Source organism: Asparagus officinalis, chromosome 5, assembly GCF_001876935.1.
Source record: "Asparagus officinalis chromosome 5, Aspof.V1, whole genome shotgun sequence".
Taxonomy (NCBI): domain Eukaryota; kingdom Viridiplantae; phylum Streptophyta; class Magnoliopsida; order Asparagales; family Asparagaceae; genus Asparagus; species Asparagus officinalis.
This window is the reverse complement of record NC_033798.1, coordinates 24,114,044-24,258,222: the sequence shown is the minus strand read 5'-3', so window position 1 is coordinate 24,258,222 and position 144,179 is coordinate 24,114,044. Positions and strand designations below refer to the sequence as shown.

The 144,179-nt window shown below is 35.7% G+C and overlaps 4 protein-coding genes across 6 annotated transcripts in view; 2 read left to right on the top strand and 2 right to left on the bottom strand.

The window, feature by feature from the left end:
- LOC109841624 (nuclear pore complex protein NUP160) overlaps positions 1 to 3,989 on the top strand; it is an 80,034-nt gene extending 76,045 nt beyond the window's left edge. The window contains 6 exon segments of the mRNA XM_020410577.1: positions 278 to 349; positions 538 to 670; positions 1,673 to 1,780; positions 2,989 to 3,129; positions 3,218 to 3,391; positions 3,627 to 3,989. Coding sequence (XP_020266166.1) covers positions 278 to 349; positions 538 to 670; positions 1,673 to 1,780; positions 2,989 to 3,129; positions 3,218 to 3,391; positions 3,627 to 3,701 — 703 coding nt within the window. The 3' untranslated portion in view covers positions 3,702 to 3,989.
- On the bottom strand, positions 4,106 to 6,262 carry LOC109841623 (glycosyltransferase family protein 64 C3). Its single transcript, XM_020410576.1, is given in 4 exon segments — positions 4,106 to 4,953; positions 4,956 to 5,040; positions 5,445 to 5,640; positions 5,821 to 6,262. Coding segments are annotated over 4 exon segments (843 nt in total). The 5' UTR covers positions 6,107 to 6,262; the 3' UTR covers positions 4,106 to 4,677.
- On the bottom strand, positions 12,493 to 43,680 carry LOC109840905 (isoamylase 1, chloroplastic). Of its 3 annotated transcripts, none has more exons than XM_020409733.1 (18): positions 42,970 to 43,680; positions 42,181 to 42,363; positions 41,931 to 42,023; positions 39,282 to 39,434; positions 37,602 to 37,693; positions 23,559 to 23,700; positions 23,370 to 23,489; positions 22,978 to 23,063; positions 22,543 to 22,614; positions 22,333 to 22,459; positions 21,519 to 21,605; positions 20,669 to 20,761; positions 19,634 to 19,792; positions 19,152 to 19,235; positions 18,957 to 19,037; positions 18,781 to 18,863; positions 18,178 to 18,295; positions 12,493 to 13,284 (listed from the first exon to the last, which is right to left on the bottom strand). In XM_020409733.1, exons 1-18 carry the CDS (start codon positions 43,321 to 43,323, stop codon positions 13,024 to 13,026), a joined length of 2,388 nt encoding a protein of 795 aa, XP_020265322.1. In that variant the 5' UTR covers positions 43,324 to 43,680; the 3' UTR covers positions 12,493 to 13,023. The 3 variants fall into 3 exon arrangements, with proteins under 3 accessions (XP_020265322.1, XP_020265321.1, XP_020265323.1); XM_020409732.1 differs by having other exon boundaries at positions 42,967 to 43,679; XM_020409734.1 differs by having other exon boundaries at positions 23,382 to 23,489; positions 42,967 to 43,679.
- On the top strand, positions 91,384 to 130,201 carry LOC109841622 (bifunctional levopimaradiene synthase, chloroplastic-like). Its single transcript, XM_020410575.1, has 14 exons — positions 91,384 to 91,525; positions 99,085 to 99,164; positions 99,624 to 99,927; positions 126,554 to 126,737; positions 126,818 to 127,035; positions 127,141 to 127,264; positions 127,399 to 127,511; positions 127,583 to 127,812; positions 127,872 to 127,984; positions 128,068 to 128,166; positions 128,257 to 128,472; positions 128,790 to 128,928; positions 129,003 to 129,236; positions 129,819 to 130,201. Exons 1-14 carry the CDS (start codon positions 91,384 to 91,386, stop codon positions 130,098 to 130,100), a joined length of 2,478 nt encoding a protein of 825 aa, XP_020266164.1. The 3' UTR covers positions 130,101 to 130,201.

Genomic DNA, 144,179 nt, shown 5'->3' with positions numbered 1-144,179 from the left:
TTGTAAACCTGTGTTAGTAACAAGTTCTATGTCTAGCTGGTCATTCTACTTTTTAGATCTTCTGTTGAAAGAGCATGCAATCAAGGAGCAGCACTGAGGTTCACCTAGATTAATAAAGTGCCTAAGGGAAGAGTCATGACAAGATTTTCTGTAGAATATCACATTTCACTTTTATGGCATCTATACAATCAACCCTTGAGCGAAATGAATACAAATTATTTTATGTACTACAATTGTTTCATATATGCATTAGATATTAAACAAGATTCTCACACAGGGAACTGGAAAACGCCTTTGTTTCTATATCACAGCAATGCTGCTCAAAAAGACCAGGCCCCTCATTAGTAGGGTAAGTTGCGCTGTTTTTTCTACTTATTTTACTTGATCATATTTTGATTGTTCTATTTGGCTGAAAATCAGATTTCGGTTTGCTACTCGATCCTTTTTTGTCTGTTCTATTTATGCTGAAAACTGAATTTCGGGTTTGCAGATAGCTGCTGGCTTAGACTTATACTGTAAATTTTTAAAATCTTTCAGGAGCAATTCAAAAATTGGTAATTTTTTGTTGCCCTTCTCTGAGGATGAAATCTATACTGATGCAAATATTAAATCAAGGTCAGTGGCTCCTATGAAGGGAAATGCCCAATGGGAGATGCTTGAGCTCTATCTTGTAAGTAGTTTATGCAGTTCTGTCTTTTGGTTTCGTTCTTCTTATTTATCTCATATATCCAGTTTCAGTTATGCTTGTAATTTGGTTCAAGTTATTATTTTCTCATTCTTGGATTATTGCTCCCAAAATGCTTCTGGTGTTTCTTGTTAGATGTCTATTTGCTTTAGTTCTAGGGGATAAGAGCTTTCCTCAAATACTAAGCTCTGTCCTGCTGGAGTGGTTCGTAACTTTTCTTTGTAACTTTTTTTTTCCTTCCGTTGGGAAAAGGGTCATAACTTCCCTTTGTAGCTACTTGCTGCAATTCTCAAGGTAATTTTACGAAATGATCCATGTGTTTATTTAGTTTTTAGGTGCAGGTGAGTGATGGAATCGTAGGTTTCTTATACTTAATACCGATTCTTCTCTTTTGCAAAAAGTGAAAGGAATATATCCTTAATGCTAGTTCAGCACTACCTGCAGCTTTTGTGGTTGATATTAGAGGATTCTTTGTATGGTAAATGTATATATAAAAATCGTTTGATGGTCATTTTTCTGATGAAGCAACTCGAATAACTTGCAAAAGTTGATAGCTGCTCAATAAGAATTAATGGGCGACCATTTGTATACGCAAATGAATCAAACCAACTTGCAGAAAGTGAGCCTTTGATAACGGGACATGTTAAGCATAGTATGTTCCTAGAAGACACAATAAGCCTTTTGTCCGAGGCACTTGTTCCTCTGTATGATTAGGGAATGTTTACTTCATTATATTTATCTCAAGCCTGCAATACTTGCAAATCACTTCGATGCCATCATAAGTAGCATTTGTATGTCCCAACACATAAACTTGTTTCAACTCCAACATGGTGCATGTTTGTTCATAACATTTTTTCCCCTGAAAAATTCAATTTTATCTTTTATTTTGTAATTTGTTGTTTCACTTCTTTATATCCTGAAAAAATTTCCTATTTATATGTGTGTACCTCATATTTCTTGTGTTAAATAATACCTTTCTTTTCACAGGAGAAGTATAAAAAATTACATCCAAGATTGCCTGTGACAGTTGCTGAAACACTTCTACATACTGATCCTCAGATTGAGCTGCCCCTTTGGCTTGTTCACATGTTCAAGGTAACACGTGCAACTGTATCATAGATTTAGATATCCTTTGTGGGGCCGCTTGAGATCACAGCAGTGATTTCCTGGAGGATATTAGAAGTTTCTCTTAACATGAAGGATTGCATGAAAATCTGCTTTTTCTTTTCTTTGCTTCTATCACATTCTCAAACTTCAGGTAAAAGAAAGTCGGGTAGCCATATGACCTCCAGAATCCCATCTGCACATGTTTCCCCTATTAAAATGGCCAGTTGTCAATTTTCTTTCTAATGTCGTGTACATAAAATGCAGTAGTGCGGTTATGATATGATGATTTGATTATAGGAGCTTAAGTTAGACATCAGATATATAAGTTGTGGTAGCCTACTATTCATTTTTTTGGTGGAACAAATGTCATAGCTACTATCTTCTTTTTGGAGAAGTGAATATGCACAAACCCACATTTTAACCGTCTCACTTTATGAAAATCCTCAGCAGTCATGGTGCATACACATGCTCATCCCTGAGATCCCCCAACAGCCAAGAACATCCGTATGTGTTCCTAGAGTAAAGTCCTTTTAAAATTTGATTACAGCTTCTGACTTCAAAGATGAATAGTTAGCTGTCAACTGACCATTTGATTTTTTAAGGTTTATTTACACTTGTCATAACCCTTTAAGGGACATTTAGTACCTGGCTCGACAGGTGAATGGTTACTTATCAGCATGACTATTTGACAATTCCAGAAATCAAAATTTTAGCATTGCTTTATCTTTCATAACCCAGGGCCTTAAAACTAATGCACATTAACGCAGTTGCACATTTATGCAGTGAATCCTCTATTGAGTATAGTTGCAAACTCAAAATTTAAATTTATTAGTTATTAGTCAATGTTTATTTAACTAATTAGGTTCAGACTGTAGGAGAGACTTTAATTACGTTCTTGTCTTGTCTTTGGGATGAGGCTTGGCTCATTAAATTCATGAGTTTACACTGCTTGAATACAGGGGTATATATTCCTACCTGTTAGCAAGGTTCTATATGGGCCTCTCTTGCTGTTAGTAACTTGACCGGGAATCTATGACCAAATTATGGAGAGCTGATTGCTACTCTAGAGTGATTGCAAGATTCATCAAACCTTTTCTTTTCTCAGACTTCAGTTCATGTTTAATAGTCATCCTTTTCTGGTTTCTTAAAGGACTTAGGTATGATAGTGATGATGATTTTCATTTTTGGATTGTTAGGGTGCCCGTGCGTCCACATCTTGGGGAATGACTGGCCATGAAGCGGATCCTGCTACATTGTTCAGACTCTATGTGGATTACAATCGACATGCTGAAGCCACAAATTTGTTACTGGAGTACTTAGAATCATTTGCTTCTTTGGTAATCTATCTTTTTTCTCCTAATATGCACGAGTCTTTCTGCACTGTTCTTAATCTGAAGGATAGACTTTTTACTTTGTCATTTCCAGAGGCCAGCAGATGTCATTAATCGGAAAAGGATGTCAGCAATTTGGTTCCCTTACACAGCAATTGAGCGACTATGGTGCCAGCTTGAAGAGCTGCAGAGCACAGGACACATGGTTGATCAATGTGATAAACTCAAGAGACTATTACATGGGGCTTTACTGAACCACTTGAAGCAGGTAGTTGTCCTCCTTGATGGTAAAGTTTGTTGTCAGCTGTTGCAATATTTAAGTCAACAAAATTGTTTTTTAAGCTTTATCAATAGCCGAACCATTCTTCAAAAAAATATTGCAAAGTTAAGTTCATCGCAAGTGTTCGAATAACAAGGTTGTGGGATTTCTTGTCCAAATTAGTTATATTCTTTTTTTGGGAGATTTTCTTATTTAGTTTTTCCAATATAATTGTTGGTCACAGGTTAAGGTTGATTCAGATGATGCTGTAGCCACAGCATTTAGACAAGAAATGCAGAATGAGAATGGCTCAGTATAATCAGAAAGTAGATGCATGTAAGTATAATTATTGTATTGAATATCTGTTCGAGTTAGTATGTTTTTATTGTTAGTATTAGTATAGTATACTGGATATGTAATGATCGCTTGGCGCATCAGCTTTCTATTTGGTACGAGATAGTTTTTTCTTAGTGTTGTGTAACAAGTGCAGACATTTTGAGTGAATGTTGTTTCAAAGTAAATCTCTGTACAGATTAAACAACAGAAGTTCCTGCCTTTAACATTTTAGTGTGCCTATGGTCACGTTAGTTCTTGAAGTCCTCATTAATGAGTTATCTACAGGTGTTCTGTTTTGAAGTTTACAGTCGAGTGAAGTGAACTGAAGGTTATTGTCATTTGATCATATTCTTCACAGGAGAACCCCCAGCATGTATATTGACATCCTTTTTTTTTTTTTTTGATTCAACTGAAGAAACTTTTGCTGAGAATTAGTCATAGAAATTAATTCTTCATGGCGGTTTGAAACCAGTACATGTTATGGGCACTGAAAAGCATATTGTCGCTATTTGCCATTTTGAGCGTTGGGAGTGGTAAATGTCAATAGAAATTCAAAATGTAGTGGGAGGCTCATTTGCTGTTCTGAACTAACGAGGCTCATTTGTTGTTCTGAACTAACGACTCTTCCAATGTTACCTTCTTTAGTTGAATTGAAACTGTTTATAGAGTAAATATTGGTATTATCGTGTTTGTATTTGTTTTTGAAGTGATATATACACGAAGGGTTTTTCTATAATATATTGGTAGTATCGTGTTTGTATTTGTTTTTTAAGTGATATATGCACGAAGGGTTTTTCTATAATATGCCCTGATGTGCAATATTTAATAAGAATGTCACTGTGCATAGCTACTGTATTAACCTCATCTTCTGTTGAAGATCATGATTTTTTATCGTGATACTTGCACGTTAACTTCATCATACAGATAAACCATAATAACAAGATGAAGATCAGAAAAACCTATGATTGCTGATCACAGTACACCATCTTCCCTCCCCTAACACATAAGCCTTGCTCCCCAATCTCCTCCACCAACTTCCCATAACTATACCGAAGTGGCATTTCACCGAACACCTTGTGGAACTCCCTTATACACTCCCCTCTCTTCTTCCAGTGATCCCTTCTTCCACTCAACCCTCTCTCTCCTCCTCCATCATCGTTCCTCGGATCTCCCCAATCCCTAACCCCTCCCTTCGCTTCCACCACCAGCGGCCCCTCCCCTCCCTCGACAGCTGCGCCACAAAATTCATCAGAATATCCTCGCAATTCCTCTCTTTCTCCACATACTCCCTTGCAGCCTTCCATTTCTCGGAGCAGCTGTATCTGTATGGTAAACAAAGTAAACAAATAATTTTTAATATTCACTTCGTAAACAAATAGAATTTAACCGGACGTATATTTGTTTCCGTAGCATATTAAAAATATCCATCTAAAATTTTGATATATATATCTTCTCAATGAAATAGTTTAATATTTATAAACTAAGAAAGGCTAATCAAATAAATTAATTGTGTATACGCCCGATGTGCCGCTTGTATTGAGTGAACTTCTTCTTGACTATTATGCCCTTCAGAGTAAAATAGTAAACGAGCATCAGCTAATATCGAACTTTAAGCTTGTATTAGTATTTACAATTCGAATTGATGATTTTAAGCGAACGCACACGAAAACGAACTATCTTGTACGTACTATTCGGTTCCGCTAGTCTGCAGCCCCCCCTACCCTACCTGTAGAGATACTCCGTGTTGAGGATCATGAGCTTGGTCAGGACGATGGAGTACCGAGACGGGTGAACCGTGTAGATCCATGACTTGGCATCAGGGTCGAAGTCGTGGGACCGAGCGAAGAATCCGACGACGGGTCGATGCGAGCGAAGGAGAGAGGCTCTGAACGCAAAAGAAAGGGAGGAAGGCCTGGCGCGGCCTCAAACGTCAGTCGTCGGGATATGTCTGCAGGACGGAACGCGGGTGCGGGATGCAGGCGGGGCCCAAGGCTCGGAAGAACACGGGAGGAGAGGGTAGGAGGAGGGGGCCAGGAGGAGGATACGGTCGGCGGGAGGCCGGGAGAGAGGGCGGCTGGTGGGCAAAAAGAGGCGATTCGCACCAGAGGATGAGGACTTTGCGCGAACCGACGGGGGGTGGGCGGAGTAGGAGAGGGCGAGGGAGAGGAGGCGAGGGATGCGAGAGGGGGAGTAGCCGGTTATGAGGACGGTGAGCCGGTCGGATTCGAGGGCGAGGGGGTTCGGATGGTTGAGGGGGTTGCAGGCTTCGATTGGGTTGCTGCTGTCGCTGCTGTTGTTGTTGTCGTCGTCGTTGTGTATAAATGATGGCGAGTTTGATGGGAGACTGATGAAGGCGAGGAGGAGAGAGGGGAGGAGGAGGCGGAGCATTTTATTTTTATTTTTTTTGCTTTGATGGGAGGCAGGAATTGGTTGGGTTGTGTTAATTGGTGATTATTTAGATTGTTATGGTGTTTTGGGAGTCGGCGCAATGTGTAAAGCTTACTTCATGTACATTAGAAAAAGGAAAAACGAGAAGTAGGCGAGAGTTGCCTTAATAAAATTTCTTTTTACGATAACGGTCGTCTGAAATTGTAAGGAACGTCTCCTTGCTGATTTAGAAAAGGATTTTTTTTTTAAATAGACCGATTTTACTAAATATTTAGCAAAACCGACATCTTTTTTGTCAACAGGTCAAAAAGAGATCGATTTTAAAAAACAATCAGCTGAAAACATACGGTGAAAACATACGGGACTACTAGTCCCGTATGTTTTCAAGGGTACTAATCATTGATTAGTGCTCACAGAATCACATAATCTGACGAAATACACAACATCACATCCAAAATTCTACAAAAATACACATCATCACAAAATAGTTCCAAATGTATCAAGTCTAACCATACGATAATATGTAGTCTAGGCTAAACAAATCCAAATGCATCAATAAATCCATACGACAATATATAATCTACATGGAAAAACTAACAAAGGAAAAATCCACCCCTCCCCCGTTGTCTCAGTCTTTCGCACCCGCAGAGATCGTCGGTGGCCTCCTTCGTCTTGAGCTTGTATATGCTCGCTCTCCGATTGTGTGTGGGGCTATGACGGACCAGCTTGTTGTGACGGACCAGCTTCATCATCGTGCGTGCAAGATCTACCACGTCTACGTTGGCGTACATATGTAGTATCTTCAAGATCCACCTGCTTACGACCATCATGCCGATCCTCATGAGTTTGTTGAAAAGCTCTACGAACTCTCGCCACTACCCGCTGCAATATCGTTACGTGAGTCAGTGGCACACCTAACTTGCCACAATAAATTTTGTAAATTGACCTCTCCATGTTTTCTCTTAAAATTAGCTCTTATATGCCGCAAGCAATAACAGTGATGATGTGGTGCACTTCACCCCTCATGAAAGGCTCGTGGAATTCCTTTCATTCGGTCAGAAATAAATGTAATAACTCTTGGACTTTGAACAGTCGGAATGTATTTGTAAATACACTGACAAAACCACTTCCAACTCGATGTATCCTCCACCTCCACAACTGCGAAAGCTATTGGAAATAGCTCACCGTTTGCATCTACACTGGTCGCAACCAAGAGCACTCCTTTGTATTGCCATATAAATGTGTTCCATCGATGCTTAAGAGCGGACGACAAAAAGAAAACCCTTTGATAGCGGGCCCAAATGCCCAAAATACCCGGATGAACCTCTCCATTACGACGTGATCTCCTTAGACACTATCTCATATTCGGTACTCAGATTTTTTTCTCTTAATTGATGCAAGATAATGTGGAAGTTTTTGGTAAGATTCTTCCCAATCTCTAAAGATTTTAGTCAACGACTTCCTCCATGCATCATATGCTTTAAACTTGGATATAGTTATGCCTTTCATAGCACGAACCATTGTAATTATCTGTCTTGGAGTAAGATCAAATTCCCGCCTAACTTTAGGCATAATTAGCTTCATGATATAAGCTGAAGTTGTTGTCTTATGATATTAGCGACAGTTGGATTGCAACATATATGAAGTCCGTAATAACTTGAGATCATAAATTGCCCGTTAGATTTTTTTTCCTAACACATGCATTAAGCTTCCATGGACATTTTAAATTTCTATCATATGCAGCACTTGTATAAGCGGCTTGACATTTCTCATTGAAGTAGCACTTTACATGGTAGCTAGTGGTATTGGATTTCGCCGGCTTGAATTTGACCCGTTTCCTAATTGCCTATTCACGTATAGCAAAAATTAAGCTTTCCTTATTCTCGAATAGATCTCCTTTTTTGAAAGTGATATCCTCAGGTCGATCGGAATTAGGACCAGGCTCAACTAACTCAGCTTGGGAGTTATTTATCCACTCGTCATTTTTAAACTTTTTGGGGAATGGTTCTTCAGACTCTACATAATCGTTATTCACGCAATATTCATTCATCCAATTTGCGTCATCATTGTTCTCTCTAATTACGAACTGCATACTATCAAGACGTTCCTCCTCGGACTCAACATCTTTACTATCATCAGCAGCATCTACATATTTGTCCTCTTCTATTACAGAACCACCAACCGCTAAATCAACTGAAACATGACTCGATGCGTTGTGAAACATGTCACTTGACATTGCACCTGAGTCATTTTTTAAGTGCAAGGCACTTTGAGATAACGAGATTTGACTTTCAAGCATGCGAGAGAACTCTCCGTGAGCATACGAAACTTCAACAACCCCAAACTTTGGAATATTTTCAAGGAACAACTCAATTGCGATTTGTTTATTCGTAAGTTGTATCATGTCATTCAATTCTTCATCAGTGGTGATCTCTACAACAATTGTTCTTTTTTTATTTATTGGACAATTACAAAAGACCTTAATGGTATTTTCAGCATGATTAATTCTGATAACTCTGTATATTTGCTCCATCATTCCATCGAAATTGTAATTTTTAGACAACATGAACATTTTTCTAGAGCCTCCGTCATATATAAGCAAATTATTCATTCCAACACTCAATTTCCCATTGAATAGGCAAATAATCGGAATTCCATTCGCCATTATAACTGAAGAATTAAAATTTGACGTATACAAATTAGATATTTTACAAATTGATGATCATAATTAATTATTTTCTTTAGATATATCTCTAGATATACAATATTAACTAAAAAATAGAGAAATTTATGAAAAAAATATGATATTGTTACCTTGATGAAATTTCAGATCTCGTCAGCGTCGAAGAGTATAGACGGCGTCGGCGTCGGAGATAATAGACAGCGACGGATTTGAGGGAGGAGGGGGTGAGTTGGATTTGGGAGAGAGAGCGTTTGGGAGAGATGGAGATCGGGTTTGGGTGTGGCAATCGGGTTTAGGAGAGAGTTCAATGGGTTTGGGAGAGAGTGAGATGGGTTTGGTTGAGAGAAGATCAAGAGATTGAGAGTGAGATCGGGAGAGAGAACTCTTAGACAGATGAGTTTAGGAGGAATAGCGGTTGTGCCCAAATTTAGGGCATAGCTGGTGTTAAATAGATTGACTTTTCTACGGGACTGGTAGTCCCGTAGATCTAGGCCAGCAAAGCTGCGAAGGTTCTGCTTTATGTATGGGACTAGTAATCCCGTACGTTTTGTTGAACACCAAAGAGCTCCCATAAATCATACGGGACTACTAGTTGAAAGTACCCTAATGCCACTAGGAAAGAACCCTAGAGGGGGGTGAATAGGGTTTATGCTAATCTAATCCGATTTATGCCAAATTAAAACTTATTAACAAATATATCCTAACAAGAATGATATATTATAAATATATGCTCAAGGATATACAAGTAACACAAGGGTAAATACTCTAAACTAGATAGTGGGTAATATAAACAACAAGCAATATACAAAGGCGATATAAGATATGAACATAAAAATAAGTGCGCCAATGCAATCACAAACAAATGACATGTTCACGGAGTTCGGTCCCCACGACCTACATCTCCGCTCCTCACCTCGAGGAGATCTCTACTATCACACCGGGTTTTCTACGCTTACCCGAAAAACGTTTACACCTCACAATGTCGGTTTTCAACGCTCACCGATCAACGTTCACAATCACTCACAATGTAACTACACTAACTACCACCTCAAGTGTTGGTCTCTAGCTCGTGTCTCCCTCAAGTGTTAGGAATTATAACATCTTTCTAGGCATTACCACCTACCCCACTCCTCTCGGGATGACCCCGTCTCTCACCACACACTCCTCTTAGTGTACTAATGTATTACAAAGTGAATCCTCACAATTAGGCTCAATACAAATAAATTGTTCTCTACAATGGATGAGAACACAATGTAAGCTCACACTCAATGTCACACAAACCCCACAATCCAAATTATATAATGTATAAAAATACAATAAGCTCAATGGTTGTGTGTGTAAACAATGAGATAAATAAATAAAAACTAAACTCAATGTAAATCTAGCTTATGAAAAATTAAGTTCAAACATATAAATTGCTAGAAATAGAGTTTAGAAAAACTTCTCTATAGACCAAGAGAAAGAGGGAGAAGAGTTAGATGCTCAAACACAATAGATGATCTCCACTTGCACTTGTGAAATTCTCTTCACAAACAAAACTCTTAAACACTCTTTTAAACAAACTAAAACAAACTTTAAACCCTTGTTAAACTTGTTTAAAACATTCTTGATTGTTGCAATAGAACTGGGTATAAGAGGGTATTTATAGGAAACCCCAAAGATCAAGAAACCCCAGCAAAAAGACCAAAAAACCAAAACATGACAAAGACTGAAAAAACTAGGACTGATGGCTTCCATCAGTCGACTGATGAGCTGACCGTTAGAGGTATTTTCCAGCTCATCAGTCGACTGATGACCTTATCAGTCGACTGATGATCTCATTAGTCGACTGGTCAGTCGATCAAAACAAAACAGAAACTATTTGTTGTTCCAGGCGATTTCTTCAGTCGACACATCAGTCGACTGACCAGTCGACTGATAACAGGTTATCAGCCTGTTTTGAATAGTAAAACTGATTTTGAAGTGCCTTTAAAAATAGCAAATAAATTCCAAAAAATATAAAACTTTGGAAAATCATTATAAACATGTAAACAAACATGTTACAAAAAGAATTTTTGGAATTACACTTCTCAATAGTGAAAACTCATCATTTTTCAAATATGTCCAAAAACATGAAAACTAAACATACATGTTTTTGTCATTTGACATAAACACAATATTAAAAGTTTTGTAAAATGATTTTATAGACTTAATGAATTGATATAAACTGATATTAAAATCTATAAACAAATAAAACAATATTTTATCAAAAACACCTATATTTTAATAAAATCAACAAATACGTGTGTGTGATTAATATGAGCTTAAAGTATCTACACACAAGTATAAACCTAAAACTAAATTACCCAAGTTTGATAAATCTTCAATATGCTTGACTTGGTTGCGGATGAAGCTTGATCTTGAATATGATTTGATGTGCAATGGCTTCATTCCACTATTCCGCCAACCTCAATTTGATGTGATCGTGAAGGCTCAAACCATCCAACCTCCAACTTCGTTGTTTGTCTAGAATACCTAATAAGAAACACAAACACTAGACAAACAACATTAGGAATTGTTTGTAATCATCAAAACAAGATTAGAAGATGTAGGGTCATAACATGAGACCTAACACTAGTCCCGTATGTTTTCAAGGGCACTGATTAGTGCCCTTGAAAACATACAGGACAAGTAGTCCCATATGTTTTCAGCTGGGTGTTTTTTAAAATCGATCTTTTTTGGCCTGTTGGCCAAAAAAGGTCGATTTTGCTAAATATTTAGCAAAATCGGTCTATTTTAAAAAAAATCCTTTAGAAAAAAGTAACGATAAATCTATTGTTGTACCGCTCTTGTGGTGCTACGCAAAAAAAGATGGGACTCTTTCCTATAAATTGGCAAAATAAATTTTAGAAAGTCATCATCTCCAAATCTCTGCGTGTGTGTAGCAGTACAATAGAACTACTACACGAAAGAGCAGAGACCACGACAATGTAGAATTTCTTTTTGCATTTCATAAAAAAGGATTTCTCTTTGTTGTGTGTAATAGGATAAGTATCAAGACTCTTTATAGTACATTTATGAATAATCGTTTCTTGCGAAGTGTAAGGAGAAATCATAAGCGTTCGTCAAAGTATAAAATGTAGGTGCTCTCAGTCTCAGAAATCTAATGATAAGTCAAGACGCCATCCATCGTGAACGGGTTTCTAGACATCATCATAGTGCAATGCTACCTAATAATCTCAGTAACTTTGTTGTATGAAAAAGAAAACGTCACCATCTTTTGGAGAAGAAAACGTGTGGGATTTTTATTTTTAATTTTCATTTTCATTTGTTTGTGGATGGGTGAGGTGAGGGCTCCAAAATACGTTCAACGCGTAGCCCAGCTGTTCGGCAGCAGCTCACATGATAAGGGCAAACTTCCATATAAGAAGGCCATTTTGGGCACGTTTGGCTAATACTCATTTCATTTTTATGAAGCTTTTATAAGTAACGATCGTGGACATTGATAAGAAAAAACATGTTTATAAGTTACAATAAATCACTTCCTAGACGTGCCCTTAAACCCCTACCCGCCCCCGTCATCCCCAAGACCCTAAGCATTCCCCTTCCAAAACCCAAAAAAAAAAAAAAAAAAGGAATAACCTCTCCCAAAACTCCTCGCCCTCCAGAGACATCAACAGCAAGAACAAGCATGCTCCATCTCCAAAAGTGAGCTCGCCCACAACGAATCCCGAGGCCTCGACTCAAGAGAACCATCCCTCGAAGCCATCTCCGACCTCAAACCTCTCCAGCACTCCACTCCACTCCGCACCCACGCAAACCAAAAAGGGCCGTCTCCACACCGATGCCACCTCCCAAGTGCTTGACAATGTCAACGCCAGCCTCTCCATCCTCAACACGAAGCTCAACTCCACGCCTGGACTCCCTGTATCCATTGCCATTACCTCCAGCGCCGTTTTCCACGCCATCACCCGCATTTGTGAAGTCTTCCAACTCGGTTACCCAGAGCTCCAACTGAGCTCTCGTTATATTAGATTAGAAAAATTGTTGTCATTACAATTTGTCTCTAATGTCAAAAATCAGAGGAAAATAGCTGGTGAATCGCATTACGATTAGTGAAGTGGTGACTTGAACCCCTATCACTGAAAAAGCAGATACCTCATGCAATTTTCTAATAAAAATAAATATTAACTATGTTTAACCGTCAAGAAATCCTAAGATCAGACCTATTCTAAAACAACGATGAAGCTCTGATTTATTGCACATCTGGTTGCAATGTCAGGATAATGGAGGAGTAGCTCAGCATGGGGTAGAGGTTGGAGTCTAGGAAGTTGGATTGTTGCTTGAGGACGGTGGAGCGATCATGCAGATCAGCAGTGAGGAAATCATACGGTGGGGGTTTGCTTGTGTCGACGAGGGGTTCCCATCGGTAGCCAGGGCGGTCAGGGAGGGTTACGGCGACCGGTAGATGGCTCGTGTTGAAGGCAATATAGATCTCAATCTTCACCGAATCAATCTGATTTAGAAGATAAAACATAGTATTAGATAACTAGAATAAGTCTCGAACGGATTGTCGTTCGCGAGATCAGTTTATTACTGAAAACTTCAATACTCCATAGGACAAATTTTCAAAACCAACCCCTTTCACTATTTATTTTCAAAAAACGACCGCTTTTGCAAAAAATTTCAAAAACCGACCTGGTTTGAGCCCTATCGCTGAAACCAGGTCAGTTTTTGAAATTTTTTTTACGAAACTTCACGGGAGTTGAACTCCCGTGAAGTTAAGCATATTTCTAAACTTCACGGGAGTTCAACTCCCGTGAAGCTTAATTTCGTGAATAAGTTCCACAGGAGTTGAACTCTCGTGAAGTTACAGGCCAAATTTCCCAGAGAATCGCTCTCTGGAAAATTTGTCCTGCAGCTTCACGGGAGTTCAACTCCCGTGAAGCTGCAGGACAAATTTTCCAGAGAGCGATTCTCTGGGAAATTTGGCCTGTAACTCCACAGGAGTTCAACTCCCGTGGAGTTTCGGCCACCCCTATATAAGCGCGCACGTATCATTCCCGATCTCACTTCTCTCTCACGTCGCCGCCCCAAACCCTAGCCCTCTCCCTCGTCCCAACCGCCGCCGGCCAGGTCATTTCTGACCGCCTCCCCCCCAGAACCCCACTCCAACCGCCGGAACCCCATTCTGACCGCCGGCACCTCATTCCGACCGCTGGAACCGCCGTTGTCGCCGGAGTTCGACAGATTAAAGGTAAATTCCTTCCATAATTATTTATTCTCTTAATTTCTTGTATTTTCTCACTATTTCATGGTGATTACATGTAAAAAATTAGATTTTAGAATTTAATTGTGAATTATTTATGAATTTTGTGAAGAAAACTTAAATAATTTTGTCGATTTAGACGGTAAATTATCAATAATGTAAAAAATAGTGTTACTACATATGTATGACATCTAATTGATTTTTAAAAATAGTGTTATCAATAATTTTGTCGATTTTAGAATTTTTAGTGTTATATGGCATCAATTAGATTTTAGAATTTAATTGTGAATAATTTATGAATTTTGTGAAGAAAAAGTAAATAATTTTGTGGATTTGGAGGTAAAATCATCAAAAATAAAAAAATTAGTGTTACTACATATGTATGACATCGGTATATGAATTTGGGTAAAATTATGGTTCCCTAAAATTAATATAGGATTTAATGGTAAGTAACAATAAATTTTTAAAGTCTTTTCGTGTAATATACTAATATTGATCTTGAATGTTTTACTCTTCAGAGGTAATGATGAACGATCGAATCGTAATTTTGTGTTCGTATGATGGAAAGATTAACTACCTCAAAAATAATATGCCCTTTTATGAAGGAGGTGCGACGAGACCGTTGTTTATCACAAAATCGTGTATTTTCGATGAGTTAGTTAATGAATTACACAAACTTACATTAACCAACTCACGTGAGTATCACCTCAATGTTATTTGCAATTATCCTGTTGTGGAGAACAGGACAAGCGGCATTCAAATATCAAGTGACTACGATATGAGTCTCATTGGAGTCTTACATGACGAGAAGCGTTCGATCAAATTGTTCATTGAAAAACATCAAAGGAATTTGGGCAAATCGTTGAATTATGACGGAATATATTCCCGCATGTTGGAGGACCCTGATGTTGATTCAGTTGGCTTTTTATCTCCTCAACAAGATGAAGGTTAGACACAATCACAATATATGAGCGGTCCTTCGTTTGTGGGCACTTTGAATATGGTCGATACTAACACGGGAGTTCAAGAAGATAATACAAGTGTTGAATCTGAGAATGATGATGAAGAGGAAGGCTTAAAAATTAATAGCATGACCTTGATAGATCGTGATGAAGGGGATAACCATCACATTGACGGGTGTTATGCTAATAATGAGTATGTTATCTTAGAGGATCCGCCGCCCGATGAACTTCAAGGAGAAGAATGGATTGATAACTCTGTGATGGAAAGTGTTCCTATTAGCACTAATAGCGGTCATGATACACAGGGCGATGACTTCTCATTCGTGAAGGGAGATCTTTATGAAAGTAAGGAGAAATTGATTCATGCGCTTCGCTCGTATGCCATTGCAAAAAATATCAAGTTTAGGCCAACAAAAAATAACACAAGCTATAATACGGTTTGTTTTTATCGCAAAAATGGTGACGATGAAGATCTTGGTGGACACTACGACGGGAATGCGAATTGTCCTTGGAAGCTTAATTCACGTTCGGGTGTAAGAGTAGGTGGGTATTTCAAAATTACGGCGTACAACGGAGTCCACACATGTAGCAATCCTCGATTGGAGATGAATAACAAATATGCGTCCTCTTCTTTTATATATCGATTGATTTTACCGCATCTGAGGGAGGATCTTGATCTACGACCGAAAGATATTCGTCTTTTAGTGCATAAAGTGATTAACTTTGATGTATCATACAATAAGTATTGGAATGCTAGGAGGAAGGCGATGATAAAAATATTTGGGGATTAGGACAAGTCTTATAAGATCTTACCGCATTATCTTGAAGCACTCAAAAGAGAAAATCCTGGGACTGTATATGAAGTTTCATCAGACCCTCTTGATGGCGAAGAATGACGATTTACGGGTGTATTTTGGGCATTTGGGCCTTGTATTGAGGGTTTTTAATATTATCGTTCTTCTTAGCATCGATGGCACCCACTTATACGACAAGTACAAAGGCGTTTTGCTTGTTGCCACCGGAGTTGACGTGGATGACGGTTTGTTTCCTTTGACGTTTGCAGTGGTTGATATTAAAAACACAAAATTGGGCGTGGTTTTTTACATGCATTAGATATCATATCCCTAGTGTGAGGACGCGGCCGATTACATTCATATCTGATAGGATGAAAGGAATTCCAAGAGCACTCCAACGTCATTTCCCGTTACCACATGCACATCGTTATTGCTTGCGACGTATTAGGGACAACTTCAAAAAAAATATGAAAACGATCAAGTTCAAGATTTTCTTTGGCAAGCCGGCTGTGCAACAGAAAAATTAGTTTATGACCAAATACGAGAGAGGATTAAGCTTATTTCTCGAGCTGCACATGATTTGATAGCATTGAGGTTGATATTGATGCGACCGTGCCTGAGATTCAGGATCAGGTGGCGTTAGGACTCCTCAGCAGGATCAAGAAGACCATAGCGCAGGTGTTTCATAAGACTCACGTTGACGAGTTCGCAGACCGTGATGACAGGCCTCGATCATTTGGGCTGGCGACACTCGACGCCGACGGTGCCAGGTGACGATAGACGTCGGGCACTTCGATGCCGATGAAACGGACTCACATTGCTGGATGGAGTGATACTCGCGTGCTGATTGACCAACAGTTCAGCCTGCAACACAGCGTACTCAGATTAGTTGTAGGCGCCTCGATACGGAACCGGGGCAGGCGGGGGAAGAGCCAGGGGAGGGAAGGAGGGAGAGGAGAGGGCTATTATGGGGATTTTAACTAGTTGTAAAATTTTGCTTTTACTTGTAGAAGTTTTCGAAAACAGATGTTGTGGATAATGTTTATAGCTCATGTATTTCGTGAGAGTGTGTGATCGGTGCGTGTAAAATATTAGAAGAGATAAGAATATATATTGATAATGATGATAAGATTGATATATAGATGAGAATAGGGAGTAATGGGGTAACGTGCGAAATTAGAGATAGAGTTGAAAGAGTTGAGATGGACAAAAGACAGACGGCCAACCGGGGGTGTGGTAACACCGCCAGGTTCTCTCGCTAATATCGTAGATGGATTATCAAATGTATACAACGGATTAGGACGAGCGCTCTTTGTGGCGTTGAGACGAAGGCGGATAGATAGATCTTCACTTTGGGAGAGATGGCGTTGCCTGTCATCTACATTGTATACCACACACGAGAGAGGTTGGTTATATACCACGGTAGGATGATGGCTTCCTTATTCATTAATGAAATTAAGTTTACGTACATAGTTCGTTGAACAGCTTCACCGGGGAGGCAAAATCCAGTGAAAGCTTTTGTAAATGGACACAGTATCAGTCGGGGATGACGGAACATCCACGTTGTGAATGAATTAGCTAAAAAAGATAGCTGGTATCTGTCACGGCGACGCGTTTGACGCCCGTGAACGAGTTCTTAGCAACCTATCTGTTGCAAGAATCTACTGTGTAGATATTTTACCTATAATTACATGCAGGGTCATACATACCAATATTTGCTGTTAGGAAATAAACTTAACACACAAGCTACTCATCATCAACTATCTTTATCCTATGTGAAAATTATCGTGGATGACCTCATTTTTTTTGTGAGAATAAAGTTTCGTGTACCTCTGTGATTTGTACTTTCAGCATTTATATCTCCACCTCGCCTTTTTTAGTGTGCAGATATCCCACCTAAGCTTTCGATTTTTATATAAATTATCTTCAAAGTAATATACTCTTTTTATTATATCAATTATTATGATACTCATAGTGGACATCCAATCAGTATATCGATGATTCTCTCTAGCAAACTAGTCCTGGCTCACTCTCTCGCATAGACTAAATGACATTTACAATCTCAGAGATATATGTCCATTAATCCCTCAAATCTTTGAAATTGCTCACTTACCTCAGATCCCAAGAGGTCTTGCAATTTCTTCCATCCATGACCAAAATACCCCTCAACTGATGTGTTTCTGAACAAGAGCGGGTTTGGTATGGAAAACATAAACTGAGGGGTGTTCCGGTCACCAAGGAACCAAATTGCATGACCCCTTAGGATTTAAGGGACATATGTACAATTTCAAGGATTCAAAGGACTAGTATGCAATTATGTAAGATTTGAGGGACTAATATCTAAATGACCCTTTTGTCATTTAGAAGCATGCATATCGAATTACCAGCGAGAATGCCACAAATCGGCTTTCTGGAGACCAGTCTGGCATCCCGGGTTGATGGCCATGCCACTGCAGTCTCTCCGCTGTAGGGAAGTCCTCTAGACCCAGGGCCTCACATTCTCTGCAGTCACAGAACAAGGTAAGTCAGGACATACGAAGCTTGAAATTTAAAACTAGGGTTAATTAATTGTGGATAGACCCCCCTGCAGCATTGTTATTTTGAACTTCTCTAGTTTAATTTCTGCATATAGACCCCTTGTGTGAAATTTTATTTACTCTTACCCTCAGGGGCTCACTGTCAAAAAAATCCTCATTCTCCAAGGGCTAAACAAAATCAAAAAATTCACTTAGAGGGTCTAACTAGAAACATAAAACTATAGTAGTAAGTTCAAAACAGTGATACTACAGAGGATCTATCCGCAATTAACCCAAAAAACTATCTAATGGTTCCATCAAATAGTTGGCGTAACAAGAAGAGAGCAAGCCTTGGCTCAGTATACTGATTCCAATCTGCCATGTTTTTACTGATTCAGGTGCACCAACCATCTTATGGGTAGAGATTAATGAACACTTCCTCACTTAAAAGTGAAAAAGGGTGGTATTTACTGGCGAAATTTGGTCATGAGGCGGCAGAAACGAAAGAGGTCATGAGAGGATTCCTCCTTCTTGTCCCATCTGAAGTAGTTTATCTGCAGAAATTCAGGGAATATGAAGATTAGAACTGAGGGAACGAGAATTGGGATTGAGAAGAAGGGGGGTAGCAAGGAGTTTTAAGATATCACATAATTGTCATGGCAGTATGAGTTGTTATTGCCTCCTTTAGTGTGACCATACTCATCACCCATGTAAATCATTGGAACACCCTGACAAAAAAAAACCCACACATTTAAATGAAAACTGAGAAAAACAAACAGGTCTTCCTTTACATAAAGATTCTGAAAAGGAAAATGGGAACCTTAAAACATATAGATGCTTACTTGAGAAACCATGAGGCACATGAAGAAGTTTCGCATCTGCCTTCTCCTCAGCCTTCTAACCGACATACTCGCAAACTCTCCCTCCTGCGATGATCAATAGGAAGATAATGGTTGTATTTTCCGTCTCAAAAATTTATACTTGAAAACCTAGAAGCAGTTCTTATTTATCATATTAGGTAACATATTTAATAACAAATAAGGATTCAATCTATTACGGTTCACCATACTAAGGAGATGCTCTTTCAAGAGCTACTAGTGCTTAATACTTTCATTGATGAAGCATAGTCCTCAGGGCCTTGAGTATGAGGCCTTAATGAAGATGAAGTAAAGTTATGATTTTGGCAGGTATAACGAGAATAAAGTGCTCATCCTCTCTTATCCCACTTACCCAATGCAGTCATGAACTGTTGTTTGTGGCAAGATAGGATTTACAGCAGAAGAAAGCTAGGTTATTAGCTTTCTTGAAGGTTGTTGAGTTTTACCTCACCACAGTTCCAGCTCAGATTGTGGTTCTCTCCATCTCTGTTATCTTCGCCATTGGACAAGTTGTTCTTGTTATTGTATGTAACCAGATCAGCCAAGGTAAATCCATCATGTGCACAGACAAAGTTGATGCTATTCCAGGGCTTTCTTCCTCCTCCCTGTTTCATACTACCAGTAAGCTATGCAGGTCATATTAGAGAAATAGGCATGCAGCTGTAAAATTACTCAGCAGCCAAAAAGTCACCATAAATATAACCCAAAAGCAAATATTAAAGCTACCAGATAGCATTTCTATCCTAAAGAGTGGCTTACGTGCAGGAGACAAAAAGGAGTAAAGTATCCCTAAAGAAGCAATTAATATCAGTTTGACTATCCTCCATGCCTCTTGAAGAATGATTGTCATAAGCTGCAAAATTCTTTAAAAAAAGCAATGGAATAAGGCTTATGATAATGGATTGCATGACACCTCTGATTTATAGGACAAAGAAGTAATTTTCCTCTTTTCCTTATCTTTTTCCGATGAGTAGTATAGTTAGATGAAACAGTTAGATGAAACAGTTCTCTTTACAGGGATTCACTGGCAGTGAATTGGCATTTTTTAACTTTTGTCTAATCAAAATCCCTATAGATATGTAGAGTATAGGCCAAAGCTAAAAATCAATATCCGTAGAACTAAAGGAAATAACATAAGCCTAATAAAATGATTTTATAATAATACGGTTTCCCTTTTCCATATGTCAGAAAGTAGTCACAGGTGTGAGTCAGGACCATGTCAAAGATAGTAAATGTACTAGGCAAACAGGTAAAAGACATGAAAGTTACCTGGATATCCTTTTGTTTTCTATGCATCTAGAGCATAGGTCAAAGGAAAACTATTTGGATACCAGTATGAATATTTGATAAACATGTTGCTTTCAGACAGCCAATCACAATCAGTGGATCTATCTACAACTTGCATGGTTTTCGCATGCCAATTTTCTGCTTGCAAAGTAGATCAACATGCTAATGTGTACAAGGATTACTTGTGAAATCACCTGGTACAGATTTGGGCTTCCACAAAGGCACTCTGCAAAAGCTCCAGAAAATCCATCAGTACCTTTGATGAACTGCCTCACAATGTCCCGATACTGAATAAAGAAGAAAACTGAGAGTCGAACACAAGCATATGGTTTGAATAGGAACTAAAACCATTACGCTGACCATGCTAATCAGTACCACTACATAAACATCGAACATGTTCGAAACTTCTGTTTTTCTTTATTCATTCTCAAAAAAAGTACATTATTTCAAGTAAAACTGTAAAGTAACAAACAGTTTTTGCATAACTGTTGAACAATAGCTGGGAAAAGTTTGCCACATGATAAAGCAATTTATGGTCAAGATTCTTGAAGACGGTTACATAAACCAAGCACAAGCTCCCCAATGGTCCTCCAAAATGCCCGCTTTCCACAACTCCCCCACCCCTCCCCTCCCCAAAAAAAAAAAATAATAAACCTGGCCCTGCCCGGGATAATAAGAAGAAGATGAAGAAAATAAAAATGCAACCGCCACTACTACAACATACCTACCCACCACAACCACGGAAACTCAATTACATATGCATGCATTCTCCATGAACAAAATCTAGTCACATGCTATTGTGATAGGGAAGGTTATCGCAACTTTCTTTATGATTCAAATGCTACCGCTGACAAACAAAAGTGATGCTAAAAAATAATAAAGCATATTTCTAGTACAGAATAATAAAGCACTTAACAAGCAAATTACTAACCTGGACATTCCATTCAAATGCTAGCGCTGACAAACAAAAGTGATGCTAAAAAAATAATAACGCATATTTCTAGTACCGAATAATAAAGCACTTAACACAAGCAAATTGCTAACCTGGCCATTCCACTCTGACCAAGTCTTCCAATGAGGAAACTGACCAACTTGGTACAGCCCTCCAGCATCCCATGCCTCAGCAATGAGCTAATAAACATGAAAAGTAGAAGAAAGACATCAGATTCTTTTCCTAAAAGAAACAACAGTAAGTAATTGGATGAGGATGTCCACAGCTTATCTGGATAATCCAGCAATTCTATAGCTAACTCAGTTGGTAAGTCAGAAAAGAGACAATTTAACCAGATAACAAGAGCACATTATACAAATGCCATACGAGACAGCAATAAGTCATTCTTGAATAACTAAACACAACATGGAAACAACACTCAATGTATATATTATATATATAAATATTGTCCTATACTTAATTCATAATTTGAATGATAGATGGTGACAATAATAAACAAACATAACAAACATTAAACAAAACAACCAACAACAAGAGGTGTAGTGGTCACTGTACATTCATATTCCAGCAATTTATGATGCACTATCAGTTTAAAACTCAACCAACTAACAGGTGCATCCTCCATTAAATTGAATCGCAGTAAATCAGTTTAATCTTTCAGACTTGGGAATATGATACATTTTGGAGACAACTTCAGGATCAGTTAACATGAATCAACAAATACAAAAACTGGAGAATGCAAGACATGCTCCTCGAGGTATCCGTTTCACTTACAACATTATTGCTGTTAATGGTAAAAGCTACAATCCCAGAACTCAATCGTATGATGTTTGAAAAAGCATGAACAAATCGTTCCCAGTTATAGGATCATTGATGTTTTTTTATTAATTTAGTAGGCATAGCTACCTTGATTCCACGGAGGATTGGATCATTGCTGATCATATCAATGAGTGGAGGGCTACTAAGTGGAGTTCCTGTTGTCAAAGTGTCTCCTTCAACTGGGTTTCCATATACATTAGCAGCTTCCCATTGACTTAAGAAGAGAGTAAAATATAAGCATTTAACAGGAAATATATGTATGTGCGTGCATGTACTCTACCAAAATTATTGACATACCTAGAAGCCCTGGTCATTATTGATGCTAGATCGAAGCGAAAGCCATCAACATGCATTTCTATTACCCAGTATCTGCAACATTAAAAAAATACCTGCAGGTCAACTAAAGAAGTGGTTATCAACGAAGAACAAGCCTTCGCTAAATATATTCTTGCACTAATCTGTTTGCATATTGCTCCAAGTAATATAACGAGCATTTTCTCTATGCTCATTGATGTTATTTATTTTCAAATAAATGTTATTCTTCCCAGCTAAGATGTTCTGATGTTGATGAATGATATTTAAAGCTATATAACATGCAAGCTTGAACTAATGTATGCATAATATGCCCGGAAAAGGATAGAGCAGAAAGGAAACTTGTAATGTCATTTGCTAGCCAAACATCTAACTAAGAAAATATAAAATTAAAGATTCACATATATTTGGAGACTTTACCTCAGACAATCTAATATGAATTGACGAACAATAGGATGATTGCAGTTAAAGGTGTTTCCACAACCCGAATAATTGTAGAACTCACCCTGTAAAAACATAAAATAGTGCAACTTCAATTAACTGAATGTCTACAACATGGCCATATGCAAGTCAAATGGAAAAATCTGGGATCCATCCAAAGATAGGGGGGAAATTGTAGCAAGTTGTAAAATTTGAAATCAATAAGGTATTTAGTCAACAATAATCAATGCAAGGTAGTTTATCAGAAAAATGAGTGAAATTTTATATTATTAAATTGTAAATAATCCTAAGCAGTTGACAAAGAAAGGATATTAACTGACGTTTTGGCTTTACTCTCTAGCAAATAGGAAAAACCTAGTTTATTGACAGACCTCTATCTTTACCTTAGGTGCAAGCATATAATAAATGCTGTTGTCAACACCCCTGAAAGATAATATAGGACCGTTCTCATTACCTTCAGCTGTATGATTAAATACAACATCCAAGATTACCTGCCAAGTAAGTGGAAGTTGTTACATCTGGAAAGGTAAACTCGCAGTACAGCCCAGGCAATAAGTTACCTCGATTCCTCGTTTATGAGCTTCTCTAACCAAACTTTTGATTTCATTTATTGCATCACGACCACAGTTAGTTTCTCCAGAAGATGAGTATCTCATCATTGGCGAGAAGTAATTAACTGTCGAGTAGCCCCAGAAATTCAGCCTGACAATAGGAAACAAAATTGTTATAAGAAAAATGGCAACAGGTCCCAAGACCATATATATATGGTGAAAGAAAACAGTAGGTTGTTGCTTTCTGGATAGCTGTGAACATATAGATGGCACACAATTATGACAAGTTTTAATAAATTGTTATTGCCTGAAACAACATATCCAATGCTGCATCAAATCAACATTGAATATCAATGTTGTACTGCCACGAAATTTGCATTGGAAAGAAATGAAGGGAAAAAACTAAATTCGTTCAAATTCACCAAATTGGTCCTTTGTTTGAAAATTTATTGACTTCCAAGTGTGTGGTAACAAATAAAAATCTTTATGGAGAAACAAATAGCAAACTAATTGGTTAGCCAAAGAATTGTTAACTAAGCAACTAATCCTTGATTGGATATATAGATTCTACAAAGCCCACCGTAAGTGTAGGAGTGAAAGGGATAGGAAGAAAGGTGAGAATCATCCAAATTATGACCAATATGGAGTCAAACAAAGCTCTAGCCATGGAATTCTTGTAAGAAAATTTAGATACTTAAAAATGCATACACATATATGCATATACATGCATGTACATACATATCTTACAAACAAATGCATGTACAAATGCGTACATATGCATATACATGTGTGTACACTCTTATACATACACACACATGTACATATAAATACATACACGTATATATGTATATCACATGCATACCAATATTAAGTTTTCAAGAGCTTCGTAGAGTGAAGTTAGTTACACACCTATAACATTACACTTTTGCCCATCTATATCGTAAATCAAAACCGTTCATTATTATCTACATGTCATGAAATGTATGTAGATAAAAAATCACATGGCTTGAAATTTTTTATCCTATAATTCAAGCAACTCAAAATAACCAACATTTTAGACTGTTACAGACCATTCATTTTTAGGTTATTAGATGTATAACCTAGAAATATTTAATCTATGTGATTTTTTATCTCTATGAAGCTTTCAATGCATAGATCATAATGAAAGTGTAGATTGTTACTATGTATGGCCAAACATGTATTTTTATAGGTGTGTATAACTTAGTTACACCATGTGTGTATTATAACCCTACCCCCCTCCCACACACACACATACATATGCATGCGTGTTTGTGCACATGTGTATACCGATACCAATCATGAGTAGGCCTATTTTAGCCTTGATACGAAGCTAGCATGTGGGGAATGTAATATGAAAACTTTGGTGGATGGTCCACTTAAGTTGACATAAGTTTTTCTATGTGTGTGTGTGCGCGCGCGCTCTTTATAGCTATATCTTCTTCGTGGTTTACATGTATATCAAAGAATAGCAAAAAGTAAAAAATGAAAGCAAGAAAATAAAACAACGAAAGTTAAAAGAAAATAAATAAAGAGTAATACTACAAAGAGAACATAAAACACAAACTAGGTAGTAATATAAAGAGCAAACTTACATACTAGAATAACTTACAAAAACTGGTAGCTAGGAGATGAACTAGCCAGCACCAGAGTAGTCGTAGTACACACTTAACACACTCACACTCTTATCTTACAAAAAACTTACAAAAGAAAATTTACAAAGCAAAACACACACACAAACTTAAGAAGAAAAAGAAGAGAGGGAAACACTAAGTTCTTCTTTCTCTTTCTCTCCCGAATCTCGCTAACTTCATGACATTCTCCTCTATTTATAAAGCCCTTTTCTCCTTTTAACACTATTTGTAGATTCCCTTTCATGATGCATGAGACTCATAAAGATAATTTTTTTCAAAACCTATCATAAAATAGATCATTGAGACATTGTAGTATTTTCAGCCGGAATTGTTATTTTGTATGGAGTTTTTGATAGCTCCTCTTTTTAGCTGTGATTCAACATTGCATCAGAGTTTAACACTTTCTAACTGCTAAAATATATTCTTTTCAAATGATCGACTTATTTTTAAGTCATTAAGTATTAATCATATTTATTGTTTTACCATGATTTAATGGCATGTCAACATATTTTCCTATGAGTTATTGTTTCTGCTAGATCACTATCAATGGATGCACAACCTAGAGAATAAATTTCTTCTTCTTGATATTCTTTTGTTGCCATAAAACCGTCATATACCTTTCTTATCTCTTGACCAACTGGTGGATTACAATAGCTCATAGATGGGAAAACATGTGACATACCATTAAATCATGGTAAAACTCTAAATATGATTAATAGTTAACGACTTAAAAATAAATCGATCATTTGAAAAGAATATATTTTAACAGTTAAAGATGATAATCTCTGATTTCAATATTGAATCACAGTTAAACAGGGCAGCTATCAAAAACTCTAGACGAAATGACAATTCCATTTGAAAATGCTACATACAATGTACTGTCAAGATCTAAAATAGTCCTACTTAAATTATTTTACATGAGAAATTCATAACTATAAATCTTTCTCTTATTTGATTAATTTGTTTAGCAAATTGTTCATTTTTTTAAAGATAGACTAAACGAATCATATAAACTCTGATTTGCTTTTTTTTTCTTGAGCACATATGCTTTTCCAGAAATTGTTGATGAGCATATAAGCAATTGATTGAATATTCTATCTAACATACTACTCTGAGTAACACTAGAGTGAATTGCATTAGAGAAAAATTTATCCCTTTCAGATTCTTTAAAAAAACAACACATCTAGTTAGCACTGCTAATAGACAGGCTCTTAAAGCAAGATATAAACTTACTAATCCTTATATTTGCAACGGAGTTCTTAAAATCAGACCTTCCTTTGTTTTGTTTAAAGACCTTAAGCAATGTATTATTTTAGGAACTCTTTTTATTAATAATCTTAAGCCTTTTATTATTGATAATCATGGCATTCGTACAAATGCAGTCCTAATGTTTCTTTTTGGTTTAATAAAGAACCAGAAAATATTTTTAGATAATTGTCTATGCCTTACATTATAAAGAAAATTTATAATTATCCTTTCTAATATAGAAGATGAGATTAATAATCATCCAAAATATAGATACTTTGATATGCCTGTTCAAATGGATGAAATTATTTTATCTCTCTGCAAAGAAGAAATTGAAGATCTGAATAAAGATAATTTAACAAAAATTTCCTATGACAAGTATGGATTCTAGTGTTCTTGAAATATTATTTTTATAAATGTCAAGAGTTTCTTATTTTACGACGAAAAAAAATAAATACTTTTTTTAGAAAATTCTAAAGAATATTAAAAACAATTAGAAATAAGTTTTGGATATTTTAATGAAATATTAGACTCAAATAATCACTTTAGAAAATTTTGCAGGAGAAGGGTGCTTCATCAAGCTTCAAGCTCACAAGCTAAAAGAAAATTTCATCGCTCAAATCAAGCAACATATCGCTCAAACCAAGTGACATCTACTTGTTCAAATCAAATACATTTCTCGAAAGAGTTAAACTATTTCTATGATCCAGAATTACAATCCACTGAATATTTGCTCATCAATGATTTATAGAACATACATGCTCAGGAAAAAAGCAAATCAAAGCTTATATGACTCATTTAGTCCATCTCTCAAAAAAAAAGATGAACAATATGCTAAACAAAATAATTAAATATGAGAAAGATTTATAGATCTTTCAACCAAGATTAATTATCTCTATCCTTATAAGGTAGAATTAACATCTGATGAGATCTTAAAATTTCTTAATGTCCCAGAATATATTCAAGAAGACATCTGCAAAGAACGTCTAAACAGAGACGTTATGGTCAAAATTATATATTTTGCCTCGGGATATTCAAAATTTTATCAAAGAAAAGGTAGAAGATAATAATATTATTCTATCTCTAAACGAAAACAAGGATTTCACGATTCTTATAGAAAATAACTCTCTTAGATATGCTGTTAGTCTTCATGAATTTCCTACATTTATACCTCAGATAGATATTCTCTCAAAGTTGAGAATTATTATCCAATGAGGTTTAGAGGATTACCCGCCATTGTCCAGACAGTCATCTTCCTATCACTAATAAGTCTTGTAAATCTTCAATTCAATATTATTGCTATATTACAGGAGATTACTATAGTCTCAGGACTTCATTCCTACTCTCAGTTCCGTGAAGAATGCTATGATGTAGGGTTGGATCGTTTCTAAACTATCATCCACTTTTTCAAAAGACTTGAATATTTGATTGAGGATAATGTATATTATACGGCAGATGGGCTTAGAACCATATGTGCAAATATTAATATGGGAGAAGTTTCTCGCAAGCGAAACAAAGACGGTCATAGAACAATGGAGGACTAACCGACCAATTGGTTCAGAGACGAGAAGTATATGATGTTAACAAAAGAATATTAAGAAGAAATTCATTCTCTAGGTTGTGCATCCATCGATAGTGATCTAGCGAAAACAATAGCTCATAGATGAAAAAACATGTGACATACTATTAAATTATGGTAAAACTCTAATATGATTAATACTTAACGACTTAAAAATAAGTCATCTTTGGGAGTCTCATACATCATGAAAAAGCATCTACAGATAGTGTTAAAAGAAGGAAGGGACTATAAATAGAGGAGAATGCCATGAAGTTAGTGGAGGTTTAGGAGAGAGAAGAGAGAAAACTTAGTGTTTCTGAGTGTTTGTAAGATAAAAGTGTGTTAAGTGCATTATTAGTACTCCGGTGCTGGCTAGCTCATCTCCCAACTACTAATTTGCATAAGTTGTTCTGATATGTAAGTTTGCTCTATATAAATATTACTATCTAGTTTGTGTTTTATGTTCTCTTTATAGTATTGTTCTTTACTTATTTTCTTTTAGCTTCCATTATTTAATTTCTTGCTTCTATATTTACTTTTTACTATTCTCTGATATACATGTAAAAAAAAACTTGGTTGTATCAAAGCTAAAATGATTCTGATCACGATTGGTATCAAAGCCAAGTTAACCGGTGGAGGAGGCGAACAGCTGTAAGTAAAACATATCTATAGCCCTCTAGTGTATATCCATACTTATTGTTATGGCATGTGTGTGTATATGTACATATATATTCATAAGGAATATGGGTATACTCGGTACCAAGCATCAAATGGTGTTTTGTAGTTATATGACCACTTACCATCCAGTCATTTAATGGGTGAGTAATCTAGCTCAGACCATTTTTAGGTAGGCACATTTAAATATGTGCATGAGAAGCATCCGTGTCACTATCAAGCATCAATTTTATGCATGGTACAAAATATACTCATCTCTCTATGGGGCTGTTTGGTAGGCTACAACTGAGAGCTTTGAAACTAAAGTTGAATGCAACTGTGCTGTTTTAGCCTAGTTGCAATCAACTGTTTGGTTTGTTGCACCTCCCGAGTTGCTTGCAAATTAGCCCTCAGTTACAGTAGTTGAGTTGCATCAAAATCAGCTGCAAGTCATACTTGTAAAAATGAACTAGAAGGTTATCTAAGTTGCAACCGTAGTTGCAACTTATCCATCCCCAACCTAAAAAAAATCCTGACTTTCCTTTGCTCCATTTTCTTCTCTATGTTCATAAGGAAAAAAAAGCATCTCTCTATATGGGTGATTTCTCAAGTGAAGATATATGGGTGAATTCTCAAGTGAATCTTCAGCTTTCCGCAGAGGATCCATGTCAAAGTCTTATCTTGAGCTCATCTTCTTCTCTTCTGTGCTTGGCGTTTTGTATCAGAGCTCAAATATTTTGCCTATCTTGACAGAGACGAACTTTGGTTGTACTTGGCAGGAATTGAAATATCTCGAAAATCAAGGGTTTTAACATCAATCCTCAAAGTTTCAGGGGTTATTTCTTCAAAAAAGGTCAGATATTGTTATTGTTTTTAAAAGCTTTTCTTGCTTTTGAATTTTTTGTAAATTTCTGGCCGATGTTTAGGATGAAAATGTAGATTTGGGAATTCTATGGTAATGGCTAATTCATAATAGTTTTTTTCTATTTTCATGCTAATTTCTTTCTAATTAATGCTGATTTCATTCATGGCATGTCAATTGATACCACTTTTACTAATTTATGCTATTATATGCTGATTTAATAGTAATTAATGCTTTAATTCATGCTAATTTCTTGTAATTCATGGTAGGAAATTTATGTTATTCTTGTCATAGCTAAAGTCATCCTAAGTCGTGCTCTCTTCATGCTAACTTCTAGCTATTTCCTTCCTAATTGATTTTGATATCATTTATCGCAGAGCAAAAAAAATTTGAGAAAATTTATGGTAGATCAATTGATACCCTACCTAATCTAAGTCCATGTTAATTTCTTGTAATGTATGATAGAAATTTAAGACTATTATTTTCAGATTTATACTAACCAGATATAGGCCTAAAATTCTTCTAAGAAAATAAAGAATAGTGGCTGAAATTTTGTAACCATTTTAGATAATCTCATGTATGATTGTTTATGGGTATTTGTAGAGCTATCCAAACGGGCCGGCCTGGCCCAAATTTCCGCGTTTGGGTCAGGCAAAATGCCTAGCCCAGACATAGACCCGGGGTGCCCAGGTCGGGCCCGTTCCGAGTCTGGGAAGGCCCGGATTTTCTTTTTTTAATTTTTTAATATTTTTTCTAAAAATAATTAAAAAATTAGATTAATCTTATTATATCTATATAAGTAAGTATTAGTATACACTTACATATTAGGATACAACAATTTATTATATGTAAGTATATATAAGTATACATTAATGACCATATCATACTATAATTATATATAGTATACATTAGAAAAATATATGCAAGTATATATAAGTATACATTAATGACAATATATACATAAAAATATATGTAAGTATGCATTAATGATAATATCATACTATAATTATATATAAAAAATAAAAAATATATACTACATATAAAATTAAAACCCGAGCCGGCTAGGCTCAGGTCGGGCTTCACCACCTCGTCCTGGACCCGAGCCCGGAGCCCAACCGGCCCTACTTTTCCGGGCCTTATCCGAGCCCGGGCAGGGTTCAGGCCCAATAGGGTCCGGGCCCAGGTCAATCCCGAAGCCTATTTAGACAGCCTTAGGTATTTGGAGTACATAATGATATATGAAAAGGAAAGTTATAGAAGCTCACTGCAATTTATTTCATTGACTAATTTGATTTTTTTCCTTATAGATGGAAAGTAATTTAAATTTGACACTTGATCCTGAAGATGATGAAATAGCCACATATATAGTTGTATCATGTGCATTTTTTGATATGTAATGGATGGAAGCCAATGAGGAAATATTAGATGAAACAGTTCCTCGAATAATTAGGGATGCCAATAGATATATTTATTTGCACAGAATACTTTAGGATTCAGATGTGAACTGTGTAAAGATGCTTAGATTGACAAAGCAACATTTTCTAAATTTGTGTGATAAATTGCAAAGTAGTGGATTACTTACAGACAACAATCATGTAACTATAAAGGAACAAGTTGGCATGTTCTTACATACTATATAGGTCACAATGTTCATAAGAGTGATATGTCACAGTTTCATAAGATCCGGCAAAATTGTTAGTAGATATTTCAAGGAAATTTTACATTTCATTGGAGAATTGAACAATGAATACATCAAGGGGCCAAGTAGTACAACACATCCGAGAATATCTTCAAGCTCTAGATTTTAGCCTACTTTAAGGTAAAATTAGCTTTTTACAATTTAATTTTATTAGTCAATCATGAATTATAATGCTAAATATTGAAGTGTTATTAGGATTGTGCTTGTGCATTAGATGGTAGCCTTTCGCGGTAAGAAATCATATCCTACTCAGAACATTATTCGTGCCATTGAATTTGATTTGAAAATTACTTATGTACTTGCTAGTTTGGAAGGCTCCGCACATGATGTACTACTATTAAAAGATGCTACTGAATGACCAAATGGTTTAAAGATACCTTAAGGTGAAAATAAAATGTCCAAACTTGGTTTATAATTTTAATAAGATGTTTGACTAAAATTAATATTTAATTTTAGGAAAATACTATCTTGTGGATGCCGGTTACTCAACAAATGCTAGGTTTATCGCACCATATCGTGGAGTTCGGCACCATATTCGTTAGTTTAGTGATCATTCATCCATAGACTACACGGAATTATTCAATCTTAGATATTCATCATTACGTTCTTTTGTAGAGAGAGCCTTTGGTTCCTTAAAGGTCGTTTCATAATACTAGCATCAAGCCCTTTTTCCTCTTTTCAAGCCCAAGTGGACCTTATACTTTGTTGTTGTATTTTATATAATTTTGTCATTTCAAATGGTGGAGATGAGTTGGTTCTTTTTGAAGAAGAATGGATTAACCACAACTATTCTCAAAGTGGACAATCAACGAGAGAGCAAAGAGATGAGGCGAAAGAATGGTTGCAAAAGCGTGAGCTAATAGCCTAAGAGATGTAGGCCAAAAGAAGAGTGTAACAATATGTAAAAATATATAATGTTTAAAAATATATTTTTTGTCTTGTACTATATTATCTTTTGATTTTTTGTATAATTTTATTCTTTCACAGGTATTTAATGGATGGTTCCCAAGAAACAATTGAACAAAGTAGAGAATCAAGTCGGCGAAAGAGTGCAAAACTAGTTGTTTCGAAATGGAATGCAAATGTTCATTGGAAACCTCAATGGCCAAAATCATTAATTTTATTTTTAATTGAACAAGTACGTGGAGGATGCAAAGTTGATAAGGGCAAGATTTTAAATATCGGATGTCGGGTTCATGTCGCTCGGCCAAAATTCATGTTGGATAGCGGAAATCAGGGATATATCGGGGGACATGAAAAAAATATCGGATTGCCATATCGGATAGGTTGATATAATATCATAAATGGAATCTTCACATACTTGATAATTATATTGTCTAAACATATGAAAAAGTACATATGAGAAGGTCTTCATTTTCACAAGCAACCACCAAGTTTTTGCTTTTGCATAGAAAACCAAATAGACACTAGAACAGCTTAACTGCATATGTTTAGACAATTCTTATTAAAGTATAATAATTATCCAGAATATAAAAATTACTAATACAATTCTTTATACACAACTTTATTTATTAATGTAAAGATTTATTAATTGTTCAATTTAAGAATTTATATTATTATAAAAGTCACTTCATAATTTTACACTCAAAGAAAAAGATTACAAAAAAAATGTTCACATACAAAGCGCGTGCATTATACTAGTAGGAACAAAAAGAAAATTCTACTGAAATTAAAAATTAAACTCGTAATTGTTATTCTAAACTACTTAACTGCATCAACTAACAATTGCAGGATTTTTATTATATATATATGTCATTTCTCCAAACAAGAAACTAGTAAAACCGAAGTATATGTGCACCTAATACAAATAAATTTATGTGTTCTTATAGCCTTCCATTATAAAGAAAACAAATGCAATAACAAGTAATTAAAACCTACAACAAGCACCCATATGGGTAGTGGATGGGAAACAATGTGAAACTTTACATAAATAGAAGGTGAAAGATATTGCAAATCATATGATTTCAACATGTCAATGTGAAACCGATATTTCTGAATTTTGGCCGATATTTGATGGCCGAAATGTCGCCCGATATATCCGCTATTTTCCGACATGTCCCCGACATGACCTCAAAAACGCCATACGCATTAAATTCAATAATTTCGTGGCGGCTAGGCTCCGAATCCGCAATATCGCCCGCCATGTCCGACATGGCGGCCGATATTTAAAACACTGGATAAGGGGTTCAAAGCTCCTCTTTACATTGCTGCAACAAAGCATATTAACAAATAATTTGGAACCAATATTACCGATACTAATGCCTACAATCATTGGAGGACCCTAAAAACAAGATGAGTTAGAATTCAAAAGCTGAAGGAGATGAGTGGATTTCGATGGGATGAAGACAACAAAGTCATCCTAATTGGTCAGGATGAATACTCTACATATATTGAGATAATTGATAAAATTTAAATAATACATATATTGAGATAATTGATAAATTTAAATAATCCATGACCTCAATAATACAAATCTAATATTTATATTTGTGTCCTAAAACTTTTACATTGGCAAATTCAAAAGACGGCTATTTCTTAATAACTCATCCAGTTCTATGAAGAAATGAGGTTGATATGCGGAAACGATCATGCATCAGGAAAGTTCACTAGGGGTAGTAATGAACCTATTAGCTTACAGGACATAGAGGAACTAATGGAGGATGCTAATGATATGATGGAAGATATGGATACAACTTGATGTCATGTCGGAAATGGCAATGGGCATTCGTGGAGTCTCAGAGGTTATATTGAAGAAACACGAAGCTGAAAATGAAAGAGCAAGGAAGATAATCGAAGAGTTGGGAAAGCTTCAAGGTTTTGACCAAAGTGACCTAAATAAGGCTTGCGACTTTCTAATGGAGTAATCTTCCATCGTGGCAGGTTTTCTTTGGTGATGTCATGAACAAAAGGTAATCTAGATGAACTACTTTCTAGTGAAAACTGCACAAGTACACTCTAATCTTGCATGTTTGATGTTGTTTTGAGAACTCCTAATACTTGGATGATTGTAATAATTTAATTATGAGACTATGTTATGTTTATTTTGGATGACTGTAATATCATAATTACTTTTCAGCCCTTATACTATTTATGCCTTTTTCATTACGTTCAATTGTATTGTATGCTTGTTACTTATTTTTTAAGTGGAGCTGAGTGGGTCCTGTTTAAGCCTTCCTCCAAGATATATTGAGGTAATTAATCGCATTGCATCAATTATACAGTTTTACATATTTAAGCCTTCTTCTTAACTAAGCTATTTCTCAAAGTTTTGCAGTATCTCGACTGCGAAAATACATGAGGTGGTGAAGAAAGAAATGAAAAAAAAAGAAACTGATGTTTTTTCACTTTGGGCGAAGCTGGAACATTGTGTAATTTCTCTTGTTTAGTAGTCTATTGAGACAATAGCGACTGTAATTTTCTAATGAGAGCGATTTCATACTTCAACTCTTGATATACATGGATGTAAAATAAATAATGTAGCGACCTAATATTTTCTGAAAGAGGTTCATTCAATTCTCAAATTTGGTTATTTACAAATTTTAGTATGCAATTTCAAATTTTTGTGAAATAACATGAATATATTTGTGTACGTATAGCATTCTTCTATTTTTAGATGAATTTTATCTTTATATTGTGTAATGTATTATAAGTGAACATAGGTTGCAACCAAGAAGTTGCAAGTAAAAACAAACACTTGCAACTGCAATTGTAAGTGCAAGTTGCAAGCTTTTAAAGTTGTAGCAAACAGCTGCAACTCCAGTTTCAAGCAATAGTACCTGCAACAACCTTAGTTGCAATGCAACTAAGAGTTACATGCAACTCTTAGCTGCATTGCAATTGCAGTTGCGAGCAACCAAACAGCCCCTATATACACACACACGCACACATATATATATACATGCATATACGTGCGCGCGCGTAGGGTAGGGTTACAATACACACATGATATTACTAAGCTAGTTGCACACACATGTAAAGGTACATATTTACCCATCGATATTATAAATTAGAACTTTTGAATGTTACCTACTTGTCATCAAATGTATGCGGATCAAAAGTCATGTGGTTTGGAATTTCTAATCCTATAATTCAAGCAACTCAAAATATAATCGACATAAGAGATTGTTACTAGCCCGCTCATTTCTAGATCATTATATGTATAAAGTGGAAGTATTTAATTTATGTGAGTTTTTTTTATCTCCATAAAGTTTTGAATAAATAGATCACAATGGACGGTTCAGATTTATAATATCGATTGGCAAATGTGTATTTTTACAGGTGTGTAACTAAATTAGTTACACCCTATGTATTGTAACCATACCCACACACACATATATGGGTAGAGTTACAATATAGTCAGGGTGTAAAAAGTGTGGTTTCACCTTTTTCCACCATTGAATCTTAACCACCATTGAATCTTAAAGATGATGAACATGAATATATTGTAGCTATTATATTAGATTCATTTTGATTTAAATATTCTATTTCCTTTTTTTCACATGACATTTATTTCCCTTATAACTTTATCATTTTTCTTTTTGAACCATACTTATTTCTCTTCTAAACTTCATGTTTATTATTTTCATTGCTTGTGTGTAATTCAAAGTATTTTAATTTTTTGCGCGTAGGTCCAGCCTTCTTTTACATCACCACCACGCTACCTTAGCCACATCAGTCGAGAACATAAGAAAATATAGAACTTGTAAAGATCTAGTAACAGGGTTGCTGCAATTGTCATTGTCCAAAAGAAAATAGGATTTCTATGATACACGAGTATTGTTATCTAACCATTTCCACTTAAGCTAGTGACCCTCTATACATCATCATTTTGTTAAGCTTTTTGGATCTGTCGTTTTATTCATTGTCGAAGACAGACGAAGAAAAAGTAGGTCGGACCGCGAAGATGTGAAAAATAAAATTAATAGACATAAAAGTTTTAAGTAAAATAAATTTGCTTTGGAAGTAAAAGGAAATTAAAAAACTTAAAAGGAAAGACAATTAAAAAAATCTCACAAATCTCACAAGATCTTGAAGTTGATTGATGCAAGGTTATCGAGGTGCGTGTGCCAGGCATGCCCCAGGCGCGAGGCGCTGCGGCCTGCAACAAATGCGCTCTGCACTAGAGATGGGGCGCTGTAGGCACGTGTGTGCGCCTAGTGGGCGCATCAGGCGCACCGCCTTAATGCACCTGGTTTAGGGCTTGGACTAAAGCGAGTTTCGGGTTGAAAGCGGGGTTCGAGTCTTGATTTTCAATAAACCTTTATGCTTTAGGGTTCTCCTCTCCTCAAACTCTCACAGTGGTTGCTCCTCTCCTCAAACTCTCACTGTCTCACTCCTTGACCCCAGCCCGCCAACCGACGACGCCGACTCCGACCGTCGCCGCCAACCAATATTCAGGTTAGTTTTTTTTAGTTTTCCTCTTTTCTTATTTTCTTATTTTTTCTTTTTGAAAATAATTTATATGATTACATATTTACATCATGTAATAGACTATTTTTTCCATATTAGACTCTTTTTGACAACTTTTATTTATGCAAAACCTTCACTTAGTTGTTAATCACTTGACTGTTAATTACATAATTGTTCACTTCACAGTTTTGACATTGAATATGAAGATTTTCTAATTAGAAAATAGGAATACAATATGAATATACATATTTAATGAATGGATTATGAATATTTATTTTTTTTCGTAGGTTTTTGCTCATATTGAATATTATCTTACATTGTGATTTGTGGAAACTTATGAACTTCTCTATGTGATGCTAATTAAGACTCTTTCGTGATTTAGTAGGTGAAATTATATTTCTTAGTCTTTTTATGTGATAATTTTTAAACATGTTGCTTATATACTTTTTTGCCTTATGTTGAAAAATATTAGTTTGAGTTATGTGCCTCAATTCAGTGAGGCGGACGCCTCGTTGTGCGCCTTGCGCATGGTGCGCGTAAGAGACCTTTGCACCACGCATTGTGCCTTGTGCCTCGATAACACTGGATTGATGTTCACCAACCTTAAAATCCAATGGTGAAGAAAGGTGCGTGTAACTGAGATAGTTACACCCTGTGTGTGTGTGAGAGAGAGAGAGAGAGAGAGAGAGAGAGAGAGAGAGAGAGAGAGAGAGAGAGAGAGAGAGATTTTGTGTGTTTGTGTGCGCTTGTGTGCATGTGTGTGTGTCTGTGCAATTTTTTCCTTGCGGTATGTAACAGAAATTTGTGAGCCAAATCTGTTAAAAAAAAGGTTAAGAGGAGAGAATGATACTTAAGGATGCATGTGTTGATTTAGATATTGATATATGGAAAGTTTGATTAAAGAAGCATGCTTTCAATTGTGAAATGCTTTTATTAAAAGAAGTACTCATACTTGCTCTCACCCGGGAGACTACTATAGTTGAAGTACTCCATCTCGTTGAACTCTTGACTAGGCATTAGCTCTATGCAATTGACTCCAAGCTCCTACAAGTTGAGAGAAGAAAACATGCTGGTTACTTTAACTACTTCATTCAAAAGTTTAAATTGTTGATTGTGCACCAAAATTTACAAAACTAACTACCACAGTCATTCACGTGGATTGTTTAGATCTTGAGGAAACAACTTCATGTAAAATTGCTCAGGAAGGGAAAATACAGAAAAGGAGTAGATAAACATAATAAGGTTTGAAATAACTATTACTTGAAACATGATGTCTTGATACCATGTCATGTAACTGAACAAGCAACAGTTAATAATAATCAGAATTATATATAATGCCTAAAAGGTGATACCCAATCCTTGATTGACCTCATTAGTCATTTCCAACATATAATTGCTCACTTTTGCATGAACTTTACAGGCCATGGAAGGTGACTCAAGAAACACAAAACCATTCTTGTCAAACTACATATGCTCGATTCTTGTTTTGTTTTTATCCCACGGGACGTTCCTTTAAAATACCTGTTATCTTAAGGTGAAAATTTTTACATATTCTTTTGACGTCCATAATCCAAATCAAAAGTTCAACTTTTGTGTAAGGCATTTTGATCAATAATTATTGTCAGTCAGATTCAAGTTAGTTGACATGATCCAATTTTTGTCATCACTGTCATCAAGAAGGATGTTTATCCGAGTCTGTTCCAGTCAAATGTTAAGGTCAGATTAACAGTGGTTAAGTTGATCAAACCCAAGAATCAGTTCAAGCTAGAAAGGTACCGGATTAGATAAGGACAAGAACGTGTCCGGTGGTGGGAGATGCTGCTAAACTAATCAAAACCTCCCATTGAAGATTCTCTCGGTTCAGAGGGAAGAGGGTGGGAGGGGTATAAAGAGAAGAAGAAAGAAAGAAACTGAAACACACAAACAAAAACACAAAGAAACTTATTGCACAGACAATATAGACGAAGCTGTTTTCTTTAGTAATGCTGCTAGCATAATGATCATGCCAGTCATGCAACCACCACTAATCATGTGGGCAAGTAAGCCCAAGTGTTGCCAACTTGCATTAGCATCCATAAGAGCTAAATATCTGAACTTCTTGTTATTACACCTTAGAGTTATATGGCACATTTATATAGAATATGAATTAGTTACAAATCAATACATTTAAAAAAACGTATCTATCTATAAGCCTTTATACATCTTTAAGTGCCAAGGTGTAGCATAGGTGAAACAGACAACTAATAGATGCTAATAACGGTGGATACAAGATATGAACCAGAAAAATTAGTCCCCAAATCTTGATTTTTTGAAATTAACCCTCAAATATTTAAGGTTTTTAAATAAGTCGCTGTTTTGAGTTCAGTCCTTTCTAGTTGCAGCTGGTTGAAAGATCTGGGGACATATTTAAAAATACTTAAAAAACTTGTGGGAGTAATTTCAAAATATCAAGATTTAAGGGACTAATTTCAAAACACTTAAAGATTTGGCGGATGAAGATTTGGGGGACTAATTTCAAAAATGAAAGATTTGGGGAGGGGCTAATATCGGAAAAAACCTATTAATTTTCAATAAGCTTACATTCTAAAAAGTAAAAACCTTCGAATGATGACATGTCACAATATACATGTACCTTTAGATGATCCAACTTGTCTATTGCTCCAAGGTAAGTTCCTGGAAAGTCCGTCTTACTTGAATCATGTTTCGTGTAACCCCTTATGTGCATCTCGTAAATAATCAGATCCTTTTGAGGATACCGTAAAGGTAAATCTCCTTCCCAGTCAAACTGAAAAACAGAATGAATAATATTGAAATATGCTGCAATTATAATCCACTACTTTATCAGGTTTGCATAATAAACTATCAAGCAATACTAATTTTTTAACCTCTTTTTATGATTTTTTTCCAGATTCGTGCCACTATAAGTAAATAATAAAGGTACATGAAGAACATTTAGAAGGCAATTCAATTTCCTACTAGCATTTTTGGGATGAGAGAATTTGAGGCAGTATCATGAAATATGTCACGGTACCTCTAGCAAACAATAGTAAACAGAAGTCATTAATCATCCATGTTAAAATTTTCAAATTTGAAAAGAATCTATTTCTTAAGGGAGAGAACATATGAAAACTATGAACATAAGAATAAAGACAAGCAGACTAAGGTAACTGCATCAAGGGTAGTGAGCCATGCTCCATTTCTCACAGGATGTCAATGTCCTTTTATGGCACGTGTGCAGTCATCAGGGTGTTAAGAATGGGATTCAACTGGTGATGTAAAGGAGCACACATGAGTAAACGAAAGAATGTCAACGAAGGGGTAAAAGTATCTGAGGGGCATTAGTATTCCACGGGTGAGATAAAGGAGCATACGAATAAATGTAAAGATTGTTCAAGAAGGGGTGAAAAACACCTGAGGGGCATTAATACTCCACTGGTGATGTAAAGGAGCACACATGAGTAAATATAAAGAAAGTTGAAGAAGGGGCAAAAGATATTTGAGGGGCAATAGTATATCAGACTTTTCCAGTTGTTTTCATATTTCTTTTATAAATTAACCTTTTTGTTTTCATATATACCATGTCTATAAGAAGGTTAATGAGTTCATTTACTTTTACATACATTTCTTTTCTTTCTTTCTTTTTCTTTTCTAGTACCAACCTTGGTATACAAGTAAGTTTAAGGTAGCAAAATGGTTAAGTGATCTATGTTACTTTTACTTACAGGAGATTTGTCTGAACCTGTGTAGAGATGATGAACATCTGAGTACATCAACTATAACACTTCGTCTGGTATGCGAGAACCAAGTGAAGTGAGAATTGAGTGAAGCAAGAAATGGAATGAAATTAATGTGAAAATGGACTGCTCCATTTCATTTTCACATTTTGGTGGAACTCCAGAATGAAGTGGGAATGATCATATTTGGAAGTTATGTTTTTTTTAATTCCCACTTAAATGGGAATGCTCATGCCCTACCATCTCATTGGGAATGACATTCCCACATAAATTGGGAATTGATGAGAAGTGGGAATGAGATTACTAGCTTCCAAGTCAGGTTTGTACCAGGGAATAAGAAGTGGGAATTTAAATTTCATTCCGACTGATTCCTATGTACCAAACGAGGCATAATATGTTCCCTGATTATTTAAATCACTACCGCTTGTAGACCTTTTATGTACATACTGTTGAGAATACTAACATGGACAATTGATATCCCGAGAAGATTGTCAAGAAGTTATGCAGGATTTACAGAAAAAGTGATGTACTCTAGTGGAGGACAGTCATGATAAAGAATTGCATCCCCTATAAATAAAATGATTGGAAAGCATGCCAACTTTTAACATATAATTCTTCCAGAGTGAATGCTTTTATACAGTAGGATATACTGGAAGTATGAAGGAAACCCGAAACCATAGGTGCAGTTGGACGAATATGTCAATTGGCAAATTCAAACAGATGAACAATAGAGAAAATAATGTCCAATCATTTCAGGAATCATGCAATTTTGTGTATGGACTGTACCAAGGACAAATGTAGTTCAGAAACATCTGTTAAAAAAATAGCATTTATCCAAGCCTCCTTAAAACAGGAACTGAAGGTTGTATTCCCCAACTCTAGGGAGTCACCAAAACTCTAGAAAAATCTACAAATTATATTCATTAGGTTATCTGACAGGCTACAGTATAGTTACGCAGCAATTCTCTGCTTACTTCTTTTTTTGGGTTATCCAGGTTACAGGCTTGATCTTCCACCATTTTAACGTTCTTTCATTCTGAATATAACTGACTGTAGCAAATCATAAATCCATAGCTAAAAGAGGACAATAACTTCATTTACTTATGGTTCCATCAAGGTTGAGCTTTTTTTTTAAATTACCTTCAATACACTTGTAATGGAAAAACACGCAACTTTCCCCAGAATTGTTTACAAAAAAGAATTTTTTTTTTCTGGAAGCATATTCATGAGTCTGTCTTTACAATAGATTTTCAAAAGTTTATGGCTGTATACCTCATACATCACCAAAAGCTTTCCATGATAAATCTCATTTAAAAACTTGCTAGATTTTTAGTTTAAAGATCAGCAGAAAGATATATTAATAGCTTAGATTCTGACAACTTTAGCATGCTACATGACATCAATAATGGAAACTAACTGTACAAGATACTAAAGACAAAAGTGTGAAAGGATTTAAGCACCTAAAATAGAAAGAATGCACGCATAGAAATATATAGGATATAAGATAGGCAAATATATCAGTAACTGATAGTATCAATAATCAGTACCTCATTGTCAGACAGCGGTATCATACCAGCCATCTGAGGCCAACAATTGCCATCTGGTCCCAATGCACCATATTCACCTCTGCTGATGACCGCCTGAGAATTAAAAGAATGCTTTAATTACCTCATTGAAGCATGTTAGTACAATTTGCACTAGATTACAAACTTACAAATTGTTGCGACAAACTGAACAGATGTCAGTCTCTTAAAAAAAGAGGATTTTCAATTTAGTAAACAGAAATTTGCTAACCACCTTTGCATAAGGATCCAGCAACACACGAGACTTGTCAAAATAGTGTCCCTCCTCAGGACAAAACTTCCCATCAAACTTGTACCCATACAACATATCCTTCAGTTCACCTTCCAGGAAAATATGCCAAACATAACCAGTCTTGTTGATCAATGGATCAAGAGGAATCTCCTCAGTGACTATGTTCTGTACCAAAAAGTGGGAGGATCAGGAATGAAACATGTGAAATAAATTGCAATTCACATGCAAAAAAATTTGCAATTCAGTAAACCAAAACACAAACCTGAGTTTATTAGATTTTAAAATTACAAGGCAGCATCATAGAGGCCCTCCAAGTTTGTTCTTTTGATTGATTTAGAAATTAAGTGTATTTAGAAGTATAGAGAATTTAAGACTGTATTATCAGCACTGAAGAATCACTGACTACCAAATATGGGTGCCCAACCATTACAATCATTTTTTTTTTCAATTAATTCTTCTGAGGGACAGTTCCTCACAGTGTGTTCACTTTATGTTGTTCAATTTAACATTTTCTGCCAAGTTTAATTTCAAAAGAACAATTTGGGTTTATAGCAAAGTAAACCAGTCACACAAAAAAATAATTGTGATAATTTTGACTAGAATCACGAATATCAATTTAAAAATGTACCAATCTTTTTAATTTAAATAACCTAAGCTTTTTCACAAATAAATCCAGTGGCAAGTGAAATTCAAAACCAATACTTTAATCAATAACAGGCAAGCCAAATCAAGGAAAATCATCAAAATGCAGTTAAATAAACAAAATACCGCCTTCAAATCCGCGATGGTGAAAAGGCACAACGTAGCCGACGACGCCCCACGAGAAAAGATCGCAAAGTTGACACCACCATCACAGGTTGTAGCACCAAAAGGCGCAGGCTTTCCTGCAAGAACTCTGATCTCCGCCGACCTAGGCTTTTGGGCCACCGGCCTCTCTACTTCTCTAACCCCTCCAGTGCTACTCGCATTACGAACTAAAGATATTGTTCTATCGAAATTCACAGAAAACTCCAATAAATTGCACCTTCCCTCTCCTCTAGGGTTCACTGGAGGGCTCCATTCGCTCTTTCGAGCACTAGATTTTGGGAGACTCAGCAAGATCGAAGCATTCCTAACCGATTGCATCACTGATCGGAGACCGAAAACTAAGAAATGGGATGAATTTGGGGATAATTTAGCGGGAATCGGAAAATTGAAAGATTAGGGTTTTGAAGAACTCCATCCGCTCTTAAGATCGCTGGATTTGAGGATACAGCAAGATCAAAGAGAGGTTATAACCAATTTGGGATAATTTAGTGGGAACTGGAAATTTTGGAGTTTTAGGGCTTTGGAAGAAAAAAAAAAGTCCCCAAAACAGAGAGAGATTCGAGTGTACGGAGGCGAGGTACAAATTGGGAATATTTATAGGGATCTGTTCCCGCTCAAACGGTTTATTGAGCACGCGGACGTTTAGAGCCATAGACGCCGCTTTCCTTCTGCATTTCATTATCTATCATAGTTTTTTTCTCTCTCTCTCTCTCTTTTCTTTTTTCCTTTTTTTTTCGTGTTCTTTTGAAAGGGTGGGGTGGGTTTTTTTTTTTTTTTTTGGTTTCCGGCGGTTGAGAGTTTCTGAGGAACCGTCCAAATTGGGGGGGTTTTTTTTTTTTTTTTTGGTTTCCGGCGGTTGAGAGTTTCTGAGGAACCGTCCAAATTTAATTGGTTTGAGGTATTTTAAAGAAAGAATTCAACATTGGGCAAACAATAGGGTATTTAAGTGAGACTATTTATAAACTTTAGAGCATTTATATGCAACATTGAGCAAACAATATGGCATCAAACGTGCAATATTTTAAAACTTCGGGGCACTTATGTGCAAGACTTTAATACTTCGGGGCACTTACGTCAGACGGATATGAGAGATTACTCTCTCATATGCAAAGAGGGGGGGGGGGGGGGGGGGGGGGGGGGGGGGGGGGGGGGGGGGGGGGGGGGGGGGGGGGGGGGGGGGGGGGGGGCCCGCCGCCCGCCAAAAAAATTGTTGCCCCCCCCCCCGCCCCCCCCCCCCTTTTTTTTTGTTAGTTTTTCAAAAAAAAAAAATAGGGGTTTTTTTTTGGGGGGGGGGGGGGGGGCAAAGACTTTAATACTTCGGGGCACTTACGTCAGACGGATATGAGAGATTACCTCTCTCATATGCAAAGGAGCGGCTGCACCTCAGCAAATATATGGGTTTGAGGGTCCCCCCCCCCCCCCACATTCTAGGTTTACTCATTATATACACAAATTAGTTTAAGGGTGGTAATTTATGACCCGACCCATCAACCCAATCTGATCTGACCCGTTTATAATAGGTATGGATCAAGTTATATGGGTCGCGTCATAAATGGTCAATCCGAATTGACCTATTGATTAGATGGGCCAATTAGGGTTAACCCGTACTGACCCGTTTATTACCCATATATGACTCGTTTAGTTTGCAACGGGTCATTCTCATTCCCAAATTCATGTGACTTAGAGCCTGTTTGGATTTGTAAGGGGTGAAGTGAAGTTAAGGGAAACTAGGTGAGAGAATAGAAGGGAAGGGAAGGGAGTTCCCTTCCCCTTGGTTACACCCCAATTTGGGGGTAACAAATTTTATACTATTAGGGGGTGAACCAAGGGGAACTAGGGTGAATAACTTCACCTCCTAAATGTTCCCAAACAAGATGAATGGAGGTGAATGGTTCCCCTTAACTTCCCTTCACCCTTATTCCCCTCAATCCAAACAAGCCCTTAATCTTCTTCAAGAGAGGTCGAGGGTAAAGCAGGCATCGGCGAGTGGCGGCTAAGAGAGGCAGCGACCAATGGTGAGTGGTGGCGGTGAGATACGACCTTCGACGAAGAGAGGCGAGCTCCGGCGACGAGATGCAGCGATGAGAGTCGATGACGAGAGGCAGCAACGTGTAACTAGTAGCGAGTCCTCTTCCCCCATCTTCGCGTCTAAAAGACCCTAGTAGAAAAAGATTGATTGCAGATTACCCCTTTATCTATCCTCACGCTTTTAACTATTTTAATTTAATACGACCTATCAACCTCTAAATTTGCATTTGGAGAAGGATAAATTGCAGATAACCCCTCCCTTATTAGATGAAGGGGTGCTAAGTGCAAATAAATGGGTTAAAAGATTGTAAGTGCTATTGAAGATACGAATGAGTGAGATTATCCGCAATTTTTACCCCAAAAAAAAGGACTACCTAAAAAATTCACCTCAACCAATCATTTCATTTGGCATATATATCATAATAACATCTCCAAAGCCCCCACATTCCCTCCCAAAAATCAAGCCCTGCTCTTCTGAAGCAACGGATAAAACCCATCCCTACCCGGCCCACTACAACAGCCCGAACCCAATAACGACGACCTCTCCGACCCAACACCCGCAAACAGCTCGACGAACCGATCAAGCCCAAGCCCCTTAAACCTCTCCTCGTCCCCCTCGAGCGCCCTCACCACCCACGTGAAGAAAACGGCATCGCACGTGAGCTCGGCAACCCGCGCGGGCGGCTGAAACCTAGCTCCTCCTCCGCCATCTCCAGCAGCGAAGCGAACACGGGGAAGTTCATGAACCTCGCCGGGACAAACGAACCGACGACACGGTGCCGGCCCACGTAGACCGCCACCGTGCCGGACCGAAACGGACGGCCGGAGGTCGACCGCCACCGCTTCAAATTAGGTGGATGATCTGGGTGGTGCCGATTTTCTTGGAATTTTTCGGCATTTTTATTTTTATTTTTTATTAAAAAAGGAGAGAAAACAGGAGAGCGGCCGGATGGGTTTTCGAGAGGAAATTTTTTTGAGGGGGTGGGGTTTTATATGTGGGGAGAAGGGGAGGAGTTTTTGTAATGACGGGAATGCCCTTGGGGGAGATTCGGTTGGATTTTGGATGCGCTGCTTTTTGCAAGTACATCCCCATAGTTAAGGAAATTGCTAATAATTGGTATTTTTCGTGTTTATTTGCTTATTAAAGAAGAGTATCCTCAGTAGATCATTGAGAGCGAGTAGTTTGTTTTAATTTGAAATCCAATACTCTGTTTCAGTCTGGATTTTTTTAAATAATAATTTCTATTAGAAATTCATTTAATTTAGAAGAAAAACAAATTTCTGTATGCACAAATACGTAAAAAACAATAGGAAAGAATCGTGCCTCTATCAAGTCCTAAATATACTTTGATTCACTAAAAGATACATTGACAAAGATGGTGAAATTTATCAATTTAATATATTTATAAATCCTTAGCTTTATGATCCCTTTCCATAACAAAAAAAAAAAGTAAATGTTTGGTTGCTCGCTGTAGGAAGACTTTGCTAAATAAAATTGCCAAACGTTGCGGCTGATAATGAAGGATCCGTTTGGATACACTAGCGTTTTACTTGTTTCCATGATGTTTTTGCCAAAAAAAAAAAACACCATGCGTTTGGAAACTATAGTATTTTTTGAGGTACGTCATCCTCAAACCAAAAACACAACACTTATTTCGAAACACGTTTTAGGTGTTTTAAGTTTGATGTTTTGGTTTTAAGTTTGAAGAGTTGTTAATATAATATCTAATATAATATATTAAATGTAATTATTATATAGTTATTATCGACATGCTTATTATCTTATATTACATTATAGTTAATCTAATAAATTATAAGTATTTATTAAATAATATAAAAATATAATAATTAAGATATCTTATATAATAATATAATAACATATTAAAAATACTAGTATTTAATATATTGATAATATAATAATAAATAATAATAAAATATAAATAAATTAATAGAAAATAATAAAATTATTGATAATAAATAATAATATAATAATGGNAGTAAATGTAATATAATATATAAAATATTAATATATTATATAATAAATAAAATAATTTATTGCTAACAAATGTTAGTAAACATAATATATTCATAATATAATAATATTTATTTATATCATAAATTATTAATATATTATTAAATTACTATTAATAAACTCTAACATATTAAAGACCATAATATATTACATAATATTAAATTATTTATTATATATTAATTTATTAATAACATACTAGTAATAACATTATATTAACATTATTAATAATATTATATAATATTAATAATAGTATAATATTATATTAATAGTAAAATAATATTATTTTAAAAATATTATATAAAATATAAAAATAACAAATTTCTATACCAAAATAATTAAATATATTATTATTTAAATATAATATGTAATAATCATAATATAATATGTAATAATCATAATATAATATAACACATTAGACTACAATATAGTGTTATCATACATTATATAATATTATATATATTATGTTATACTTAATATTTATAATACTATAATAATGTAAACTAAATATTATAACTTTTTGTTTATAATATATTTTATTATAATTAATATATACTATATTAATAATATGTTTCCTACTTATGTTGTTATGGATCAAACTAGTGTTGGCCAAAAACACTCAACATGGTGTTTTGAAAACTATTTAAGGGAAAAACACAACGCCATGATGTTTTTTTACAAAAACACAACAAGAAAAATACGAAGTTATTCACAATGTTACTTGAAAGTTAGGGCTCCTTTGTCATCAATGTTGTTATGGATCAACATTGATGCATGGAAATTCCAAATAGCTAGATTGAGTTCTCAAGGTTAGACTCATTGTTGAGCGCTCCTTTGTCATCCAAGATTATCAATGTTGATCTTTGCTTGCTTGAGATGGGCTGTACGTATAATATATAGAGGAATCATCAAATTGATGCTGGCAAGCTGTCCACCAATGTCCATTTGATGCCTATGTAAAACTCTTGATGATAAAGGTCAAAATGGTAGGTATGTAGGTTAGAGCATAGGGCTCATACATTGAAGGAGGGCGGTGTCAAGCCTAGCAGAGAATGAGTTTCCCCTTTACCTGAGGTAGGTTAACGTGCTTATAGGTATTCGCCTAGTCAATTAGGTGGTACACATTTCACCATCATATCAACCGAGGTAGTTATAGTAGACAAGTAAATTCATGTGTCAATACCTCATTAGTGAAGGAAAATTCCTCCGATGTGTGTTAAGATTAGAGCAGTCATGGAAGTTGGCAATAAGAGAGATTGGCTATCGACTGATATCCCCTAATATTATATGTTGAGGATATGATACAATTCAAATAAATCATCTCCAATCAAACAAACCAGCATAAGATTGGACCGAGTTAGAAAAGGTAAGATTTTCGAATTGAGATGAGCTCCATCATCATGGTCTCTGCTGCCTATCCGGGCTTGTTGGTCAGACCTAAGAATCATGGCCTTGGTCGAGTAGGATAAGTGCAGATGTCCCCATACTTTAGCGAGTCAAATTGACTACACTTTGACTAAGTCACCTGCTGATGTGACGTGCTCTAGCCAGTTCAAATACAAAATCTGGATTTTATGCATAAAATAAAGCAAGTTTACAAACATAGTATCGAGTTACCTCCTTTTAATTAAATATTATATTACATGATGATTAATATAATATATTTAAAATATCTAAAATATATTATATTATAATCAATACAACATATAATAAGTTTAGAAGAATACTATATAATATATTATAATAGATCATATTTATAAGTAATATAATATATTAAAAATATGTTTAACGATACTAATTATTTAATCAATTCATATTTACCTAATATTTATTATTTATTTATTTTTATATTTAATTACATATATAATATGATTAGCATATCATATCATATCATATCATATCATACTCCCTTTAAAAGAGGGAGTTGTGGAAAAACTTTCCATGGACTATATTACCATTATTCTTTTTCAATATTATATTATAATCCTAAGTAAACTAAATTAATTATCATATTGCTAATTAGTTATATTATATGCAACTTCAAGTTTGTATAACTTGGTCCCTAAAACTTTTGACGTTACTGTGAAAACCTACATCATATTAATTATTAGTTGTGTATAATAATGTATTAATAGACAATTGCAAGTTAATAAATTATTTATGAAAAAAGTAGAAAACATAGAATTGTCCTAAAAATATATATCATGACACTTATATAGAAGCATTATAAATAGTATTCTTACATTTAGGTAATAGGATAGAAGGTATAAAACTGTAATTTTAGAAAACATTAGGATATTAAGTGTGACAAGATACAAGTGGTAGTATATAAGTGTAACTTTGGTAAGCTATAAAGTATTTAAGTTCAATTAAGCATATAATGATTTGAAATTGTTAACCACAAACAATAATATGCGATCCCATTGATAAATAATATTCATCATAAAATATGAGGTCAGAGGCTTAGAGCATATTTGTATAGTAGGGGAGATGTGAATTTTTTTTAAAGCATCATATTTTAAATAAGTCTCAAGGATTTTGGATTATATCCTAAACTTATATACTTTGCTTAGAAAACATTAGAAGAGGCATTCGAAGGACTACTATAAAGTGTCCGACATCAAATAAATATTGGACAACTAAAATCTATAGGATTGCAAAAATTGGGGATGTGTAAAAAATATCGGGACGTCATATGAGACAATATTCATAGATAACATAACATTATAATCTATAATCTAAACATATTAATGAATTTTAAACATAAGAATTTGCATAAAGATATATGCTTAAGATTTAGGAGAGCCGAGAGAAGAGATTTAGGAGACGTAAAAATGACTCCATTTTGTCGAGACCAATATTTTCCATAACGCTCGATATATCAGAAAAAACCCTAAATTAAAGAAAATAATATAAAACCATAAATATCATCACAATAAAGTCAGCTGATATAATGGTAATACCAGCCAATATTTAATGCATTGCTTCTAAGAGTAAATATTTAAAGATTATTTAGATATTAGTTCCTTGATTTTTAATCTTCAATAATTCTATATAATTCCCAGAAATTTTAAAATTTTCTCATAATTTTAGGGACTAATATTGAATTATTAAAGATTTGAGGGACAAATATGTAAATAATCCATATTTAAAAGTACGGTTAATTTTTTGAAAACCCTCTCAACTATAGGGATTGTCTCAAAAAACTCACTCATTTGATTTAACTTAACAAAACCCCGCAATTACTGGTGTGTTGTAGATAATCTCTCTCAACTTTTGTGCGATTTTAAAAAACATCCCTCAACTATAGCATGTTTCATAAAAACTCCTAATCTTTAATACTTTTCTCAACAAACCCCCTTAACATAGTTACTTCAATATGTGATTTGGATAAAATTGTTGGCCTTCTTGTTTTGATGATGTTTAACAAACAATTTACCACTAATGTTGTTTGTCTAGTATTTGTGTTTTTATATTTATTGTAGACAAACAACGTTGTTGGAGGATGGATGGAATAGAGCTTCAACGATCATATCCAAAGGAGGTTGGCGGAATGTCGGGTTGAAGCCTATACAATTCAAGTTAAAGATCAAGTTCAAGCTTCATCCGCAAATGTACCAAGTCAAGCTTAATTGAAGATCAAGATTGCTTGGGTAATTTAGTTTAGGAATTTATATTATGTGTGTTAGTACTTTAAGCTCAATCATATACACACATACACGTTTTGGTTTTTGTATATATATAGTTATATATATACATATATGTTTTGGTTTGATAGTTTTCAAATTTTACTATGAAACAATTGAATATAATTAGAAAACATATTTTTGTTTCATACTCATATGCATATATATGATTTCATCAATATCAATTTTAGTTAGTTAAATAAAATCATGTTTTAGTGCATTATATGTGTATTTTGATAAAATACTACATTCTTTGTTTATAGACTTCATAACAATAGTTTACATCTTTCTTCAAGTCTATAAAATCATTTTGTAAAGTTTTAAAAGTTGGTTTAGCCAAAATGTCAAAATTCACATGTTTACATTTTCGTGTTTTGGATTATCTTGCAAAATAATGATATTTTTCATTTGGGAAGTCCTTTTTCGAAACCAGTCGTTGTAGCATGTTTATTATCATGTATACAATCATTCCCCAAAGTTTTACATTTTTTGGAATTTATTTGATATTTTTAAACAGTGTTTTAAAATCAGATAAAAAGTTTTCAGAACCTGGAATTCATGTATCAGATTTCGGTCGACCGAACCGGTCGACGATGGTCGCAGATGTTTTTCCTTCGTGTTTTTTGCTCGGATGTCGACGACGGAGATTTTCGTCGACCGATCATTAGAGCGTTAGACTTCAACGGCTATTTCTGAGCTGGTTTTTTCTGGGGGCCTATTGGTCTTTGTTTTTGGTTTTTTGACTGAGTTTTTGTGTGGGTATAAATACCCCTTTGCTGTTTTCTTTCAACTAACAAGAGAATGTTTTAAATAGTTTAACAAGGGTTTAAACTTGTTTAGTGTTTGTTTAAGTTTGGTTTAAGAAGCTTTTAAGCAAATGAGGGTTTGAGTTTGTGAATTCAATTTCACAAGAGCAAGTGGAGATCATCCTTGGTGTTTGAGCATTCATTCTTCTCCCTCTCTCTTGTCATCTATAGAGAAGTTTCCTTAAACTCAATTCTAGCATTTTATAAGTTTGTTCTTAATTTCATAAGCTAGATTTCATATTGAGTTTATATTGTTTTATCTCTTTGTTCACACACAACCTATTGAGCTTATTGTATTTACATTCATAGTATAATTTGGGGTTGTGGGTTTGTGACTAAGAGTTGTGCTTAATTGAGTTCTCACCTTGTTAGAGAGAACAATCATTTGTCATATTGTGCCTAATTGTGAGGATTCACTTGTAATACACTTGTACACCGAGAGAAGTGTGTGGTGAGAGACGGGGTCGAATCCAAGAGGAGTGGCGTCGGTTGACGTGCCTAGGGAGAGGTTGTAACCGAGCACTTGAGGAGGAGGACACGGGCTAGGACCAACACTTCGTAGAAAACCCGGTTGTGTTAGTGGATTTCTCCCCGGGAGTGGGGAGCGGAGACGTAGGACGGAAGGTCCGAACTCCGTGATCACTTGATTGTGTTTGAGTGTGCTTTGGTGTTCACTTTTATTTATGTTCATATCTTATATCACCATTGTGCATTGCTCATTACTATATCATCCACTATCTTGTTTAGATTATCTACCCTTGTGTTGTTTATATATCCTTGCACATACATTGCCTATATCTCTTTGTTAGGATATATCTTGTTGTTCATATTGCTTATCCTAGCTCATATACATTGTTGTATTTTATACTTGCTAGGATAACTTATTAATTAGTTTTAATTGGTATTTAATCAGATTAGATTAGCATAAGACCCTAATCACCCCCCCTCTAGGGTCTAACAATTGGTATCAGAGCTTGGTGCTCTTTGATTTAAGGTCTAATCGCCTTGAGTTAAAGATCCAAGTTAGCTTATTGTGCTAATCTATTTTTGAGCTTTATTTGTATCTTGCTTGCATACATTTTCTTATTATGGACATACATTGTGCATCTTGTTTAGGCTATGATCCTGTTATTGCTCCTAAAATAAATAATCTCCCCTATGACCAATGGTGTTCTAGATTTAACATATTTGTTAGATCTAAACAATTCGATTTATGGGAAGTTATTGAAGATGCTTATATTATACCCACTTCGGAAAAATCCAAGTGGAGTAGCAATGATAAAAGAATGTTTAATATGAACAAGCTTTTGTTAGAATATTTGCTTAATGCCTTTGACTCATCCTTTTCTAACAAATTTGTTCATTTTGATAGTGCTTACAATTTATGGAAATTCATAGAAGCACATCAAGGCAACTTGGAGGAAATCCAACGTAGTTTGGAGGATTATTCTTCAAGTGAGTGTGGAGCATCATCATGCACACGGCCACTAGGCGATAGCCCTAGTGTGGTAAGCGATTCGGAATCCGATAGTGATATATCCATCAATGAACTCGCTTGTGCATATGATAGATTAATGCATGCCTATACTAAGTTGCATAATAATTTTATAAATTTGAAAAGCAAGCATGTTAGTTTGAAATCCGATCATGAGTTGCTAGGTTCCAAATTTGATATCATTGCAAAAGAAAATATTGTGCTTAAAGAAAACAATGACTTATTAAATTTGGAAAATGAAAAATTGACCTCATCCATTTCTAGCTTATCTCATGCTAAGAACAATGCCATATTAGAAGTAGAGAACATTAGAAATGAGTTTAATTCTTTATGTTCTACTTCTAATGCTAATGCATATGTGCCTAATGATGAGTTGAATAATATTAAAAATAGAATATCATCTTTAGATTCAACTCTTAAATCATGCATTGTCAATAATAACAAGCTTATGGACATGTGTGCTAAATCTCATGCTAAAACATCTAAACATCCTATTCATCATGCACACATGTATAGCAAAGTCTACAAATGCACAAATTGAGGCCACCTTGCTAGATTTTGTTATAATGCACAAAAACCCATCAAGATTAATCATGTTTGTGCATCCCATCAAGCTTCATCATCACACTCACATGTACACACACGTATAGATCATCATAAACATGCCCATATGTACAAATGTGAGTTTTGTGGTCGTTTTGGTCATTTGGCCAAATATTGTTTTGATTTGAAAAAGAAATCTAATTTGCCAAATGTTTCTAGTAGACCACATACTTTTAAATGTGATGTTTGTGGTAGATTTGGCCATTTGGCTAAGTTTTGTTATGATTTGAAAAAATGTTCAAACTTGCCAAATTCTTCAAGTAAACATTTAAAGAGAGTTTCACATTTGCAAAACAATTTTAAAAGACCATCCATGTTTGCAAATGTTTCTAATGTTTTCCGTGCACAACCATTCGGTTAACGCAAATTATTTCAACCTTTTCGTTGCACAAATTGCAATCGGAAGGGTCATTTGAATGAATATTGTTTTGACCGTGCTAGTGCACCATATGTGCCCAAGAAGGTTCATAACCCTAGGGCTTTGAGTTTGAATGATAGGGGTCATGTCCCTAACCAATCCGGCATCAAGAATGCTTGGGTGCCAAAATGATATTTTTTACCAAGAACTTTAGTACTCTTAGTTTTCTTTTTCTTGGTTTTGTAAATTGTTTTAAAATCTTTTTGTTATGAAAACAATTTTTCTTTTATCAAATCTTTTGTTTTCATAATTATTAGTCTTGATTTTGATGAGAGATTTGTGTTTATATAACCCTCCGGATTTATTGGGTGTTTATTCCCAAATCAAGTTTGCTGGATGCTAAAATGATTATATGGGTTGGAACAAGCTCAAGAGCTTGATATAATTGTTGCCTCTCTTAAAAATTGTGTTTTGATTTGTTGTTTTTGAATTCATTATAATTCACTTATATGATGATATTTATGGTTTGTGCTAATGGATCATCTATTCGTGCTTTATAATGTATTCTATGAGTGGTTTGATCAAATTGATCAAACATTGTTTTGAATATAAACTTTGATTTATGATTTCTTTTGGTTGAATTGTTTTCATTTGAAAACTTTTTGCATGATTCTCATGTTTTTTCTCTCTTTTGATTTCATAAATCTATTTTTTATACATGGTTTTTAGGCTTGTATTTTGAGACACCTATTTATCGTGACATATCATTATGTGTTCTCATTATCTCTTGAATGTGAGTGATTGTTAGCATATCTTTTATGATTGCTCACATATGTTTGCCATGATCTTCATTTCATACATTCATGAGGCATTTTGATAGGGGGAGCAATCCTTTTTATGTTTTATACTCACCTATGCTTATTGATAGGGGGAGCTTTCGCTCTCTTAATTCTTTTGTTCCCTTTTTGATGTTGTCAAAGGGGGAGAAATATTGTGAGTATACAATTCCTTGTTTATATGCATATATATTATACAATGTATGTTCATTTCCTTTCATGCATATATCCTTTTTGTAAATTGTTTGTCATCATCAAAAAGGGGGAGATTGTTGGCCTTCTTGTTTTGATGATGTTTAACAAACAATTTACCACTAATGTTGTTTGTCTAGTATTTGTGTTTTCGTATTTATTGTAGACAAACAACGTTGTTGGAGGATGGATGGAATAGAGCTTCAACGATCATATCCAAAGGAGGTTGGCGGAATGTCGGTGAAGCCTTGCTATTCAAAGTTCAAGATCCAAGTTCAAGCTTCATCCGCGAGATTACCAAGTAGAGCTTATTGAAGACCAATCAAGCTTGGGTAATTTAGTTTAGGATTTATATTATGTGTGTTATATACTCTAAGCTCAATTATCTATACACACACATTTATTATTGGTTTCTTCGTATATATATATATATAGTCATATATATATATATAAGTTTTGGTTTCTATGCATATATATAGTTATATATATACATACATATGTTTTGAGTTTTTATGGTTATATATATGAAATTCTATATTTCATAAAATGAAATCATGTTTTAGTGCATTATATGTGTATTTTGATAAAATACTACATTCTTTGTTTATAGACTTCATAACAATAGTTTACATCTTTCTTCAAGTCTATAAAATCATTTTGTAAAGTTTCAAAAGTTGGTTTAGCCAAAATGTCAAAATTCACATGTTTACACTTTCGTATTTTGGATTATCTTGCAAAATGATGATATTTTTCATTTGGGAAGTCCTTTTTCGAAACCAGTCGTTGTAGCATGTTTATTATCATGTATACAATCATTCCCCAAAGTTTTATATTTTTTGGAATTTATTTGATATTTTTAAACAACATTTTAAAATCAGCAAAACAGTTTTTGAATATGTCAGATTTCGGTCGACCGCACCGGTCGACCGAACCTGAGTTCATATGTTCACTGGGCGACAGAGAGTCTGTCGGTCGACCGGTCCGGTCGACCGAAAGCTCCATCGGTCGACCGCACCGGTCGACCGACGATTTTGTTTTTCAGACCTGCTCGCGGTCGACCGGATTTTTCGTCGGTCTCTCCTAACGGCTATTTCTGAGCTGATTTGTCTGGGGCTGTTTTGTCATTTTGTTTGGGGTTTTTGTTTAGATCTTGAGTGGGTATAAATACCCAATTGCTGATCTCTTTTCAAGTATCTAAGAAGTTTTTAAAATAAGTTTTAAACAAGGGTTTAAAGTGTGTTTAAGGGTTTGTTTTGTTTGTGAAGAAGTTTTCACAAGTGGAGGAGATCATCTTCTTGTTTGGGCTTCAATCTCCATCTCTCCATCTTGTTATTCAGAGAAGAATCTCTAAACTCATTTCTAGCTATTTATTATTTTGTTTATAATTTCTATATGCTAGATTTTAATTGAGTTTAGTTTTGATTTTGATTTCACTCATTGTTTACACACACCCACTTGAGCTTATTGTATTTGCATACATAGTATATTAGGGTTGTGAGAGTTGTAACATTGAGTGTGGGCTTTTATTGTGTTCTCATCCATATTAGAGAACAATTTATATTTGTTACATTGTGAGATTGTTAGGTTTTCGGTGAGCTAGAAACCGAGTGTGGTGTGAAAGTTTTCGGTGAACTAGAAAACCGATTGTGAGGAGTGACGTTGTTCGGTGAGCGTTGAAAACCGATACTGTGAGGTGTAAACGTTATTCGGGTGAACGTAGAAAACCCGGTTGATAGTGGATTTCTCCCCGGGAGTGGGGAGCGGAGACGTAGGACGGAAGGTCCGAACTCCGTGATCATATAGTGTGTTTGAGTGTGCTTTGGCGTTCATTTATATTCATGCTCATATCTTATATCGCCATTGTCATTTACTCTTAGTTCATATTATCCACTATCTTGTTTATCTTATTTATGTTTATATCACTCTTAGTTTCATATCCTTACATATAACTCATAGTATATCTCATTGCTAGGATATATCCCTTGTTCATATTGTTTATCCTAGCTCACATATCTTGTTGTATTTTATACTTGCTAGGATAACGTATTAATTAATTTTAATTGGCATTTAATCGGATTAGATTAGCATAAGACCCTAATCACCCCCCCTCTAGGGTCTAACAAAAATACCCTCTAGAAGAAAGCCATTTTAGTTAAAAAGAAACCTTCAACCGATGATAAAAGGACCACGATCAAATTACAATTTATTTTCCCTTTATATCTCCTATTTTTCTTTAATCTGACAAAAAAAAATGTAATTCTTTTATGGTTGGTGAACATTTGGTCTTTCCAAGTCAAGTACTTATCAAATATTAGACTCAATGATATTAGTTTTGAGGAGCTAAGAGAGAAAAGTTCACGTGGATTAAATCAAATGTTATTTGAGAGGGGGGGGGGGGGTGTTTGAATGCCCCCCATAGTTGAGGGGGGATTTTTAAAATTAATCTTTAAAGAAAACACAACTTAAGGCAACATGTGACATCGATTTTATAAGACTGGATTTTATATCACGTCTATCACTAGATGGACTGATTTGGGTTATTTGTCCTTAGATTTATCCTATACACTAACTCTAAAAATCTTTTGCTATAAGAATATCTACGAGAAATTTAATCTTTATTTGTGACGGGTATATGATCCTTCTAATTCTCCTTGTCCTTCATAATCTGTAACAAATTATTTGACAAAATAAATTAAGTTGTTCCATTTATATTACTCACCATGTTATAAGTTTATAAAGCACATAGCTTGGATATGAATGTTGTTGCAAATAGCAGATTCTTCTAACTTATTAACCAAAATACCTAGATATTGTTTGACATTGGATAGATCTGAATTATTTTTAAAATAAAATCCATAAGAGTGCATAATATGTATAAATCTTTCTCAGATTATATTTTATAAAAATTTGAAACTACAGAGTAATCATTTTGACAAATCAATTATTTAGTTTAAAAGATGTAGAAAGATTATATCTGATTTTGAAATTGATCACAGAATATAAAAGATTATATCTGATTTTGAAATTGATCACAGAATATATATTTTCTTTCTTGATTGAATTTATACATTTTGACTTAGAAAATTTTAGGAAAAAAACATTTGAACTACTATACTACTCGGTTTTCGGCTATAGACAACAAATGGAAATGGTTTCTTTATAACAAAATAAAATCCAATATGACTTGATAAAGCCTAACATTTTTCATTAAAAATAAGACCTTTTTTATATTGGTCCCTTACATCATTAATATTTTGAAATTAGATCTTCGATTCATTAAAATTTCTCTTAAATCATTAATATTTTAAGACTTTAAACTTTACTATTTCTCTAAAAGGCAAAACGTGGAAACCAACAATATTTTACACATGAAAATATCTAAATTTTTTTAATATATTATAGTAATCATAAACTTTTTTACAACCATTTTACAGTAAATAAATAAACCTAAAATAATCAATTAAGATATTTGGCCATGTGCAATGCGTGTGCATTCCACCTTGTGTGTTTGTGTGTGCGAGTACTTAATATATGAATGTTTTAAAGTTATCGTTTGTCCCAAATTGTCCCAATATGAGAGTTGGGTTAAGTTTTGAGTTGGGGGAATTTTTTTTCTACATGAGTAAGACAATTTTATTCAATGTGAGGTAATTATCCAACTAATGTTTCATTAAATCAATAACATCAAAAGCTATTGTCTTAGAGTAACTATCCTAATCAGTAACACCAAAAGCATTTTTACAAAATTTATATCCATATTAAACCTTTTTTGTTTTCTTAATACAAAAAGTGATAGTTATTGTGTTAAGACTATTCATATTCATATGTGAGTATAGTCCTACATTTGATACGATAAGAAATAGTGATTTGTTAAAATTGGAGTTATGACCAATAGCTAACAGCTTAATTAAATTTTTTGGTTAAAAATTGGTTCATAGCCTATATTTAACACTCATTAACTCTAGGTTTCACCCAATTTAATTCCAACTTTTTGGGTGCATGACAAAACCATTTACTCTCATATCACTTTTCTTTTTATTAATTATTATTATTTATCATTAGGCGCCTTGGAAGCACAACCATCTTGACACATGGTGGTTTCACAAATGTCGATAGGTGCCCTTTGTGAGAGCATATTTGGCAAGTGGTCAATGTGGCTTATACATACTTGGCAAATAGCTTATTTTGGCTTATAAGCCACTAAAAATAACCTGAGATATTCTCGCTTAGTTTTTGGTGGTTTATGAGCCATAATGTTTGACTAAGTAAAAGTTCAATATACTCATCACATTTCATAAAATTTCAAGTCCTATTTATTTTTCTCATGCCCCATTAATTGCTTTTTAGTCGCTTTGACAATAATGATGCCTTGTAAGTTACTCATTTGCTAAACACTCTACAATTAAAAATGAATTATAACCAAATTTACCAAACACTTTGGATTATAATTCACTTGCTTATAATTTTTTAGTGGATTATAAGAGAAGTCGATTATAATCAAAGTTGCCAAACATGCTCCAAATTAAGTAGTTGCAGACAACCTATGCTATGAAAACTGCAAATAAGAAAAAAAATTTAAAAGATTGGAAAGCCGTTATTCTCATTCAGTTTTCAATAGAATTGACACATGGTTGTCCTTTTTGAGAGTGACATCTAATCCATTAGATCCTTTGCATGATGGTAGCATTCGACTTGTGATACAAACTTTAAAATTCAAGTTGGGCCTGGTTTAATAGGAACCTCTTTGGTTTAGTGGCTTTAGTCTACCGACTTCTAATCATTTTTCTTCCTATCGAGTATGTTCTTTAATTAAAAAAATACAACTCTACAATTAAAAATGAATTATAACCAAATCTACAATTAAAAATGAATTATAACCAAATTTGCATGACTGGAAAGGACAATACTTTCCAGTTAATAGGAACTTTCTCTACTTAGAATGTTTCCTCTACAGTCGAACCACTGCACCTTACGGAGGTGTTTGGTTGGCTATTTTTATACAAAAGTTTATAGAAAAGACCTGACAATGGTATTTCTATAAATGAAAATTTTGTGTAGATTTTTATAAACTGTGTTTGGATCAAAAAAATTTATAGAAAAGTTTTCTCTAAAGTACAAAAAAGTACTACAGTTTATGGAAATCAAATTCCTCTCAAAATAGTCCAAAATCACCTCGAAAATTGACACCCTTTTTTTTAAAACAATTTATCCACTCCCAGTGCCCATTTTCCTAGCTGAAAACTTTTCTCGTGGTGAATTGAGGGCAGAAAATCTAGGGTTTCTTCCCTCTCGTTCCCGCCCCCAAATCCAGCGACGAACAACTCCTTCGCGCTTTCTATCGCTTCCTCCTGATCTCGTGCTCGGGTCTTTTCTCCATTACCGCTTGCTCAAGCTTGATCATCATTGGTTTTCTTCAATCTTGGATGTTGGAGGTGCGGTTGATTTGAGGGTTGTTGATTATTCGGTTCTCTGGTTAATGAATCAATGCCCTACCCATACCCATTTTTCTTGCCGAAAACTTCAATCATAGTCGATTGAGGGCGAAAAACCTAGGGTTTTCTTCCCTCTAATTCGCGCCTCCAAATCCAGTGACGAACAACTCTTTCGTGTCTTATTAGTCTTCCTTCTCATCTTGTGCTTAGATATTTTTGCCATACCGCTTGCTCGAGCTTGAGCTTCATCAAGTTTTCTTCAATCTTGGTGCTGTATGTGCGGTTGATTTAGGGGTTCTTAATTATTTGGTTCTCTGGTTAAAGAATCAGTTTTTGTCGATCAATTCCTCTTCGGATTTCTTGAGTATTCAATTCTGCGTTGATTTGATGATACGGGTGTATCTTCTCTTCGGAACTTAGTGATCCTCATGGGAGCTTGAGGATAGATGATTCTCATGATAGCATGAGAATAGAAGTGTCAAACAGTACAAGGGAACGCAGGAGGAAGCGTGGAACGAGACGACGAGTAGAAGAATCGAAATATCCAGTTTTTAGCCTGTGAGTCGACTCATAACAGTCATGAGTCGACTCATCGGGTTGAGTCGACTCATGACAGTCATGAGTCGACTCATGACTGTCATGAGTCGACTCATCGCTGGATTTTGAGTTTTGTCCAGTTTCTGACGAGTCGACTCATCTCAGTCATGAGTCGACTCATCGATGGTTTCCTGGTTCGTTTGAGTTTCTGTTCACACGAAGTCCTGTTGGTTTTGGGTCTGGTTATTTATCAAATTGCCATCCACGTTTGTACACCTATATAAAGGATTGTTTTAGGGTTTCTAAACAATCAGAGAGAGAATCAGATAGATTCAGAGAGAGATTCTAATCTTTGTATTAGGGTTTAGTGAGAATTGAGAGTTTGTTCTCGATTCTAGTGAGATTGTGAGAGAGGGGTTGTAATCTTTTCATACTCATAATCTAGAGAAGGTATTTTCCTTCGCCATATACTGAATTGTGCTTGTGTTTCTGTCATCCTCTTCTCAACCCACCTTTGATAATTCCGCGATCAAAGGTGCTCGTACGGCAACTCGTATCAAGTTGTTTTTTGTTACTATGCTGATTTCGAGCTTGTTTAGCTCTATATTGTTTGGTTTTTGGTTGATATTCTTGATCGTAGTCGACCTGTTGAGGTTGTTCTTTTGTTACTATGCTGATTTAGAGCTTGTTTAGCTCTGTACTGTTGGGTTTTTGGTTAATATTCGTGCTTGTTGTCGAACTGCTGGGGCTATTTTTTTTACTATGCTGATTGCGAGCTTGTTTAGCTCTATATTGTTGGGTTTTGGTTGATATCCGTGCTCGTTGTCGAGCTACTGGGGCTGTTTTTTGTTACTATGCTGATTTTGAGCTTGTTTAGCTCTATATTGTTCGGTTTTTGGTTGATATTCGTGCTCGTTGTGGAGCTGCTATGGTTGTTTTTTGTTACTATGATGATTTTGAGCTTGTTAATCTCTATATTGTTCGGTTTTTGGTTGATATTCGTGCTCGTTGTCGAGCTGTTAGGGTTGTTTTTTTGTTACTATGCTAATTTCGAGCTTGTTTAGCTCTACATTGTTGGGTTTTTTGTTGATACTCGTGACCATAGTCGAGCTGTTAGGGCTATTTTTTTGTTACTATGCTGATTTCAAGCTTGTTTAGATCTATATTGTTTGGTGTGTGGTTGATATTCGTGCTCGTTTTCGAGCTGTTTGGGCTGTTTTGGTTCCGTTTGGAGCTCAGTTTGAGCTTTTGGCAATGATGATGGTCAACTAAATAAGATTGCAAACTAATTTATAATGTTCATAATAAGATAAGACGTTCTTTACTACATTATTAGGATGCAATCTATGTGAACTTGTACTTTTCAGTTGAGGCAATCAATTTTGATAAAAGACCAATAGCTGAGCCAAATTTCTATGTGAAAATATCAAATTACGACATGAAATTGCCAAAGTGATACATGATTTATTTAAATCATTGATTTTGATCTAACCAAAGTAAATAAACTTCTAGTCCACGATGCTGGCAAATCCCCTCTTTACCTATATTGGGCACAGACCTATTGTTACCAATATCGTGTGCGTAAGTTAAGAGATCATTCATATTCCAATTTGTGTAGGGGATATCATTGCAATAAGGACACTTTCACCACCCGTTTTGGTCTCTAACTTTCAAAGCATTTGCTCTTAGCATTATTTTTGCTTCTTCCATTATATCCCATATCTCATCACGCTCTCGATCTTCATCTGTATATGAAAATAATTCTTCATATGTTGGTTTCTACGGTATTTTCCGAGCACGTTGATTATAAAAAAAGGAAAACTAGTCTCTGGTCATCGTGAAAATATTAATAGAATTTGTAGTTTTTTTAACCAAAATATATACATTTGGATTTGATGAACTTGACGAGTCACCACGGTCTCTAACACTCTTACTCATATTTTTAAATTATGGAAATTTTGTGTTCATGGATAGTTGAAGATAGAAGGATTTTATAAGAATTGAGAGTGTGAAACTAGCCGTTATAAAGTGATAAATATGGTAATTGACACTTTTCTATAAATTTGGCATATGTAACCAAACAAAAGATAAGAAAAACTTGCTATTTCTATAAAGTAATGGGCCCATTTTCTTGTTTTGAAACAAACAAGTAAAGTACAAAAAAATAAGAAAATTAGTACTTTTTGACTTCTCAAAACTTTTTTTATAATTTTTTTAAGAAATACAAGGAAATCTATATTTTGGTGTTTTCCTTTTCCTATAATTTATAGAAATTGAACCTAACACCCCCTAAGTGTCAGTGGTCGATTTTAGAGCAAACAGTACCAAAGTACTTGGGATGTATAATCTAGTTAACATTGCTCAGAATAGAAATCTCACCCAACAAATAACCATATTTTCTCTTCTTAATTACTAAATCCAAGAATTCCTAGAAATCAAGAATCATTTTTTGGGATTATTTTGACGGGTTAGATTGCAGTCATGTTACCCCAACCGATGTTAATGCAGCCCGATTTTTTGTAGTCTTTGGCCTTTTCAATATTGTTGCGCTGGGTTAATATTGACTTAAAGGATGTCTGGGGAGGCTTATCTTTTTGGTCAAACTAGCTTTTAAGCTAGCTTTTTCATTTCTATTTGTTTGGTAAAATACAAAATAACTTAGCTTATAAGTCGCATTTTAAAAACTAGCATAACTGATAAGCTTAAAAAATAAGCCTTCCGAAACACTCTCTTAGTTGGGCTATGATCATATTATACTCCCTTTAAAAGAGCGAGTTTGGTAAAAACTTTCATTGGACAATATTGCCATTGATTTTTAAATATCACATTATGATCCTATCCTAATTAATAGAACCTTTAAATAGATCTGTAATACATTGCATGTGATCCTATCCTAATTAATAGAACCTTTAAATAGTTCTGTAATACATTGCATGTGATCCTATCCTAATTAATAGAAATATCTTTAATAAAGTCTTAACAATCCAAAAGTTATAAATAATGTCATTAAAAATCTAAAAAATATACAGAGCACCCTTAAATTAAAAAATTACAAACAACCCCATAGAAGTCAAAAATTTTAAAGAAGTCCTTAAAATTTCAAAAATTACAAACAACTATAAATTATAAATCGCCAGTTGAAAATTCTAAACATTACAAACATTAAGACCCTCTAAAAAACCCAAAAGTTATTAAAACACCCCCAAAATCCAAAAATTAAAAAAAAACCTCAAAACATAAATTTTTTGAACAATCTCTTAAACAATATGAGATTACAGGTAGAACTTTAAAAATTAAAAAGTACTAACAATCTCCTCACCAAAAAATTCTAAAATTACAAAGAATCACCCTAAAAATATGAAAATTTTGAACAGTCTCCTAAACAACTTAAAATTATAGATAATACCCTAAAACGTGGAAAAGTACAAATAACCCTATTGGAAAAAGCTAATTTTAATAAAAACACCTCAAAAAAAATTAAAAATTACAAAACAACAACTTGAAAATTAGGAAATTTGAATAGTTCCATGAATAATCTGTAATTATATACAACACCCTAAAAATTAAAAATTTATAGACTTTTGAAAATCTAAAGTTATAGAAAACACCTTGAAAAAGTAAAAAATAAAAAAATAAAAAACGCCCTGAAAATCTAAAATCTTCAATCATCCCTTTGAGCAATCTGAAACTAGCACTGAATATGCAAATTTTATAAACAACCTCTTAAAAGTCTTAAAAAATATAAAAATTATGGTTGTTTGATAAATTCTCTATGAAAATTTTTATCAAATACTTGTAACTAAAAAACTTTTATCAAATGCTTCTAAATTATTTGAATGATGTTGGAATGTCATCGACTATTGAATTATGCTTGTCTAATAGATTTTCTATGAAATATTTGGATGAGGCATCATATAATATAGGACTTAAATTCTATAGAGATAAAGTTAACAGGTTACCCAGTCTATTTATATTGATAAAATAGTAGCTAAATCTAACTTGCAAGATTCAAAGATTCTTAAATATCTTTACTGAACAAAATATTATTGTTTAGTGTTTGGAGATGATCCTTTAAAATGTAAAGGATACACTGATTTTAATTTTCAATCAAATCCTGATGATAGAAAATCTACATTAGAGTTTTCTTTGCCTTTAATAATGAAGATATTAGTTAAGGTAGTTGTAAGAAAGAAACTATAGCTGATTCTACAACTGAAGCAGAATATATTGTAGCTTGTGAAATAGCAAAGAAAAAAAAACAGTTTGGATTAAAAAATTTATGCAAGAATTAGGTGTAGTTTCTAGTATCGAATCTCCCATCACTTTTCATTTTGATAACCATAGAGCAATTGCACAAGATAGAGAGCCTAGGGCTCACCATACCGTCGAAAGAAAGTATCACTTGATAACACAAATTGGCAAGAGAGGAGAAATATACATCACAAAAATTACTTCTTCCAACAATGTGGCAAGCCCATTTACTAAACCTTTGAATGAAAATGTGTTTGAGAAATATATTGATAAGATGAATTTAAATTTATATTTGATTAGTTTGAGAGTAAGTGGGAGACTGAAAGATGTATACTCTACAAATCTAAGAAATTTATTACATGATAATGAAATAAGAGTTTACATGCATAATCACACAAAAATCTAAAAATATACTTCTTTGAACAATCTCCTAAATAATATGAAATTATAGGTACAGTTGTGAAATTTAAAAATTACTAATAAGCTCTTCACTAAAAAATTAAAAATTACACAAATCACTCTAAAAGTATAAGAATTTTGAATAGTCCCCTAAACAACTTGAAATTATATAAAATAACCTAAATTTTTTTTAAAAAACAACACCTTGAAAAATCTAAAAATTATAGAAAACACCTTAAAAGTCTAAAAATTTCAAACAAACACCTTGAAAATTAGAAAATTTTGAACAGTTCTATCTACAATATGTAATTACACACAACATCCTAAAAATTTTAAAATTATAGATAGGCTACAATCAGCCCGCTAAACAATCTAAAACTATAGAGAACCATTGAATATTCAAAAATTATAAAAAACCTCCGGAAACTCTTTTAAAATACAAAAAATGCTAAAATTCAAAAACCACAAAAAATCAATTTAAAAATCTAAAATTTTTATTTTGCCCCCTACACAACCTGAATTACAAAGCCCTCCAAAAAGTTTAAAAATAAAGAAAACCCCTATGAAAATATTAAAAATTACAAAAACCCTTCTCAAAAAATAAAAATTACAAATACCTCCCTAAAAATCAAAATTGCAAATAAGCTCCTAGGAAAACAAAAAAAATTCAAATAATTGCCTCAAAATCTGAAAGTACCAAAATAACTTTGGAGTTGAATATTCTATGATTGAAATTCAAATTATTCATAGACAATGAATTGGTATTAAGTACAAAATTTCAAATTCTAACAATTCATTGAATGCTAACACCAACTTGACGTAATTTCAAAAAAGCAAATGACATTTGAAGAATTTTGAACAAGAACCCTCTAAACTTTATTCTTTTTGAATAAAGGAGATGACAAATGATATAAGAGTCCAAGGGGAGGTTTTGTTGGGTGAATTATATGTTTACATTCTCTCTTTTAGACCATAGATACTCATGGAATTGCTCTCAATATTGCGTAAAATATTTATGCACTTACTTTTTTTCCTTAGACATTGCTTTGTATTGGACTGGTAGGATCCTTGTTACAAGGAAATGATATCTCCCAACTTCCTAAGAGAGGTCAAGGCTTTATGAATCATGTTTTCTGAAATATCTCAACTTATTTATTTGTTATACATAACGGATTTACCTAGACCAATATTCGATATACTTGTAGTATTTCTAGGATTATTTTAAATGTGATACAATAGTTTTGTGAGAAGTTAGTTTTTGGTTAGAAGTGTTTTACTCATATTGAAAATCATATTAATTTGGTCATTAGTAATTAGTAACATATTGATATATGATTTTTATTATTTTTAATTGGTGTTTTGGATCATGTAACTAATTTTCTTTGTTGGTCTCATGTGAATTTTTTTGAAGTATGTATTCAATATTGATTTCCCATCGCATTAGTCGTTATGCATGTGCTATATAGCATAAAAATTCTTTGATATGTTTATCAGATAATCAAAGTTATAAAATTACAAGTTGGAATTTTTGATATGTCTGTTAGATCAAAGTTATAAATTTGTAAGACATAACTAAATTCAATACATTATCAAGTTTGATATTAGGCAACATAAATGTTATCCTCATGTTATCACCATCAAGTAGAGGTTTATAAATATGATTTTATTATATTGAATAAATTATATGGTAACCGTAAACTATTTCACAAACGAGTTATAGTAAAAACATAAATCTATTTCACAAAAAATGATATAAACCCAAATGAAATAATTAAATTGTTTGACCATGTGCAATAGACGTGCATCCCAAATACTTAGATATAACATTGTCAGTCGCAAGCACTTGCTCACCTCTCCTTCGCACATGCATGCACACACACACAAACACATGCGCGTGCGCGCACACATAGATATATATGAGCGCGCATATACATACACAAGTGCACACTAGCACATGCACATACATGTCAAAGTGTATTTAGGATATTGCTTTAGATTCGAACTAAAGATACAGCCATATGAGCAAATCTCTACTCCACCTAGGTTTTATTTAAGAGTCTTTAAATAAAATCTCTCTTCATAAAGAGGGTTGTACTTGAAAGTATACAGTCTTAAATTGATCTTCTCACTCAACCCTATATCTATAGCTGAGATTCGGCCGCATGGATGCATCCTTAGATTAAATCTAAAATGGCACCTTAGAGACATTTTATCCTATATATACGCTATCATTATGAAATTTGTCTAATTGCTAAAATTTTGTGTGAAAACTCTATCAATGCAATTTCAATACATTGATAGTGTTATAAATACTAATGTAACCTTAATACATTATCATATTTGTAGTAATTTTGTTGTCTTTTGAATTGTTTCTAAATCTCATCTCTCGAACTTTCATCCTCATAATCTTCTTGCCAATTGAGATAGTCGAAGTTAGTGAGCAACTGTAGTGGATAATGCTTAACGATGATCTAACAAAGAATGCTATTGTTTTTGCAATCTTGGAGAGTCATGTGAAGGAGACGAGCGAACAAGAAGAAGAAGATGAGGAAAAGAGAAGTATCATTTATTTTTGAGTTATGAGTTGGATTAATTAGTTGCAACCCCAGTTACAACTTAAAAGACCCAATAGTTGTTTTAAATAAAATCTCTCTTCATAAAGAGGGTTGTACTTGAAAGTATACAGTCTCAAATTGATCTTCTCACTCAACCCTATATCTATAGCTGAGATTCGGCCGCATGGATGCATCCTTAGATTAAATCTAAAATGGCACCTTAGAGACATTTTATCCTATATATACGCTATCATTATGAAATTTGTCTAATTGCTAAAATTTTGTGTGAAAACTCTATCAATGCAATTTCAATACATTGATAGTGTTATAAATACTAATGTAGCCTTAATACATTATCATATTTGTAGTAATTTTGTTGTCTTTTGAATTGTTCCTAAATCTCATCTCTCGAACTTTCATCCTCATAATCTTCTTTCCAATTGAGATAGTCGAAGTTAGTGAGCAACTGTAGTGGATAATGCTTAACGATGATCTAACAAAGAATGCTATTGTTTTTGCAATCTTGGAGAGTCATGTGAAGGAGACGAGCGAACAAGAAGAAGAAGATGAGGAAAAGAGAAGTATCATTTATTTTTGAGTTATGAGTTGGATTAATTAGTTGCAACTCCAGTTGCAACTTAAAAGACCCAATAGTTGTTTTAAATAAAATCTCTCTTCATAAAGAGGGTTGTACTTGAAAGTATACAGTCTCAAATTGATCTTCTCACTCAACCCTATATCTATAGCTGAGATTCGGCCGCATGGATGCATCCTTAGATTAAATCTAAAATGGCACCTTAGAGACACTTTATCCTATATATACGCCATCATTATGAAATTTGTCTAATTGCTAAAATTTTGTGTGAAAACTCTATCAATGCAATTTCAATACATTGATAGTGTTATAAATACTAATGTAGCCTTAATACATTATCATATTTGTAGTAATTTTGTTGTCTTTTGAATTGTTCCTAAATCTCATCTCTCGAACTTTCATCCTCATAATCTTCTTGCCAATTGAGATAGTCGAAGTTAGTGAGCAACTGTAGTGGATAATGCTTAACGATGATCTAACAAAGAATGTTATTGTTTTTGCAATCTTGGAGAGTCATGTGAAGGAGACGAGCGAACAAGAAGAAGAAGATGAGGAAAAGAGATCGTATCATTTATTTTTGAGTTATGAGTTGGATTAATTAGTTGCAACTCCAGTTGCAACTTAAAAGACCCAATAGTTGTTTTATATTGCAACACCTACATGCAGTCATTTTTTACTGCAACTTGAATATCACATCTAGACAACTTTTACAACTCTAGTTGCAACTCCAACTATATAGTTATAACAAACCAACGCTTTCAATTGTGTAAAAGTAACTCAGTTGCATGCAACTAGAGTTGCAACCACCCCAGTTACGGTCTACCAGACAACCCCTAAGAACTTAGGGTTTCATGAATTTAGTTCTTTCTGTCATAGTGGTGAGAGGTGCTCACCCCATTTCTATTTATATATGCATGTTAGAGCTCATCGTTCCTCATGAACGCTTATGTGAATTGGTGTTTTTCTCCACTTAATTAGAAACCCTAATTCGCTGTGAGTACTATTTAGAGACTAGGACATGGTGATCCTTGTAAGTCTTATTCTCATATTGTATTTCAATCTTGGTATAATGAATATTTTCTTTCCTTCTTGTCCGTGGAATATATGCCATATAGCCAAATTATGTAAAATTTTAATGGCTGCTTGTGTTTTTTGATACAACCCGGATAATTTTGAGCCACTAGTTTTCATTGCATCATGAGATCGTGATGTGTCACTTTGCAATTTTGTCTTTTGAGGATTTTCGTTTGAATTTTTATTGGCCTTTCATGAATTTCTTAAGGGTGGGTTTTCAAATAAGTTTTTCCATAAATTAATTTGTGCCTTCATGAAATTTTCAAGTTTGGGCTTCTAAAGAGGGATTAACGTAACTAACGGGCTCCCTTCACATGAGAGGCTTAATGAGTTGAAACTCAATTGGATAGTTAACCTCTAGATCCCTAACCCATTTGTGTAGGATCTCTATAAAATCCAACCATTCTCTCATTTCAATTCTAAGGTAGAAATTTGAGAGTTGGAAGCCAAGGAAGAGAGCTCTAATATCAAAAGGCAAGTGTTTTTGATTTACTAATTTGTTTATTAAAAATTCTATGATATGGATTTTGTAGATCTTGTTGAGTTCTACCATTTTATCTTTGAAAATTTTGGTTTCGATTGAGTTGTTTGTTATTCAAATTCATGATCTCGTGTGATTTTTTCAATCTAAAACAGTAACATTCGAACTTTTATATGATTAAGAATACCTCATATTACGAGCACAAAAAAATTTGTATATAGTGGCCTACAAACTTTAAAACCAACCAAATACAAGAAAAGTAGGAAATATCATATCAACAAAAGTTTTCCCTTTTTTTCCATGCGAACCAAACACAAGAAAAGTAAATAAATTGGTTTCCCACCATTTTTTATGTGCGAACCAAAACGAAACAATCTATTTCTTAGAAAAGTTTGGAAAACTCAAAACTTGTGTTTCTGTGCATGGAAATGCATTTCCCTATATCTAGGAAACGAACCAAACAGCCCCTTATAGGAAATAATGAATGTGCGTTTTATTAAATTTTTATTGGATTTTCATTGAGATATTGAGTCATATTGACAACTGAGATTTGGGTTTGTGTTTTGGTGATTGATGGATGAGTTTTGAGGGAAGATTCCATAATTTTTTGGTGAAAGAGACCGTCAAGCTTCTTTAATGGTGGATTTAAAAACTGCATATTTTTAGATGAACATTGTTCTAAAAGATCCCCATAGTTATAAGGAACCATGGGCAGAAAGTAGATTTGAATTTGGTTTAGTTTCGGTTAATTTATGGATTGATAAAGAATATAATACCAAGTTTTCAGGACTAGCATCGATGTACAATAGCAGCGTTGACCCTAAGGGGAAATCATCCTCGAATTTTGTGAATAGTAAACTAACATTGACCCCAGCCATGTTGGTGTCTACGTTTGATAGTAGGGGTGTTATCGGAGCGGATACGGCTCGGATATGACGTTTACCATATCCATATCCGCTTTTTATAAACGGATACGGATACGGATACGGATCATCCTCGGTAAGAAAAAACCTTAACCATATCCGCATTTATCGGAAACGGAAACGGTTCGGATATTTGAGAATCGGATCGGATATGATCACGGATATAAACGAATATTCGACATAAATCTATTAGACATATAATCTTCATACAAAACCATCAATTGAAAACTAAAATTGAGCACAAATTTATTATACATATAATCTTCATCCAACGGCCTGAGAGTTACACAACGAATAAGGAAATATCAAGGTATTGTGTAATCGGACAATCAGCAGACTAATTTTTTGTATATAGAGGACAATTATATAATACCACAGGGCTATAAATAATTAATCATGCAATGCCTAGAGTAAACTATAGAGGACAATTATATAATACCACAGGGCTATAAATAATTAATCATGCAATGCCTAGAGTAAACAGGTAAATAACACACAATTGCCCATCAATAGAGGCTATAAATAATTAATCATGCAATGCCTAGAGTAAACAGGTAAATAACACACAATTGCCCATCAATAGATGTATCAATGTATCATGTATTTGGGTAGGCTAGCCGCCTTGCGAATTGGTTTGGGCTTGCTTATTTGCCTTTTTCTGAAAAATCACGTATAAGGCATAAATATCTGTCAAGTATTTCTCGAGAAAATATTAAGATACATAGAGTGTTCTCAGAACATAAGGCATAAATATCTGTCAAGTATTTCTCGAGAAAATATTAAGATACATAGAGTGTTCTCAGAACCAATAAAAGATTAAGGAGCTACAGGATATCTCGAGAAAATATTAAGATACATAGAGTGTTCTCAGAACCAATAAAAGATTAAGGAGCTACAGGATATTTCAAATTGGCAATTTAAGTCTTCAATATGATACATTGCAATGGACTAACTGTCAGCAATTTTTTCTAGATATTATTTCATTGTTTACATGTGGAGCATTTTCTTTTTCTGCAAGAGGGGTGAAAAGTGAACTTTAATCTCGAAATTATGCTTAAAAGAGTTGAGACTACCACAGCCCAATGATGCAACGCAGATGATTTTAGCAAACCTTGAGAGTGAAATATTCCGGAGTGAGATCGCCGGAAATATCCCACCGTCGTCGCTAGCGAGAAGGTAGAGGAGAAGTGGAGGAGACGAGGAGTTTGAGGGAGGCGGCCGGAGCACGACTTGAAGCAGTTTGAGGGAGGCGGCCTGAGGAGTTTGAGGGCCGGAGTGGACTGGAAAGTGGAGAGTGGAGAGTGGAGAGTGGAGATTGGAGAATCGTGGAGGACTTGGAGGTTGATGGAGAGTGGAGGTGGCCTGAGGGCTGAGGGTGAGGGCCTAAGGTTTTTTTCTTTTTATTTTTGGTTTTGGGTTAGCGGGTTTGTAACTATAAATTTGGGACCCGATTACCCGAATCACTATTACATTACGGATATCCGTATCCGCAACCCTCATATCCGTTACCGAATCCGTATCCGAAAAAAAATCCGAACCATATCCGTATCTGTTACCGTATCCACCCGGTTTCAAAATTAGCCTAACATATCCGCATCTGTTCGGATACGGATGCGGATCGGTTCGGATATATCCGAACCGTTTGGCACCCCTATTTGATAGGGATTTTTGAGTTGATCGAAATTTGACTAGGATCCCACTTAAGTGGAGGAGTCTGATGTGATACATGCTAGCGTCGAGCTATACTAAGTGTTGACTCTATTCTCTGTAAAAATAGATTATCGTATTTTTGTTATTTGAGTTCGTTCCATGTGGTTCTTGGGTTTCGTTGCGTCTAGGCTTTTGGCTTGTGATGTTAGAGATATATCTAGGGGTGTCTAAAAAGCCCGCGACCCGGCGGCCCGGGTTCCGGTCGGCGTCGGACCCGGCCCCGGGTCGGCGGTCGGGTCGAAGCACGCGGCCCGGCGCGCCGGGGTCGCCTGAAAGCCGGGGCGCAAACCCGGGGTCGGGCCGAGCCAAGCCCGGGTTCGGGTTGGGCGCAACCACGTCGGGCAAAACCCGAGCCCGGGCCGGCAAGAACGGGTCAGCTCCTGGGTAATCAGTTTGTCGATAAAAAATCGGGCCCGGGCCGGCCGTGCTAGTCCGGCCGACTGGTCTAACGCTCACAATTTGTGAGCCGTGTTGGCGGAATTGGCCGGGCCGGTCGCCAGCCTGGTCCAATCAGTTTCCTGACGTTTATACGGTCCGGCGCGGGTTGCCCGCGTCCTGCCCAGCCCAGCCTGCCGCGCCGCGGCTCGGCCGGCACCCGATCCGGACCGGCCAAACGATCATATTTGGCTATTTGACCGATTTGCCCCTTAAAATGGTCAAAAAGACTAGAATATGGGTTTTTTTGGTCATTTGCCTAGGGGGCTGTCTCTATAAATATAGGGGGGGGGGTTCACTTCATTTCCTCACAACAAAAGTCATCTACTTCTCTCTAATACTCTCTTATACAATCTTATACTCTCTTATACTATCTTATAATCTTTTATATTTTCTAATACTTCCATCAAATGGCTTCTGGATCTGATTATGAAGAGCAAAACCTATCTCCTACCGATCCAGAGATGAGTCCTCCTACAACAACTCCTCCTTCTATTGGTGTTAATCCTGAATCTGGTGGCGATGAATCTACTGCACCAAGAGCTCCTACAAGACAGAGATCCGATGTGTGAAATTTTTTCGAGAAGATAGACGTCACCAAAGATGAACACGGTAGGATCATCTCCCAGAAGGCAAAATGTGCGTTGTGCGGCCATGTTTTCCAAGCTCATCATAAGAGCGGCACCAACCATCTCAAACGCTATATAGAAAAACACAACAAAGACCAGAATCTTCAAGGTGATATCCGACAGTCTATGATTTCCCAATCATCCTCTTCTGATACCCTCGGTAGTTGGAATTATGATGCTGTCCGAGCTAAGAAATGCGTAATCAGTTTATTGTTCTTAAAAACCTGCATTTTAAATTAGTAGAAGATGATGAATTTGAAGATTTGTTTAGAGATGGTTTTTATCCCGCATTTACAAAATTTTCTCGTCAAACCTGTCAACATGATATTTTAAAATATTATCAGGAGGAACAAGGAAAAATAATTTCTTATTTTAAAAATTTAAACTATAAATTTTCTTTAACTTTTGATATTTGGACATCTAGAATGCAAACTGGTTATTTATGTATCATAGCACACTAGATTGATGAAAATTAGTAAATGTTTAAAAGAGTTGTTTCTTTTATTATAATTGAAGAGTCACACACTGGTATTAATATTATAAATTTAATAATTGAAGAACTTATGAAACTAGAAATTAATCAAAGAATATTTTCTCTTTCACTAGATAATGCAAGTAATAACAATATAGCTGTTGATTTTAATAAAACAACTCTGTCATTGTCATGTTATGGTGACCTTTTTCATGTTAGATGTATCTACCATATTTTAAATTTAATTGTTTAAAGTGAATTTTCTGAAATTAAGCCCATGTTAGAAAATGTTAGAACAGTTGCTAATATGCATAATGCTTCCGAAATGAGAATTAAAATACGAAAATAATGTTGTAAAAGAAAAAAAATTATAAGCCTAGACTAATTCCAAAAGATGTTGATCATAGGTGGAATTCCACATATGTAATGTTAAGTGTAGCAATAGAATAAAAAAATTACAAATGATTTTATAAATTTTTATGCTTCTAGTTCTAGCTCTGGTAGCACTTATGGAATAAGTAAAGATGAATGGACAATTATATATAAATTAAATGAGATGTTATAAGTTTTTTATGATGCTACTATGTTATTATCTAGTTGTCATTATCTAACTATTACTTTAGCTGCTTTACAAATTTTAAATATTCAAAATTTTTTTGCCAAATATCGTATGGATGATATTTTTAGAAATATAATTTTTCAAATGGAGAGCAAATTTAATAAGTATTTTAGGCCTATTCCTCATATTTTTGGTTTGGGGGTTCTTATTGATCCATGTTTGAAGGATATTGGTCTTCGAAGTTTGTTACAGTCATTGTATGGTGGACAGATTATAGACTTAGATGATGGTTCCACCTTTACTGCTACTTCTCATTATTTATCTATTAGAAATTATTTTTAAATATTATATGATGAGTATGCAGCTAGACATGGTGTAGCTGCACAACAGTCTACAGCTTCAGCGCCTTCGGCTTCGAGCACAGGTCGAGGTAAAAGTGTAAGTTTTGATAGGTATGTAATGGTAGCTGAACTAACTGGTGGATCTGGAATTGGTTCAGGATTAGAGGTTTCTGAATTAGATGAATATTTTTCTGCTTCCTTAGTTAAATGTCAAGGAAATGCTTTAGATATTTTACAATGATGGAGAGTATATGAATCAGTTTCATATCCTATACTTTCCACCATGGTTCGTGACTTTCTATCAGTGCAGGTTTCGACGGTAGCTTCGGAATCCGCCTTTAGCACAGCAGGACGTTTGATCGACGACCACAGAACATGCTTAGATCCGTATACTGTACAAGCGATTATATGCTTACAAGATTGGTGGAGGTACGAGAAGCGAACACAAGGCATCGATCGAATTGCTATAATTGAAGATAAATTTGAAGAGTTGTGACTAGTAGATAGATATGAAGATTAAATAATATTCATCAAATTGTAATTTTTATTTCTTAGCTTTAAATTTGTAATGAATTATTTCGGAAAAAATTACAAATGATAATGATATGAGTGAGTAGGTGTCAACCTAGTTGGGATTTACTCATCTATTATGATGTGACGAATTTCGAAATAAATTTATACTTGTAAAGGATTTACTGATTATTAATAAAGAAATTATTTTTATCATCTTTTATTTTTATAATTTTTTGTACTTGTAATTTATGTCATTTTAAGTTATTAAAAAAATTTATGTTATTTTCTGTAATTTTTATGTATATTTTATGATTTATTGTTTTTGTAAAATTTTAAAAAAAAATTTAAAAATAAAAAAAAATGGGCCGGCCCGGAGCCCGGCCCGCTCAGGCCCGGACCTGGTCCGGGTCACCCGGGCCCGGGTCCGGGCTTCGGTTTTGCCCGGCCTGGGCTCGGTTTCCCGGGCCGGTCCGGATGGACACCCCTAGATATATCTGAGCTTGTTCTCACCATCTTATTCAATATTTCATGCTATGGATGTGATTAATGAGAATAATCTGTTATGTGAAAGTTAGCTTGTTTCATATTGTTATCATGCTAGTTGCCTATGTGACATATCCATGTTGCTTTGTTGTCTATGTCACGTTAAGACCTAGCGATCACAGACATCTATTCATGTAAACCTATGACCCACCATGTTATGGATTTTATGATGTGTTGGTGCGCTTACATGAGACTCGACTGTAAGGTCTCATATTTATGAGCCTACTATCTAATCTAGTTTTGATGATTAACAACCAAATCCTAACAATATTTGTCGAGTGTTTATTTGCTTGTTAGTTATTCTACACAAAGATTCTCCTGTTGGAGGTTGGATGGATTGTGCCTTAACGATGACATTCAATAGAGGTTGGCGGAATATCGGAATGAAGTCATTTGCAATTCAAAGTCAAATTCAGATTAAGCTTCATTCGCAACCAAGACGAGCTTTATTGAAGATCAATAACTTGAGTATAATGTTTTAGGTTTATACTTTGTATGTTGATATTTAAAGCTCAAACATTATACACTATAGGTGTAAATTTTGATCTTCCGAAACAAGGATTTTGTTTGTATTGATAAGAATAGCTTATTACAAACTAATGAATCAAAATTACAACAGAAGTGGAGGAAATGCCCTCCTTGTTTAACGTGGGGACTTTGGCAGCGATAGGACGCCTCGCTCGATTCTCGCACCGAGTCTGCTTCCCTTGGACGATCCGATCAAAGTTGCGGGCAAGCTTCAGTACGCAGTAGAAGCTTGTGCTGATCGAGTTCGACTATACCCGAGGCTGATGCAGCATAATTATGTACCAAAATTGCAAGTGCATAATTGATCAAGTTATAGTATAAAAAGTTATCGATCCCACGAGGAAAGTGATTTTAAGAGATTATTAGAATTGGTTCTTATGTTTTGTGCGTGACAAAAATAGGATTAAAGAATAAGTGTGATTGTGATGAGTGATTGTTGTGAATATATGCACGTAACAATAAATTAAATTTTAGAGAAAAGAAATAAGAATTAAATAATAAATGAAATCACAAGGCAAGAAAGAAGAATGAAAGAAATAAAATCAAGAATGAAAAGAAAATTCAAGAAAGTCAAGATAGAGGATTCAATTAAGATATGAGAAATCTAGAATTTAATCCACTTATCAAATTATCATCTAAGTTAAAATTACTATTCATGATAAGAATAACAACAAGATAGTAATCCTAGAATTCATAAGCATAACCTATCAAACCATTTAAGATAATCATAGATTATCAAATTCTTCTTCTACCGATTAGTTCTCTAGTTGATTATCCAAAACATGAATATTTTAAGTGTAAGAGAATAATTTGCATAATATAAAGGAAATTAGACTAGCATCATACAATTCTAAGATTCCTACAAGAATTAATTTCACATCTTAAGAAATAAAAGCAAAAAGAAAAAGAACTAATTACAAAAATAAAAAGAAAAGAAAAATCTAAACTATGAACAAGAAATAAATCTAACTACAAAGAATTAAAATCTAAACTACAAAATATATTACAAAAATTAAATGCAAGAAAATAAATCTACTCTACAAATTAAAGTGCAAAAAGAAATAAAAAGACAAGAAAATAAATCTACACTATAAGCATGAATGTAAATCTAACTAATAAGCAATAATAAAGAAATTACTAAAAAGAAATAAAAGAGAAAAGAAATGCAAACCTTCAAATTGATCTTCATCTCCATCCTTATCATTCAACAAAGAGGAGAAAAAACAAATTTAAAGTGGAGAAAAAAATATTATTATTAATTACAATAAAAGTTATAATTTTTGGAAGGCCTTCTCAATTAAGAGTAGCCCTCCTCTCCAAATGGAGTTACAAAATTTTTCACACCTCTAACCCCTCACTCTCTACCCCTATTTATAGTAAACATCAGTGAATAAGCGTCATTGCATTCAAATCTTATCCAAAACCAACAAATTTCAGTCTCAGATCTGTAACAGAATGCCGATGGTATCGATGCTAGCATCGATAGGGGTATCGATGCTGGCATCGATGTGGACCTTCTTCTGGTTGTTATCCGCAAATTCTTTCTTCCATTATCTTGTGGGCTTGGTCTTTGGGCTTTTGCTTGGACTTTTGGGCTTTGGCATTTTCTCTTGATTTTCCACTGGGCTTTGGTTTATTTCTTTATTAAATATTTGAAAGAATTCATTTGGCTTCATGGGCTTCATTTCTTCATTAAATTAAGGGCTTGTTGTTGAGAGATGAGAGTTTTCAGATTTATTCTTTATTACCTGCAATTAAAGATAAAAACAATTATTAGTGATATATTTATTCATATAAAATAGATAATGAGGGTGTAAAATTATAATAAAATGTGATTATCAAATACCCCCATACCTAAACTTTTTCTAGTCCTCTAGCAAAGAAAATAAAAAGAAAATCCTAGCTCACTTTTGCAAGAATCGCGGTTATATTTAGTATATATAACAAACCTTTAAACCCCTAGGTTACCCTAGTGGACAAGTTGTAGTATCGTGAGGGTTTGCAGTAAATATACCCACAAAATTTGGTCAACTTGCCAAGTTAAATAAGTCAGTAAATAACTAATTTTCCTTGATATATTTAGACATTCTAATTGAAGTTAGTTAATAATCAAGAAAACGTTTTTATATATAACTCCAATGTAAATCTCTTAGAAAATCTTTTTCATTATAGCAATACAAACCAAGTCAAATCTTAGATATTTAATTCAAAAGTTTTGAAAAGAACATGCTAACTCTTTGTTTTAAATAACTTTCAAGTCTCTTGATCAAAAATTCTTTTTCAAGACCATATATACAAAACAACAATATATAGAAAAAAAATGGTTAGTGTTATATGTATATAATATTTTTTTCACTCTCTAATTCTTGGTGATTGTTTTCTATTTTAACGGGCTTTCTAAGTGACCATTTAACGAGTTTTGGGCCAATGAATCCCAACCCAATTGGGCTTAGGTCATTAAGTATAGAAATACTCATTGGGCTTAATTACTAAGTCAACTTAGGCTTTATAAGATAGAATTACCTTGAATTTAAGAGTTTTTTTTCTTTTTGGTGCCTATTTTTTGCACTCTTCTTTTATAAGGTTAGTTTTTTCTTATATATTCGTGTGTAAGTATATATAGTCTGGAAAAAAAATGTGTAAATCAAGATAACTTGAAAAAAATATTTTCAACTCTAAGTTAAGCATGCAAAAATTTCATTATTTTTAATTAAAAATCTAAGGTAAAACTTAAGTAAAGTATACTAGTTGAAAAATCATTTCTTAAGAATTTTATTTGGAGTTATCATAAAAGGTGAACTTGAGTATGTTACTAACTAGGAATTAGAAAATTTAAAATCTATCAATTAAATCAATTATTACTTACCTCGATTAATTTGGCAAGTGACAATATTTTTATAATTAATTTTTTTTTTCAAAAACTATGTCAAAAATGCAACAAAATGATAAAATAAAGAGGAAAATTTCCCACCCCCACACCTAAATTTTGCATTGTCCTCAATGCAAATTCGCTAATGCACAAAGTAAAGCAGATAAGAATTAAAGAACTTACATTTGTTCGGTTGACAATGATGATAAGGATCTGTAATTACTGTTAGGATGAAGAAATCAAATAAGAGAAAAAAAATTATTTCATTTTATTTTATTTTTTTTAGTTTTTAATAGATAATGAGGTTCATGAAGAACCAACACCTCTTCCTCTCCGAGCGTAGAAAATTCTAAAAATGGTTTTAGACGTTGACCATTAATTTTGAAAATGTCACCATTTTTAGGATTTTCTATCTCGACAGTCCCATGTGTGAAAACTTGTTTGACAAAAAATGAACCTATCCATCTTGATCTTAATTTCCCAGGAAATAGATGCAATTTTGAATTGTACAATAAAACTTTTTGTCCTGGAGAGAAATTTTTTCGTAAAATTGATTTGTCATGAAAAATCTTGGTTTTCTCTTTGTAAAATTTTGAGTTTATGTATGCATCATTTCTAATTTCTTCCAACTCATATATTTGGAGCAATCTGTTTTTACCTGCCGAGTCTGAGTCAAAATTCAACTGTTTTATTGTCCACATTGCTCGATGCTCCAACTTTACTGGTAGGTGACAAGCTTTTCCAAACACTAGTCTATATGGTGACATCCCCAAATTGGCCTTGAAAGCTGTTCTATATGCCCACAGAGCATCACATAATTTTACAGACCAATCTTTTCTGTTATGATTAACTGTTTTTTCTAAAATTTGTTTGATCTGCCTGTTTGTGACCTCTACTTGTCCACTGGTTTGGGGGTGATAAGGAGTTGATAATTTGTGTGTGATTGAATATTTCCTCATCAAAGCCTCAAAAGAACGGTTACAGAAATATGTACCGTTGTCACTGATGATCGCTCGGGGTACTCCAAACCGTGCAAAAATATTCTCTTTCAAAAACTTGACAACGATCTTGTTGTCATTAGTTTTGCAAGCTACCGCCTCAACCCATTTTGACATGTATTCGACAGCTGCTAGAATGTAAACATTTCCAAAGGAATTTGGAAATGGTCCCATAAAATCGATACCCACAGATCAAAAAGTTCAACAGATAAGATGGGTTGTAAGGGCATCATATTTCTTCTAGTGACCTTCCTTAAAAGCTGACAGCGGTTACAAGTTTTGCAAAACTCATATGAATCCTTGAAAAGAGTGGGCCAGTATAGTCCATATTGAAGAATTTTTTCAGCTTTTTTCTTGGGCCAAAGTGGCCCCCACATGCTTGCTCATGACAAAAGGATAGAACACTCCTAGTTTTTTCAGTGGGAACACACCTTCTAAAGATCTGATCAGGACAGTATTTGAACAGATATGGATCATCCTAGTAAAAGTATTTTATTTGGGAGAAAAAACGGGATCTATCCTGTTTGGACCAATGAGAAGGAATCTGGTTCATGACTATGTACTTCACAATGTCAGCGAACCATGAGACAAATTTGATTTGTAGGAGTTGTTCATCAGGAAAATGTTCGTTGATCGGGATGATTAATGTTGGTGCATTTGGGAGTCGAGAGAGGTGATCTGCCACGGGGTTCTCTGTTCCCCTTCTGTCAAGAATTTGAATGTCAAACTCTTAAAGAAGGAGAATCCATCTAATGAGCTATGCTTTAGCATCCTTTTTGGTCAAAAGATACTTTAGTGCGGTATGATCTGTGAAAACTTTGGTTAAGGAACCGATGATGTAGGACCTAAATTTTTCTAAGGCAAAGACTACAGCTAAAAACTCTTTTTCTATGACAGAGTAATTTTGCTGGGCATCATTCAGAGTCCTACTGGCGTAATAGATCACATGCGGTTTTCCATCAAACCGTTGTCCTAAAACAACACCAATCGTAGAATCAGATGCATCACACATCAGTTCGAAGGGTAAGATCCGGTCCAGTGCATGAATGATAGGAGCTGTGGTTAGCTCCTTTTTCAGATATTTAAAAGCTTTGAGGCAGTCGGGAGAGAAGACAAATGATGTATCCTTGACTAAGAGATTGGTCAATGGTCTAGCAATTTTGCTGAAATCCTTGATGAAACGTTGGTAAAAACCCGCATGACCAAGAAACGATCTGACATCTTTGACTGTTTTAGGAGGAGGGAGATTGGAAATGAGATCTACCTTAGCTTTGTCAACTTTGATTCCCCTATTGGAAACTACATGTCCTAAGACAATGCCTTGTTTGACCATAAAATAACATTTCTCCTAATTGAGAGTCAGATTTTTCTCCATACACCGTTCTAGGACCAGTTTAAGATGATGCAAACATTAGGAAAATGTGTCACCAAAGATGGAAAAGTCGTCCATAAAAATTTTGAGAATCGCTCTACCATGTTGGAGAAAATATTGATCATGCAACGTTGGAATGTAGCCGATGTGTTGCACAGGCCAAAAGGCATGTGTCGGTATGTGAATGTTCCATACGAGCAAGTGAAGGTGGTTTTCTCCTGATCTTCGGGAGCGATAGGGATTTGGTTGTAACCTGAATATCCATCTAGAAAACAATAGAACTCGTGTCTTGCTAAACGCTCTAACATTTGTTCAATGAAAGGAAGAGGAAAGTGATCTTTCCGAGTGGCTAAGTTGAGTTTTCTGTAGTCAATACAAACTCGCCATCCAGTTTGGATTCGAGTGAGAATTAGCTCATTAGCCTCATTTTGGATCACGTTGGTCCCAGATTTCTTTGGAATAACTTGGACCGGACTTACCCATGAACTATCAGAAATGGGATAAATGATCCCATGATCGAGACATTTCAGAATGTCTTTCCTAACGGCTTCTTTCATCATTAGGTTTAACCTACGTTGAGGATCTCTAGTAGGTTTGGCATCATCTATCAAACAGATTCGATGTTGAATAATGGTTGAACTAATCCCTTTGATATCAGCCATAGTCCATCCAATGGCTTCCCTATTCTCTCTTAAAACATCTAAGAGAGCTTCCTTTTGACCGATAGTCAAATCAGAAGAAATGATAACTGGTAAAGACTCGTTCTCCCCTAAGTAGGCATACTCTAGATTTTCAGGTAGAGGTTTGAGCTCTAACTTAGGGGGTTCCTCCACAGATGGGCGAAGCTGGACTCGGGGTTCTATCTCCAAAGGTTCTTCTCGTTGCCAGCCAACAGCAAAAACATGATTGACCAGCGGTTCTATCTCAAGTTCGTCATCAGAAAGCTCCTCAATCATTAAATCAGATGCATTTGAATCAGACTCACACTCTCCCTCTTGTTGTTCACTGGATATTCCTTGAATGAAATTCACTTCCATGGGTTCATCAGATGGATCACTAGGCTGTCTCCCTAAGTTGAAGATATTGAGGTCAACAGTCATATTCCCAAAAGATAGTTTCATTTGACCGGTTCTACAATTGATCAAAGCATTTGAGGTGGCTAAGAACGGTCTTCCTAGAATGACGGGGATTTGACTTTTGAGATTGGAAACGGGCTGCGTTTCCAAGATAATAAAATCAACAGGGAAAATAAACTCTCTAACTTTGATCAGAACATTCTCTACCTCTCCTTTGGGAATTTTTATAGATCTATCAGCTAACTGTAGAGTGCATCTTGTCGGTTTAAGTTCTCCTACACCTAGCTGTTGATAGACTGAATAAGGAAGAAGGTTGACGCTGGCTCCCAAGTCTAGAAGTGTCTTATCAATGTGAGTGTTACCTATGACGCATGGAATTATGGGATAACCAGGGTCCTTATATTTTAACGGTATTGGTTTTGAAAAAATTTCACTGAGGTTGGCAGCTAAGAAGACTTTCTTGGGGATATTGGTGGTTCTTTTCTAGCTAAGAAGACTTTCTTGGGGATATTGGTGGTTCTTTTCTTAGTGCATAAGTCCTTCAAGAACTTTGCATAAGAGGGGATTTGTTATAAGTCCTTCAAGAACTTTGCATAAGAGGGGATTTGTTTGATTGCATCTAGGAGAGGGATGTTGATCTCGATCTGTTTAAACGTTTCTAGGATTTTCTCAATCTGCGGGGAGTTTTTCCTAGGTTTGAGTCTATCTGGAAAGGGGACAACGTGCCTATACCTATCTAGATCAGGCTCAATCTCAAGTTCAGCGTTTTGGTCATCGGAAGAAGTGTGTTGGATGAGAGAAGGGGTTTGATCCGGTGGCATTCTAACTTGATTGTCTATTTGTTTCACTAATCTTAGAGTGTGAACTGCATTCACATGAGCTGGATGTGATGGACTGGATCCATTATCTTTAGGGTTTGTAACAGGTTGACTTGTGAATTTTCCTTTTTCTCTCTCACTCACGGCGGTGGCTAGTTACCCAAGTTGGGTTTCTAACCGGGCTATGGCTTGAGTGTTCGAGTTGAGCACTTGGCCGGTTGTTTGCATGAAGGAATTTAGAGTGGTGGATGACTGGGTCAACATGTTGGTAGATTGTGTAGAAGCTTTGATTATAGCTTCTAAACCCTTTTCTAAGACACTCAAACGTTTGTCATGATCAGAATTTGAAGGATTTGTAGGTTGGTGTGGATGAGGATGTTGGGTTGGAAAAATTGGGTTAGCTTGTTGAAAATTATTTGGTGCATTGAATGGAAGTGTATTTCCCCTAGGGAATTGTTGGTTCGACGCGGGAATGAAGTTTTGATTTCCAGGAGAATTTCCTTGGTTCCATACAAAGTTGGGATGATTTCTCCAACCTGGATTGTAGGTTGGAGAAAATAGATCATTTCTAGGGTGCTGGAATACAGCGTTCATCTGTTCTAATACATGGTTGTTTCCTAGGAGAGGGCATTCCTCTGAAACATGGGTAGAAGACTGACAGTTATGACATCCCGGGGTAGAAACATAATTGATTTGAGCTGGAGCTCGTTCCTTAACTTCTAAGGCTTCTAACTTCCGCAGAATCGTCGCCATCTTTGCTTCAGAAGCAATGTTTGACTCCATGGAAATACCACTAGACTTAGATTGGGGAACTGATAAAACCCTGTCATCACAGTGTTCCCACTGTATTATTTTTTCGGATAGACTCTCTAGGAATTCCCAAGCTTCATCTGTGTTTTTCCTCATAAAATCTCCCTGACACATCGATTCTAAAGATGTTTTTGAAGAATAGTCCAATCCTTTATATATGACTTGGCACAATCGCCATTTTTCTAGACCATGATGAGGACATTGGATTAAAAGATATTTGAATCGGTCAAAATATTTCCAGAATTGCTCCCCTGGGACAATTTTAAAGTTCTGAATACTGTTCATAAGCTTTACCGTTTTATGAATAGGAATTTTTTTTTTGAGAAAAACGGTGACAAATTCCTCCCAAGTTGAGATGGAATTTATCGGTAAGCTGTACAACCATTTTTTAGCTTTATCCTTAAGAGCAAATGGAATAAATCTAAGCTTAATCGCATCTTCGATTAATTCTCTCATTTTAATCATAATACATACTTCCTCAAATTCCGAGATAAAAATATATGCATCTTCTGTTTTATTTCCTAGGAATTTGGGAAGCATGTTTATGTAATGCGGTCTAAGCTCGAAATTTGCTCCATTTGCTTCGGGGAGCCTTATGCAAGACGGAATTGCATTTCTGGTAGGGTAACACATATCCTGGAGAACGGGTTGATTTGCTATTTCTTGGATTGGTTCAACACGGATTAAACGATGAGAATTATCCCTAACCCAAGTTTGCATACACCAAAACATCTTTTTTTTAAGGAAAGAAAGAATATTAGTTTTTTTATGAGAAGAAAAAGATAAAGAAAAATCCTAACTAAAACAAATCAAATCAATCACTTTTTAATCACTCTAATTCTAGGGTTTAGCCTAACTCAACTAGACCAGCTCCTAACCAAAAACTCCTACAGTGAAAAGATTAAAGTTTTACTCAGGTAGTTAGCCAGGTAAGGATAGTACTAGAGGGTGATCAGAGATTAATTAAGTACCTCGTTCCTTGCGGAGCGCTTTACGCAACCCATAAACCTTGCCTTAGACACCAACTAATCTGAGAAAACTTAAACCGGTTCACTTAAGGATTTCTTGTTCCTTATTGAGCTCGAATCCTTAGGGGCCAACATCTAATGAGTTTTAGAAGGCTTGAGTTTGTGAAGTGAGGAATTAGTGATTTGTGGGCTAATGAAAGGGTGATGAAATTCCTTACCTTATCTTGATTAGGGGTTTTGCCCTTAAGAATGTTTTAAGTATGTGCCAAATCAAGTGCTACAATCACTTTGGTGAATTCCTACAAACTATATGAAATGCAACCCTAGAAATTAAAAGCGACTAAAAAAGGATGATAAAAAGAAAATCTTTATATTTTTTAATTATGGTCAACAAAAATCAAATGTGAGAAGAGAGCTCTTGTTTGAATTTATTATCTTGTTAGTTAATGTCCAAGTGAAAGGTGAATTTTATTATGGTCAACAAAAATAAAATCTTTTTTTAAATCCTAATTGTCTCTAATTGTGAAGCTAACTAAAAAGGGTGGAATTGAAAACGCTAGAAAGAAGACTTAGCCGAAAGCAATTCTCCAAGTTCTTGATCTTCAATCTAAGATTTTCAAGCTCCAAGCGGTTCCTTCACAAGAAAACACACAAGTTAAAGAACCAAAATAATAAAATTTTATTTTAGCACCTTCCCCGGCAACGACGCCAAAAGCTTGATGCGACATAATTATGTACTAAAATTGCAAGTGCACAATTGATCAAGTTATAGTATAAAAAGTTATCGATCCCACGAGGAAAGTGATTTTAAGAGATTATTAGAATTGGTTCTTATGTTTTGTGAGTGACAAAAATAGGATTAAAGAATAAGTATGATTGTGATGAGTGATTGTTGTGAATATATGTAAGTAACAATAAAATGAATTTTAGAGAAAAGAAATAAGAATCAAAGAATAAATGAAATCACAAGGCAAGAAAGAAGAATGAAAGAAATAAAATCAAGAATGAAATTTTTTTTTCAAGAAAGTCAAGATGGAGGATTCAATTTAAGATATAAGAAATCTAGAATTGAATCCACTAGCTAACTCAAATATAAAATACAAACTATTCTCTTTTTATCATATTTCAACTTAGATTTATTAAGCATAGACTATCAAACCTTTTAAGGAAAGTATAACCTATCAAATTATCATCTAAGTTAAAATTACTATTCATGATAAGAATAACAACAAGATAGTAATCCTAGAATTCATAAGCATAACCTATCAAACCATTTAAGATAAGCATAGATTATCAAAATTTTCTTCTACCGATTAGTTCTCTTGTTGATTATCCTAAACATGAATATTTTAAGTGTAAGAGAATAATTTGCATAATATAAAGGAAATTAGACTAGCATCATACAATTCTAAGATTCCTACAAGAATTAATTTCACATCTTAAGAAATAAAAACAAAAAGAACTAATTACAAAATTAAAAAGAAAATAAAAATCTAAACTATGAACAAGAAATAAATCTAACTACAAAGAATTAAAATCTAAACTACAAAATAAATTGCAAAAATTAAATACAAGAAAATAAATCTACACTACACGCATGAATGTAAATCTAACTAATAAACAATAATAAAGAAATTACTAAAAAGAAATAAAAGAGAAAAATAAAAGAAAAGCAATCTTATCCAAAACCAACAAATTTCAGCCTTAGATCTGTAACAGAATGCCGATGGTATCGATGCCAGCATCGATAGGGGCATCGATGCTGGCATCGATGCCCCCATCGATGCTGGCATCGATGTGGACCTTCTTCTGGTTGTTATCCACAAATTCTTTCTTCCATTATCTTGTGTGCTTGGTCTTTGGGCTTTTGCTTGGACTTTTGGGCTTTGGCATTTTCTCTTGATTTTCCACTTGGCTTTGATTTATTTCTTCATTAAATATTTGAAAGAATTTATTTGGCTTCATGAGCTTCATTTCTTCATTAAATCAAGGGCTTGTTGTTGAGAGATGAGAGTTTTGAGATTTATTCTTCATTACCTGCAATTAAAGATAAAAACTATTATTAGTGATATATTTATTCATATAAAATAGATAATGAGTGTATAAAATTATAATAAAATGTGATTATCAGAGGCCAAACGGGGGGCTTGGGCTTGTCGACTGGCCGTTTGGAGAGAGCTACCATGCAAGAGCTTGCAAAGAGCCTAAGAGTCTCAAGTCTGAGAGTTCGGACGAGTCTCTTCAAATGAGGGAACCTTTAGCAAATGAGCCAATGTTCAACCTTTGGAAGAATAGCCAGCCAAGCAAGCAGCAGCCAATCAACCTCTTTCACGTTGGCCGAAAGTGGCTTTAAATAGGCAAGGGATGTCATGGGCCACCCCTTGATTTGTGGGATTTGACCACTAGTAGGGGTGAGGGAGCCAGTCGTCCTAGCTGTGGGATGTGACCACTTAGGGGGTCCTGTCAGCCACCCTATTTTTGCTAGGTGAGGAGCGCCATGCTTTCTCCCTTGATTCGTAGGATTTGACCACCGATGTGATTGTTCCCATACTTCAAGTGGGTAGCTGATAATGCGGGCGAGTTTCTAGTTGTTAGGCGAGCTTAGTCCGCGCAGGCGAAGTGCAGGCTGTTAGGCGAGCTTGGTCTTCAGGCGAGCTCGAACCTTCGTGCTGGCGAGTCGGCCAAATAGGCGAGCTTCGAGCTATCGGGCGAGCTAGGCCTTCAGGTGAGCCTGGGTCAAGCAGGCGAGTTTCAGTCTTCAGGCGAGCTTCAAGCTTTTAGGTGAGCCTGGTTCAATGTGCAGGCGAGCCTGTGCAGGCGAGGCTGTGCAGGCGAAGCTGTGCAGGTGAGCTGTGCAGGCAAATCTCATTCAGGCGAGCTTCAATGCTTTAGGCGAGCTCTATCCTTGCAGACGGACTTCCTTGCAGGCGAGCTTCAGCCTTTACAGGCGAGCTTCAGCCTTTAGGCGAGCTACTGAACATGCTTCGAAGAATAGGCCATAACTTTCAAACCGTAAGTCGGAATTTGACGAATTATATAAGAAAATCGACTATCTCGACGAGACGGAGCCAACTAAACCTCCAAAGGGGGTTTTACGCCTTCGTTTCGCCAAATTCCTTACGGTTTGAGAGATATCAGCGTTTCCCCCCTTTTTGCTCTTTCGGATGAGATTTTAGCAGTCTTGTTCTGAACTTCTCTGATAGGGATAAAGACAATATTTATTGCCTACATACACACATACATATTTTCATTTTATAGCTTTTGAGTTTAAATCGTATAAATATAAAAATAATAGTTATATACATATACATATATACTAGTTTTCTATTTATCAATTTTGTTTTGGAAAATAATGTGTTTAGCTATATAAATATGAAACACATGAATATAATTACATACAGACATATTTGTTTCATGTTTATATGTGCTTAAAATGATTTCATTAATTAACAAGTTTAAAATTAATGAAATCATGTTTATTTATAAAATTAGGTATTTATGGATTAAATACTCGATTACATCATGTTACATCTTTTCCTAAGTCCATTAATCCATTCAAAATGAATATGCAAGTTTGTTTTCAAGTGTATTGAATTTTCATGTTTTGGACTATTTTACAAAATGATGAGTTTTCACATTTAGGAAGTGCAATTTGAAAATTTCTTTTTGAAACATGTTTATATTCATGTTTATAAATATTTTCCAAAGTTTTATAATTTTAGAATTTATTTACTATTTTTAAACGGGGTTCAAAGTTTATTTTTACTGTTCATTATATGCCATGTGCACGTTATCAGTTGACTGATAAACAATATCAGTCAACTGATAAAAGTGGCTGGAATAAACGTTTTGGCTTTGCTCAGCCGACTGATGAACCATCAGTCGACAGATGCAGGTCATCAGTCGACTGATGAGTTCATCAGTCGATCGATGAGGTGTGAGCTGACTCCAACGGTTAGCTCATCAGTCGACGAATGAACAGTATCAGTCGACTACTAACCTGTAACGGCTATACTTCTAGCCTTGCACAAATTTTGGGATTTTGTCTTTTTCCTTGGTTTCTTCTTGGTTTTGGGGTTGTTTTGTGAACCTATATATACTCCATTCCCTCTTACTTCTGAAATAACTCAAGAAAGAGTTTTAATCAAGTTTTGGGCAAGTTTGTTTAAGAGTTTACAAGAGTTTTTAAGTTTGTTTTGTGAAGAAGTTTTCACAAGAGGATGAGATTATTCTTTTCGTGTTTGGGCTTCAATCTCATCTCTCTCTCTCTTGAGTTTCTGAGAAGTTTATGCTAAACTCATCTCTAGCTTTATATATATTTGTTGTTATTTATCAATTTTATTAAGCTAGATTTTATATTGAGTTTGCATTTTATTTTTCTCATTGTTTACACACGTATCCCTTGAGCTTTAGTATTCTCACATTGAGTATAATTTGGGTTGTGGTGAGTATCATTGAGAGTGAGCTTACAGTGAGTTCTCGTCCATTGTAGAGAACAAAACCTTGTACTTGTGCTTAATTTGTGAGATCACATCGTAATATACAAGGACATCGAGAGAAGTGTGTGGTGAGAGACGGAGTCAATTCTAAGAGGAGTGGTGTTGATAGTAAAGCCTAAGAAGAAGTAGTAAATCCAAGCATTTGTCGCAAGTTGTTACTCTACAAAGTAGAAGTTCATTTATATTCCCAATTACGAAGATGTAAGACAAGCAATATATTTACGCATCCGATTGTTCACTTTACATTTGTAACTCCATTTTCATCCAACCAAAGAGTCCAAACTCTGCAGTTAGAGTTTTTTTTTTCATTAAATGATCATGATTAAACGAAAAGTTCTCTATGTGTAATTCATATTACACTGAAGTCACAAAGGAAGCACCGCCAAAATATGGGCTTCATAACAGTGTATACATCATGTATGTTCGTTGCCTTGAATTAAAAAAAAAACATTAGGTTTTCATATTGATCTTATATATATATATATATATACGGTTAGAAAATAAATTGCACTAGTACAAAACTGGTCTGTCCAAACGGTTGGAACCGTTTGGGAAAACCCCCTCCCAAACGGTTCCAACCGTTTAGGAGACGTAAAACACCCGTTTGTTAAATTCATGCCATAAGTTAAACACCAACTCCCCGTTCTTCTGCTAATGCAGACGGAACAAATCACGATCCCCTTGAACTTGATTATAAGATTAGATTTTCATATTAATACACTGTTTGAGAAAAGCCAGGAGGACACACGAAAGTCCGCGATTGGATTTCTCAGATGACGTGTTAATGCTGGCCACGGTGCACCGAGACACATGGAAGTCTACGGTTGGACTTCACAACCACCCGTGCGTTTATACGGCTTTAAAATGGTTATTGACTTATGAGCCGATCAGCCTACATCACGCCATCTCGACTTGTTAGCTATATAGGTGGGCAAAGAAGAAAAAAGGCTCCTTGATTATGGAGAGCATCTCTCTTCTTCCTTCCGTTTCTTCGGTCCCACGCTCAAGGGCTCCGTTGGATCAGCGCAATGGCATCCTAAGCTTCCGCCAAAAAGGACGCTACGTGAAAAATGAACAGTCGTTAAGATTAAGGCCCTTAGGTAAGTACGATGACATATTGGCTTGGGTGAGTCAAGTTTTTAATAACTCGCGAAAGTTTCATTTTGGGGAATTCAATCACGTACTTGTCTATGTTGTCCTTTGATTGTATTTTATTTTTAAATTTGCATCACTATAACCCTTAAAGCTGTTAATGGAGAGGTTTGCTTTCTGATTTATTAGTTTAAGATTTATCAGGCTGTTTTGTCATTATCTACTTGGTGAAACGGGTAACAATTACTCCATTTGTCACGCTTCCGGTCCGCTGCAATGATACCATTTGCCACGCGCTGCGGGCCTATTGGAGCGATGTTACCCGTGAGATCCATTAAGTATAACATGTTGTTTGGCTCAGCTCGCTGTTAAAATTGACTAGTTAACTTTTACTTTGGGTCTCATGACTCGTCATTAATTATATCCATCATTTCATCTACTAATAGTTGATGTGGGTCTATTGGAGTTGGCCGCGATACCACAATTTCTGTAGCGTATTGATTCTTTTTTGTGCTAAACAAGGTGCGTGGTATTTATTTTTGACTCTCAGCACTAGCTTGTGTCCCTCGTAGGCTTTCTAGTGGTCAGGGTATTATCAGTAATTCTAGACTTCCAAGCACCTAGTAAGTATATCGACTTTGTCTTTCATCTTCCCCATAATTACATAATGAATAATGATTTATCCAGACAAAGTTATGAAAAGCGAAGCAAACCAGATGTCAACCGAAAATCTTGAAAAAGGAAAAAGTGAGTGGACCCCGCTAAATAATTCGCACCTAAAGCAGTCACATATTTTGAATTGAGAAAAAATATACAATAAAATAATATTATAAAATTAATGCATAGTGATTTCAGCTGCCTATAAATAGGCCCAAAACTCTTCAAGAAAAATCCATCACAGAAACAACTCCTCGTATAGAAGAGTGATAGAGAAAAAATAGAGAGTTTTTCCTTAAAAAAGAGATTATAATTCCTAAGTTTTTTTCATAGTGGATTCTTCTATCATTACCCGTGGTTTTTACCCTAAATTCATTTAGGGGGTTTTTCACGTAAATCTATGTGTTCATTTTTATTTCTACTCTACTATTCGCCGAAACCCTGCTCTATTGAGCCCCGGATTTGTCCCAACAAGTGGTATCAGAGGTTGGCTTAGGGTGAGTGTATCTACTTATCATATGCTCTGTGGCTGCCACCAATGGTGGATCCCCCACATCAGAAAATAAGTTAGATTATCATTTACCCTTTGAAGGAGACAATACTATTTACGAGTACGACACTGTTCATAAGTACGACACTATTCACGGATACGATTACTATTCATAAATATAGTTACTATTCACATAAAATAGTAAGAAGTTACTATTCATGGTAGAAGCAATGACGACGAAGTTCGAGATCGAGAAATTCAACGGGAGTAATTTATCACCGTGGAAGTTGAAGATAAAACCTATATTGAGAAAAGATAATTGTCTAGCGGCCATCGGTGCAAGGCCGGATGACATCACAGATGATAAGAAGTAGAACGAGATAGATGAGAATGCTATTGCAAATCTCTATCTGGCAATAACAGACGGGGTGCTGTCAAGTATAGAGGAGAAGAAGACAACAAAGGAGATCTGCGATACTTTAGCAAAGCTATACGAGGCAAAATCCCTGCACAATGAAATCTTCTTAAAAAGAAGACTTTATACTCTAAGGATGGTGGAATCTACATCAATGACGGACCACATTAACACCCTAAACACACTGTTCTCCCAACTCACAACGTTAGGGCATGCAATCGGTGTGAATAAACGTATAGAACTTCTACTTCAGAGTCTACTTGACTTGTGTGATCAACTCATCATCAACCGAACAAACAACATCCTCACGAACAATCTAGTCTTCGACGACGTTGCAACCGCTATTCTAGAGGAAGAAAATCGGCATAAGAACAAGGAAGATATACAGACAAGTTCGCAACAAGCAGATGCCTTATCGGTGACGAGAGGAAGATCAACGGAACGTGGCTCCAGTGGGAGTCATACCCATAGTAGATCAAAATCACGAAGTAAGAAGAATATCAAATGCTACAACTGTGGCAAAAGAGGGCATGTGAAATTGGAGTGTTGGCACAATAAGAAGAGTGGTGATAAAAAGTATTCAGAGCCATTAGCATTTCAAGGATGCATTGTCAGCACATCAGATGATGGTGAAATTCTATACAGTGGAGCAACCATTGTTGATGAAGGAAGAATGAGGTTTGCTGATGTCTGGCTTTTAGATTCAGCAGCCTCCTAGCACATAACCTCTCGGAAAGAATGGTTTCATAAATATGAACATATCTCAGGAGAATCTGTATTCATGGGCAACGATCATGCCTTGGAGATTTTTGGTATTGATACTATCAAAATCAAAATGTTTGATGATACAATACGCATCATTCAAGATGTACAACATGTGAAGGGCTTAAAGAAGAATCTATTATCTTTAGGATAATTAGATGATCTCGGGCGCAAGACCCATATAGAAAATGAGATCGTGAAGATTGTTAGTGGGGCGTTTGTTGTGATAAAAAGAGAAAAGATAGTTACAAATCTATACAGAATTAAGGAAAAAACCCTACAGTAAGCTGATTCATGTGTGGCATCAACTAGCCATGGAGAAGAACAAACCATGATGTGACATCGCAAACTAGGCCACATGTCAGAACGATGCTTGAAGATTCTCTCCGATCAGAAGCTGCTTCATGGACTTAATTCAGTAGCTCTTCCCTTCTGCGAGCATTGTGTTACAAGTAAACAACATCAACTAAAGTTCAACATATCGAGTTCTAGAAGCAAGGTTATTCTAGAACTGGTTCATTCTAATATATGGCAAGCACCAGTTACATCCATGGAAAGAGCAAAGTATTTTGAGTAATTCATTGATGATTATTCCAGGAGATGTTGGATGTATCCTATCAAGAAGAAGGCGGATGTCTTCTTAATCTTTAAAGCCTACTAAGTGTGAGTCGAGCTTGAATCTAAAAAGAAGATCAAGTACTTGAGGTCAGATAATGGAGGAGAATACACAGAAGGTGAATTTCTTACATTCTGCAAGTAAGAATGCATCAAAAGACAATTCAATACTGCTTATACTTCTCAACAAAATGGAGTGACGGAGCGGATGAACATAACTTTGTTGAAAAGAACAAGAGTTATGTTGGTAACTGCAAATTTGGATAAAGTCTTTTGGGCGGAAGCAATAAAAACCTCCTGTTATGTGGTGAATCGATCTCCATCAACTACAATATAGTCAAAGACACTGATGGAGATGTGGACTAGCAAGCCAGCTGATTATTCCAACCTCCATATATTTGAAAGTACAGTTTATGTAATGTACAATGCCCAAGAAATTACAAAGCTAGATTCAAAATCCAAAAAATACATATTTTTGGGGTATGCTGACGGAGTAAAGGGGTATCACTTGTGGCATGCCACTGCCCGCAAGGTTATCATCAGCAGAGATATTATCTTTGTAGAGAATCAACTATAAAGTAAAGAAAAAGAAAGCAGTTCAAGGAAGGACTCAGAGACTGTAGCTGTTCAGGTAGAAAATAATCCAAATTCTTCTGAAGCAACACCGGAGCATGATGTACAAGAACCAATCGAGTTCGAGGCTCCAGAAGTTCGAATGTCAACTCGTGAGAGAAGACCACCGACTTGGCACTTGGAGTATATTACGGAGAGTAATGTTGCATATTGTCTTCTAACAGAGGATGGAAAGCCATCAACTTTTCATGAAGGTATAAATAACACAGATGCATCTTTGTGGATGACAACAATGCAGGAAGAAATTGAAGCTCTCCATAAGAATAAGACTTGGGTACTTGTATCACTACTACAAGGAAGAAAGAACATTGAAAATAGATGGGTATATAAGATCAAAGCGAAATGACGATGATCAAATGGAGCGATATCGTGATAGATTGGTGGTAAAATGATATACTAAAAAAGAAGGTATTAACTTTAATAAAATATTTTTCCTGTATTTCGACTTACAACAGTCCGAATAGTCTCGGCTATGAGCGCTATATTTGACTTACATCTAGAGCAGCTAGATGTGAAAACAACATTTCTTCATGGAGATCTTAAAGAAGAAATTTACATGCTCCAACTCGAAGGTTTTGAAAAAAAGGAAATGAGAACTTAGTTTGCAGATTGAACAAATCTCTATACGATCTAAAGTAGATGCCGAGGTGTTGGTACAAGAAATTTGATTCATTCATCGTGAGCCTTGAATACAATAGACTTAATTCAGACCATTGTGTATAATTCAAGAGGTTTGGTGAAAATAACTTTGTTATCTTATTATTGTATGTTGATGACATGTTGGTTACAGGCCCCAATAAAAATAATATCAAAGAATTAAAGGCACAGTTGGCTAGGGAATTTGAAATAAAGGATTTAGGATCTGCAAACAAGATTGTAGGGATGCAAATTTATCAAGATCGAATTAATAGGAAGATTTGACTTTCTCAGAAGAATTATTTGAAGAAAATCTTGCGATGCTTTAACATGCAAGATTGTAAGTCAATTTCTACACTACTTCTTGTTAATTACAAGTTATCCTCCAGTATGAGTCCTAGCAATGAAGAAGAGATGATGTAAATGTCTCGAGTACTGTATGCATAAGCAGTGGGAAGCTTAATGCTCGCTATGATTTGTACAAGACCAGACATTGCACAAGCAGTGGAAGTGGTTAGTCGATACATGGCGAATCCTGATAAAGATCATTGGAATGCTGTAAAGAGGGTCCTAAGATACATTAAGGGAACTTCAATTGTTGCATTATGTTATGGGGGGGATCAGATTTTATTATCAATGGATATGTTGATTCTGATTATGCAGGTGATCGTGATAATAACAAATCCATCACAAGCTATGTATTTGCACTTGCTAGCAGAGCTGTAAGCTGGATTTTAAAACTGCAGTCAGTTGTGGCTACTTCAATAACAAAAGCAGAATATGTAGCATCTACACAAGCTAGTAAAGAGGCGATATGGCTGAAGATGGTACTAGAGGAACTCGGGCATGAATAAAAGAAGATTTCTTTATTTTGTGGCAGTCAGAGTGCTTTGCATTTAGCAAGAAATCCACCTTTCCATTCAAAGACAAATCACATTCGAGTTCAGTACCACTTCGTTCGTGAGAAAGTGGAAGAAGGAACAGTGGATATGCAGAAAATTCACACCAAAGATATCCTAGAAGTTTTTTTGACAAAAGCAGTTAATACTGACAAATTTATTTGGTGTCGATCCTCTTGTGGTTTGTCAAAGACGTGAGCAACATGAAGATGGAAAGATAGAAAAAAATGGTGTGAAGATATGATTGATACTCAATCAAATCTTCAAGTGGGAGATTGTCAGCTGAAAATCTTGAAAAATAAAAAAGTGAGTGGGCCTTGCTAAATAATTCACACTGAAAGCAGCCACATACTTTGAAATGAGGAAAAGTGCATAGTAAAATAGTATTATAAAATTAGTGCATAGTGATTTCAGCTGCCTATAAATAGGCCCAAAACTTTTCAAAATAAATCCATCCCAGAAGCAACTCCTCATATTGAAGAGTGAGAGAGAAAAATTAGAGAGAGTTTCTCCTTGTAAAAGAGAGATTGTAACTCCTAAGTTTTTTTGCATAGTGGATTCTTATATCATTGCCCGTGGTTTTTACCCCAAATTCATTTAGGGGGTTTTCACGTAAATCTGTGTGTTCATTTTTATTTCTACTCTACTATTCACCGAGACTCTGCTCTATTAGGTCCCGGGTTTGTCCAAACACCAGAATAGTGTTGCTTACCGTTTTTTTGGGTTTAAGCGGGATGCGGGGTGGGGAGGGGGTCAAGTAAAATTTATTTAATTTAAAAAGTTAAATTAGAAAAAAATTTAAAAATAAGAAAAAATAGGGGAAAAGGTCTGAAAAATTATAAAACAAGAAAAAATTTGAGGAAACAAATCTAAAAATGCATCTACGATAATTTATATAGATCCTAATCATGAAAGATATATGATAATACTTAGATTAATTCACAAAATATTGTTAAATAATACACACATTACAATATGATAAAATAACAAATAATTTGATATGCACATCATAAAAAGTTAGCAAGTTAATTGACTTAAAGTAAATTATCAAAGAGAAGAAAACACATCCATTAAATTTAATCATCATTACATTTCTCCAAGTTTCTCTAAACTTAAAGTAGAAACCCTTTAGGAGAAAGAAGAAAATCCACGCAAACATTGGGGAGAAAAAAAATTAAAGCTGTCCAACTGCTTAATTCTAGTGCTTCAGTCATTTTTGGCCTATTTTATGCCGCTTTTGGCCGCTTTGGACCGTTTTAAGGCAGCCTTGTTAGCTTTAAGCCCACTCTCATCTCGAAAGTGCTTTTTGGCCTTAATGGAGCGGCAAGGTGCTACTTCCACATTTTTGAACAAATTTTCCTTCTTTTGCAGCATTGTACCCAAAATAAATAAGTGCAAGTAGTGGAGCTTAGTTTGTCTATGGTGAAAAGATTCAACCTTCCATTTTCAAGTAACGAGCTTTGTTTATTCAACTCAGAAAAGATCATAACTCAGAGGACATATAACTCAACACACTTTCTAGCCAATTGTAAAGGATTATATGATTTCATACCATAAAGTGCTCTCCATGGACACTCCACAAGCTGTCCACCAAATTTCTTGACTTGCAACAACTATCAGGATCTCAAGGCCACGCCACCCTTGCCTTAGATGATTCTTATCTATAAATTCTCACTGCGTATTCTAAAATATTTATAAATTTTTATAGCATATGAAAAAAAATTTCCCATGATAATGAGGAAAATAATGTCTCATAGTATAGACAATAGCATCTGTGCATTTGCAGGGCATGATTATTTCTGAAGGTGTATCCTTATCGAAATAAGTGTGACGAACACTTATCGAAATGAAGGTGCACGCCCACACATGTACACACACATCCAGGCACGCACACATGCCTAAGCGTGAACACACACACATTCATGCATGCACACGCGACACTCTTGTGCACTCTAAAGCGCACACACGCGCGCGCACACACACATGTGTGCCCACACACACATACCAATGCGCGCTTCGCACATGCATACATATGCACATGAAACACACATGCACACACGCTCCGTCCCCTACCCGCACTCTCATTGACCCACACTGCCAAAGACCCACACCCGCATGCATGCGCATGCACACGTGCGCACAGAACTACACACATGCACAAATGTATATTACTCCTCATTTTATGGCCATTCTTCATATGAATTCTTTTGTCCGTAAACTTTCGTTTAAAGTTATTTGTTTGGATTCTATTTGCAAAATCATAGAGTAAAAGAGTTTCAAGAGAACTTCTAAATGACTAATATTTATAAATAAGAATGATGCAATATGATGCGTGAGTTTTACGAAAAAATATATGCAGTCACAAGCTAAACATTTAAAAGAAAGAATGCTTGAACTGTGTGTACCTTATTGGTGATTATTTCTGTATGGTTACTTTAAAGAGTTAGTGCATTGTTGCAGGTAAATTTTTTTCTAGAGTTTATGGAGCATTTCAGGACGATCCAACAAAAGATTCTGGAGACAGGAACAATTCGATTCTGGTATGCTAGAGGAACAATCAACTTCTTAAAAAGAAAATAAAAGAAAAAGACCATGGTTATCATAGAAAGTCACTGAAGAAAGTTTTTGATAAACAGAAATTTGACATCTAAATAACAGTGTACATTTCAAAGACTGGCTATCAAAAATATCGTAAAGATCAGACCCTTTTGATATCCAATTTCGAGCCAATGATATTTCCAGTTCAAAAGGGTTGTGCTTTATTATACATTGAACCCTCACAATATGTCAACAAGATTATCAAGTAATCCTCAGTCTGCACATTATTTATTTAGTGTTATCAGCGATTACAACTTTCAGGAAACAATAATGTAATTCACTGGCAACATAATTTTAACTAGAGAATAGGGAAGAATTGATAACTATAAACTCTGGATCCATAGTCCACTACATCAGCTCAGCGTAACTTTAAAAAGCCGAATGTAACTTTAATTGGACAGGTAAGTGATGAAGAAAGGATTGAAACATTGGTTATGCAAATTAAGGCTATATTCAGATCAATGAATGATGGAGAGATAAGCCCCTCAGCTTATGACACTGCATGGGTTGCTCGAATTCCATCAAAGGATGATCCAGCCAAACCACATTTTCCTACAACTCTAGACTGGATCCTTAAGAACCAACATGAAGATGGTTCATGGGGAGAGCCTAGCATCTTCCTACTTTATGACAGGCTTGTTTGCACTCTAGCATGTATTCTTGCTCTCAAATCATGGTCAAGAGGTCCTGAGCATACTGAAAGAGGTAATGTGCCATGATTTTCTTTAAAAACTTTTATTGACTTGTTTGAATGTAGAAAAGTTAATAATAATAGATACTTTATACTTGAATGCCTCTCTGCTTGATACTAGGTAGCAATTAGGGTGAAACAACTCGGGTATGGACTGGAAACAGTCTTTACCATATATTTGTTCACTTACTAATCACGGATATGGACATGGCTTGTTAAGAAAAACTCATGATCCTTATCTGCTGAAATTGAATATAAATATGGATCAGACAAGAGGAAAACATACATGAAAGAAAATTGATAAAAGGAAACAAATAAATTTGAAAGGGATACAAACCATGTGAAAACTGCGTATAAAAGCCAATTGGAGTATGTAGGCTGGGACTGGGAGGGGCATACCAAGTCAATAAAAGTTTTTTATTAAGGAAGCTTTGAAGGGAAGAAATGAACGGCATGGAAGCCATAAAAATGTTGGATTTGAAGGAGGACGAAGCTGATCTAACTGATGCACAAAAATTGAGCGGGAGCAAACATAAAGGGTAAGTTTGGCGGAAATGGCTCTAGCGAAGAGAAAAATGGAAACAAAGAGAGCAAAAAGTGGGGTGGGGGGTGGGGGTAGCGGGGGGTTAAAGAAGGAGATGATTAATTCATGTTTCTTTCACAAAATGGCAGCTTTGAGGGGGGGGGGGGGGGGGGTGGGGGGGGAAGAAAGAAAATGGGTTAATTTCACATAACTCCCCTGAACTTTGGGGGAATTGTGCATAACCCCTTAAATTTTATTTATCTCACATAATCCATTGAACTCTGGGGTTAATCCATTGAACTCTGGGGTGTCTCACAAAGTCCCCTTGAATTACAAGCGTTTTTCACCGGACAACCTTACATGTAATTTGTAAATAGCTAAAATTTACTATCGCAAAATTTAGGGGAGGAGGTATGGTACGTGTTGATGGTTGTTATCTAACATGGAGTTTATTAGTAGATTATGATGGATGTTAGGGTCCTCAAGCTTCTTCAGACGACTTTCTCTTGAGCTGATAGTCCCATCTTGCATATGAAGAATACGTAAGAGGTTAGAGTTGGGATCTCCGGTGGTTCCTCCGACGATCAAGTTGGTTTTTCGGCTTGAGTGGGGAAGAAGGGTTTAAGTGTAAGAGTTTTCTTGGGGAGAGTTTGCTTACCCTATGCAGCAGACGGCACCTTCCTTATATAGCAGATCCAAGTGGGTAGATGGGTAATTTCAGTCAGGTTCAACTAGGCTGCTTAGTCGGCATCTACTTTACAGTATCGACTGCGGAGAGGGGTGAATCACCCCAGCATTTTATGTGAGGGTGATTGAATGTTCGTAGTGTTGATGAGGTCCGATGAGTCATAAAGACTTTTAGGGCTAGAGAAATGATGACTTTGATCATGCATTTAATTTGATGGCTATTGTCTGTTTGAGGGGGGCTCAAGGATGCACCAACTTTCGATTTGTCTTCCTAGAGGTTGACAATTACCGTCTTTTTAGTCGGCCTTGAAAGTTATCGGCCTGGAAGGTCCAAATGCCAGAGGGGAGTGGAGTTGACCTGAAAGGTTGGTCGAGTGAGAATGCTTTTCATCTCGATCTTGTGAGTAGGTCGACAAGTACCACCTTTTACGTCGGCCTCGTAAGTTATCGGCCTAGCAGGGTCAAGCGATGAAGCCGCTAGAGTCGTCCCTTTCTAAATACGGCTAATTAGGCATAAATTAGGACACATGTCGGCTCCTCATTTAGGGATTAACACTTAGTTTTTTGTATGATATAACACTAGCCCCTTTCATTCGAACTCAGCTGGCTGAGTCCGAGTGAAATTTGAATAGTCGATGGTTGGGATCTCTGAGGTGCATTTATGATGAAAGCGATGGGCTGCTATTGGCGTGACGCGCTGACATTACTAGAGAACATGTGCCGGTGTTGCCTCGTTTCCAGAATGAAGATGGCGTGTCAACCGAAAAGCAGCGCTTCGATTCCTGAGTGCTCTGCTTAACTTCTGAGGTCAATCTCAGCCGTCTGCTAATAATCAAATTGATCGATCTAATCTCGCCACGTGTCTGCCTACAAACTTATATATATCAATTCTGTCGTAGGGTCCTATTACCAATTTTAGGACTTCTGGACTTTGAACCCTAGGACTCTGTATCAAGTGACTTCTGATAAACTTTCAACTATCTACTGATGGCCTCTTCTGCTGCCACCACCGGTCATAATGAGATGAGAATTAACCTCTTGAGGAAATTCCGCCCAAAGCTCTGCACAACGGAGCTCGAGGCCTACTATGATCGGTATGATATCCAACATTAACATACGTTCACTTTGCCGGTGCCGGAGAGGGCTCAGGCTGTGTATGACATGACGAGTCATCACTCCGGTGTATCTTTGGCATTTAGAGTATGGCCTTCGTCTCCCTCTTCATCCTTTCCTCAAACAAGTCTTTGAAGCTCTGGGAGTATCGCCCTCTCAAATCAAGCTAAACTTCATCACCCTGTTGGTGGGGTTCGTGGTCATCTACCATCGGGTCGAAGTCGACTCATCCCTCCACATGCTCAGCCATCTTCTCAGCGTCAAAACTCGGAAGAAGGAGGGGCATTACTACTTCTAGAACCTTGGTGGCTTCAAAGTAGTTTCAAACGCTTCCAACTTGAATAAAGACTGGAAGGAGTTCTTCTGGGTCTTTGGAGCCCATCCTGTCTTGTCTTACTTAGCTTGGCCCAAGATCAAGAAAGAAGTTCTTATTTTAGGTTTCTTTTCAGCTAAGGATAGTGAGGGCCTCGAGAAGATTTAGGTCGTGGACAGTGAGTGGTGAAGGTCCCTCCGGAAGTACCGAGCCAACTTGGGAGGGGGACGCGGTAGAGGTGGCTATACCTTCCCTTGATCAAGAAGTTGAGGAAGGTGAAAGCCTCGCCACTCCTCTCCTTGAAGCTTCTCATGGAGACCAAGTCGGTGTCATCGTTTTGGATGAGGAGTCCCCCACTCAGGTCGAGGGGGTGAAATGGTGGAGTTCGAGCCTACGGAGGTCCAGCCTCAGAAACTAACCGAGTTAGCCCATCGAGAGGGCAAGGAGTCGGTTGTCGGGGAGCTTGCCACCGAAGAGCCTATTGCCGAAGGCTCAGCCGAGGTCGAGGTATCTGCTTTCCAGGAGGACGACATTGGATGGCCCTTCACTCATCGCATCAGTGATGTGTCGACGAATGAATGGGTTAGGATGAAGAGGATGATGATAGGGTCGCCTATAGTCAGTGTTAGTCAACAATTGAGGCCAACAAACTTTCGGTGGCCTCCGTTGTTGACATCAAGAGAAAGGGGGAGCTAGAGCCGCAACATCAGCCTCCGTTGTTGACATCAAGAGAGAGGGGGAGGTGCCGAATTTGTTGACAAAAGAGAGGGCATGGAAGCTATAAAACCCCCCCTCTCTTCCTCTGTAAAACGCACTCCAAAACTCCAAACCAGCAGAGAGTGATTGAGAGAAAAAGAGAGAGAAAGCCACACAAGAAATCTGTGAGCTCTCAATATTTTGTATGAGTGTTGTATGTTGAGATTGAATATAGTGATACACCCTCTTGCCGTGGACGTAGATCAATTTGATCGAACCACGTAAATATTGTGTTTGTGATTGTCTCTACTATTCTCTGGTTTAGTGGGTAATTTATCCTACAAACTGGTATCAGAGCTTCTCGGTTCTAGGACAGCTTTCAATCCTCTACAATGGCTTCCGTAAAGTTCTCGGTGTCGATCTTTGATGGCCAGAACAATTTTGGCCTATGGAGGATAAAGATGAAGGCTTTGTTGCGACGTGAAGGCACAGTTAAAGCTATCGACGGGAAATACCCAGAAGATATGACTAGTGCCGAGATCGAAGAGATGGACGAAAAAGCTCACAGCGCCTTGCAATTGTCACTATCCGACAATGTGCTTCGTGAAGTTGCCGATGAGGAAACAGCAGCGGGGTTGTGGTCAAAGCTCGAAAGTCTCTATTTGAAGAAATCTCTTACTACGAGATTATACCTGAAGCAACGGCTATACACACTGAAGATGAAGGAAGGTACACCCATTCAGGAACACCTTGATGAATTTAATAAAATTGTCATGGATATGAAAAACCTGGATCTTAAACTTGATGATGAAGACCAGGCTCTCATTGTGTTATGTTCATTGCCTAACTCTTATGAAAACTTTGTTAACTCTATGTTGTATGGAAGAGAATCCATAAGTCTTGAGGATGTGAAGGCCTCTTTGAACTCTGCTGAGTTGAGAACAAAGTTGAATGGGAGAGGTACCGATGGGCAGGCTGATGGTTTGCTAGCCAGAGGTAGATCGAAGGCCAGAGAGGGTGATAAAGGGCAATCCAGAAATCGCTCAAAGTCCAGGTCAGCCCCAAACAAGAAAAATGTGGAGTGTTTCTACTGTCACAAGAAAGGGCATTATAAGTCAGAATGCTATGCTCTAAAGAAGAAAGACAACCAGCGTGGTGAAACCTCAGATTCAGCTAATACGGCAAAGGCTGATACTGCCGTTGTTGCTGAGACGGTTCTTACAGTATGTCCCTTGGATGGCCGTTCCGATAAAGAATGGATCTTGGATACAGGTGCGTCTTTTCATATGTGTCCAAATAAAGATTGGTTCACTACTTACAGATCTATAAGTGGTGGATCAGTTTTGATGGGCAACAATACAGTTTGCAAGACAGTTGGCATTGGTACAGTTCGCATCCGGTGTCACGATGGGATAGTGAGAACTTTATCAGATGTGAGACACATCCCGGACTTAAAGAAAAATCTAATTTCTTTGAGTTCTTTGGATTCTGATGTAAGGCACATCCCGGACTTAAAGAAAAATTTGATTTCTTTGAGTTCTTTGGATTCTATTGGGTGTTCTTACACTGGCGAAGGTGGAGCTCTTAGAGTTACTAAGGGTTCATTGGTTGTGATGAAAGGTAGTAAGGTGAACAGTCTTTATGTTCTCCAAGGCAGTACGGTGACAGGCTCTGCAGGTGTGTCTTCTGATGCTGATAGAGACACTACTCAGTTGTGGCACATGCGCTTAGGCCACATGAGTGAGAAGGGGATGGCTATTTTGAGTAAACGTGGCTTACTCTGTGGTGATCATACATCATCACTGGATTTCTGTGAGCATTGTGTGTTTGGGAAGCAAACTCGGGTCAGCTTCTCGACTGGCTCACATACGACGAAGGGCACTCTCGACTACATCCATTCAGATTTGTGGGGACCTGCTCAGGTTCCATCCAAAGGTGGTGCTCTTTATTTTCTGACGTTTATTGATGATTTTTCCAGGAAAGTTTGGGTTTACTTTCTCGGGCGTAAAAGCGAGGTGTTCGAAACTTTTAAGAAGTGGAAAGTACTTGTTGAGAATCAAACTGGAAAGAAGATTAAACGTCTCCGAACAGATAATGGCTTAGAGTTCTGCAGTGGTGAGTTCAATCAGTTCTGCTCAAATTCTGGGATCGTACGACATCGCACGGTCAGGCACACTCCTCAGCAAAACGGGGTGGCAGAACGCATGAATAGAACGTTGATGGAGAGAGCTAGGTGTATGCTCTCAAACTCTGGCTTGGATAAAGGCTTCTGGGCTGAAGCTGTTAACACAGCTTGTTACTTGGTGAATCGGTCTCCTTCTACAGCCATTGAACACAAGACTCCAAATGAGGTATGGTCAGGTAAACCAAATGACTATTCAAATTTAAAGGTATTTGGATGTCCCGCTTACTATCATGTTAGAGAGGGTAAGCTTGAGCCTAGAGCTAAGAAATGCATATTTATTGGTTATGCTGATGGCGTTAAAGGCTATCGTTTGTGGAGTCTTGAACCTGATTCTCCTAAATTCATTATTAGTAGAGATGTTACTTTTAATGAAAGATATATGCTTGATCATGGGAAGGTTTCTGTTGAGTCTACAGGAAATGTAGAGAAGACCATGGATAAGGTGGAGCTTCAGGTGGAGCTCGAGGGAGAGACGTCTCAAAAGTCGTCTATAAAATTTGCTCCTACAGCTGTAGAAGAGCAACATGATTCAGGCTCAGATGCTGATGATGCTGAGACTGAAGAACCTTATTCCATAGCCACTGGCAGAGAGAGGAGACAGATCAAACCTCCTCAAAGATATGCACATGCTGAATTAGTGGCGTATGCTCTCACGACAGCTGAAGAGATGAGTATTCAAGAGCCATCAAACTTTACTGAAGCTGTCTCATGCGGAGAATCTGGACGTTGGGCCACAGCTATGACAGAAGAACTCGAGTCACTCTACAAGAATCAGACTTGGGATTTGGTGCAATTACCTAAGGGTAAAAGGGCAATTGGATGCAAGTGGATTTTCAAAAAGAAAGAAGGGATCCTAGGGGTTGAAGATGCTAGATTCAAAGCACGGTTGGTGGCTAAGGGTTATAGACAAAAGGAGGGAATTGACTATGATGAAGTGTTCTCTCCGGTTGTGAAGCATACCTCCATCCGTGTATTGCTTGCCATGGTTGCTCTATTTGATCTGGAGCTTGAGCAGCTTGATGTGAAGACTGCATTTTTACATGGCGAACTTGAGGAGACTATCTACATGTCTCAGCCAGAGGGATACTTCGTAGAAGGTAAAGAAGATCAAGTTTGCAGATTGAAGAAATCTTTGTACGGCCTGAAGCAATCTCCCAGACAGTGGTACAAGAGGTTTGATAATTTTATGCTTAGTCATGGGTACTCAAGAAGTACTTATGATAGTTGTGTGTACTACATGCATCTAGGAGATGATTCTTTTATTTATCTTCTATTATATGTCGATGACATGCTTATTGCTGCTAAGAACATGTCGCAGATTCTTATTTTGAAGAAACAACTCAGTGATGAGTTTGAGATGAAAGATCTTGGTGCAGCAAAGAAGATCTTAGGTATGGAGATCAGGAGGGACAGGAAAGCTGGAACATTATATCGGAACTTTATATCTCTCACAGAAGAGTTATATTGAAAAGGTGCTTGAACGCTTTGGGATGAAGAAGGCCAAGCCCGTTACGACTCCTTTGGCTCCTCACTTTAGGCTCTCGGCTTCAGATTCACCTACAAGTGAGAACGAGAAGAAGGAGATGTCCCGAGTTCCATACTCCAATGCAGTGGGTAGCATAATGTATGCTATGATTTGCACTCGTCCAGACATTGCCCAGGCAGTCAGTGTAGTGAGCAGATACATGGCTCAACCAGGGAAGGCACACTGGGAGGCAGTGAAGTGGATTCTTCGGTATCTCAGGGGTACCTCAGATTTGGGTTTAGTTTTTAATAGCAGTACTTTGGGAACCTCAGTTGTTGGTTTTGTAGATTCTGACTATGCAGGTGATCTCGATAAAAGGAGATCTTTGACTGGTTATCTTTTTACTCTTTCTGGATCAGCTATTAGTTGGAGATCGATTCTACAGTCGACAGTTGCCTTGTCCACTACAGAGGCAGAATACATGGCAGCAACAGAAGCAGTAAAAGAGGCCATTTGGTTGAGAAATCTCGTGAGGGAGCTTGGACTTCTACAGGAGGCTAGTTCAGTTGTATTTTGCGACAATCAGAGCGCAATACATCTAAGCAAAAACTCAGCACATCATGAGAGGACAAAGCATATTGATGTCAGATATCATTTCATTCGTGAGGCAACTGCTGAAAGAAACATCACGATGAAAAAGATTGGTACTGCAGACAACCCAGCTGACATGTTGACCAAATCGATCCCGGCCTTCAAGTTCAAGCACTGCTTGAATTTGGGAGGCATTCGCACTTGTTAAGTGGCCCCTTTTGGGGCATTGTTTGCAAGATGGGTGAAGACTCACTAGTTATTGGTGTCGGCTCAGTTTTTGGGAAAACTTCACCGAGGTGAAGATTGTTAGTCAACAATTGAGGCCAACAAACTTTCGGTGGCCTCCGTTGTTGACATCAAGAGAAAGGGGGAGCTAGAGCCGCAACATCAGCCTCCGTTGTTGACATCAAGAGAGAGGGGGAGGTGCCGAATTTGTTGACAAAAGAGAGGGCATGGAAGCTATAAAACCCCCCCTCTCTTCCTCTGTGAAATGCACTCCAAAACTCCAAACCAGCAGAGAGTGATTGAGAGAAAAAGAGAGAGAAAGCCACACAAGAAATCTGTGAGCTCTCAATATTTTGTATGAGTGTTGTATGTTGAGATTGAATATAGTGATACACCCTCTTGCCGTGGACGTAGATCAATTTGATCGAACCACGTAAATATTGTGTTTGTGACTGTCTCTACTATTCTCTGGTTTAGTGGGTAATTTACCCTACAGTCAGCCCTAGGTACGAGATGATCTGACCGAAGACAATCGGTTCATTTCCACGCTGGGTCTCAACAAGAGGTCATCCATTTTGGACTCACGACTTGCCCATACTAGGACAGTGGAGCATCTCTCTCTTTGCCTAAGGACGACGAGATCTTGGTGGCCATGCCTAACTACAGTCTTCACCATACCTTTAAGGAGTTGACTTCTATGAGGGGCTTTGATGGAACAAGATCTCTTTGGGCACTTCGAGCATGTCCGAGAGGTCTATTTCAAGCTTCAAGAGAAGCTAGAGGCCAAGAAGACTGCTTGGGAGGCTGCCAAAGCGAAGGTGGGCCCAAGAGAGGGAGCTGGCCGCTTGGAGGAGAAGTGATGGCAAATGGCGGCAATAGGTGGAGACGCGAGAAGATATGCTTAAGGGGCTAAGGGCGCATTGCACTAAGATGTCAGCCACGGTCAAAAAACTCAAGGAGGACCTCAATCATCTCGAGCATGAAATCCATGAGGGGAGGACTGTGTGAAATACTTGGAGGGAGGACGAGGTTGAAAGGCGGGAGAGCTACATTGCCTTTATGAGCAGGTTAGGCTAGCTTGCTACAATGTTGAGAATATTTAGGCCAAGCTGAAGGAGGAGGTGGATGCTCATGAGAAACTTTGGAAGGAGGCAGCCCAAGCCGCGCTGGAGGCCGAGAGACAATAAGAGTCATCTCTAGCTGAGGTGTAGGCACAACAAGATCATCTTAGCCATCTCGAGTCGGAGGTTCACCGGGTGGAGACTATGGAGAAATACCACAATAGTACCTTGGGGAATGTCGAGGTGGCTTTGGCTTGTAAGGCCAGTTTTGATTACTTCAAGAATCAACTCTGTCTGAACTTTAGGCTTGATACTAACTTGTTCTGATATCCTCCCTAAGTCGCTAACTTCCTCGATGCTCTCCGGGAGATAGAGATGAGAGGAGGGGGACTAGTCTTGGATGCCAACAACGGGGATGATGAGGGTGAGGTGTCAGGCGGTGGTTTTGATTGAGAGAGTTTCGCTAGCCAGGTTGGAGAGTATGAAGAAGCTAGGTCTGAGCCCGAGTTGACTCCTCAGCCAACTCCTACCACCGTTGCCGCTGCCCCTGTTGCTATTGCTCCTACCGCTGCTGTTCCTTGACATCTGGCTTTTGCTTCTGGGCCTAAGGTTGCGTCTGCCTCAAGCTTCAAGCCAGCTTCATGTCAAGCCTTTGAGAGCTCTACGTATTTGTTCCTTTTTTCTTCTCTTTTTTCTTTTCCAATGTAAGTATTAATGTAAATATTTTGATATATGAATAAAAGTTATGTCTGTCCATTCGATCTGTGTACTTTTTTTGTCTGTTTATGTTTATATGCAGTTTACCTCATTTTGAGATTCGTAATTGAGATGAGTCGGCTTTATGCCTTGGTTTTATTCCAAGGAGATACTAAAGTCTTATGTTGAAATGAATCGAGTTGACGTCGTGCCTTGGTTTTATCCCGACAGGGTACCAAGGTCTTTAGAGTCAGAGTCGACCGATTTGATGGTGTGTCTTGGTTTTATCCTAAAAATGTACCAAGGTCTTTCGAGTCAGAATTGACTAAGTTGATGGAGTGCCTTGCTTTTATCTCGAGAGGGTACCAAGATCTTTCGAGTTGGAGTCGATCGAGTTGATGGCGTGCCTTAGTTTAATCCCGAAAGGATACCAAGGTCTTTGAATCGGACCTTGGGCATCTGCGAGGTCTTAAAGCACTATATAAGTATAACTCAATAAATTTTGTAAAAGAATATTTATATTCATACGAGAATCTTACAGTCTAATATGTCTTGAGATGTTCTATATTCCAAGGGTGTTGCAAGACTCTTCAATATGAGCTTTGCAATCAATAAGTGTCAGGATGCACTTCTTCAAAAATTGTATATGGTCCTTCCTAGATGGCGGAAAATTTGCTGTGCTTGGTGTCTCTGTCGAAGATTGCTCTTCGAAGGATGAGATCGCCAATGCTGAATATTCAGGACCAGATCTCACTGTTATAGTGTCAGGGGATACGCTGTTGATTGATGACTTGAGTCTTGAGGGATTTTGTAGGAACTTAATCCATAAGATCGAGTTCAACTCAAAGCCCAGTCAAATTCAAGCCCTCGTCGAAGTGCTGTAGGCGGATGGTTGGCAAACCGACTTCTTCTGGAATTATTGCTTCAGCTCCATATGCTAGTTTGAATGGAGTCTCCCTTGTGGAATTTTTGTGCGTGGTGCGGTAAGACCACAAATTTCCCGATAATTCTTCGACCCAGTTTTCAATTGCCTTATCCACATTCTTCTTCAAGGCTTAGAGTATGCACTTGTTGGCTACCTCAGCAAGTCAATTGCATTTAGGTTTGCCACTGAGGTGAATTTGAGCTTTATCTTCCATTCTTCACAAAAACTCTGGAAACTCTTTTGTCGAATTGGGTGTCATTGCCGATGACAAATGAGATGGGGACTCCAAATTTGCAGACGATGAATTTTTATACAAAATTGGTGGTATTGCTCTTACCAATTTTGGCTAATGGTTTGACTTCTATCCATTTCGTGAAGTAGTCAATGATAACAATTAGGAATTTTCATTATCCAGGAGCTATGGGGAGAGGTCCCAATAGGTCCAATCCCCATTGAGCAAAGGGAATTGGGCTTATAAGGAGAGTGAGCTCCGTTGTTGAAGAATCTAATCTGATTTTATGCCAATTAAAACTAATTCAAATATTATTCTTACAAGATAGATATACAATATGATATGAGCAAGAATATGCAATATGAACAAAGGGAAATATCCTAGCAATGAGATATACTATGAGATATATGCGAGGATATGCAACTTAACACAAGGGTGAAATAAACATAAACAAAACAAGAGTGATAGTGTGCAAATAAACAATGCAAACACACAATATGATCACGGAGTTCGGACCTTTCGTCCTACGTCTCCGCTCCCCACTCCCGGGGAGAAATTCACTATCACAACCGGGTTTTCTACGCTTACCCGAATAACATTTACACCTCACAATGTTGGTTTTCAAAGCTCACCGATCAACGTCCACACCTCACACTCGGTTTTCTAATTCACCGAAAACTTCACAATTCACACTCTCACAATGTCGGTTTTCAACGCTCATCGATCAACGTCTACACCTCACAGTCGGTTTTCTAGCTCACCAAAAACTTTACAATCTCATAATATAACAAATGATTGTTCTCAAATATGGATGAGAACACAATGAAGCTCACTCTTAATTGTTACAACTCCCCACAACCTAATTATACAATGTATGCAAATACAATAAGCTCAATGGTTGTGTGTGTAAGCAAAGAGATTAAACAAATCTAAACTCAATATAAAACTAGCTTTAATAAAATGATAATCAAACAAATAGATATAAAGCTAGAAAAGGAGTTTAGAAAAATTCTCAATAGGTCAAGAGATCGAGGGAGAGTAGTTGGATGCTCAAACACCAATAGACGATCTCCTCAAGCTTTTGTGAAATTGATTTCACAAACTCAAACTCTTAAGTGCTTAAAAGCTTCTTAAACAAATTTAAACAACACTTAAACCCTTATTAAAACTTTGTTAAAACATTTCTTGGATGGTTATAAGTGTTGAGGGATGATGGGTATTTATAAGAACTCAAGACAACAACCCAAAGCGAAAGAAAAGCCCAAAAAACGAGGCAAATCCCCAAAAAATCGGAACCAGGGAAAATAGAGCCGTATGCTACAGTAACTTTCACGGTCGACCGTGGTACTGTAGTGGTCGACCTTGGGAGCTGTAGCAGTCAAGCAGATCTGATTTTTCTGCGTCTCTGGCTTTGTAAAATTAATAAAAAATAGTAAATCAATTCCAAAAATCATGAAATTTTGAGGGAAGGTTCTAGACATGAAGCTAAACATATCAGAGAACGAATTTCTGAAATATCACTTCCCAGTTGAGAGAAATAAATGTTTGAACACAGATATACAGTTTCTGAAAAAACTGCAGAAAATACGGTTTTGTAAATTCAATTGAAAATAACAAAACAACTCCAAAAATAGTAAAACTTGGGAAAATGTTTGTATATATGATGTTAAACATGTAAACGAAGAAATGTTTTAAATCGCATTTCCCAATTATGAAAACGCATCAGTTTGCAAAAACATGCACGAACATGTGCACGAACATGAGCTAATTAAAAACTTGATTTTTAAATTCAAATAAACATAACAAATTAATTCCAAAATTGATAAAACTTTGGAAAACATTTATAAACATGAAATTGAACATGTTAGAAAAAGAATTTCTTAAATTGAGTTTTCCATTTGTGAAAACTCATGTATTTTGCAAGTGTGTCCAAAACATAAAAATGTGATATACATAAAATTTGATGTTTTGACATAAACAATGTTTTGAAACCCTATGAAATAATTTTATAGACTTAATAAAATATGTATACAATAATTGTTAAGTCCATAAACCAAAACTTGTGTATATATATAACTATATATATAAAAACCAAAATGTGTGTGTGTATATATGATTGAGCTTAAAGTACTAACACACATAATATAAAACCTAAACTAAATATACCCAAGCTTGATTGATCTTCGATGTAGCTCAACTTGGTACACTTGCGGATGAAGCTAGAACTTGAATCTTCAATTTGAATTGCATAGGCTTCACTCCACAATTCCACCAACCTCCATTGGATATGATCGTGAATGCGCAATTCCATTCATCCTCTAACGCGTTGTTTGTCTACAATAAATAGAAAACCACAAATACTAGACAAACAACATTAGTAGTAAGTTGTTTGTTAAACATCATCAAAACAAAGAGGCCAACACATGGGACGTTTGAGAAGAACTGGCATGTCTTGCATATGGAGATGAGTCTTTTGGACTCGGCTAGTGTAACGTCCTTAGTTTCACACAATGCTACAGTCCAAGGTGAACCCAATGATCTCAAACTTGCTTTGTACCCAATACTGTACAATAACATGTTTCATCATCACAGTAATATCTCTCTAGTGGAATCAAATAAAAACAGTGCATGTACAACCAGATATAAGAAAGGTAAGAATATAAGGGACATAATGAGGAGAAGATATATCATAAATAATTGAAATCATGTTCCAACAATATTAATAGCAAGTCTCAACTGAAGAAAAAGATATACATCCAATAAACTAAAATAGGAGTAAATAATCTCAAATACAAGAGTCAGCTTAAAAGTACTTAGGCTCTCAGCCTTCGAAATAAAATACAAGTCTATAAATCAACTAAACAACTGCTAGTCTAATGTGGAGCATAAGTTGAATATCAAGAAATGATGGTGGCCATGCAGAAACTTCGTCGACCTACGGCTCTCCTTAATTCTGATTTGCTGCCTGAAAAAAAGGAAAATCAACAGCGTCAGAGCGCTAGCAAGAACATCTCCATCCATCCCCAGGGGAAGAGCTACTACGTATGATGGAGGCTCTACCTAAAATATGCATAGTCTACCTAATTCATTTACCCTATACTAAATGAGGTTAATATTTAGAAATCCACACCACGAGACTGGTATGTCGATCGAAATAATCCAAACAAGGAAACCATCATATATATACCACGTGTCTCAAATTATGAATCGCTAAATATCAACTCCAGGCTAAGAATAAATAATAAAGAAATACATTACAAAAATACCATCCCAAATAACGTCATAAATGTCAAACCAAATACCTCGTGTTACCCTTGGGTAGATGATACAGATACGAGTACATAATCCGGTATAACCCACAATACAATATACCCCGTCGCCATATAACTCAACAGCGAACCATGTCCATAACTAACTCCCGCTTAAGCCTCAAGCTGTCAAAAGTTTCATAGTACTATCTCTTGCAAAGTTCTATAGCTCATCGCATTATTTTGCGAAACGGACTAACTGTTCAGGCATCCTAAGAAAATACGACTCACTAGCCTCATCACATCACCATGCGAAATGGACTACCTCCTCGGGCATCCTACAAGTACGGCTCATTAGCCTCATCGTATCACCATGCGAAACGGACTACTTATTCAGGTATCCTACAAATACGACTCACTAGTCTCATCGCATCACCATACGGAGCGGACTACCTATTCAGGTATCCTGCAAATGTGGCTCACTAGCCTCCTTCAATGGTATACCGACGCACTACCCTAAGCAGTATTGAGCTGTGCTCATCAACGATATCCATACATACACATATACTATTCTAACTAATCGTCTCCCAGTCATGGTCAAAATAATACGTAAAATTATCCTCCCTCGAAGATCTGTGTGTGCTAAAACTCCATACGTGTACATCCATGGTCGCGCGTGTGCACGTACGGCTTGAACCTCATGTTCACAACTGGACAAGCGTAAAAAAAAACCTTCATCAGCAATTTAACATGTCGGTCGACTGCCCTTGAGCATCGGTCGACCAACGACGAACGTGCACAACATGTACAACACTACAATCCACTATCGGTCGACCGATAACAGGAGTTGGTTGACCGAACAGAAAGAAAGATTCAAACCTGATAGTCTATCGGTCGACTGATCTTTCTGATCAGTCGACCGACCAGGAATATGTCGAAGACCTGTAAATCACTATCGGTCGACTGATCAACGTGATCGGTCGACCGATGTGCACTGATATGGGATATTTACAAGTTTTTGTGTTTTGTAACTTTTCTCAAAATCGAATTTTGTAAGCATGTAAAACAAAATATGATTAAACTTTCGTAATTACTTAACAATAGATTAGCCTAAACATGATCATATCACTTAGGTTCATAATTCGAGGGTTTAAACATCCTAATCATCAAGACTCTCAATTAATTTGATAAATTAGGGTTAACTATTTAAATTCATAAATTAACAATTAATCTAAAAACTAATGATAACGATCACACATTCTTGTTGATTTGTGATTAAATCTACAGATCTTTTCATTGGGTTAAGTTCTAATCATCAAATCTAAGATTTACTCATCAAAATATTAAGATCTAAGCATCATATTTAAATATTTCACATCAAATTTAAATTCTACGTATTAAAGATCTAAAATTTTATAGGGATGAGTTTGGAGGAAGGTGTTCTTGCCTTTGATTTCGTTTTGATCTCTCTCTATGGAAGAAACGCGATCCTCCTTTACCAAACGTCGTAGATCTCACCCTCTTCTCGGTATTTGCTTCTCAAAGCTCTGCCAAACTCACAATCTAGGGTTAGAGTTTAGAGAGAGGATGGCTGCTGCTAGGGTTCAGAGATTAAGATCAAAGAGAGAAAATTTTTGTGAAAGCATGTATATATATACTTATATGCAATTGGGTTAAAACCCGGCCCGAAACTAAAGCACATAATTCGTGCTCATCAGTCGACTTGTTGTGAAAATCGATCGACCAATAACTACACATCAGTCGACCGATAACTACACATCAGTCAACTGGTCATTCCCATCGGTCGACCGACCAGAAGAAAAATCCAACTTACAGGTTTTGATATATTTTGTACATGATACTCACATATATGTATGTATTCGATCTCAAATCAATTTCAAACATGCTAATTCATCCCAAAATAGTTTCAAACATGATAAAGCTCATATTTTATCATTTTAAAATAATATTTCAAAAACTTACGGGGTTTTACAACTAGGATGGTAGGCCAATTTAACCTTGGCGAATCACTTTTTGAGCAAGAGTTCTGGCCCCTAGGTGATTCCCGCAAGTTTCCTCATGAATTTCTCTCAAAACATAACTTGCTTCTGCTGGTTAGAGATATCAGAGTTAGGGCTCTACACTACTACTAGAGTATGACATTCAATAAAGTTGGTTATCGAGTATAAGGTATCTTCAAGCATTTCTTTGTAAACTTCTCTCTTCAGTAGCATTCTTGAGTGAGGTCCCCCTGTTAGATACTAGATAAGTGGATCCATCTAAGAGGGTTACGTAGAGGTCTCGGTCTGCATGGTTGAGTCTATTGAGGCTTCCATGATGTTAGGGGGTGATTAGGGTCTTATGCTAATCTAATCCGATTTTATGCCAATTAAAACTTACTAAAGAATTATTCTAAAGAATTATTCTTGCAAGATAGATATACAATATGTTATGAGCAAGAATATACAATATGAACAAAGAGATATATCCTAGCAAATATGTATATGACGAAATATATGCAAGGATATATAAATTAACACAAGGGTAAACAATCTAAATTAAAGATACAATTGTGATAATATAAATATGCAAACACATAATATGATCACGGAGTTCGGACCATCCGTCCTATGTCTCCGCTCCCCACTCCCGGGGAGAAATCCACTATCACAACCGGGTTTTCTACGCTCACCTGAATAACGTTTACACCACACAATACGATTTTCTAGCTAACCGAAAACTTTACAATCCACACTCTTGTAAGCCCACTTTACACCCTCACAAGTGTTGGTCTCTAGCCCGTGTCTCCCTTAAGTGTTAGGAATTACAACCTACCTCTAGGCATTACCACCTACTGCACTCCTCTTGGGACGACCTCGTCTCTCACCACACACTCCTCTCAGTGTACAAGTGTATTACAAAGTGAATCCTCACAAATTAAGCTTACAACAAATTAATGTTCTCTAAATAAGGCGAGAACTCAATTAGGAACAACTCTTAGTCACAAACCCACAACCCCAAATTATACTATGAATGTAAATACAACAAGCTCAATAGGTCAAATTATACTATGAATGTAAATACAACAAGCTCAATAGGTTGTGTGTGAACAAAGAGATATAAATCAAAACTAAACTCAATATAGTTCTAGCTTAATAACAATGATAATCAAATATATAAAAGAACTAGAAATAGAGTTTAGAAAACTTCTTAATAGATCAAGAGCGGAGGGATGTAGATTGAAGCTCAAACAAGACTGATTATCTCCCCAAGCTCTTGTGAAATTCTCTTCACAAACAAACTCTTAAACACTCTTTTAAACAAACTCAAAACAAGCTTAAACCCTTGTTAAACTCTTTTAAAACATTCTCTTAGATTGGTTATGAAAGATGAGAGCAAGGGGGTATTTATACCCACTCAAAACTTCAGCAAAAACCCCAAGAGAATGAGCAAAAAACCCCACAAAAATAACTGCTAGAAATAGCTATTGGAAGCCAACGGTAACTTTGGTGGTCACGCGGTCGACTGCGGAATTCACGCGGTCGACCGCGAGCAGAAAAAAAATAGAGGAACGGCTCTGGATTCATCCGGTCGATTGCACTGTAGCACGGTCGACCGCACTGTAGCGCAGTCGACTGTAGCGGTCGACCGTGAAAATTGACAGTTTCTGAAATCTGGAAATCTGCGTATCTGGCTTTGTAAAATCAATTAAAAATAGTAAATCAACTCCAAAAATCATGAAATTTTGAGGTAAGGTTTTAGACATGTAAATAAACATGTTAGAGAAAGAATTTATGAAATATCATTTCCTAGTTGAGAGAAATAAATGTTTGACCACAGATATACAGTTTCTGAAAAAACTGCTAAAAACTCGGTTTTGTAAATTCAATTAAAAATAACAAAACAACTCCAAAATTAGTAAAACTTGAGGAAATGTTTGTATATATGATGATAAAAATGTAAACAAAGAAATTTTTCAAATCACATTTCCCAATTTTGAAAACGCATCTGTTTTGCAAAAACATGCACGAACATGTGCACGAATATGAACTTATTTAAAACTTGATTTTGTAAATTCAATTAAACATAACAAATTTATTAAAAAATTGATAAAACTTTGGAAAATATTTATAAACATGAAATTGAACATGTTAGAAAAAGAATTTCTCAAATTGAATTTTTCATTTGTGAAAACTCGTGTATTTCAAAACTTGTAAATACATGTGTACATAAACTTCTTGATTTTTGACTATTGAGTTAAAAAATATTTTGAAACCTTATTAAATAATTTTATAGACTTAATGAAATATGTATACAATGATTGTTAAGTCCATAAACCAATAACTCAATATTTTGTCAAAATTACTCAGAATCAAGAATTGTGTATATGTGATATTGAGCTCACACAAGTATAAACGCTAAACTAATTTACCCAAGCTTGATTGGTCTTCAATATGCTTGACTTGGTAAACTCGCGGATGAAGCTTGAACTTAAATCTTTAACTTGAATTGCATTGCTTCACTCCACAATTCCGCCAACCTCCATTGGATATGATCGTGAATGTGCAATTCCATCCATCCTTGTTCATAAGGGAAATTTTTATATTTTGGAGCAACATTTATGTCATAGTCTAAACTAGGTGCACCGTGCATATCCATAAAATATATGCAAGAAAAATATATAATATCAAAACAAGATTAGTAACAATATTAAAGCTTGGACCGTTAACTCAAGGCGGTTAAACCTTAAATCAAAGAGCACCAAGCTCAGATACCAATTGAAAGCCGGGGGGGGGGGGGGGGGGTGAATAGGGTGAATGCTAATCTAATTCGATATTAATGCCAATTAAAACTTATTAATAAATATATCCTAGCAAGATAGATATTCGATTGAATTAAATTAAGGATATATATGCAAAGGGAAAATAAACAAGAAATGATATCAACAAATAGTGGACACAATGAGCAAATCAAACACAATAATATGATCACGGAGTTCGATCCTTCCGACCTACGTCTCCGCTCCCCACTCTTGGGGAGAATCCACTATCACGACGTGTTTTCAACGTTCATCCAAAACGTTCACAATCGGTTTTCAACGCTCACCGATAAATGTTTACAACACACACAATATAAATACACACTATACCCTCTAAGTGTTGGCCTAGCCCGTGTCGCCTTCCTCAAGTGTTTGGAATTATAACCTCTCACTAGGCTTTGCTACTGACCTCATTCATCTTGGAACCGACCCTGTATCTCACCACACACTCCTCTTGGTGTATAAGTATATTACAAAGTGATACTCACAAATAAAGCTTAAATACAATAATTTGTTCTCTAATAATGAATGAGAACACAATGAAGCTCACTCTCACTCAATCACTCACCATAACCCAACAATATATTGTATGAAAAATATTAAAAGCTCAATAGGGATGTGAGTGATAAATGAGAAAAATAAAATTCTAACGCAAATCATTCTAGAAAAAATATGAAAATGAAAATTAATTAATAAATAAGATAGATACAAGAGTTAGAAATCTTTTCTATAAACACAAGGAGCTGTAGAAATGATGATGAGGAAGAATTCCTCAATTAAACACAAAAGCCTCCTCCTTGTGAAAAACTTCTCTTTTAAAACAAAACTTGAAACAAGGCTTAAACACCTCTTAAACTCTTGCAAAACTTGATAAAACAATTTTCTTAGTTAGTTGAAGAGTTAAATGCAATGGGGTATTTATAACAACTCAAAACATCAGCAAAAACCCAAGTAAAAAGACCAAAAACTCATAAGAAAAAAAAGTCTGGAGCTAGCCATTACTGTGCAACGGTAACTGCGGCGGTCGACCGCGAACTAGCCATTACTGTGCAACGGTAACTGTGGCGGTTGACCGTGGCGGCATGTCTGGTCGACTGCGAGAGCTTGAGAAACAGATTGGAGTCTGGGCTTTTGGCCGGTCGAGCACGACGATACATGCGATCGACCACAAGCTGATACATGGATTTTTCACGTTTAAAACTTGATTTTTTAAAATTGTAATAAAAATAACAAATGATATCCAAAAATAATGAAACTTTAGAAAAAGTTTATAAACATGAAAATAAACATGTTTGTAAAGAAATTTTTGGATTTGCAATTACCATTTGTGAAAAGTTATCATTTTGCAAAATGTGCACAAATACATGTATGAGGCAAAACTTGAAATTCAATTTTGGACATGTAATGTGTTGTGAAACTTTATGAAATGTTTTTATAAACATTATAAGCATAAATGTAATGTAAATATGATCAATAAACCAATAGTTCGTTTTGTATGAAAATCAAATAGTGTATGAGTTGTGTATAAATATTGAGCTTGAAATATATTCACACAATATATGCTACAAAACAACCAATATACCTAAGTGATTGCGAACATGGCTAGCTCTTGAATCGTTGACTCTTGATATATAGTTAACCTGTATAAAGAAACAACACAACCACTAGAAACAAATTAGTTGTAAATTGTTTGGAAAATCATCATCAAAACAAAAAGGCCAATACAATGGACTTGGGTGATCCTGAAGTCCTTGAAGTTACTCAAAACTTATTTGACCGCCTTCAGGTAAAAAATCATTCTCGAATCTTTGGCCACATAATCTCCCCTTACTTGGTAGACAACAAGTTGGGAGTCGGCCAAGATGTAGGTGAACTCAGCCTTGACTGCTAAGGTGACTTGAAGTCCATCTAGAAATGCTTCATACTTGACCTCGTCATTTGAGGCTAAGAATTCAAAAGCGATGGAGTGTTCGTGAGTGGACCCATCGGGGCCACATAGAACTACTCCAGTGCACTGTCCCCTTCTACCGAGGATCCGTCTACCTTTAGTAACCACTATAAGGCGAACTCGGGAAGATCATGCTCGGGAGTTCTATGCTTCCACGAAGTAGGCATCTTGGCTGTCTTGGACGTCGTGGTCTTAGGTAGAGGGGTTAGTATGAGTGGAGACAGCTCATCATTCGTTGCGGTCAACTCTATTAAGAAATAGACCAAGGCTTGGGCCTTTATGATCGTTTTGGCTTCACATTGCACATCATATTCGCTGAGCTTGACCGACCAATTGATCATTCTCTCCGTGGTTGCAGGATTGCCTAGTGCATTCTTTAGAGGCAAATTCATCCATACCATGATGAGCTTGAAAGTAGGGGCAAAGCCTCCTTAGCTATAATTATGAGAGTGAAGGAGGCCTTCTCGATGAGAGTGTAGTTGAGTTCGGCTGACCTCAAGATCTGGCTAACATAGTATACCGGTCTTTGTGCATTATCTTCCTCTTGGATTAGGATTGAGCTAATATCTTCTTTGGAGATGGACAAGTAGAGATACAATGTCTCTCCTTCTCTTGTTGGCTCAACAGTGACTTGGTGCTCAAATATCTTTTGAGGTCATTGAAAGCCCTAATGCACTTGGCCATCCGGCTAGTACCTTCCTTCAGCTCCTTACTTTCTTTCAATGTTTTGAAGAATGGGAGACTTCTCTATGCGGGTTTTGAAAGGAAGAGCCATAGTGCCACTATCTTGCCATTCAGTTTTTGTTCGTCATTCGTCATGTGGGATTCACGTAGCTGTTCTATGGCGGCTATCTTTTTTGGATTGATCTCAATGCCTTGCTAAGTAATCATGAACCCGAGGCATTTGCTTGATTTCACTCCAAAGACACACTTGGCTGGGTTAAGGTTCATTGAAAGTATTGCACGATGCTTTAATTGGTGCGGAAGTTTGGAAGAGAAGAAATACCCACTGGCGAGTTGGGAGAAAATTTGTGTATCCGAGGAAAGAGGTGGTTTGCGTATAAGGTAGGGAAATGAATTGAATAAAACATTGTTGGGTAAATGGTTATGGAGATTCACAACTGAAACAAATAAGATATGGAAAGATGTGATTATATGGAAACATGACATGGAAGAAGCTATCTGGTGACTGAAAAAAACCAAGGGGTCCATTTGGTTGCGGATGCTGGAAAGCTATTTTAGTAGAGGATACTAGTACAAAATAGGGTTGCCCCAACGGTTGTAAACGTTAGGGCAAATCATGACCCCAACGGTTAGGACCGTTGGTGCTAAAAAAGGATGTTAGGGAAAATTGCGTTGGGGCTAAGTCAGTCCCAACGGTTGCTAAACTTGCACCAACGGTTCTAACCGTTGGGACAAAATATTTGCCCCAACGGTTGTAACAGTTGGGGCAAATATTAGCCCCAACGGTTAGAACTGTTGGGGCTAATATTTGCCCCAATGGTTACAATAGTTGGGTTTGTTAGATAAATTAAAAAAAAGGAAAATCAGCCAAAAATATTATGCACAAATTTCCAGTTCTTGCCTACTGCTAAAAACACTTGAATAGCTTGTTTGTTTGGCTTTGCCTACTGCTGAAAAAAAACATATATAAGAGGTACATAATAAAATCAAGAAAGAAAAAAAAAACACTCAGCTCTTGCCTACTGCTGTAATAAAAAAGAAACGAGGAGAAGTAACAAGACTTACTTCCAGACAATACAATCAATAGCAGCTTTATATTTGGTTTTGCCTGATGTCACTTGGAAACTTGTCTTTGCTGTTTGTTTTGGTACTTGAACCTTCATCGCAACTCCCAGTGCAAACATTTTAGCACCAAAGACACTCTTTACCTATAAAGTTACAAAATAAGATCAAATTGAAAATATAAATAGAGAAACTGGTATCAACTGAAGAATAAATTAGCTCTTAGCAAAATAACAAATTAAAAAAATATGTCAGCATGAAATCACCATGACAGCCAGAAATAAATATCAAATTTAAAAGAAATCAGGGTTATCCTAATTTTAATCTAGGCATTTGACCAGAAAAAAAAGCAGCGGTAGAATGTTAAATCATCCATATGCATGTTTCTCTAGCAGGACAAATAGAGACGCAAACCACATGTTAAATCATTAGTATCATGGAAGGTTCATGCTTCATAAAATTATATGTGAAGAGTAGTGTTATCTGTAATTTATCCTTCTAAAAATGACAATACAGGTGAGCTAGGTGCCACTAAATTAGTTGAGGGGTGCTAGTTAAATGTCGTTAGTTGCTTTGTTGCTAGTAAAATGAGTGGTTAGATCAATTTGGTTAGCCCTAATCAAAATATACAAATCTAAGTAAATCTAGTTGTTTCAACTTCTATGCATTAATGTCAAGCCATGTAACATGTAAGCAGGGTGAGATGATATTCCAATATTCAATTTCTCATCTTTGTTAAGTGAACTATTCCAACTTACATTAATAGAGAATTGCCATGAACAGTTTTTTCAAATTGTCAACTGAACTAATCTATATTAAATTTAATTAAACCAGCTAGTCTAGTTATTCTTATTCTTCTGCAAATGGAACTTAGTAGAACAAAAAAACTAAAAGGCCAATTTTTCACCTCAACAGTAACGGGAGCCAAACACTATACACTAAGCATTCCACTCGAAGTTATGCAGTCAACCTCACTTAAATACTCAATCTCATTACTCCAAAAATGGCCCAACTCTTCATACTTCATAGTTTGTATTTCTATGCCATATATTTTTCTGTAGAAATTCAAAACAAATTATGCCTTGGTTACAAAATGTGCGCTAAAGTCCAACATAACACGAACAAACTAAGTGAACCAATTCAATATACTGATAGCATGCCTATAGAGGTTGCATTTTGCATCAAAGTTTATTTCAAGCCACTACAATCATCACCCATGAGACTTATAACCTTAGCATACTATTCCATTGGTTCATCAGTAACTGCTACTAATGGAAATTAATAAGCTAGTAAACCATACAATCCAAGTCAAATAGTCACATATATTTTCTCAAAAATGACAATTGCAATTTATGCAACAAGTTATAGCTATATACAGTTACCACCAAAATGCATCAAGTCGACCAATTCTATTTGACTAAAACTTCATATATAAGGGGTGAAAAGCCACATTAACCAGTTTCTTGCCACAACAACCAGGATGTGTAATTTGCTTTCTAAGAAACCTAACTTAGTAGAATATAATGTTTCTCTTATCATGATTAGCCAATAAATTGTTAGCCATTAATGAAAAGCAGGTTACAGATTAGTAGGCTCTTAGCAGAAGACGTCTCTCCACATTTTTGGAACATTTTTGGATGCTAGCAATCGCATTGGCTATCACAAAGTACCCGCAACATTTTTGGAAAAAACTATGAGAAAGTTGAGGTCTCTATGACATGGAATTATCTAATCACTTGTGCAACAAGAGGAAAAAAAATCATTTGTCTAAACTTAAAAAGAGTTCTATTTAATATGCATTGCATATTACTTATAAGCAAGTTAAAAATAACAAATATTAGTCTGATCTCTTACTACATAAACGAACTGTAAGAGGTTGTCTTAACAACATTGATGCGTGATATTATCAATTAGTCATCAGTCAACTTAAACTAATGGTAACCTTTGATAATACACTGAATCAAGAGTTCCTCTTTCTTAAAAGCTTTGCACAAGGAACTTACACAAAGGCAGGGGTCTGGTTGAACTTGGCAATGAGAGTTTGATAGAAAGGGGTGGTGCCCACAATGGCGACGACGGTGGTCTTGGTCTGCTTGTTGAGACCCATACACGACTATGCGCAAGACCAACCTCCCAATGCGACAATAAACTGCACAAATCAACTCTTGTTACATGCTTAGCTTACAAATACGGCATTCAAGTGACCTACAATTTCATTCTTAAGGTATAGACAAGATTGATGGCTGCCAAAGTCCAAATGGATAACAATAAAGAGTGAACATACCATTTATGCCGATCTTTATTTTCCCACCACTCGATGATCCTAAACAACAAAATAAAGTCAAATAGCAGTAAAGCTCTTACGCCAAATAAGGGAAACAAATAAGGGAAATAGACTCACATACCTTCCAATGTAGAGGAGGACAAACAGCAGCAACGACGGAGGAGTAGCGAGCAAAGCCGGCCGAAAAGCAGCTGCAAGAGGAGGAAAAGGCTAAAGTGGTGATTAGGTTTTTGAGGGAAAAGGAAGGTGGATCAAGTTAGAGAGATCGAACATTTTTGGGGGAAAATAAAATTTGGGGGTGGGGCAGGCTCCCTCCGATTTTTTGTGGGGAAAACCGCATCACCCCAACGGGGGAAACCGTTGGTGCTGATAAAACTAGCCCCAACGGTTCCTACCACCCGTTGGGGCTGCCCTTATTTGTACTAGTGGGAGAATAATTTAAGTTTGCTACGTTCTAAGTAGGGAGGGGTAGGAACACTAGTTTTTGGGGGCAAATTGGAGTAGCAACAGTGTATTTGCAGAAAATTTCTCATGTAATTTTGAAGTTGCGGATGATAAGAAAGCTCTTGTCGCTGATTTGTACCAAATAGAGAACGGGGTGATAAGTTGGAATACAACTTTACAAAGATGATTAAGAGGCCAAGCAGAGGATGATGTTAGTATATTGCTTGAACAAATTCATAAAAGCAATATAAAAGGGGTGGGAGACGATAAAATTGTGTGCAGCTTAAATCGTAATGAATTTTTTTCTATTGGTTCCTATTTTGATGGTCTAAACCATACCATTGAGGGGAGTTTTCCAACACTTTCTTAAAATGCCGACCGTGTTTGCCTACAATCATGAAAAAAAATCTTGTTTGATTGGAGGTGTTCTTATGCTAGGAAAAAGAGAAATAAGTTGCGGAAAGCTATTCCAGCTATGACTATGTGGTGTTTATGGTGGGAGAGAAATAACGAAATATTTAGAAATGAGAACAAGTCATTAAGAAATTGGCTGAGAACGTGATTGCATTACTGTTAGATTGGTGGAGGATCCATGGGGAGGAAGGTGGAGCAATTGTGACATCTCTTTCTGATGATTTGGATTTTCGACTTAAAGCTTGAAGGATGTTGACCGGTGTTTGTGTGAGATTTAGTTTTTAGCCTTTTTTCCCCTTGTATTTACACTATCTTGTTGTACTTAAATATGCAGCCTTAATAATGCATTTATTTACTTCTCAATAAAAAAAAAACCAAAATTTCAAATCAGAGTTCATATGTTTAACATACCTGAAAAGGTAGATTTGGATCTATAGGCCGCCAAAATTGATCTTGTATGCATTACGCTAAGGCTAGGGTCAAAATAACTTTAACTAATTGATTAACAAATATGTTTGCCTCGAAGCCTGTTACTTCTTAGCCAACTTCACTTGGATATTAAATCCAAGCGTCCAGATTATAGCAGTAACTTTTGTTACTTCTTACAACACATTTCACCCTTCTGCATTTTTTTGATACTCGACGGTCTGATCCCTAGATAAAAGTTCATCTGACATGCCACTCATCCTTTCTTAATCCATAGAACATATATTGTCTAACATCATCATGTATCGAAATGCTAAGACCATCTGTCAACCTGATGCCCTCCTCCTGCGTACCTATGGACATGGTAAATTTAAAAGATACCTGAAGATTGTCCTTTAAATCTTAAAACAGAAAATTATATTGATGACAGCGTTGACAGCTATATATACTCAGGCTCATAGTTAGATGCACTAATACTTTGCAAATTCACTTTAGGTGTTTTAGATCAAGTGCATTATGCACCTGCATGTTGACTAGTTAGACTAAAAATATAATTCTTCAGTGCAAAGGTCTAAAATATGGACTTTCAAATTCTCCAGGGCTCAAATTCTTGAGGGCTCAAGCTGAACATATTGGGAAGGAAACCACAAGCTTGAGGACGAGTGGCTTTGAGATAGTATTTCCTTCGATGCTCAACGAAGCCAAAGTTATTGGGTTTGACCTTCCTTATGGCATTCCTTGCTGGACAGAGATCTTTGCACTAAGAGAGAAGAAAATCAAGAGGTAATACAAATTAAGTACCTAAAGTCCTTAGTTTCAAGAATTCTACTGAATGTCATACCAATATCTCAAACATGTTTTAGGATCCCTGTGGAAATGATGCATTCGGTTCATACAACCATGTTGTACTCACTAGAAGCATTACAAGAAGTGGTGCAGTGGAAAAGGATTCTAAAGCTTCAATCCAGAGATGGGAGTTTCCTAAGTTCTCCCTCAGCCACAGCTGCTGCGTACATGAATAGTGGTGACGCTAAATGCCTAGAATTCTTGACTTACATAATAAGAAGATTTCAAGAATATGGTATTAATTGCACAAAATACACAAACAAGCCTACATTTATGACATCTATGCTAGCAAATGAAAAATCCATGTCAATCATTTGATCACCTCTTAAATGTTCATCAGCAGCACCATGCCAATATCCTTTTGACCTCCTAGAGCGCATCTGGGCAGTTGATACAATTCAAAGATTGGGAATTGATCACTACTTCAAGGATGAAATTTCTGACACTATCAACTATGTTCACATGTAAGCTCGATATATTTAAAAAAACTTGTATGCTATTGGGTTTATGAATGATGTCAAATTGTTGTAACATAAGCATGTGTATTTGTCATGTACATTATTTTAGAGAATAATTGTACGTTACTATTCTTTTGTAGGAATATTGGGGAAAAGGGTGTATCTTGGGGAAGAGACAATCCAATTCCTGATGTTGATGATACGTGCATGGCCCTCCGATTGGCAAGATTACATGGTCTCCCTGTATCCTCAGGTAGAATATATATATACTAATGCTGTGTCATCTTACATTTGCCAAGCAAACTCAATCATGTATTTCACCAGAGGTGCTCGAGAATTTTAAAGACGAGAATGGAGCCTTCATATGCTTCCCAGGAGAGACGCACAGAGGTATTTCAGATATGTTCAACTTATATCGATTCTCCCAGATTTCTTTTCCAGGAGAGGAGATACTAGAGGTGGCAAGGCCCATCATTGAGCAGTACCTACAGAAGTGTGTCGACAATAATCAAATGGATGACAAGTGGTCCTTGAAAAAGGCCTTAGATAAAGAGGTATGCTACTTTAATTTTCGGTTTTAGTTGGATTTCTCTCATCTCTTCACGTCCATCAGGTTGCACGAGCTTTAAGATATCCCTGGAATATGAGTCTTCAGAAACTTGAAGCTAGGGAGTATATAAACCATTATGGAGAAAATGATGTTTGGATTGCCAAGACTATTTATAGGTAACAAAATTTGCTGTTTTATTTAAACGGTTAATAAATGTATATAACATCTTATTATTAGTAATGATGCTTGGATATCTTAGGTTGTACAATGTTAATAATCCGAAGTACTTGGAACTTGCCAAGTTAGACTATAACAGGCTGCAACCTATGTACAAAAGAGAGATCAAATCTATTCTGAAGTGAGTTTCGTTCTCTTTAACCTCCATGTCAGTGTTCTGGAATGTATAGAAGTCTATATCCTATTTGCTTACTAGTTATTTTACAATTAGATGGTGGACTGGATGTGGACTGAATGATCCATTTGTTACTCGAGTACACCCAAAGGCGGCCCACTTAGCAATCGCAGCTACTCTATCTGATCCAGAATTTAAAGAGTGCCGGATAGCCTACATCAAATCCACTAGCATTGAAGATGTCCTTGAAGATCTATTTCACAAACATGATTCTATCAGCGACTTGAAATTATTGTCTCAAGCAGTTAAGCAGTAAGTATATCAACTGATTTTCTCTATGATTGACAAACACAATAATAAATATGAGTGCTGCTACGGGGACCCAAAATATGGGACCAAGGGAGGGGACAGGTGATGTGTCCCCTCCCTATTGCATAATGAGTTGGCATGAGTTGGCATGGCCAACTCATTATGCAATAGGGAGGGGATACCTCACCTGTCCCCTTCATTGGTCCCATATTTTGGGTCCTTAAATCATTTTCCAATAAATATTTATAGTGCAATGAAGCTAGTGAGGTATGAAGTAAGGAAGATATGCGACTGATCTGAAGAAGTGTTGATGCATGCAGATGGAATCCTTCACTAGTCAGTTCTCTTGGACTAAAAGTTAAGGTAATTTTCATGGGAATGTATGACACATTGAATGAATTGGCGATCCAAGCTAGCAATGCTCAAGGAAGGGATGTTTTTCCCCGCCTCCATGAACTAGTAAGTATTTTCATTTAAAATCCGATATGAACATAGATCCTTCTTGCAAACCTAATGCTTTGAGGATGTGGCAGAGAATGGGGCGAATTCAATACTACCTGAAGCATAGAGAGATAAGAGAAATAAAACATTTTGTTTCGTGGAACGAATATACTGAGAATGGCAAAAAGGATCATGGTGTTGCCATCAGACTACTTCCGGCAATGTTTCTCATGGGTGAGATTCTGCCAGATAATTTTCTGCAATCCAAGATGCACGAACAATTGTCATTGTACCTGAGACTGCTAACTGATGTGAGGAAATATGAGGTACTGGCAATTTGTACACCAATAAGCTTTACCCTACTAGTTATATGCAGTGATTTCGTGGGTAAATTAAAAAAAGAAACCCCCAAAAATCTTTGGGGGTGTTTCTCACACAACCTCCCTAACTTTGTTTCCCAATTAACCTCTAGAAAGTTTCTCAAAAATCCCAAAACAATCGATGCGTTACAAATAACCTCAAAACATTTAATTCCCCCCCCCCCCCCCCCCAAAAAAAAAAGTCTCTTGCAATTAGAAGACCTTATTATCTGCCCAATTTTGTTCTTCCTTATTTTTTGGGGTTCTTCTCCTTCTCTTCTCCTTAATTTTTTTTGGGCTTGGGTTTGGGGGTGGGTGGTGGGGGTGGGGTGTGGTGGGGGGGGGGGCGTGGGGAAATAAAAAGCTTTTGGTGTTATCGAGCTGAAGAATTTTGGAGGTTTTGTGGGAGAAGTTTGGGCCTTGGGGGTTTAGTGGGAAAAATAAACAAAGTTCAAGGGGGTTTGTGCGAAACGCCCAAACGTTTGGGGGCGTTTTATGAAACTTACCCTCATTTCTTCCCATATAATGCTGCCTTCTCTTTTGTTCCAGAATATGATGGGAGCAGAAACTACTTCCCCTATTCATTCTTATATAAATGAAGCCAACTGCACGGAGGAAGAAGCAATAAGCCATGTAAAGAAAATGACAGAGGATGCCTTCCATGAGTTATTAAAGGAGTATCTAAAGCCTAGAGATTATCCTCATTGCCGAAGGTTAATGTTTGAACATGGAAGAATAACTCGTTTTTTCCTGGGGGATAACATCAGTAGCCTACTTGCACAAAGAGAGAAAATTAATGATGATCTGGAGAGGTTACTTTCTCCAGTTTAATTTGGAAACTTGAGATTGGGAGAATCACTAACATTTAAATATATCTGTTATTGAGACTATCTTAACCTATGATCTCCTAAAAATCTGAGATTCTATGTACTTAGCATGTATAGTAATTGTTTTATTGAAAAGTACTAGTTAATGGTTTAAAAAAGAGCACGCCTAGGGTCCAAGTGGTACCTAGGCTGCCCGCCTAGGTCTTGGGAGCGCCTAGGGAAGGTAGACCGCTTACACGGGCTGCACAGCTTAGGTCTTGGTTGTGATTTCCTCTACTACAGTCTTCAGGTCCCCTAACCTCCTGCGAACTCATTATGCCGCCTTCACCAACTATGAACACCTCCTTTGACCTTTAGCAAACCTCCACTACTCAAACAAATAAAGAAATCTGCCTAGACACCAGTACGGTGCCTTAGCGCTCTCTATAAGATTGGCATATACTATCAATTATTGTAACTAAAATTAAAAAAAAAAAACTGCCTAAGCGCGTTAGGCATAGAGTCTGGTGCCTAGGCAACCTAGCACTTTATGTAACTTTGGTATTAGTGCAATCAGATTGTAATGCAGAGTCAGGGAAGGGATTAGCCCACTTTGGGTCTATTCCATGCAGCCTTACCTTAGTATCTTTACGGGGAGGTTGTTTCCACAGCTCCAACCCGTGATCTCCAGTTCATGGCAGCAACTCTTGCCTTTGTGCTAAGGTGCGTTTCTAGTGCAATCAAATTGTGGTAAGTGAGACTGAAATAATCAGACTTGAATTTACTAGATTCTGGTTTTGGAAAGGGAGGGGAGCCCCTACGTACCTTCCCTTCTTAATGTGGATGTGCCTAACCATGGGCGAGTTTTGCAGGTCCAGCATATTTGTATAGCTATACATGATCTATCTTTTCATTAATATATAATTATCTTTTAATTAATATTATAATGAACTTCAAATTGTTTATATTGCAGAGTGGTTAGCGCTAAAATTCTATATAGTTTTCCGAAAATTTGCACTTTAATTAATACATTATGTTATGCAAATGTGAGAAATTCACCCCGAATTTTTGCATGTCATATTCATAAGCTAATTTTAGAAGTTTGAAAAAAGGTTTGGGTAAAATTTAGAATTAGAATATATAGTAAACTAAGGCTATCCATGCAAATATGCATGATTTGGGGGTCATACATATAATTACATCACAACTCAGGATATCAAAATGTAACTAATCACAGGGTTTTCCCCCTTTTCCTAGGGGTGTCTTATTAGAATGAAATTAGAAATGAGTTCCTCAAGAAAATCCCGCGTATATTTGTCATCTATCTCTTGCACAAGCTCATACACGAAGATGTAACACAAACAAGGTACCGTAATTCTACCGACATAATCTTAAACATGTTCTTCAAATACCCATCATAAATCACAAATATACTTGCATCTTTAGATAGTTAATGGATTGTATGGGGTGGCAACTAAACCTAATGGTGATGTTCTGCAAACTGTAGCCCTAAATCTCTCCATCATATCCAAGTCCTCAGCATTCATTCCCTTTGGAAGATCCCAATTGAAGTGGTACAGCATATTACCAAGAGTCAGATCCACACAATAGCCAAACAACATGTAATCCTAGGGCAGATCCTTCTCCCATCACCAAAGGGTAGAAACTCAAAACTGAGCCCATTGAAGTCGATAACGTTAACATGCAACCTCTTAGGATAGAACATTTCAGGCTCCTTCCAGTATCGAGGGTCATGAGCTATCGCCCACATATTGACAATGTCTCGTGTACTAGCATGGACATTGTATCCTTGGACTTGACATGTTTGTAGACATTGTCGAGGTACCAAGAGAGAAAGTGGGGGATGAAGCCTCATGGTTTCTTTGATGACTAGCTTTAAAAAGTGAAGATCTTTATGATCTTTGTCTTCAATCATTGGCTCTCCTTTCAGTGTTCATCTCAGGCTGGACCTTTTATATGCACTCTGGGTGTTTCATTAGTTTTGATATTGCCATTCGATAACTATTGATTCTGGGACTGTGCTGTTAGAATATAGTTCAGACAATATCCCTTGTTTGAATAATAACATACTCTCATTTATTACTGATGATTGTTTAATATGATATATTTTAGGTATAAACAATATACAAAAGATACAAGACAAAACGATGCAAAAATCAACATTCATGTTGATTTTAGCCATGACACCATCATGATCACAAGGACACCATTGATGGTCATGAATGAATCAATGGATTACAATGCGCAATAAGAGAAAAATAGAATCATGAATCAGAACCGTCGATGGAGAATAGGGAACCGTATACCATCGATGGACTACAATGCACATTTGATGAATTTTAGAAATCAGATTTCAGCTCATGCATGGATTACGGGGTAACAATTGATGGTGCATAGGGGACCATTGATGGTTCATAGAAAACCATTCATGGTCGTGTTTAATTATCAATGGTGATAGAATATTTTGGCAGATTTGAACTTTTTAATCTCAACCGTTTGTCGACCTCTTTCATCTCTGACTTCTACTATAATTCATATATATCTTTCCTTTATTATCAAAGGCTATATAAGATAGAAGAGATCATATTTTAAAAAGGTTCTTACATAAAAAAGAATTATTTTATTCTAGGGCCGGGTTTGTGTGAAGTTGATTTGTGATTCAATGCCCATAGCCTTGTAAAACTCTTTCACGTCACATTCAACATCTTTAGATCATTTCAACAAGGCGAGCTTCCTTGGATGCAACATCATCACTGCTTCTTCATCAAGTTTCACTTTAATTCTTTTCAAGAATGGTTTGCTTAAAAAGGGTTGTAAGATCTTTTTGATTTACACTTAAATTGTTTTCGTTGTTTTGTTTTATCTTGTTTTTACGGCGTACTCAAGCTAGTGATAATTGAGGGTTGGGAATAGTTAGGGCTAGATGTTACTCATCTATGAGGAGTTAAGTTAGACGACTAGTTTTGGGTAGATTTTAGGTGCGGTCCTTACAAGCCTACTAAATCAGATTCTAATTCAGGTGAACTCTGATCATAATAAGGAAGCTCCTTTGTCAAAAGGAAGAGTGGAGGATATCTATCCAAATTACTATAATCTTGCGTGTCATTTGGTTTATTTTTGGTTTGGAATTTCACTTTTATTTTGATACTATTTTTGTTATAAATTCTGTGTATTAGCGAAAATGTATGGCAAACCTATTCACTCCACTTTAGGCTTGCATCTCAGTTCCAACATGTGGTCACAGAGTTTCGTTACACATCTTTAGGTATCAAAAACCTAGGGTAAAGATGTCTAGTGTTATCGTCACATCAACTTTTCTCGAGGGACACTTTATAAACTAGTCCCTACTTTTTGATGGAACAAACTAAACCTATTAAAAAGTATGTACGAGAGTCTTTTTTCTGTCCACTAATTATGACTTTTATGAGTGTGTTGAAAAAGGCTACAAAGAACCCATTACCATTGTAGAAGGGGTTTCAGTTGTCACACCTATGGATAAGTGGTCACCACAGGACAAACAGAATAATTCATTGAATGCTAAAGCTATTAATACTCTGTTTTGTTCTTTAACTGTTTAAGAATTTAACAGCATTTCAAATTGGAACTACTACGCAGGAAATTTGAAAAACACTAGAGGTTACGCACGAAGGAACGTGGTAGGTTAAAGAGGCAAAACTTACTATGCTTGTCAGCAAATATGAAAATTTCAAAATGAAGGCCTTAGACAGCATTCAAGATATGTTCACACGATTCATCGATAACATGAATAAATCCAAAGCTTTTGAAAAGGAGTATGATAACTAGGAGGTTTGCAGAAAATACTTCATTCTATTTGGGGATTAGGAATAAAAGGTAATGACTATTGAAGAATTACAAAATTTTTCTCACTTAACTCTTGAAGTTCTTGTAGGTAATCTTCTCACATATGAAGTTCAATTAAAAGAAGGAGAAGATGCTTTGGAAGATGATTTCAAGAAAAAAATCATTAGCCGTAAAGGCCAAAAAGGAGAAATCCCAATCTAAGAAGAAAGAAGATTCAAGTTCAAGTTCTGAAGATGGAGATAGTCAAGCTAGATTCATTGTGAAAGGATTCAAATCTTTTCTCAGATTGCAGAATAGATGGAAATATCTTCAAAATAGACAAAATCAATTTAGGTAAATAATTATTCTTCAAGTGAATCTAAAACTAAACCTATTCGTTATCTTTGTAAGAAACTAGATCATCACAAAAATAGATGCCCATTGAACAAGAAAGACTACAAGTTGGAGAGCAAGAGTTTGAAAGTGATGATATAGGATATGACAACTGATGAAGAAGTTGAATCAAGTGAACATGATAAGATGGCAAATTTGTGTCTTATGGGTGGAAATGCCACAACTTTGGATTCCGAACAAGGTGAAGAATGCGACTCTGAACCTGAAAATTTAGAGGATGAGATATATCCTTCATATGATGAATTATATTCCAAATATAAGGAAATTCTTAAACAACTTGAAAAAAATTGTTGAAAAATATAAAAAAGTGACAAAAAGGATGAATACGAATTCCAAGAAAGAAAAGAAACTTTTGTTTAAGAAAATTGAATATTTTTCTTCAATTTTAGATTCAAATAATTCACACTGTGATATCACACCTTTTGTATGCACACAATGTTCTAAATTTCTAAAGCAAATTTCTTGTTTATCTAAGCAATTAGATGATAAACTCATTGAAAATGAAAAACTAATAGCTAAGCTAGACAAGCTATTGTGTGATTTATCATCTGAAATAATTAAGTTTAAAACTAGATGTACAACTATTATTTATTAGAATGAACAACTTAAGTCTAAAAACAGTAATTTGGAAAAGGCCATGAAAATTTTTTTGGGTTCAAAAGGGTTGAACATGATACTTTCCAATCAACAAATTGCTAAAGCTAAAACTAGAATTTGTTATCTATACTCATGAAAATACAAAATGTTTCAATCTTCTTTAGTGAAAGGAAACAATTTGGATTGTTTTGCTCCCATACCTAATGCTACTTATCATACTATGTGTTCTTTGTGTGGTAAAATGGGGCATTGTATCTATGAGCTGTGAGATGAGGTATAGGATTAAGGCAACTAAGCAAATTTGGATACCAAAAAGTACAATTCTTAACCAACGTGGACCTCTATGGATACCTAGGTCACACTTGTTTGTTTTTCTGTAGAGTTGCAGAATGACCAAGGATTAAGGCAACACATGGAGTTTCTAAGTCAAAATCCAACCCTTAGTCTAAGTAAATATAAACATATATAAGTTCTATATATTTTTATTATCTCCTTATATGTGTAAGGTCAGTATATTTTTTATTTTTTCTCTTTTGATTTTTTTCTTTCATTTTTTCTTTTAAATAAATAAATTAAAAAATTAAAAAACTTTGGTACCATCAACGGGCCTTGATGTGAGGTGTCGGTTTTATTTTTTTACTTTTTACCCCCAAAATTGTTTTCTCTCTTAAACTTTTTAAAATTTCTTAGTTTTCTTCATTTGTTCGCTTGATTTCATTATTATCTTAGTGGATTGTCATCTTCTTGTTTGGTCTATCATCATCATCAAGTTATTTTTCAAAATCATAACCTTCTTTTTCGATAAATTTATAGGATTTTGCATGATTATGTGATGTATCTTGATGTGTATACATGATAAGTGGTTGAATATTGTGTTTTAAAGGAGTTTAGTTAAGAATTGTATGTGAAATTGTGCGATTTAGGGCAAGTTCTATCGGTTTCTATTCCTGGACCATCGATGGTCGAAGAACACCATTGATGGTGTCTTAAACCATCGATGGTTGTCAGGTATCCATTGATGGTCCGAAGGCTGAAATTGGTGTTTTTTTTTACTCTTTTCATATTTTCTTCAATCCTGACTCATATCTTTGAGTATTCTCTATACTAAATCAAGCTTATTTGTCTTTGTAGAGAATGGCTTTGAACTGTACTAAATCAAGCTTATTTGTCATTATAGAGAATGACTTTATATGAAAAACTTCATACTGCGCATCTATCTATTAGAGAGACCCAAGAGTGACACAAGAAGCTCTTCATCATCTATGAAGATACGCGCCATTTACAGGAGTATGTCAACATTGTGGGACTCCTCAAGAGAATTAGTTTGAGTTTGATGATGAAGAAGGGTGCCGAGTGAGCTAATGTCACAATAGTGTGTGAGTTTGATATTGTGTATTTGATTTAATGGTGATACTTGTTTTGCACTGCAATTAGCTTTTATGGTAATTAATATTTTGTTTTTGAATTTATTCAGTTTTCATGCAGTATTTAGAGGATTAAGGATTTGATTGTTGTAGGTTCTTCCATTTATCAAGGTAAATCTTTATATTTGATTTTATTTTAATTTGGGTTTATTTGATTAAATATTTTATTTTATTAAACCGAAATAGATAGAAAACAGATCATAAAAGAAAGAAAGGATGTGTCTCTTATAGTTGGGTTCTATGATCTTTATTTTCCAGATGAATATAGTTATTCATTTGTATACATAGCACAAATATAAAGAGATAATTGTTTACCTGGATCCATTATTTTATTTCTCTATACTATACAGTTGGATTTGAGATCCTAAAACCTAGATCTTTGATCCTGTATGTGCGTACACATAAATGTTTGCATAAGTTCCATATGCTCTATTCTGATTGTTGCATGCTATCGATTGTTAGCAAATATTGTTACTCTATTAACCAAATTGAATTCTGATTACACTTTTACAGTTCTACTTTCTTAATTCTTGAATTATGTAGTTATTGAGCCTACGCTTGCACTATAATTTATGATGATATTTGTATTGGATAGATAGCTCAGAAGTTATTTTTGAGAACTTTGCAACATAGGAGCAAATGAATACTGTTCAAATTCTTTTGTCCACAGTAATATACTGCGAATGAAGCAAGTCTAACATATACATCGTACAAGAAGTAGCAGAATCAAGTAAAACTAACCTACTGACATTTTCATGATTGAAAACATTGTTAGTTATCGAATTCACCACTTACCACTTCTAATAGATAGCAGCAGCAGTTTCCAGGAAGTACATGTACAATAAAAGGCAGTAGAAGACTGCCATCCTTAAGCCTGATTATGAAAGTATGTCAATAAACAAGAAGTCTGTACTATAAAATGATTAACGATATAATTTTGAGATTCGTTTATTCATCAAATGTAGTCATTGTAATTATTACAAATGAATTATGCGTTGGACACAAAATCAAAAACTCTCAATCTAATCATTCCTCTCATAAGCACTACCCTTATTTTCTCTCCCCGTCCCAACTGTACTCTTCGCAACCTACAAAAAATAAATAATTCTAATTAAAAAGCATACAGTTCTATCAAATTTCAATAAAAATTATCGAATCCCGCTACGTACAAACTGAAAGAAGCTTCCTGCTTTTTCCTTACCAACTTGAGCAACATCACGAGCGCTCTGCCCTACGTGTGAAGCCCCCTGCTTGACGGCTTCTACTTTGTCCGGTGTTGGTGTGGCTTCCTTAATGTACGTATAAGAAGGAAGCAGAAGCAATCACGTTTGCTTAGCATTGAAAATGTAGTGTAGATTTTGGAGCAAAATGCACACTATGAACATCGATGAGTTACCTTAATTAGGCCCCAGGCTTGAGCAGCATTAGACTATCTCCGGCAGGAGTCGAAATTTTAACCTTCTCTCTCCTGCCACATCACTTTATTCCCCCTCCACATAATTCAACAATCTTCATTTTCTATCATCTCTACAGCAGGAGTTTTTTCAAAAGATTTTTACTTTATTTGGGACCCACTACTACCCCATCCCTCCAACATATATATCCCACCTTATTTATTCATTTCTTTATCTTATTTCATATATATTACTACTACTACTATTATTATTACTAATATAACTCATTTATTTATAATTATAAATTTTTAATATTTACATAAATAATATATATTATTAATTTAAGTTTTGATAATATTTTTATATTAACAAAAAAAGTTTGAAGAATATAGAAGCAAAAGCAAAAGCAAAGAGAAGGAGAATAAGGTGTTGAAAACTCAGATTTTTTTTGGTGTCCAAATTACACAAGACTAATCTCTATTTATAGAGGTGAAAAAATAAAAATTATTGATATAAAAATTATAAATTAATTCCTAGTATTTATCTCCCAAAATATCATTTAAAAATTAGGAATAAAACAAAAAAGGCCAACCAACCAAGCCTTGACACATGGCTCCAAGCATGGGCTAAGGACAATTCGCGGGACCCATGAGGTTAGAAAAACCGGAGGTGAAAAATTCACCCATCCGATTTCGGTTTTCCAATTCACCCCTCCAAAAACCCCCTGCTGGAGCCAAAAACCCCCCAAAAAAAACCCTGCTGGAGATAGTCTTATAGCGATCTTGATCTTGTGATGTCATCTCTTTTTAACTTATTCACAAATTAAACTCTTTGTACTACAATTCTTTCTCTCTTCCCCTCTCTCTCTCACTCTAGCTTAGTTTTATCTTGAATTGTGATATGAAATAATGAGCTGCTCGGTGCTTGATGGGATTTTACAAGCTACATTCATGATGGTGGGAATTGTTGGCGTGTGTGCATTGAGCTTCAACACGTAGCAAAACACGCGTTGCGCTTAAATATCTTGACTGGGATTACACCACTTGGGCCTAATTGTACAACCCTAAAAGTTATTAGGGGTTTATTACAACAAGCTAAAAGTTAATAGGTGTATATGGTACAGAAACAGAATTTTTTTTCTAAAAGCATTCTCAGGACACTTCTAAAAACATCACCTTAAAACTAAAAGCAATTTCAATAAGCATTAGAAAATTATTAAACATCAATATTAATTGCTTTTGAAAAAATAAACTGGAGTGCCCTAAATATTAGGAAGTTGGTTCTTGTCTCTAAGTTTTCATATGATAAATTAACTCATGGTGTCTTTCCTGAGTGCGGGTTCTCTTAGAACGCTCACAAGAAATTTTTATTGTCTCGACTGCACAAGAAATTATAGCTTAATGTATGCAGCTTATGATAACTACAGAATGTTAAAGGGGAATTCTAAATTGTATTATCTATAATAATAGCGACCTCGGCATATTCAGATGCTAGGAATCTTAATAAACTATTACTAATCAATTTTTTTAAAAGGAAAATATTACCAACCACAATTGATTATTGCATGTGAGCTACAGTCCTTGTAAATCATTTTTCATATATATGCATTAGGTGAGCAAACTAGATGACACCCCCTATTAATTTCCTAAATGAACCAAGGCAAAGCTCCCTATTAAGAGGCAAAGAGCATGACTCTTCTAAGGTTTAGTCATATATCAGATATAATGAGAAAGCACTAATGAAAAGTTGCAATTTGTGTACTACATTGGATATAATCTGACTCATTAAAATTGTTATAGAAATGTATGTTGTCCGATTATTTGGTTAGTACCATTAAACTTAATGTTTAGAAAGAAGAGTTGACTAATTAATTCTAAACTCTCTTGATTAAGGTGTATTATAATTTTTAGGTATAATTTTGTCCCCTATTGTTGTTGATATAATTTTCTTATGGTTTTTTTATTTTCTGACACATATTTTTTGACCTGTAGGATAATACTATTTCAATTTCAATTTCGTACTCAAGATTTATTCAATAATTACGAGTATCAGGTTGGTAAAGAATATCAATAATTTTTATAATTTAATTATGATAATGATTATAGTAGTCGTTTACTATTGAATTTTCATGAAAATATACGCTAATTTGTGTAACTATCTGCATTGCTCATATGTATTCATAAATTAATGGTAATATGACATATGATTTTTCTTTATAGAAATTTAATTATTCTCTAGTTATTGGATTACATAACCACTATACAACACTTTCTCGCCTAAAGGACCTTACTAAAAACGACTTTAAGCTAAGGTTTGCATTGTATGTGTATGTATTTATAAGACCACATAAACATTTTTTAAACAAATGAGAACACTCCAATCCCTAATATTAAAAAAATTAAATATTTTTGGTTAAGTGATGAGCAAAAGAAAACATACATTCAGAGAAGTGTGGATAATAAAAGAAAGAGACAAAGTAATAACTCTGCTGGTAATATTATTAATGACAAATGACAACGTAAAGTTGACCTATTTTGTGGAGCCCTACTACTGGCCTATGAGGATGAAGGTTGGTGTAGAAATACTTTATAGTTTATAAAAGGGTCATATAACATTATATATTAGTTTATTAAGTATTTATATTTGTGCTAAGGAAAATTCTTCATCAACTAGTATGTTCTTTACTATATGAGCTACGCACTCCAAAGTTTTGTGTTTATTGTGGATCCAAAAAGTTTGAACATAAGCCTCAAACATTTTGTTGTCACAACGGTGAAATCCACCTAGCAGATGTGAATATTCTAAATAAATTATATGTCCTTTATATAATGCAATCACCAGAGGTAATTGAGTTTCGAAGCCACACCAGAATGTACAACAATATTTTCTCATTCACATTATTTTGGGCAAGATTTTATAAAGAGGTCGCATTAAATAGAAAAGGAGTTTTTACATTTAGAGCACAAGGCCAAATATATCATAATCTCCCTTCTCTAATTTCAAAAGAAAATAAGTTTTTATAATTTTAGCTTTACTTCTATAATACAGAGAATGAGTTGTAAAATCAATGGGGAATATTAGATAACGCAAATATGAGTGAAATCACAACTAAGAGCTTGATGAATATATTACAAGGAAACCCATATGCAAAGTTCCTTCGTAAATTGAATGATTATCAATCTTTTGAAGAATTTAAGATACTAATAAATAGTGATCAACGTGTTTACAACTCACCAACAACAGATTAGGTGGTAACAATCTGGGTTGAAGGAAATAATGATAATGTACCATTTAAGAGAGAGAGAGATAGTTGTCCATGCCAACTTAGGAGGAAGACATCAAGTGAAACACTATTTTGGTTGTTATGATCTGCTGCAGTATCCCTTACTCTTTCCAAATGGAGAGGTTGAATGGCATCAAAATATTAAAAGAAGGGATAAAAGGGATATCACATCTTACAATCAACAAAGAGCTATAACACCGACTTAAGTAGCCCCACCAACCTTTACATCTGCAGAAGACATATTTAATTGAGAAAGTGAAGGTAAATTTAAATTCACAATTCTCAGTAATATTATTACATATAAACATATCTTAACGCTCAAATTTATAGATGTCAAGGCACCAAAACCCGGAAGAGTCTCATGCTGAGATTATTATTGTCATAAGCTCCAGATAAGAGACTATTGACAATCTATTTTACTTACATCAGCGGGTCATTTATTCCATCAATATGTTGTTGATATGTACATAAAGCTTGAAACAACAAGACTTGATTACTTTAGAAATAAACAATCAGAAATCAAAGCAGAATTATTCCAAGGCATTGTTGACAGTGTAGCTGCAGGAGAAGCAAATGCATGTCAAGTGGGCAAGAGAATAGTGCTTTCATCATCATTCATAGGTGGTCCTAGAGACATTTGTCGTAGATACATTGATGCAATATCATTAGTACAACGATTTGGAAAACCAGATCTTTTTATAACAATGATATGTAATCCAGAGTGGGAAGAGATCACTGAGCAACTATATCCAGGTCAAACCCATAATGAGAGGCTAGATATAACCTCAAGGATATTTCGAACAAAACTCCAAGAGTTGAAAGATCAACTCTTTAAGAAGGAGATATTTGGAAAAGTTCTTGAAAAAAAAGAGGTAATTCCTAACTCTATACAAGTATTAATTTAGAAAAAATATACATATATATTAAAACAACATTTGTTCTCATTAAAACAGAAAAATAATCAGAGTCCATATTTCCGAAAACTTGTGTTGAACATTAGAATGACATTCAAATTCCTGGTGAAGTTAGAGGAAAAGACAAAAGATGAATAAGGCAAAGAAAATATAATAGCACAAGAAATCCAACTCCAGCCTGATATTACAATCGACGTAAATGATGAAGATGCTACTCTAAAATTGCCCAGGAAAAAGATAAAGGTGGAGAAAGATTGATTTTGGTTCAATTAAATTATGAAACAGAAATAATAAAGGATAATATTTTTTTGATCATTTAATATCATAACTTAATTTTTGAGTAGAATTCAAATTTTTATAAGAGATTTTGATTCAAAATTATTAGCAGTTTTGTATGCTTATGTAATTGCTTTCATCACATAAAATTATATTATAGTTACCATTAATATTTAGTTTTTGTCCTTTTATTTCTTTAAATCTATCAAATAATTTAGGTTTTGATCTCATATATATATATATACTAGTTTTTACACACGTGCAATGCACGTGATTTAATACCATGATTAAGTATTTTTGGCAGTTTGTGCTCACTTTTTTCTTTAAACTCTTACATCCCGATTATTTTTTTATGTTTGTTTAAATGGGATACACCCAATTTAAATTTTTTATGTTGATATTTGAATTGACAAAAAACAAATATAATTTAAAAATAATTTGAATTTTTATATTATTTTTGACCGATATGAAACTAAGCTTTATTTGAGAAAGTATAGCATTGCAAAGTGAAAAAAATTAAAATAGTGTTATACAAGGAAGGTGAATATTTAAAACCAATATGGCAAAATGATTGATTTAAAGTATAAGGTGAATATTTAAAACCAATATGGCAAAATGATTGATTTAAAGTATGTTAAAACGATGCAAAAGAGAATATGAAGTTTATTCCTAATCATTGATAGACTTCATAAAAAAATATAAATTAAAGATTAATGCTAACTCTAGTATACTTTTATATGATAAAAACATCCACATAAGAATATAAAAGTATTGAAAAAAATTCATGAAACTCCCTTCTAAAGATTTCTAATTTCACTCAAAATAATTATACTATTCTATAAAATATTCATAAAATATTGTTTTTATTTCTTCTATTTTATTTTTTATTGAGTTAAGATCAATCCTTCTTCAGGTTTATCATTTATCATTTCTCAGACAATTCTAGAGTATTGTCTTCATCATCTACATCAATTGTGACATCAGGCTAATTTTGTATTTTTTATGCTATTATCTTTCCTAGGCTCGTTAATTTTTTATCATCTCATTTAACTTTACAAAGAAGTCAAATGTACTTATGATGTTCAACACAAACTGCTCAAAATATAGACTTTGATTTTTTTTCTATTTCAATGAGAATAAATATTAATTTCATATATATAAAATTCTTTGTGTTCCTAATTTATTACTTAAATAAATTAGAAGCTATCTCTTTATTTTCCTCTAAAATGAATTCTTCTGATGTGCATCCAATAAGAATTTCTGTTATTTCAATAATATTACCTTTGCTCTATCCCTGTCATTTTCCATAAAGATCTAAACTAAATACCTGCATTATTCATTACCAATTTCTCTTAGATTATAATATTAATATTTAATTTGAAGAACACAGTATGGAATTTATGAATACTTACTAATTTTTCTTATGTCTTCCATGGAGATTTTTTCTTTGATTAGGATAAAGTTATTAAATTATTTTTTAATGTAACTCATTCAGTGCTTCATTAATAGATATGTCTTATGTTAATGCCAATTCAAGTGATTCATTGACGTTTTCTGAATTTTAGATTTATTTCCATCACTTTCCCATTTGCAATGGAAATAACTCAATTCTTTTAAAGTTATCTCTAAATATTCTAATAGTTTCTCCATATGTAATTCCTTGTATTCTTTTACCCTATAAATATTATTAACGTCAAAGATTAAAGTTTCTAAATTAAAATCAATTAATGCTAAGGTATAATATTATAGTGTTTTATCATTTCTATGGATTTAAACATCTATCAATTACAAATTTTCATCAAGTTTAGAATTGATTTGTTATGTTTAATGGAATTTACAAAATCATGTTTTTGTTCGTGCACATGTTCGTGCATGTTTTACAAAACAGATGAGTTTTTATAAATGGGAAGTGGTATTCAAGAAATTCTTTCTTTGACATGTTTATCTACATGTTTATAAACTTCCCTCAAAATTTTACTA

What these genes read in the sequence shown, in the direction of transcription:
- LOC109840905 (XM_020409732.1), bottom strand. Translation starts at nt 43,323, where the DNA reads ATGCAATCGGTTAGGAATGCTTCGATCTTGCTGAGTCTCCCAAAATCT. An exon ending in TGCTGGATCCTTATGCAAAG is followed by an intron (nt 42,024 to 42,180) that starts GTGGTTAGCAAA and finishes TTTAATTCTCAG; the next exon opens with GCGGTCATCAGCAGAGGTGA. An exon ending in ACAAGTTGGATCATCTAAAG is followed by an intron (nt 37,694 to 39,281) that starts GTACATGTATAT and finishes CTCAACTTGTAG; the next exon opens with GAGCTTGGAGTCAATTGCAT.
- LOC109841622 (XM_020410575.1), top strand. Translation starts at nt 91,384, where the DNA reads ATGGAGAGCATCTCTCTTCTTCCTTCCGTTTCTTCGGTCCCACGCTCA. An exon ending in GTTAAGATTAAGGCCCTTAG is followed by an intron (nt 91,526 to 99,084) that starts GTAAGTACGATG and finishes GCATTGTTGCAG; the next exon opens with GTAAATTTTTTTCTAGAGTT. An exon ending in TCCTGAGCATACTGAAAGAG is followed by an intron (nt 99,928 to 126,553) that starts GTAATGTGCCAT and finishes CAAATTCTCCAG; the next exon opens with GGCTCAAATTCTTGAGGGCT.